General features: G+C 38.5%; 6 protein-coding genes and 1 non-coding gene across 10 annotated transcripts; 2 read left to right on the forward strand and 5 right to left on the reverse strand.

Annotated features, from left to right (window-relative positions):
* The first annotated feature begins 29,732 nt into the window (after window positions 1–29,732).
* On the forward strand, window positions 29,733–39,933 carry pstpip1b (proline-serine-threonine phosphatase interacting protein 1b). Of its 2 annotated transcripts, none has more exons than XM_031732790.2 (15): window positions 29,733–29,865; window positions 30,423–30,523; window positions 31,170–31,244; window positions 31,986–32,020; window positions 32,110–32,216; window positions 32,750–32,812; window positions 33,043–33,135; window positions 33,510–33,555; window positions 33,749–33,828; window positions 34,525–34,623; window positions 35,355–35,451; window positions 35,666–35,762; window positions 36,074–36,162; window positions 36,917–37,032; window positions 37,183–39,933. In XM_031732790.2, the coding sequence occupies exons 1-15, from the start codon at window positions 29,833–29,835 to the stop codon at window positions 37,312–37,314; spliced, it is 1,263 nt and encodes a 420-aa protein (XP_031588650.1). In that variant the 5' UTR covers window positions 29,733–29,832; the 3' UTR covers window positions 37,315–39,933. The 2 variants fall into 2 exon arrangements, with proteins under 2 accessions (XP_031588650.1, XP_039468115.1); XM_039612181.1 differs by having other exon boundaries at window positions 33,785–33,828.
* On the reverse strand, window positions 39,930–45,340 carry LOC116314692 (tetraspanin-3-like). The gene is made up of 7 exons (XM_031732791.2): window positions 45,167–45,340; window positions 43,647–43,838; window positions 42,570–42,644; window positions 42,088–42,189; window positions 41,767–41,919; window positions 41,568–41,651; window positions 39,930–41,057 (listed from the first exon to the last, which is right to left on the reverse strand). The coding sequence occupies exons 1-7, from the start codon at window positions 45,227–45,229 to the stop codon at window positions 40,965–40,967; spliced, it is 762 nt and encodes a 253-aa protein (XP_031588651.1). The 5' UTR covers window positions 45,230–45,340; the 3' UTR covers window positions 39,930–40,964.
* Window positions 45,341–51,676: 6,336 nt separating this feature from the next.
* On the reverse strand, window positions 51,677–52,816 carry nmbb (neuromedin Bb). Its single transcript, XM_031732814.2, has 3 exons — window positions 52,435–52,816; window positions 52,029–52,216; window positions 51,677–51,932 (listed from the first exon to the last, which is right to left on the reverse strand). Exons 1-3 carry the CDS (start codon window positions 52,589–52,591, stop codon window positions 51,879–51,881), a joined length of 399 nt encoding a protein of 132 aa, XP_031588674.1. The 5' UTR covers window positions 52,592–52,816; the 3' UTR covers window positions 51,677–51,878.
* A 1,773-nt stretch (window positions 52,817–54,589) lies between these two features.
* On the reverse strand, window positions 54,590–59,382 carry sec11a (SEC11 homolog A, signal peptidase complex subunit). The gene is made up of 6 exons (XM_031732792.2): window positions 59,191–59,382; window positions 58,667–58,776; window positions 57,539–57,688; window positions 57,088–57,207; window positions 55,120–55,177; window positions 54,590–55,031 (listed from the first exon to the last, which is right to left on the reverse strand). Exons 1-6 carry the CDS (start codon window positions 59,239–59,241, stop codon window positions 54,981–54,983), a joined length of 540 nt encoding a protein of 179 aa, XP_031588652.1. The 5' UTR covers window positions 59,242–59,382; the 3' UTR covers window positions 54,590–54,980.
* Window positions 59,383–65,034: 5,652 nt separating this feature from the next.
* Window positions 65,035–75,864, reverse strand: alpk3b (alpha-kinase 3b). Of its 3 annotated transcripts, none has more exons than XM_031732812.2 (14): window positions 75,839–75,864; window positions 75,500–75,669; window positions 74,159–74,280; window positions 73,570–73,687; window positions 72,179–73,433; window positions 68,612–70,643; window positions 68,093–68,240; window positions 67,853–67,980; window positions 67,709–67,744; window positions 67,342–67,616; window positions 67,048–67,136; window positions 66,723–66,940; window positions 66,160–66,208; window positions 65,035–66,031 (listed from the first exon to the last, which is right to left on the reverse strand). In XM_031732812.2, exons 1-14 carry the CDS (start codon window positions 75,839–75,841, stop codon window positions 65,716–65,718), a joined length of 4,959 nt encoding a protein of 1,652 aa, XP_031588672.2. In that variant the 5' UTR covers window positions 75,842–75,864; the 3' UTR covers window positions 65,035–65,715. The 3 variants fall into 3 exon arrangements, 2 of the variants coding, with proteins under 2 accessions (XP_031588672.2, XP_039468130.1); XM_039612196.1 differs by having other exon boundaries at window positions 65,854–66,059; XR_005613084.1 differs by lacking the exons at window positions 65,035–66,031; window positions 67,048–67,136 and having other exon boundaries at window positions 66,162–66,208; window positions 66,723–66,985.
* A 4,759-nt stretch (window positions 75,865–80,623) lies between these two features.
* Window positions 80,624–84,733, reverse strand: cry5 (cryptochrome circadian regulator 5). Its single transcript, XM_031732793.2, has 11 exons — window positions 84,605–84,733; window positions 83,908–84,124; window positions 83,619–83,813; window positions 83,386–83,504; window positions 83,092–83,246; window positions 82,857–82,997; window positions 82,473–82,640; window positions 82,173–82,313; window positions 81,823–81,974; window positions 81,524–81,744; window positions 80,624–81,416 (listed from the first exon to the last, which is right to left on the reverse strand). Exons 2-11 carry the CDS (start codon window positions 84,120–84,122, stop codon window positions 81,355–81,357), a joined length of 1,569 nt encoding a protein of 522 aa, XP_031588653.1. The 5' UTR covers window positions 84,123–84,124; window positions 84,605–84,733; the 3' UTR covers window positions 80,624–81,354.
* A 303-nt stretch (window positions 84,734–85,036) lies between these two features.
* On the forward strand, window positions 85,037–85,108 carry trnah-gug. Its single transcript has one exon. It is a non-coding gene; the product is annotated as a tRNA-His (tRNA).
* The last annotated feature ends 37,437 nt before the right edge of the window (window positions 85,109–122,545 follow it).

Below are 122,545 nucleotides of genomic sequence, written 5' to 3' on the forward strand. Positions count from 1 at the left end.
TAAAGACAGCTCAAACATCAAAATAAAGACAAATGTGTTCTCTTGCACAGAGTGTAACTTCCAAAGCATAGTGACACACAGAACACGGGCAAGTGTCCTCCATCTTTTTCAATTCTTTCCAATGTTAAACTTATTATACTTTGTTCTTTATGAGTTTTCTTTTCATTCTTTTGGTGGGAAAAAATTGATTTGACTGCCAAATGTCCATTTCAACCATCCATCAGTTCATTGGTTGAATAGGCCCATTATGGCTGTATCCTTGGGGCTGTGTAACATATTCCTTGTGTCCTGTTTTTGCACAACAGATCATAACATACTTTCAAAGCAAATCAATAAAGCTCTTACCAATTATATTAGCTATAAATAGCTTTTTAAGATTTAACTAACAGTTCAAAACTACTGTTGTTCACATGCACACATACTGGTGGATATCTCCATCTTGAAACTAAAAGCCTTTACTAGATAACAGAACCCTGATGAGAAGCTTTTCAAAGAAAATTCCTAAAATAACTTGATTTTCAAAATACTTATGCCAATAAAAGCCCACACATGTTAAAAGGAGAATAGCATGGGTTAGTGCACCAAAATAAATGGGTTAGTGATGCACTGTGCAGTAGTAGTGTTTTTTTTGTTTTTTTTCCAGAATAAAATCATTCATTAGAGGGAATGACTAGATACTCTGAAATGTACTAGACCAGGGGTGGGCATCTCAGTCCACGAGGGCCGGTGTCCCTGCAGGTTTTAGATGTGTCCTCGAACCAACACAGCTGATTTAAATGGCTAAATTAGCTCCCACCCCTGTGCTAGACTGTCAAAATAAAAGCTTCCAGATGGTAAATGCAAGGGGAAACCAGCAGAGCTGAAAAAAAGAAACCAAAAACAACAAAAACTGCATTTCCTCTGAATGCCAGGCTGGAGGCTGGCAGCAAATGAAAGTCAGTCCCCACAGATTCCCTTGTTAAATGTCCAACTTTGTTTTTGTGCACTTTATGTTCAGCTTTATTGTTGTGCCTGAAATGAACAAATTAAAAAAAACAAACAAAAAAAAAACTTAACAGCATAGAAAATTATGTTTAAAGATGTTTTTTGCTTCCTTGGATAGTTTTTTCCCTCAAAACAACTGTAAATTTGGTGAATTATTATTATTATTTTAATAACTCAGCCATCTGGAGAACTGATTCAAGAGACATGGTCACATTTAGACATCCTGATACAGGCAGCCAATCAGTATCTGTCAGGCCTTGCACTACATTCAATTATACCTCTTTTGGAGCTTTTTGGAGTATTTACAATGAATTATCTATCTAATATTGTGTCTTTAAATTTAGTACAGGCCATCCAAGAAGTCTGTACTTTAGTTTTGGTGAGTGAAATTCTAGTATTTTCTTATTCTGTTACATAGCACGATTTAGCACATTGGCGTGTCTCTGCATTGCACTGTTCATGAATGCAACTTGGTGACCAAGATTCATAGATTAGCTGCTAACGTAGTTCTCTTTCCGCCATATAAGGAAACTTCTGGCTCCAAAATAACATCAGAGGCCAAAATATTAACCCTGAAGCTAGAAAATGCAGAGTCCAAAACCAGCGGATCACATCTTTTATACTGACTGTGTAAAAAGAGCTCTTAACTTTGCTAGCTTTTAAAAATAAAACATACTTTATCATAAAAAACAACTTACCCTTGTTTACCATGTTATAATATAAAATCTCTGGCTGGTAACAGAATCATATAAGTGAGTGAGGTCAAGCTATTTAAAAATATTCATAAGAAGAACTGAGAGCCAGTGAAACTCTAAGAATAACAATATCTGTACATATCTAAAGCCGTTTCCTTTCTCACTTTGAACACAAGATTTGAAAAGATGAGGCGCACTCATAAAGCCTGTAAGATTTTTTCTAAGTAGAGCTGTCAGTGTTTCGGTAGATATTTGCTACAGTTACTGAGTCATCATCAGAAAATCAATTCATTTTTACCAGACATACAAAAAGCCATACATTCATCTCCGGTAAGTAATGCTTAGCTCATCACTCAGGCTCAGTAAAAATGATTACTCTGCTCAATAAAGACATTTTTATTAAAAGAAAAAAATCCCAATAAAACATGGTTTCAACAAACAAATGGCACAAGAAAAACCACTTAAACACAGGTACACACAACAACACAAACACATTCACTGTGGACTCAGTCATGTATGTGACTCGAAACCATATACATATGTTACACTGAAAACACACCGCTAAACACAGGTTCAGACACACAAGGACGAGCACACACAAATATATATATCAAAGCTCACAACCCACAGTCTTTTTTGGGGCCTGAAGCAACACAAGTATTATCTTTAACATCATCATTATCATCAGCAGCAGCATTAGAGGTCTTGCCAGGCTTTACAGGTCTGACTCAGATGATGTGATTATCTGCTCCACTGGTCACTGTCTCCTGGCTGGTTAGAACACATTAGCAAGTGGGATGTTTCTGCCTGGCAGAGCCACCACCCTGTGTTTTTTTAATATATATGGTTGCACTGGCCCGATGAAACATATTACCCAATCCCTAACCCTACCCACCAGTAAAATCCTGCCCAGGAGGGTCAATACACCATACTGCTTTGTTTCAGTTGTAAGAAGAGATATGTGCAACAAAGTAGAGGGGAGCAGAGCTTATGTGTGCATGTGTATTATTTTACACTTGTGAGGAACTGTTGTATTTCTGATATAGGGTTAGTGTGAGGGGTTAAAAAGTGGCGGGATTTTCTTTCTGGGTAAAGATGTCATGGGTGACGATTGGATGATTTCATGTCTTTGCTGCAAACACAGATGTTTACTGTACTGTCTGTGCATCATGCATGCATACATACAGCACCTACTATGAGGAGGCCCCCTACTATGGACAAAGCAACCACACCAATATTCTCTCAGTCAGAGAGGCAGTGAGATGAGACAAGGATCAGTCAGACATAACGGCTGAAACCTGTCGGAGCGCCGAGCTGGCCCACCAGAGGTTTACTCCCAGACACAGCAGCACTGTACAAGAGCCTTTAGCACACCTGCATGCTTCACTGAAGCCATGACAAGTGTGAATATCTCAGCCCAGGTTCAGTAAATGTGAATACCCCAGTGGAAACATGATAAAGGTTTCACAGTACTAAGAGTCTAAAATGGATAATCATGATGAAACCACCTGTATAGAACTATATTTACCCTTTTGGGAATTTCCAGGTGTTTATTTAATTAGACAGGAGGCAGATTTTCTACCAAATTTACTGGGAAGGCATGTTATTGGGCAATAAATAGGAAAGATTGTTATATTGTGTTTCCAGAATGTAAATTAAAATCCACTCTTAGCTTTGTTCAAACCTTTAAGTAAATACTATCAGTGATTTCAGGACTTCATAGGTATGCCACTGTCAGATTTGTCCTGTGTTTGTTTCAAGTGATTTCAGGCGGAATCAGACATCAGAAAAATTGATGTTTCCACCTATGAGCTACTGCGTGAAGTAGAAAGTAATAAATGCAGGCGTGAAATCTATCCAAACATTCCTTGTGAAGATTTAAGCATTATGTTATGAAACTAAAATGAGACTACATGAAAGAACTGATAGATCTACTGGGTGCTTTGTATCCTAACAGCCACCTTAGCCAACTTACTGTGAATGAGCTCTCTGTTAAGTCCTGCAGTAAATTTCTCACCAGTTAATAGCTTCTGGAGGGCTTTCACTTAACCGCTTTCACGCTTCTCACTGTGGCTGTTACTTGGCTGCTGCTGATGCCAGTGTAGCCGTCACCCATCTCTCAGCTGCTTTCCATCTATGGATGCCTACACTGTTAACTTTATGTCAGGTCTGTCTGCGAGGGCAGTACTGCCACAGCTCTGTCAACATATTGCCAAGAAACCTGTTGCCTGAGGTAAAAAGCAGACACACTTGTCTTTTTGTCTATTTAAGTTCTTTCACACAGCTCCGTGCCTTAAGTAAATTGCCTCCAGCCTTTGGTTTGTTTCTACTGCATACCCACATGTAAGACCGTCAGGCAGCAGACACAGGCCAACACATACAAGATAATAAAACCCACTATTCCTGTCCCTCTATCCCTCTACTGCAGACACCAAGCTACCCTGTACTACCTCAGGGATCGAGGAAGTGTTTCACATGAGATGGTATGAATTATTTGCTGGAGTCTCATTTGAGGCTTCTTGACATCTTGGTGTTTTTTGAGGTGAAATATTTATGGGGCCAGTATTAGCCAGTGCAGATGGGCACCTCAGTGTTCTCTTGTTGTGTATTTGTGAGGAAATGAAGGCAAACCACAAACAGGGCGTTGGTCCATGCGCTAGATGATTTCTGACTGCTATCTCATGTGTTATCAGCACTGACTTGTCAGCTATGGTTATGTTAGCTGTCAGATAAGTTTAGATCAGGCTATGAGGAGAAGCCTTTCATGAACACAAATGGTAAGAGATAGGCCATCTCACTGTGCTTCAATCTGCCAAGGCTAATATCATCTATGATATGAAAGAAACCTCATCTCTCCAGAATAGAGGCTCAAAATAGCATAATAATTTCGACATACAAGCTGAAATTACAGTTAATAATATTATTAAAATGCATTTGGCATTTTTTCCAAGGCAATATTAAAATATGTGTATTATGAGAATGGATAAGGTTTGATTTATTGGTTTATTGCAGATAATTTGGCTGGAAGATATCAGTCACTTTACCATACAACAAAATTAAGTGCATTATTATTTAGTTCTTTTTTTTCATGCATCCTTGTAAAAACAATAACAATTCTAAAACCAACATAAAATATTTCCATATTTGTTTCTTTGTTAAAACTTAAGCATAAAGAACTGTCCCACCGTGTTTCTATCTGGGTACATGTTTCTTTTTAGACAGTGAGTGCAGAGGGTTTTCACCCACCACAGATTTTCACCCACCCCAGAAGTGCTTCTATGCAGTTCTCCAAAAGTGCCCATCACTGAAAGTGGGTGACATATCTGCCAAATGCTGATTATTTGACAAGTGGGCTGGAATAGGAAAGGAAGTGAAAGTGGAGTTCACTAGGACAGACAGGCGCAAAAAATACAGCATGAAAAGCACAGACAGTGGCTGCAGGGGACACGTTACATTGTTTTTAACACTTATTTTCAGTTCAGCTCATTGCATGTTATAACTTTGCTCTTTCTGTGGATGGCTGACAGACCATCAACAGTACAAGCAAGAGTGGCCCACAGACTGGTTGCATCACATACTTTCTACATTGCCTCCATCAACAACAGAATTCTCTGCAGGTAGATGGGCCTTCCTGAAGTGAGCAGCAGACTGCAAACACAAAATCTTGTATAGTAGTATAATTCTTTATAATTCTTCGCTTTCCAGGTGATATTGCATGGTGCATAAAAATACTTTTCTGTGTTTGTAATTCAATCAATTTTACCAAGATCCACTGGCTGAAGTGCAGCCAGTGGTTCTTGACAGCTACACATCCACTGAGACCATTTCTGATGAAATGCCAGTGAATGGACCAGCTGAAGGACCTGATTTAAGGTCTTGACTTAAATCAGGCATCAGGACACCAGCTATGCTACATTTTTGACTAATAGCTCTTTATTTTATGCCAGTCAAAATGAGCTATCATTTAAATTTTTGCAGGTCAGTACTACGTGGTTCAAAAATTGATGAGATACAATAACTGGACTGACAATGAGTAACAAGGCAGCCAGTGCCCAAAACTTCGTAAGACTTTCAGAAAGCCTGAAGAACTATACAAGAAAGTCTGACTACTTGTAAGCAAAATATAAAGAAATAAGAGGATTCATTACTTTTGCACAGCACTGTATATTGTATGCTTTTGGTCTTTGGTGCCAAAAGCCACATCTCCTCCTCTTAATCACTTGGCTGTCTGGTACAGTGGGTCAATGCATTTTCCTGTATTGTATCAATTTACAAGGCCACTAATTTAACATGGTTGCAGTTCATTAGGTTAAAATATACAACTGACCTCAAATTAAAGATGCAGATAAGACCAATAAATAAAGCTAAGTGAGGAGAATTTGCAGCAAATATCTTACTAAAATTTCTAGTTCACTTTAAAGAGAGACCTCTGTAGAATATGAGTCTGGCATAAGGCTAGCTTGTTGTGCATGTCCATTAACAACAAGCCGTATTTTGTGCATTTATGTCTCAGCTTTCATATATATTAACTTTCAGACCTCTAAACAATGTTTTAGTGAACCATATATAAGTTGTTATGGAGGCAAGCTGTCTGAGCCTCATGCATTTAGTTTTGAAACACTTATCCTGCTGTTGACAGATAAGACTAAAGTTTTTCCATGACAACCCCAGATTCAGACCACCTAACAATAGCTCCACAACACTCATTGTGGCAAATGGACTACAACAGGCCTTAATGAGGACAAAGAGAAACCAGCTTCTTCAGTAATCTGATTATTGTCATTGTAGAAAAGTTTAGACTGAACCTTATACTTTCTTCAATAGTTTAACTATAAATGTAAACATACAAAGGGCCTAAAAACACCCTAATTTACTGTTTTTTGTAAGAATTTTGCTGCGACTTGATTTTTTTGAAAATTAAGAATATATAAAAGTGCTTAGGCTGATGCTGATGTCTGTAGAATTGAAAAGATACAATCGCTCGCAAAACATTTAAATGAAAACCCAGTTTTATCAAATGCAAGAGAAAAATGTGTATTTAAATTATTTGAATCAAGTGCAAAATTTTATTTTGTTGCAGATATGTAGCAGTGTGTGGTCTTTCATATCTACTGCAAATCTCTGTATAATTTTACAACACCACGGATGTAAGTTGGGCAGGAAATAGTCCTTGTTTAACTCCTTTCTTTGAGTAATGAGTGGATATTGTTTGGGTGGCATTCCTGAAATGTGCTGGAGAGTTTCAGAATTGCTGGACTGTCTGTCCTTGTTGCCACCTAATCTGGAGTTATAGCCCACACTGAGAGAAAGAGCTTGACCAGCTTCCTTAGATTAGTATCAATCCCAGAAGGCTATTAAAAAGCCATTTGTCTCAATACAAATGGCAGGCAGTCATATGTGACCCAAGTGTTGCTTGTTTTATTTTAACCCTATAGAGTATCTCTCTGCCACAACACTGCTTGTGTTACAGCAGAGTTGCTAATTTAAAAAGGCAAAGGGGGCCGTTTTACCTTACCTATATTTGATGTGCATGTGGCAATTCCATGTGAACTCCTCTTGTCTAATTATACGGACGAAGCATAGACTAAATAGGCTAAATTGGGAAACCAGACAGTGAGTAACTGAGATTGAAATAATGAAGCTGTTCTGTTATGACAAGTCAAACAATTCCCATTAGACGTTAACTGGGTAAAGCTAACCTATATAAAATATATGGACTGTGTGAAGGAACTTTTGATTATCCTAGCCAAACAATGCATGACACAAGAGTCAGCTATGCTACAGTTGGTAGTGTGTATGCTTTCAAAGTTAACTTTAAAAAAACTAACCAATTTCCTCCACTGGATGTTAGGCTACATTTTAAGCATGAAATTAAAGGCATTTTCCAAAATACTCTACAATCCTAAATGTTTATAAGGTCTTTGCGATCTGATTGCTACGATTTTTGTTGCGTGAGAATACTAACGCTAAAAGTCTGGTAAATTCACTGCTAGCAAGTGATTATTCTGTATCCTGCCTCCTGCATGCTTATACACAGGTAGCAATCTTGCCTAAACCAAAGTTGATGCAAAATTTCGGACAAAGTCCCACTATGATTCACCTGACATTTTCCAGAGTGAAGTAGTGTGCTGCAGTTACCTGGGTGAAAAATTTGTTATGTCTGGGGTGGCAAGGTTGCTAATGTAACAAACCAATACCCAGTGATCTTTAAAGCAGTAGAGCAGCAGCGCTGTAGAGAAAGACAGAGAGACAGATGACAAAAGCAAGGGAAAAGAAAAAAGAGATAAGGATAGAGACAAAAAGAGGGCACGAGTGAGAGTTGTAGAGAGCAGGCAGGTTGGAGTGTGCTGGCAAAGCCCCAGTGGAGCCATCGATCCAGGCTGGCCTTACATCAGAGACAGGAAACCTGAGCTGCATGCTTCATCACCTTCCCCACGGAGTCCTCCCTCACTTCTCTCTTCTGTTCTAAATCTCTCCCCACAACCATCTTCTGTCCTCAGCTCTCCTACACAGCTTACTAGTGAGTACGCTGCTCCATTTTTACAGCCTCTTCTCTCCTCTCCTCTCGTCTCCTCCCGCCTGATCTAGGGCCTGTCAGCTTCTACTACATGCTTCTGTCAATTCATCATCTACGGTTGAGACTAGCTGCACCAGGCACTAAGTGCACATAGCTATCCATCCACAACCACTCATTCATTATACTCCATGTGTATGCGTGCACTTGTGTCATTCATTGTGCGCACACGCATGCACATCAGTGTGTAAATAATGCACAGCTTGTCTCTCCTGTGTGCCGAAGCTATTCTTTTGAAAGCGGAGGGGTATTATGGGGGCCAGCGCCATGCAACTTGGGGGTAACAAGGTTAGGTTATCGAATTTGTTTAGGCGTCACAGTCTCCTGAGGGAGCAAACCCAATCCCCACACCACCTCAATCTCATCTCTCACCCTGCTCAGTCTAAAATATCTCACCAGCACAGTGCTAAGGGGTCCACTGAGTGGCAACTTGGGAGTTTGCTTATATATGTTTCATGACACTGTAAGACTCCATTTACCATACTGTTTAAAAGATGTTATCATTTAAACTCTGTAATTAGCCACACCAAATTAAAAGCGGAGTCTTACAGGGTGTCTTAAGTTTCTTTGGTGATTATGGTAATAGTGACTATTGTAGAGGCACTTTTGCAATGAAAGTGGTTCTACAATGTGTGAGTTTTAAAGCACTTGTTTTGATCTTGTTTTTTAATATCACCAGTATTCCAAAAACTTTGCTGTAACTAGTAGCCTGTATTGCAGTCACAGTGAAAGCAAAGCTGCTAGTTAAGCAGTACACCACTAAAAGTGTTTTATAGACCGTCAGAGTTGCTGAAAACAGGAAATATCAGGATAATTAAAATGATTTCATACAATGAATGTAAAGGAACAGCCACTGAAATATTTACACTAAATTAAGATTTAGATCAATTTGGATTAAAAAGAAAAACAACAACAGTTTTATAATGCTCAGAAATATTTATTTACCATTTTACCAAAGCTTCTTTATCAATGAAAGAAAAAATATTTGTTGCCAGTGTGTATCATGTGGTGAATGAAACAGTTGCGATTTGGCCACTAGAGGAGAAGTACACTCTTGCATTAGTCATGGGAGCTTTTTCAACTTAACAGAGCTGTAAGCATATAGCTTCAGTTATTATATATTAGCAATGATAGCTGTGCATTCTGCTAATGAACTCTAAATTTAAATATCCCACTAAACACCTATCCATTGTTATTCTTGAGTTAAACATCATCTTTCAGGCCCCACATTCTACACAGCACACTGTGAGGAACTCTCATCTTTCACAAGGAGACATGAGAATAATGAACAACCCAAACAGGACAAACACACTTTTTCTTATTTCTTATACTGTATTGATCTTTTCTATTGATATCATCCCCTTCCTCTCTCTGTGTATCTTGAAAGACATGCAGACACACATGCACACACATTTTCCGTCTTTCCTCACACACCACTCTCCATCAAGGCTATATTTCTTACAGTTTATAGTAGTATTATAGTATAGTATTCCCTCTCTGTAAATTCCCTGCCTTCTTCATCATATTCCCATCCTGTGTAGCCTGTTCATCTACCGTCCAAATCGATGCTGATGGAATTCCCTGGACGAGACTGTTGGAAATATACCATAAATATACTGTATATACAGTATCTGTCTCAACTAAATGTGATTATATGTATCTCTATAGGGTATCTGCCTAAAATATATATATATCTTTGTGAATGTTGCTGATTGAACTTCAAAGAAGGGCTGCCAGGACTGCAGGTGGTGGACTCAAGGAATGAAACACCTTCTGTGCAAAAATATAGATGTAACTGAGGAGAGCCTTCATGAAACATTACCTCCAGGAAACCAGTCTGGCTGTTATCATGGCTAGCTGGGCTACTCTAAAAGGGCATTAGCCTGTTCTTTTTACATGCATGACTAGTTGGTGCATTTGGCCCCTCCAATGAATTTTTCAACATCACAGGTATGTTCAGCATCCCGATAAAGAAAAAATGCAGACACTAACAGAAACTGAAAGGCACAGTTTTAGATTTTGGGGATCTGAATAATGTAAAAACCAGAAGAGAGAAGATTCATAAATAGCTCAGAGAAGAAGAGGATATGGCTACATCACCTGCTAATGGCATGTAACAGAAAAATTGCTTTTATGTTAGTTGTGCCATTAGTATAAAAAATGTTATTCATTTTAAAGTGGCACCTAATGTTTGCTGAATTTGTTTGGGTTTTTTCCCCCAAATTTATCTGTTCAGCCGGGTCTTAATTAGGGACGTGTGAAATAGTGATGAAATGTGTAAAATGGGATTTGTCCATCTGAACAGACATGGATTTAAATATGTGAAGTATCATGCATTATACTTGAACAAAATTGTCTAAGAAGAAGCAAGACAACCTAGAAACTGAAGCTTTCAGGCTTGTGGACACACCATCTGTTTCTTAACCTAGCAAAGAATTTTTGCTTAAACTAATTTTTAGTCTTTGTTTGTCCTCTGCTCTCGTTTCTCTTCTCTTCCCCTCACCCCCAACTGCTCATGGCAGATGGCTCCCTCTTAATGGTTCTGCTGGAGGTTTCTTCCTGTTAAAAGGGAGTTTTTCCTTTTCCCTGTCGTCTAATGCTTGATAATAGAGATTGTTTTGATTGTTTATGTTTTCTCTCTGATTCATTACCTTTACCATAAGCTGACTGTTGTGATTTCGTGCTGTTTAAATAAACTTGAATTGAACTTGAACTGAACTGAATAGTTTTATGGACTAAATGCCAAATTCTACATTTTTCAAAAGTGGTCTTGAGCAATAGTTCTTCAGGGTTTCTGAAGTACTCTTTGTACACTCTTTGTACTTGACCATTTACAAAGTAATGTTTTTATCTACAGACCTACAGATCAATCAAGCACAAAAGAAGGATAAACATAACAGACAACTTAGGAAATAACCGATTTTAAACTGAATCTTTAGGGATTTTTTACTATTCAGTTCAATTCATTTCAATTTTATTTATAACGACAAGTCACAACAAAAGTTGCCTCAAGACAATTTATAACATGAAGTAAACAGAGATTGTTAGACTTGGCAGACTGCAAGTAAAAAGTAAAACACATACTTTTCTTTACGTAGGCGTTGGACACACAGATTGGAATTGTAGGGAGATTTTTTTTTCATTGTTTGTTTGAGTCTTTTTATGTTTTTTCTTATCATTGGATTTAATTTTTAAAGATACACTTGTCTCTTAGAGGACTAAGAGTTAATGGTGCCATTTTTACTAACATCTTGGTAGGCCTTGCTTTGCCTCTCATGCAGCCACACAGTGAGTAAATGGTAATCATGATCAATATCTATTTCCTGTGGTGTCAAGTTTCAGAATAATGTCCATATTGAACCAATGTTTCAGCAGACTCCAACCACAGTTTTTCTCTCCCAGCCGTCCACCGTTTCCGTTGCTGAAGGAGAGAAAATCCCTACAAATCAGATTAAACAAATGATTTTCAGACAAGCCATTGATCATCCATCTTGTTTCACTGGCCTAACTAGGAGATCCTAACAGTGCAGACTGGGCATCTGAGAAGGGAATGTGCCTCTAATAAGGTTTGCGATTCCTGTTTATCCTGCACAGATCAGCAGTGTTAACTTAATCTGTGGAAACTCTTGATCTCACTCCTGCTCTGAGAAATTCCACCCTAAAACTGAACTCAGCTGTTATGCTCTGAGCACAAGTGTTTGATGTGAGAACACAGGTCTTTACAAGCCAGAAACTCTAACATGTGATCTCAGTAAAACCAGCTTATGTTCATGACATTTCTGAGGACACTAATTTTGGAAAATTTAGGGTAGGTCAGGTCACATTTTCTTGTGTTGCTGAACGCTGTAAATCAAGGGATTCATGATCTGGCATAATTTTGGTTTTTTAACGGTGGGAAAGAGTTAAATTCACAGACATCTCAAGATCAAAGATCCAAAGGCCATATATCCTGCCCAATATAGACCTTTGCTTTTAAGGGCAGTTAATATTAATAGAAATCTTTGCTGAAATGTATGAATGGTATCTATGATGGTGAGTAGAGCTCTCAGTTACTAACTCACCCCACTGGGAATCTTTGTAATACTGCAAAACAGCTCATGTAAAATGCATTTCTACATCAGTAAACTGAGTTATTACTCTTGGGGGAAACAAAAAGACTAGAACCCATGCTAAGGACTAGTAAGGTAATCAATGTACAGTCTGTGCTGAAAGCACAAATTGGGGGAGGGGATACCTACTTAAAAGCTTGCACTTTTATGTCTTAATCAATTTATGGGTGTACTGGTCATTCTGTTTAAGCCAATAAACTGGTGGATTACTTTGAAATACTGCTTAGTCCATTGACCACCTGAGTTTATGACAGAAGTTACAGAGGTCGTGTGTGTGTGTGTGTGTGTGTGTGTGTGTGTGTGTGTGTGTGTGTGTTGAGAGTATGTTTTTTTTTTCTTCTTTTTTTTCTAGTTAGTTGAAGTTCTAACATGGTGACTGGTACCAAGACTTCAGTGTCTTGTTGGATTGTTTATCACATCATTAAAGAATTGAGGTGAAGAAGTAAAAAGCTGATGTAGTAATTCTATACCTACCAGATAAGAAGGCTGACATACATTTTTAATCATGTGTGAAAATGCCATTTAGCTATTGGAGAAAATAGACACAATCAGATTCGGGGGACACGCTAATCCACCATTCCCTGCAAAACTTAGAAGTCCCGTCTTGTATAACACTCATATATACCTGCTCAAGACTAATTTCTAAAATAATTTCAATTTATTGTGACTAACTAACTGTTGTTAGCTGCCATTAACATTATTGGGTAATAAATGAGATAACAATAACTACTGGTATCCTAAATTTCGCCAGTCAGAGTTCAACCACACCCATCTGTTTTAAAAATGTTGCCAAAAAGTAACTGAGTTGCCATTTTCCTGCAGTTGGAACTGCCCCATAACCTTATTATTTATTTATTATCTATAAAATTAATGTAACATTTTTCTAAAATTTCAGCATTTAAGAAAATCTGCAGCAGAGCAGACTGTATATTTATATTCCAGTGGCTCCCTCATAATATGGACTCACTTGTTCCATTTTACAGACAGGTCCAGGGCTCCTTCCACTCTCCTCCTTTCAGTTTCATTTTTCATCCTTCACACTTTCCCTTTTGCATCCTGCACTCCCACTCCTTTTTCGTTTTCTCATGCTCAGGCACACAGGAAGTGTCAGGCCAGGCCAGGTTATTTCAGGCCTAATTGGCAGATTGATGTTCTTCCAGAAACCTGGCACCTTGACATGCCTTTCATCCTCCCTCGTGCGCTTCCTCCCAAACGGCAAGAGCCAGACATGTTGACGGCTGACTGAAACACAGACAACTGTCCTTTTTGGGGACTTTGCTCAGTCAATCAAAGGCAGGACTGACATTTGAGTGAGAAATGACGTCACCAGGAGAAAACCACAAGCACTGATGCACTATTTTAAGAAATTACAATTTGTCTTGAACAACTTTATCTTAGACGATTTCATAGCACCATTTATACCTATTACTAAGGCTATAGAAAGACAATAAAATAGGATATACTTTATTTATCCCAGAGTTGGGAAATTCTTGAATGGGCCAGAAGGACTGAGGCATCCATTCCAACTAATGGGGTTATTTGTGGGGAATGTCGAGATGGGATCAGTGGGAGCAGTAGCTCTATCATGTGCCCTATCATTAGGCCACGTCGGAGCGGGCTGTAACCTGAAGCTCGTGTCGACCACTTCTACAACACAAGCAACAAGAAGCTGGGGCAGGCAAGGGCCACTGGAGCATGTCCTGACTGGTGCTGTCTGCCTAAATAAGATGTGACTTTGAGAGGTCTGGACCAATTTGAAATGGTTAGTTCACCCAATTACAAAAAACACATTTTGTCACAAAGGGGCCAGTATGACTGACAGCGTGTTTCAATGCCAACACGTTGCCAACCCTTCCAAATTCAGGCTTTAACTTTATGGAAAATTAAATCTGACACCAATTTTATTCTAGAGTTGGCTGGACATGCAGAGGTAAGACAGCAAGTAAGTCTCTCCAAAGTTTGGAAAAAAGGTTTTTAATGTGTTTCAATAATATTTTTGTTAGAAACAGCGAGACCCTCTGATGCTTTCGAAAGAGAAATATCCAAAAGAAGGACTAGTAGTCGTCATTTGAACCATTTGTATGTCAGTATGTCCTTGTCAGTGTAGCTGTTGGCTCTTATTTTGATATATTGATTTGGGTTTTGTGAATCAAATTTAATTTATTATTATTATTGTAATTATTAGAAAATATGCATGTCTTTACCAAAAATATACAAAAAATGTTTCTGACAACCACACCCTTCACATAAAAAATGCTAACAAGCAGAAAAGTGAACCAGGAGTGAACCAAAGCTGTCATCAGTTATTTCTGTAACACTCTAACAACTGAGCTTTTGGCTTGGCCTAAAGCTAAAAGGTTTGCTTTGTGTGGGACAGACTAAAAAACTCCATCTGAAGGGTTTCCACCCAGAACACCAGCACCAGTGGCCACAGCTAGATGCCCATCCATGGCTAGATGGGCAGCTGAAATTACCAATTAGTTTACCAATTGGCTGCAGCAGATTCGATTGGTTTGTAATTAATTCTAGTTACTGGCCCGTAGAGCAGGACGGATGGCGCCATGCCTTTGTCCTACTGACACACTATCCCACAGAGCTGGGCCTCGGGGGGGAAGCAGCGGACATCAATACAGGGCCCTGCAGCTACTGAGCCCTCCACCTCCTCCTCAACACACACACACACAGACAGACACACACATACACACATACAGGGACACAATATACCTTACAGACTCTGCTACGCAAACACACATAGACGGACCCCCTTGCAGCGCACAACTGATTCCGGAGAAGGCGAAACCTCAACCGCCTGAGAAGGTGCTGACGACAAACAAAGACAACAGAAATCTTGTGTTTTGAGACCCTGACCCTATCCATGTGTCTTAGTGTGTGTATGTGCTTGCTTGTGTTTATAGATAGATAGATAGATAGATAGATAGATAGATAGATAGATAGATAGATAGATAGATAGATAGATAGATAGATAGATAGATAGATAGATAGATAGATAGATAGATAGATAGATAGATAGATAGATAGATAGATAGATAGATAGATAGATCTGGAATGTGCAGGAGGAGATGAAAAAGAATATCATATTTTCAACATTTTACTACATTTCAATCCACAACATTTAAGTAATTTTGCATGTGCAAGCAGGTGTGTGTGAGACTCTGTGTGTATTAGCAAATTGCGGCGTAGCACTGGCCCAGAGCGGAGGTCACATGGCTCACTGATACCTCCCACACTGAAGGTCAAGGCTTCTACACCCAGAAGGAGAGGGGGGAGGTTGAAACAGATCGATGATCCAGATAAAAATACACTGCACCTCAGCTAGTCTGCTTTATAAACACAAAGGCACACACACATCCACAAACATATTCACACACCCCAACAAATGACTTCAGTGCCACTACAAATGATCCTGGCCTCTTCTTAATGTAAGTGATATCAAAGTGAGACGCCACAGCAGTGACTGGTGGCTTTTAGCATAACGATACGGTAATAGAAGACCATTAAAAGATCATAACAGCTTAAATGATGAGAGGTCTCTGTTGTTGCTCTGGCCTAAACCTCCTGCAATCAAAGCACTGTTTGCACTCAATATAAAGGAGAACAAGTTGAGAGGTAAAGTTACACCTCATAATGATGGTGCATCAACCTCCTCAGAGCATGCAGGTGAACAAAGTCCGACACAGAGCGGACAGAGCGACTGTGGGGGTCTGGAGAGAGGCAGAGAAAACCAGACAAGACTGTAGCTCATGAAAGACGACAACGCGTGATTTATGTGAGCTGTGAGAGGAGTGGTAATTGGAAGTAAAGCTCCACAATGCTTTTAGTTAATGACAAGTGGACTAGTGAAAGATGTCTGCGCCACCACCGCCCATTATTAAGGATGCTGGTTAACAGAAGAAAAAGGGCCGAACCGGTGAGCACTCATCATGTAATAAATGAAGAGCAATGCTGACAAGGAATAGAGACCTTGGCAGCTACAGTCCCAAGCAAAATGCAACTAATCGGACTCTCCTTCTTAATGTCATGCCCAGCATAGTAGTACAATAATGGCCGGCTGGTATTTGTGCTTTGGCTTTTGAAATATGAAAATTTTAGTTTGCTCTCTTCTGGTGCTCTACATAATTGGTGTAAGTCCCAAACTTTTCAAATTTGAAAAATAACCCACAGAATTGGGTGACTAATAGCTCTCAAGACAGCTGTGTAAAGAAATGACCACTTCATCCTAGAAAATGAATGAGCAACACATCTGATCTCACCGCACTCCTCATCATTAGTATGAGCCGCAGAGACAGATGAGTAAAATCACCAAAGAGAGTTAAAATCAATATTGTTACTATCTTTCAGCATGAGACAACTGCTGGCATGACAGTATTTATTAGTACTATAACTAAAACCTATGTTGTTTATTAGCTCATCTGTACAATCAAAGGAAACAAAATTGTTCTGAATTTGAATTTTAATGAGTTTGCTGCATGAGGTGCTGATGATGAGATGATGGAGAGCTTTCAATTGCAAGACAGTGAGAAGTGCCTCTTGTCCTGTAATGTATGAAGTGACATAAATCAAGACAAGGCAGGAGAGAGCATTTGATAAAAACTAATTAGGCATTCAAGCTCTGGGTTAAAGGGGTCCTGGTGTTATTCAAACAAATTCATTAATCACGATGTGCATGTCAGTGGACAATATACAGACAGAGGCTTTAATTCATTCATTTGCTGATATTAATAAAATATAGATGATTTAAAACTGCAGGCTCATGATATATTAGTTTATATCTTGATAACAATACTAAGCACAGCTTTACATGCAGGCGTGAACAAGGTTTTGTCTACAGACATGTAGACTACTATTAGAGCTGGGCGATATAAGATTTTTTCATATCATGATATGTTTTTTTCATTTCTGGCGATAACGATATATATCACGATATAGGCCAAATAACTATATTTGTAAGATTTAAATGTGCCGTTGCTCAAGAGTAAAATGTGAAATAATCTGCAGCTTGTTTTGATTTAAATATTTATTTCCCATAATAAGTTCAACAGGGTAGATGTACTTAAGGAACATAAGACTTCAGTTTCAGATAAATAAAGGCAAATATTGCAAACTACACAAAAGGCAGCCGCTAAAGCGTTTAAGTTTCAAAATAGAACAAACAAAACAGACCACTAAATTCCACTTAGAAACAAAATTTTAATTCTAAAAATAAATCTTAGTTTGTTTTACAGAAGAACAGACAAAATTGACTAACTTTTGTCAATATCAAATAAACTGAGAACTAAAAGGAAATTCTCAATCTCTCCTTGTTGTATAGCTTAGCTTTTCAAACAGTTTTAACAGTTACTTTAGTCTGACAAAAGCCGAATGAATTAATTAGCGCTTTCAGTCCGAGATTGAGCATGCACCGCTTTATTGTATTTCCAGACTTGCTTTCGGCACAATTTACAGTGCGCGCTACTCTGTTTTTTGTCAGACTTGAAATAGCCGAAATACCTTCACACTACGGAACTTCTGTGGCCCTTCCGTTCGACAAGCTCTCCGGCATTGGAACCATCATCGGTTTTTTCTTCGTAACCTTCGCTCACGCTCTCGGTTGATTTTTCTCTAGTCGGCAAACTAATTTCCTTCATTACCCGGGCTGCACGGCTGCAAAAACAAATACACATGTGCGCCTTGGCACTTGTGCTGTACGTAACAAGTCACGTGAAGTGACGCTGCGGCTGTGATTGGTTCGGCTCTGCGCTACTTAATTTGGATTGGCTGTTCTTTTCTTTTTTTAAGAGGACAAGAGAGATGAGGCCTATCACAATAGTTTAATTTTTCTATCGAGAAAAAGTTATTTCGCAATACATATCGTTATCGTTTTATCGCCCAGCTCTAACTACTATACAATTACAATTTACAACCACAATTCCAAAAAAAGTTGGGATGCTGTGTAAAATGTCAAAAAAGACAGAAAGCAATGATTTCCAAATCTCATAAAACCGTATTATATTCACAATAGAAATTAAAAAGCATAGCCAGTGAAATTTGTTTTATAATTTTAAAGGAAAATATTGACTACCTTTGGGGAACAGGGCCATGTTTACCACTGTGTAGCATCTCTTCTTCTTTTACTAAAAGTCCATAAACATCTGGGAACTGAGGAGACCAGTTACTGAAATTTTGGGAGACCTGGAGTTTTGTGGTATTGTTGTCTGCTCAGCAGTCCTCGGTCTTCTTTGTCATTTTTTATTTTATGATATGTCAAATGTTTTCAGTTGGTCAAAGATCTGGATGCCAGGTAGGTCAGTTCAGCAGCCATGCTGCTATAATAGATGTAGTATGTTATTTAGCATTGCCTTGCTGAAATATGCAAAGGCTTCTCTGTAAAAAGTCGTCATGTGGATTGGATCTTATGTTGATCTAAAATATAACCATAAGCAGTGACAGTGCCAATCCAGATTTGCAAGCTGTCCATTCCATAGTCACTGTTGCAGCCTCCTACCATCAGAATTGCAATCTTTTGACCTGAGTGTTGAAAGCAAGCCGGAGGATGCTGCATTCAGGAATTTACATTTCAATTCGTCTGACCACAGAATAGTTTTCCACTTTCCCTAAGTTCTTTTTAAGTGTGCTTTGCATGATAGACCTTTAACCTGCATTTCTGGATGGCACAGCAAACAATGAATTCTGGAACGTTACAGAGCCCATGCAATGATTTCTATGACAGAATCATCCCTATTTTTATTACAGTGCCACCTGATGGCCTGAGGATCATAGATATAATCTTTAGGGATCTTCTGATATTATACACTGTATGATGAGAAATTTAAATGTTTTACAGTTTTATACCTAATCATTTTACTGCTATTTTGCAAATTATCCTAAATTGTTTCAAACTGTTCCTGTAGCTGTTTCTTTTCACGTCCTTTTCCACTGAATTCAAAATGGTCCAATATTTTCCCGGGAAAAGTGCATTTTCTCAGTCTAAACATTCAGATTGTTTACTGTTTTCTATTGTTAATAAAATATGGGTTTATGAGATTTGCAAATCATTGCATTCCGTCTTTATTCACATTTTACACAGCTTCACAACTTTTTTGGAATTGGGTTTGTAGAAACCAGGTCACCAGACTGTTCTTAGGTCATGCGTTCGGAAGCGTGTGATGAATAACTAATGTTTGACCAATAAAATGCTTGAACAGAAATGTTTTGTGTAAATTTATTCATACAGTCAATATCCATGGTTACCAAAAACAGATGAATCCACACACAACTGTAGCCTCCATTCATTCAGGCCAGAATAAAGCCTTCTAGTTTCAATTGTGTTGTGAAAATTTGTGCAAAAGTGCATTAACTACACTATAATCAATAGCACAATGTGTCATGACAAGAATCAGGGAAAGTAAACGTTAAATACATCACATCGGACAATCGACTTGATGTTGAATAAGATGTCCCCATTCCACCACGGATGTATCGAAGCCACTCAAGCTTGCGAAACATACTGAGGGAGGACAGAGAAAGGATGTTTAGGGTGCTCGGAGCATGCCCGTGGCAAACCTCCGTCAGATATTGTTTGTGTTTAGTGCTTGGCCCCATGAAGAATTTATGAAGCTCTCTGGAACAGTGGTATCATCGGGACAGGGGAGAATCAGAGCATAGCAAAAACTCCATCTCTGCCTATCCTGTGCAAAGCTCTTGGCATTTATGAGAGCCATCCATTAGCGTCAGCCAGAGGGCCCAAATCTTGCACATGTATGCGGCCAGTGCGGAACGTATATGTTGTGTATGTGCAGAGAGGAGGAACAAAAAAGAGAATGGGATTAACAAAGATTACTATAAGTAAGACAAACAAAGGAAGGAGGAGGAGGAAGAAGAAGAACATGCTCAATTGACATATTTTATAGTTTTTTTCTATGACAATTCAGTTAGTCAAGCTGTAAGATGATTGGATAGAATGTTTATTGCATATTAAATTATACACTCTGTTACGGGCATAGACTCTCGGGCAGCAAGGCCATTAGTACTGGTGGCTTGTTTGAAGCCTTAGGCAATTCCCAAATGCTCAACAGTGAAAGTGCATGTGTATTTTAAGTATCTGTGCAAATGATGTGGCAGGAAATTGAACAATAGCAGAAAGATTACAAAAAAAATTAAAAACAAAGAGACAGGAGTAAGTCAAGCAGTAGAAAAATTAGCTTGGAGTGGAAGGTACAACGCATGAAGACAATAGACGAAGAGTCTAGCGCAGTAGAAGAAAAACACACACTCATTCGCTCACACAGATGATCTTCTTACACGGCCTTGGCTGTCTGTAGGCTAACCACAATCCTGCTCCCTGCAGTGCTGACCGCAAAGCAGTCAACAGAGGCACACTGGGCCTTATCCTGCATGACACGCTGGTCGATAATCATGCACACCACCGCATAGCACAACACCACTGTAACTGCGATACCTGGGCCTGCCTGCCTGCTTGCATAAACAAACACGCCTGGATGGAGCCACACTCCATCACTATTTTGTTGTGAGAAAATAAAGATATATGTACTGAATATTTGATATTTTCCACCCACATGGTTATGTACAGTACATTTTTTGAAGGTAATTTTATTTGAAAAGGGACCATGTACAATATTAACATAAATGTTGCCATTCAAGGCATTGTACCAGAGCTAGCTTAAGCTAAATTGCATCTGTAGTCCTATGCAGAAGATCATAAAAGAGCATGTGAGAGAATGGTTTGCAGAAAAAAACACTGAGCCTCTTGAATTTGAGTGTATGAAAAAATTAAACAGAACCCAATTTAAACTCCTACTTATTACATTAAAAATAATAAAACATTTATATCTGTAGTACAAAATCTACAGTTTAGAGGTACTTTTAAGATAAAAGTAGTGGTTTCACTGGTACCTCTGCTGAGGCCTTCCACCACCAGTGGTTTCTGTGTGAGTTTGTTTCAGTTCTAGTTTGTATGAATGTTTACGTCTCAGCAAGATTACACAAAAACCACCTGAAGGAATATCATGAATGGAGTAGGCAAAAGATGAAAAAATATGTGGCTCCATACCAGATTAAAACCTGAAACGAGGACAAATCTCTCACCACCGCACCTAGAAAAAGTGAATGAAAAGCACAAGAAACTCTCCTCAGCTCAAGTCGGGGTATATTTTACTTAGAAAAGCAGTCCTCAGAAAATGTTGATAATGATGATGTGTACTGAATAACCCTCTGCTTTGTTTGTTCATTGTATATTTTCTCTTTTACGCCAGGAGAGGGTTTGATGAGAATGAAATAAAATATACTACAATAACTATAAAAAAAATGTTAGAATCCCAAACAGTAAATGTAAAACATCTCAATCTGAAAGAAAGTAAAGAGAGAAACAGCAATAATTTGCTGATACGCCACCATTTAGATAAAGAAGACAGAAGGATGAAGTTAGGGTTGAAGTTAGACAGTCTTCCATTTATGGTGGATGAGTAGAAGGGGAAAGCTTGCTTTCACTGCTAAAACTGAATAGAAAACAAAAGGAATATTGATGGGCAGATGGCAAGAAATCCTTTATACTATAAACCTAAAAAAACCTCAACAGCCCCACCTGCTGTTCCGTATGTGCACTGCCCATAATAATTGCTATTACATGTTGTCATTTTTATGTAACACTGGAGTACAAGCAACAATTCAGGACTAAAATAATTTAATTTAATTAAAAATCAGGCTACTATTCAAAAATAATTTTGGAATAGTTTTTGGATTCCTTAATCACTGAGAGCAGAAATCTAACAAATAACTTCAGGTAGTCGAAAATGTATATGCAGAAGAACCATAGCCATGAAACAAGTGTATGTAAAATATTAGTGTTTTATTCTTCACAAGATAAAACTGATAGAGCGGCACCCACAACTGAAATAAAAATGTCACAATTTTCATCCACTCTACACATCACAACTGTTTCTTATTCTTATCCATCACCTCGCAACATCAAGTCATTTTGCATTTATAAAGGTTTGTGCTGCTAGCATATAGTTCTCTCATTTAAGTCCTCTGAGATCAGTTTGTTATGTTTGTGTGTGTGTTTGTGTGTATGTGTGTTTTAAAATACTTTCTGAACTGTACATCTTCAGCTGTGTGTTAGAAATCACTTAGTGCCTTACAAATTTTTCAACAGGTTATTCTTTTTTTTTTGTAAATAAAATAAATACTGCTATAATTGGGTTAGGCTGCATTGGTTAAGATCATTTCATTTCATATATTGAAGCTACAACTTTGAAAACCATAACCACTAGAAGAGAATGAATGAATGAATGAATGAATGAATGAATGAATGAATGAATGAATGAACGTTGGGAGTGAAACCCTAACACAATGCTGGCTATAAATGTTGACTTACTGTTTTTAAAGGGTTATTTAAGGACCGTGTGTATTGTTAGATTAGAAAAATTAGTAAAGCTGTGTTAGTTATATGGGAATAAGCTGCTGCTGTACTGTAGATGAGACAAACAATAACATTATGCACAACTCTCTGAGTTACCCACATTCCACATAACACATTGTCAAAATGCTATAGCTCAACTTAAGCAGATATAATAGCCTAAAAATGTAACTTGGATATTAGACTTTGGTGACAAAACACTTGCTAATTTCCATTCTTTCTGCTGATGGTATCTCTAATTGTCTAATCCACTTTTAGTAACCTGATAGGCTCAGTTCAGATATTCATTAAAGCGTAGTTCTGGGTTTACCAGTCTTCTAGCAGTACATCCAACTACACTGCAGCTTTTCAGACATTTGTCATCATTTTACTAACAGACTGAATAAACAAAGACACACCTTCACATAATCGAAGTGTTTCTGCCATTAAAAGAAAAAGAAATACTTAGTGTGAGACAGTAAGATAAAAATTTAAGATGCCTTACTTAGCAACAACCTGAAATTTTAAGAGATAACACAATATTTCGAGTTAGACTTGGCTGAAATAAAGTCACGATAAAAACTAAACTATAAGAAATAAAGTTGGTGCAATGAATTCCCCCTTCCCCCAGTGCAGCAAATTTAGTTCATTTGAAATGTCCTGAATTATCTCATAGCATAATAGTTAAAGAAGTAGGACAGCAACTGACAGCATCAGGTTGAATGTACTCAGTCCATGTCAAAGAAAACAAACTTGATACCTTTAATCAGTTTGTCAAATAACAAGGTGCTTTTCACTTTATGGCCCTTTAAACCTTTCGAACAAACGCAAACAAAGGATAAGTGCAGGTATGCACACGCGCACACATGCAGCCCATTTTCTTCCACTAAAATGACACAGTCCTACATGCATGCAAACACACATAACTACACTCTAAAAAAGATTTTTTAGTCTCTTTGAGCAGCAACAACAAAGCAAAGGTGGGACCTGGTCAAAACAGAGTGGCCACCTGTCTTCACCTCCATCAGACTTTGACTTGCCTTAATTAGGGCAGTGAAGCCAAGCATAATCTCTCTCCTATGTTAGTAGATGAAACCACTTAGCAAATTAGCAGCCTTCTCTTTCTAGATTCACAACACACACATGGACAGATGTGGATGCATAGTATAAACACATACTGTAAAAGCAAAAGTACAGGAATGTGCGAGTACATACACCTGCATGCACAAACAAGCACCACGGGTTATTAAAAGGTCTGGAGAAACTATAGCACCAGGAACATGTAGAGGCTGGATGAAGAAAAAAGTAAGAGGAATGGAGTGAGAAAGAAGAGGAGAGCATGGGGGAGGTGAGAGAAGAAGGGAGGATGATGACATCGGGAGTGGAGGTGGAAGAACTGAGGCGAGAGGAATGGAGAGGAGCAGTAGGCAAACAAAAAGTAGTAAAAAAAAAGTGGAGGACTGGGAGGCAGGTGAGAGGGACATGGTGTGTTGTAGTGGAAAAAATGGCCACTGGTAACACCACAGTCCAGTCTGCTGAAGGGACCATGTGGGGGAAAGAAGAGAGGAATAAGGTGGAGGGGGAATTGCTTATGGCACGCAACCCTCATGCAAGGGTCAACACCAGTACACATCAGCTTAAATGAACAGCTACATCCACACAAGTCCTCATGCACCTTTTCTTTTTTACTAATATGGTATCCATGTATAGAAATTCACTCATTCCACTGAAAAACAGATACGTGATGATGATTTCCTTGTGTTATGTCAATGCTAATCAAATATTTATGCAAACAAACAAACAAAAAAAACCATATGTGCACTAGATATGTGCATTTATACATGTGTGCACTTGTTGCGTTCATCTCAGTGTCCAGGGAAGCACACCGGGGAATAAAGAACACATGAGGATCAAATTGATTAAAGCTGGAGTTCTTAGCAGTAATACTGAGGATTAAGACAGCTAATAAATGTTTCATTCAAAGCCAGACATAGATCAAACGTGAGAAAGGTCTCAGCTCACTCTCTGGGGTTGGTGTGACTCTGCTCCTTTCGCTCCTCTTCCTCCCACTTCTCATTCTCCTCCGCCTCCTTCAGCTGTTAGTTTTCAGCTGTATTATGACAGCCACTACAGATCATCTCACTAGCAACTACAGGCTCTGCCCTTGCGCCTACACATCATTAGCCCTCCATCTGTCAGCTTCCTAACAGGTTCCCACTAATGTGGCCAAGGACTCACTTCATTCCATTCCTAGCCGACGGGCAGAGGAAATTAACTTTAAACTTTACTTTGTCCTGTTCAATCCAAACCTGCTTTTTCTCTGACTTTTACTCCTCTCTCATTTACCTTCTGATTGTGCTTCCTCTTTCATCTTTACATCATCCCCTTCCTCACATTACCTTTGCTTATCCTTTTCCATCTTTCTCTGCACTCCTCATCCACTTTTAACCTTTCTACTGAACAACTCTCACACCCTCCCCTGTTTTCGTTCCCTATACTTGTTCTGTATCTGGTGAGATTTAGGGCTGGTGCCAATGGTCAGCCGGGGATTAACAAGATGGAGGATAGAGGATGTGTGAAAACCAGTTAAGTCACACACCACTCTGCCTGTGAGAGGCTAAAATGCACAGAGAAAAGTGCAGATAACTTACATATATGTCCAAATCGAAGCAACCAGGCAGAAGCAGTTTCTGACATCATATGTTAGTCTCTCAGCCCGTGCACACTGTTTGGACCACTATTAAGTGCAAAATAGACACACAAAATCAATATAAAATTATTGCAAGTCTTGTAGCAGAATTGATCTAGAAAATCAAAAAATAAAAATTTACTTAAATTTGATACAAAAAATTAATTTTATGTAGAATGCGCGGTAGGATGTAATGGTTCATGGTAGCGCTGGTGACACTGGTCTTGGCAAATGGGCTGTGTGGCTGTGTGTGTAACTCTATCTGTGGAGGGGGAATACAGCAGTGGTTGGGTAATGGAAAGGTCATTTAGCCAATCCCCCAGGTAGGGGGGCTGGTCTGACACGGCTCGTTTGTCACAGTTCAATAACTGCCACTCCGGAGAGTGTGAGGGAGAGAGAGAAAACATGTGAGAGAAGGGTAGGAAGTGTGTGTGTGTGTGTGTGTGTGTGTGTGTGTGTGTGTGTGTGTGTGTGTGTGTGTGTGTGTGTGTGTGTGTGTGTGTGTGTGTGTGTGTGTGTGTGTGTGTGTGTGTGTGTGTGTGTGTGGGCTTGTGTTCAGCCCCTGGAAGCACAGCTGATTCCCAGGGCTTGTCCCTCCATTTGAGGCCTCAAACGGGGTCACAACGAAGGCCAAGCATGATGGACTCAGACATCATGATGTGAAAACCTGTAAGCCTTGGCCTGGAAGAATTATTTTCGCTCTAACTGATAGATGTTTTGGCTTTCCAAGTGGGAAAACTGAATTATTATTCTCCTCTTGAACCCAGCAATGGCCACTCTACTGATAGCTAACTTTAATCTGAAGCCTTTGATAAATCATCAGAATGAAAACCAAAACAGCATTTCCTGAATACAAATTTTCTGTAGTTGGGAACTGATGAAAAAAAAGTTATTGTAAATACTGATGTAATTTCCTACTATTTTATGTCAATTTATTGGATGCTTTTTCGTTCGTTATCTATGTCAGTATTGGTATCTGATATTCCACCATTTCAAATCTGAAGGAGTACCAGAAATTACTTTGAGAAATAATTATTCTGAGTTAGACGTATTGATTTGTACGGTCCCTTTAGCATGTTGTTCAGTGTGTGACAAAATGATCTTCCAGCTTTGTGAGAGAGTCAAAGATTTTCACACATCTCACTGAGCGAGTGGTGAGAGACGCCACAGCCTGTCCTTCTTCTCACTTTGAAAATCAATATTAACCTTCTATGTGTTCATTCACGTGTCTCTGTGGCTTCCCTTAGAGATGCCCGAGGCACAGATTTGTATTCATCTCAAATGGGTTGAGAGATTTGGGATTTTATGTCAGACACCCCATAGAGATTTAGGAACTGTTGATTCAGGTGGGTTTGATTCCCATAAAGTGCACGTCTTATATTTAGTCAGTATAATATTGCAAGCCTTGATGTTTTACAAAGATTTTTGTCTCCCTCTTGTGGTAATCTCTGGAATGTACATGGCAACAACAGTTTCTGGAGCTCTAATGACAGAAGGTTAATATGCTGATGATGACATATTATTAAAAATAATATTATATAATTTTGCAGCACTTCATAATGTCATCTTGCAAAACAACAGGCTAAATGATGTAAGAAAGAAAAGAGAGAAGCAAACTCGTCTAACACCACCTTAAAGCACATTTAATTGTATAATATTAATTTCTTAAAATACTGATAAAATGTCACTGCAACATAATTAAAATAAGACAATTATCCCTCTACTGCATAGCGTTGCCCTGAGGCAACAAACCACATTTTCATGCCTCACACTGGCCCTTCAAAAAAAAACCTTTTTTTTTTTCAGATAATGCTACCAGGCACATCTCTTTCCAATAAAATGATGAGTTGAAGGTGGTGTAACTTTCATTTGTGGGGGGGTGGGACTCCTTTCTGCAAGCTGCACTACATGAGAGACATCTCCATTAGGAGGTAAGATAAAGATCACTATTTTACATGTTTATAGTGAAATAAATGTATATAAAAAATACTTGTATGTGCATGAATATGTTAAGAAGCATATTTGATTATTTGTTCTACTTTTTAAAATTTATTTATACAGTAAAACTGTTAATTTTCATTTGTTGCCTCAAGGCAACACTGTGCAGTTAGCCTAATTTTTTTCAGGCAATATATGCATAGCATATAGAATAGAATAGAATAGAATAGAATAGAATAGAATAATCCTTTAATTGTCCCACAAAGGGAAATTTGGTTGTAACAGCAGCCAGAAAGACACATATACAAACAAACAGTACACAAGACACAGAACAGAAACATACACAATTTTTCTTACATATTTATATCATGGACAATGGTTACTATAAACAGAGTACTGTACAGTTATCAAATTAATTAAAATTAACTACAGATAAGAGGCAAACCCAGGTTGTAGTGCGAATCGGTTGATTAAATTATTGCAGTTTCAGCGCAGATGTAAACATCTATGTTTGTTGGGAGCAGTTTTGATTGTACAGTCTGACAGCTGCAGGGAGGAAGGACCTGCGGAAACGCTCCTTCATGCATCTAGGATGTAGCAGTCTGTCACTGAAGGAGCTCTGCAGTTCAGCAACATCTGTCTCCCACCACCTGCACTGGGTCCAGGGTGCATCCCAGAACAGAGCTGGCCTTCCTGATGAGTTTATCCAACCTCTTCCTCTCAGCTGCCGATAAACTGCTGCTCCAACATACAACACTGTAAAAAATGACAGATGGGTGTGTAGAGATGTGTTTGTGTGCATTTATATGATCATAGTCAATGTTTTTTACTTTACAATCTACTCATAATTACAGGACATGGATGTAAAAATTAGCAGCACGGTGGCACAGTGGTTAGCACTGTTGCCGCACAGCAAGAAGGTCCTGAGTTCAATTCCACCATCAGGCCGGGGTCTTTCTCTGTGGAGTTTGCATGTTCTCCCCGTGTTTGCGTGGGTTCCCTCCGGGTACTCCGGCTTCCTCCCACCGTCCAAAGACATGCAGCTTGTGGGATAGGTATAATTGGGTAATCCAAATTGCCACTAGGTGTGAATGTGAGTGCAAATGGTTGTCTGTCCCTGTGTGTTGGCCCTGCGACAGACCGGCGACCTGTCCAGGGTGTACCCCGCCTCTCGCCCTATGACAGCTGGGCTAGGCTCCAGCGCCCCCCACCTTTTGGAAGGAAACCAAGGGAATGTGCACTTTCTGTCCTCAGAAAGTGAGGACAGGGAGTGACAGTGAAGTAGAGGAGTGGATCCCTGAATGAGGTTTGAGGGACACTTAGGGGGTCAGGGGTCAGTTGGTAAAGTAATTGTGTGTGTGTGGTCGTGTATTACTTATTGTTGTGGGGATACAAATTTGTTTACACACTCACATGGTGAGGTCTCGCCTACTTTATGGGGACAAGTTGCAAGGTAAATCATTCAATTTTAGGGTGAAGGCTTGAGTCAGGTTTAGGATAAGGTCAGGGTTACGGTTAGGTTCAGGCAGGGACTTGTGATGGGTAGGGTCAGGATAAGTCTCCAGGAAATGAATGTAAGTTAATGTAATGTCCCCAAAAGTGATGGAAACACAATGTGTGTGTGTGTGTGTGTGTGTGTGTGTGTGTGTGTGTGTGTGTGTGTGTGTGTGTGTGTGTGTGTGTGTGTGTGTGTGTGTGTGTGTGCGCGCGCGTACATGGGGTTAGGGTCAAATGTTGGATGCATTTTGGTGTTTTATGCTTTTTTATTTGTGCATCCTTGTTATACTAATAAAACTTATTATAGAATAACTTGGCGTTTTACTACCCTTGTCGCACAGTGTTGCCTTGAAGCAACAAACCAATATCTGTTTGGGGGGGGGGCAGGGTGTCAAATTTTATGATTGATATATTATTAGGGACCCTAAAGCTCCCCCAAAATAGGGAGAAATATTTTTTTTCTCCAAAAATTAAAAAGTCACGCAGTAGATGGTTATGATTTACCACAAATGCTACTTGCAGCAAGTAAACCATCAACTTTTGGTTACAGCGTGTGACACTTAAACATATTGCCTGTCTGTGTGTAAGTGTTGATTACATCAGCAATGCAACACATAACACATAACACATAACACGTATCAATGCATAACAAACACAAAGACATACTGACACCTTTACCTAGCAAGGCACATGTAAGTGCTGTGCTCTGACACAACCGTTAGACCAAACATAAAGTGAAAGAGTTGCTGTTTCACAAATGGGCTGAGCTGTCTGTGGTCAGTGACATCACGGGACAAAAGCTCTTCCTCATTCAAAATGACTCACTGACGTTTCAGCCATACAAGGTTGTTGGTAAGCTTTTAAATTTAGAGAAATGTCCTGTAAGTGAGGTCGGTACTAAGAGTTGTGCTTAGTTCAAGGAAGTAAAAAATACGATGGCTCCTTTGATGTTTAAAGATGCTTTCTGGGTAAGTATATTTTTGTGGCATTGTGCTCTACTTGCTTTGTTATAGTTTCTAAACAATAATATGCATTAATTATGTTGAACAGACCGTTTTAGGAACCCGAGAAACACCATGTTACAGTCAGCTATCGCTTGTTAATACATTATATATTTTAAACCCTAACTGTCATCTGTAAGTCAAAATTTGCCAAATCAGGTAAACCGCAAGTGATTATAGTTTATACTAGTATAGACACACAGCCGTATGGGGTGGGAGTGGGGGTGGGGGGTTAAGGTAAGCTTTACAACTTAAAAAATACTTAATAAGCACAATCATCAACATCATACATGTAAAGACACTGTAACGTGTCAAACTGTCACTGTGCGCACTTGAAGCGATCTAAAGGGTTAGTTTAACAAGTGTATTAAGTATACGCTGCCATGCCACATACAAATATCTTTGCAGTACACAAGTGCTAGTTCTGCATTTTACCACAAAATGAGTCTAGAACATGTTGCAATGCCTTTTTCAGAAATGCTGTTTATTGGAGCAGTTTTCTTTTCTGTGTTTCGTCAATGCAGGGGTCTGACTTCACTTGCCATGCTGGGTATGAAGCCGTGATCCAAAGGTTACGAGATGGAAGGCAAATGTGCAAAGATGTGGAAGAGATATTGAAGATGAGGTTGGATCAGCTCGTATTTGTACAATCAAAATAAACTTAAAATCATGGGTTCTGTGATTTTAATCATAGCTGCACTTCTCTTTCCGTGATCTTTACTTTACATGACTTCATACGGGAATCAGCTTCCAGCTTGATCATAGCTTTAAAAGAAATAGCTATCTCGTTGTCATTTCACTCATTAATCACTACATGTGGTTAGTCATGTATGCAAGATAGCAGGCCCATGACTCATTTAGGTCACAAGATGTCAGAATTTAGCAATTTCTTTTTTTAATTCTTGAAATATCAAAATATTCTGCATTAACACACATTTGTGATTGCTGAATTATATTAATTGATAATGACAAGTAATTCAAGATAAACCCTAAGATGTCACCAAAATCATCTTTGTGATGTTATGGCCTGAATAGAATGACGTAACATACAGTCAGTGATCTTTTAGGTAAAGGAACAAAACCTTGGAAGTTTAAGTAGCAACAAGATTTGAGGTGAAAATGTTGGTACATGCATGTCAAGGCAAATGTTGGACTGTTTTAACAGACTTTATATAAGCTAATTCAGTTTTACTAAAACTAAATACTAATACTAAATACTAAAACATACATTCTGGGTTCTAATGATTTGTCTGCCTATTTATACCCCACAGGGCACTGGCAGAGGAAAAGTATGGGAAGGAACTGGTGACTATTGCTCGCAAAGCTGGAGGACACATAGAGATAAGGTGAAAAATTTGTTTTGAGGTCAGCAATATGTATTGTATAGACTGCCCAACTAGTACATAAATATAGCAATTTGGACAAAAACTTTTATTTGGAAGGGTTTTAGTAAGGGATGGAGATGTTAAGGGTGACTGGCACTGACCAGGAAGACTACGTATAAGCTGCTGTCAAGCATATCATCGTCACATTCTTTTAGAGGAAACACATTTGTGTGTGATACAGAAAGCGAGACACAGAAAAAAGAGACCAAGGTGTAAGTATGTGTGTGTGCATATGCATGTGTGTGTGTGTGTGTGTGTGTGTGTGTGTGTGTGTGTGGTAAGCCCCTTGCTCAGTGTACAGTAGGTCATTACTTGTTAGTTTCCTGTTCCCTGCTATCTCAGACATCTGTACTGAACTCAATATATTCTAAGAGCCACAAAAAGGAAACAATGAGCCTCCAATAAAAGAATCATCTTTGTAAAACCAAACAGATTTTTTTCTTTTCCTTTCTTTTCTTCTTTTTGAAAGACAAAAACAAAACTAGGGCACAAAGTCTGCATGGTAAGGTTTGGGTGTCCTCACGGTCTTGGCAGCTGGTTAAACAATAAAACACAGTGCAGAGTTCTAGCAATGAAGTTGTACTCAGCTGCTATTTTGCTTAAAATTTTGCTTTAAAAATGTTAATCTGCCTCTTTGCAAAAGATACACAAAGTGCAGGCATGGTGAATAATTTTGATTATGAATGTGTGTTGTTTTTCCAGCACTTTGAGGGCATCATTCGAACAACTAAAAACTCGTAAGTCCATGTGCTGTGGAAAGTTACATCCAAATATGTGTTTGTATGTCAAATGGTTCACTGTGCCATTTCAATGTTTTTTGTTGCAGAAATTGAGAACATTGGAAACTTTCACATCCAACTATCCGATATATTGAAAGAGGAGGTGAAAAAGATTGAGAGTTTCCGAGAACGTCAGAAAGAGCAGAGGAAGAAGGTATTTGGGAAATATGTGTTGCTTAACAACTGACTTATTAAACATAAAAACCACAAATGGTTAAGGTTTGAATACTCTGAGGATAATATAAATCTTTATTACTTTTAGTATTGCACAAGTCATTAGACTAATATTGTAACTGTTTAACGGCTGTAAATAGCTGCCAGTCTTCATAGCAATCAGTGCAAGTGACTCTTCTACTGCAACCCAGTACAAGAGTCATACAAGAAATCCTGTTTGGGAAACACTGTGTTATGTAAGTGTTGACTTAATCCTGCAGCCATTTAAATCACTTTACAGACACTGAGTGCAATGATGTGATAGCAGCTGATATGGGGAAAGCTATATTTTCAAAAAACAAACGATTCAAGACTTGAGTAGAGACTAATTCAGTCTTTATCAAAGTGACATCAAGACTTTTATCACATTAACAGTAAAAATCCAGGTCTTTTATTCATCACTGAACAATAACTGCAAGTATCAGGTTTGCATTGAAGCAACATATGCAAGTAATTTCAACCTTTTGTCTTTAGTTTGAAAGCATCATGGAGAAGGTTCAAAAGAAAAAAGTTTCATTCTTCAAGAAGACCATGGAGGTAGGAGACACTTCCACTGCTACCATTTATCACTGACACATGGAATCAGCGTGATTTAGTAATAAACATGAAAACTTAACCACATAAAAGTTGTTCAATTTATGTTCTAACAAGCGCAAAAAATACAAGTCAGATTTTTTTTTTAAAAATGGTGCATCACTTACAAAAAGTGTTCTTCCTGCTGCTTTGTCGGAAATAGAACTTCTAATTTTTGTTTCTCTTTTTCTTAGTCTAAGAAGAACTATGAGCTGAAGTGCAAGGAGGCCGATGAGGCAGAGCAGGGGGCTGAGAAAACAAGTGCTACGTCCAAAAACCCTGAAAAGGTAAAATAAGTGCATGAGCTATCTCGCTAAAAGACAAATGTTTTTATGAGCAACAAAATACAAACTTTTAGATTCCCTGAGAAATGCACCCCAAAATGTACAAATGCCCACTGAGTCAGTTCTATTTACGAACTACAAGTTTCCAGCTGTCAGCGGTGCAATCTTTATGATGGGACTTTTCTGCAGTTGTGCAACAGTTTGCAAAGCGGAACTAAAGTGTGTTTGTGTGCTGGTGTGAGATGTTTCATCTCTTCTTTTATCTCTTTCAAGACCATTCCCTAAACAACCTATTTATATTTCAGTCTCTCTGACTGGTGTTAAAATGGTTACAAAACTCACTGAATGTGGCTTCCTGTGCACCATTCGATTCACAGGTACGTCACAAGATAAAGCAATGCAGACAGGCGGCCAATGATGCTGGTATGACTCCACATTTTATTTTTAACTTGCATGTATTTTTAGTATATTGCATTCATTGTCCACTTATTTGTTTTGAGAATATTTCATGGAAAAATAAATTAAGAGACTGAAAACAGTGCGGTGGTTATGTTTGTGTTCTTTACCAGTGTTTCGTTTGTTAACTGTAACTATTCACTATGCTCTGTTCTCACAGAGAAGGTGTATTTTAACAACATTGTTCAACTAGAAGCTGTTCGCCAGGACTGGGAGGAGACACACAAAAGTACTTGCGAGGTACTGCAGAATATTTTCTCGTTAACCGCTTTCTAATCATGTCTCTATTCAAAATAATGGCTTTTAACCACAGAAATAGCTCCACACCACAACCCCCATAACTGTGAAAACCTTCCTGGCGGTGACCATTTGCGGAAGTACATTTCATCTTGCACTGAGAGAGCCACAAATGGAAAAACATACAACCATGCAGAAACACACTCAATCACACAAAAGTTCTGCTTTTTTTTTCAAATGACAGCTTCTTTGTGTTGACTTTGCTGTCACTTGGGGCCACATACACACACACACACAAACACATGCACACACAAACACACACACAAGCACACACACATACATACACCCGACAGCTCTTGGTGGTGCCCCTGTAAGTAAGAAGAGGAAAAAAGAAACTATAATGAGCTTTGTATATGTTAAGGTAATTCAACCTTATGTCACAGCAAATATCACGTTTTGCTGTGATACTGGGTTGATCATTACCCAACAGGGTATCATTTCAAAACGCGTAACAAACACACAGGTTCACCGTGCCCATTTTGCCTCTCCAAAACATGAAATGGGCCCATTTCATGTTTTGGAGAGGCAAAATGGGCACGCATGCAGAAGCTGCATTACTGCAACCCAGTATCATGGCAAATCTTGTAATAGTGATATCACATTGTTGGTAATAACACAGAATTCATTTGAAAATTATAGGTATTCCAACAGTTGGAGGGAAATCGGATCAGCACGCTCAGGTGTGCTCTCTGGGACCACTGCAATCATTTCTCCATGCAATGTGTCAAAGATGATGAGGTGAGGTAGTTTTCCCTTTATTTAATATGTAAACAGAATAAAACAAATAGAATAAAAATGCCAAGAAAAATAAAAATGCAAATTTCTATTTCTAAATTAGGTATTAGTACATTGTCTTGCTGGATAAACCTAAAAAAAATGTTTTCTTAAAAAACAAAACAAAACAAAAAGTATCTCTTTTAGTGTTACAAAAAACTGATTTTAAAATTTTATTCCCAAATGTTCTTTTAATGAGAATTTATCAACCAGAATTGTAATAATAGTGCAGTTTTCACTCTTTGTCGTTCCTCTGATCACATTTTAGTTCAATGAGGCTTTAATTTTCAAACCTTAAGTGTGCTTAAGTTGAATGTCAGACCACCATTGTGGCCTGCTACTGGATAAACTAATGGATCGCGACTTGAAGCTTGTTAGCAGGCTCATGTAGCCTTGACTTCTTCTTGAAAGTTATTACAATCACTTGGCCGATAGTTTTATGGGCTCCGTACTTGCCACTTTCTAAAACATTCCAAATATGAATAACTGGCAGACAGAAAAATTGTGTCTTCCAGGATTTACGAATCTAAGATTTTGTAAGAGCTGGTGAGCAGCATTGGTTGATTGTATATAAAACCAAATCGGGATATTTTCATTAACCTAATTAACTATCAATTATGCATAAACGTAAAAGAAAAGTGAAAGTAATATAAAAGTAACATAAAATGTACTGAATTCCTCCTTTTTAAAACCAGTCTTACGAGGAGGTGAGGAAATTTCTGGAACAGTGTGACATTACCAAAGACAACAACTCTTTCATAGAAATGAAAGGCACCGGATTGAAGCCACCAGGTGAGCTCTCACAATTTGTATTTACTGGAAAGATGGCTATTTTGTTTCCTTTACTTATAAGTACAAAGTTGAAGTGAGAAAAGTTCCACTACAAAATAACAGGATATAAAGAGTGCTGCTCAGCTTCTTGACTTTCTCTTTCAATTGACACACAGGCAAAAAGTATCACTTGGCTTCATTTTTCAAGTGAGCAGCTTCTCTTTTCTTCTTGCAGAGCCCATAGTGTTTGAAAGCTATTACAAGGCAGGGACAGTCAGAGACAACAATGGCCAAGCTCATTTTGCAGGAGGAGAAGAAGATCCGTCAAAGAGGTGAGACAGAATTAATATGGGAAAAAGAAATCCAGAGGAGACCTGCTTCAACAGTGTTTATAACATACTATATACTGTACTATAGTGTATATAATATACTATATAATATACTTTAGTTTATATAATGTATATAATATACTTTGTACTCTGCAAACTAAACACAAACCATGTCCTGAAAATATTCTCTTTGTTAATCATCATCTTTATCATCATCGTTTGTTGTTATTTTTTAATGTTAGAAATTTGGACCTCTGCTCGCTGAATTCACAAAATTAAACATTTGTATCTTAAATATCTCTCTTGATCTAAAGGTGTTCTGACCCCCTGCTTGGAAGTTCTCTGAACATTGACATGGACAGTCCACTCAGCCCACGATCTGCTTTGTCATCCATTGGAGAATGTAAGTATTGCAACCGCTCACTCAGTTATATTGTTAAACAATAGGAAAGACCTAAGTCTTCAATATTTTGTTGGTTCTGCTATATTTTATAAATTACATATATAGAGAGTTGGTCTTTCTATTCATATATTGGAGGTTAGAGCAGTCAATTAATTTGAAACATTTCACTATATGAATCAGAGATAAAAATGATATTCTAATATTAAATCAAGAAAGTACACTTCAAAGTAAGAAAGAACTTTAAATATGCTGTAGTGCACCTGATGTGAGGCCAATCTTCTCACCAATGAGTCATGTATGTGCCAAATGTGTAAAACGGTATAGGCTGTTGGTTTTGAACAGTAGCACATCACAGGCCCTGTTGGTCTCTTCATTTATTTGCATGCTTACCACAGAAACGGTGGAACTGTGTCCTTTCACTCATTCATACACAATGGCTGTTGTCATTTACTAACATACTGCATGTGAAACACATTGCAATTATAAAACATGGAGCTAGAAAAAGTGTTATATTTAGTCATGGGTCAAACACATAGTTGCGTGAATTTATTGGTATGACTTTTTGTGCTATTTAAAGTTGAACTCTGTGGGTAGATATGGGTGGCTACCTTTGCCCTTCGTGAGAGAAGCCGCACTTTGAAACTCTTTGTTGTACTTTTGTTGGTCACAATTGTTTAAAATACATAGCAGATTCAATGTTGTTGTTTTTTTTACATTTTGTGTTTACAATTTCTGACATTCAATTCTGCTTTAGTTCAGCTTTCAGATGACGGATATGCACCCCTTCCATGCATTCACCAAGAAGTGCCACTGTCCACGGGTCCACCTGATGAAATCTTCTATGTTGTGCTTTATCAGTACACTGCAAAGGTGATTTGCATGATTATTTTAAAACCTACACCAAGAAAGTGAACATTGAGCAAGATGATCGAGAAAGAAAAAAAGAAAGTATTAGCGGTACTGTATTTAAGTGATATTTGCCTGTAATTAAGATGTGCTTTCTTTACATCGACTGATCAGGAAGAAGATGAGCTATCTGTGAGCCGAGGAGATATAGTTCGAGTGCTGGACCAAGAACAAAATGGGTGGTGGACGGTGGAGAGGAATGGGTTTAGTGGACTGGTGCCAGGAAACTATCTAGGCAAAATTTAAACATGTACGCACATACAGTTATTTTCTTTGTATCTCAGGAGAAATTCAATTTATTTATAGTAATTTCATGAAAAAGAACCTTAAATCTAATTCTTACTTGCCTGCCCCTTTACCTTAAAACCGTGGTTCACAAAATGTGGGCGGGCTATTTCACTGATAATATGCAACTTTATTTAAGTAAAATGCTATGTGCATCATTTTTATTCTTAATATAATTAATCAAATTAAATACTGTGGGGTGTGGGGGGTTTATAGCTTATGATATAGAGCACGCCAAAAAAAGCTTTGAGAACTACTGCCTTACAATGAGTTTTATCATAAAATGCAATAACTTATGTTATTGGTATCTGCTTTTTGCCCCCAAAATAACTGTTTTGGGGGGATAAACACACTGTGATTGTGTAAACACAACTGTGCCCCCACAGCATGCGTGGTATACACAGAACAACAGTTGCAATTGCAAGAAAGTAGACAGAAAGAATGTCAACACATCAAAACAGATGTCTCATATACTTAAAAACTTGCACGCTTGCAAAGACACACATCAAAGCGAACACATGCCACACAGAATACAGCCTACAAACAAACACATTTTTGCCAGGCTTTTTTTCCCCAAGTGCTCTTACAATACTGGCTAACATGAAAAACTAACCAAAAACCTGAACTAAAAAGGATAATTTAGTAAGCAGTAGACTACCTAAGCAATTAATGCAAGTTAAAGGAAATGCATTCACCAGCTTACATCAGCCTCATTGTTTACACTGGTTTGGACAATCAGTATAGTCAAAGGAGTTTGCAAAGAAAAGCGTCTGGACTTCTTTAAGTTGCTTGAAGACGTTTCACCTCTCATCCGAGAAGCTTCTTCAGTTCTGAACAATCAGTATAGCTACATTGTTTATCTCATCTTTAGTTCCTATACTTGTAATATATGACTAAAGAATGGTTAGCTATCTGCTTTAGAAAACCAATGAAGAATTTTAAAATTCCCTTCATTTAGTCAAGTTACCATGTTTTCAACATAAATCTGTATGTTTCTGTTCTAATAGTAGCAAACTAGTACTGCACCAGTACATTCTAAGCACTGTAACATCACATACTTTTTTCATTAAAATTTGAACTTAAATGACTTTTGATAAGATGAATCATCTTATTCATCTCAAATGACAAGAAAACAGAATGAGTACCATATGTAAACCACCAGTGACTGCTAAGTTTAGCAGCATTAAGCAGCCACATATATACAGCGCAGATGTATATGCTTCTGGCTGTCTTTTAAATGATCCATTTATGTGGTGCACATGTGAGCTGGTGAAGATAGAGGGCTGGATTTCTAGTTATGTGAAAAGGAAGGTTTTCATAGAACTATGCTGTCCTTAACAACTGAGTACAAATTATGATTCACTACCTTGTAGAATCACCTTTAGCAGCAATAACATGAAGTAATCGTTTTCATACTTCATCCGTTTCTCACACTGTTGTTGAAGACTTTTGCCCCACTCATCATTACAACATTGCTTCAGTTCATTTAGGTTTGCGGGCATTTGTTCACACACAGCTCTCTTAAGGTCTGGCCACAGCATTTCAGTCATGTCAAGGTCTGGACTTTGCAACGTATTTTCTATTTCAGCCATCTTGCTTATGTGTTTGGGATCATTATCCTGTTGCATTACCCAGTTTTGGCCAAGATTTCGCTGTCGGACATATGGCCTCACTCTTGACTCTGGAGTTGTTTGAAATACAATGGCTGCAAAATGAGCCCAAATTATCACCCCTCCATCACCATGTTTAACAGTGGTGTGGGGTGTTTGCGCTGATGTGCACTTGGCTACCAATAAATGTGCCACTTTGCATTATGACCAGGCATCTCTCTTTGGTCTTGTTCTGGAGGTCTTTTGGTTTGTTCAAATACAACTTTGCAAACCTAAACTATTATTCCATCTTCTCCCTACAATTCTTCCAAACAAGCCATACTCGTTCAGGAATTGTACTGTCAGGAACTTAGATATAACATGCTAAATGAGGAATGTAGCTCTTAGCCTTTTGCAATTTTCTCTAAGTATTGCATGGTCAGACTTTGGGTGAAATTGCTGGGGAATCTACTACTGGGAAGTAGATGTGGTCTTGTAGCGTTAACAAAACAAAACTAAATGCTCCAAATTAGTAATCTGCCAAAACTTCTTCTTTTACATAGGTGGTCACACTTGCTGATGATCAGTTGCTTTTGATTAGCAGCACCAGGCTGATAATTACCCACTTAATTCCCATAGAAGACATAACTGTGTAATGTGTTTTTCACAGGACTGCATAAAATCCTGCAAAAACATTCCTTTTCATATGACTGTAGTAATCATCATTTATATCTGCTGTACATATAAGTTTTTTCTGTAAACCCTCCACAGACCATTGGCTACAAAAGTAGCACATACAGATGAACAAACTACTAGAATAAACTATTTTTTATGCTTGTCAAGTGACGGCACATTTAAACATGTTTAATATATTTCAATGCGCCTGATGATATAGCCAACCATTGCTTGTTTAAGTACTTTGTGTCGGTTTGTTTTTTTTGGTAGCATATTTACTGTCACGTGAAAAAAAAAATTAAAACAATCCAGTTGAGGTGTATGAGTTTATTTGTCTCCTTTTATCTCTCATATTTTTCTGTGGAACTAGCTAAATATGGGATCAACTTAACAGCTTAAAAATATTAACAGGGTACACACTTTCACTACAAGGTACAAAAAATGTGTATTTTTTTAAAATCAGGTTTATACTTAAATCAAACTAAACAAGGAAATGTGTGACTGTAACAGACTGAATCTAAATATATAAATCTTTAGGTAACACTGATAATACTCCTACTGATGGCACTGGAGACCAAATAGTTAATTCACAATTTATATCTTAGCAATACCTTGTTAGTGAAGCCTGATTTGGAAATTTACAATCGGAATATTTGTGAACATAAACAACTCTTTCACCAAACATGGCTTTGAGAATGAGATGCTGCTCCAACACCTAAAAAAACCAAACATTCATTATTCTTATTCTGCAAATCTTAAAAACTAGACTGCATTCATGGAACAGCTAAGATTAAAACGTCAGATCTGTACTATGCTAAAAAGATTGGTCTGGTCAAACCAAGGCCTTGGTAATAGAGTACATGTTATTTTTAACATAGCTTATGCATTTGGACAACCACTAAATATCTCCAGAGTTCCAGCCATGGTGCAAAATAGCACGCCAAGAAAAAGCTTTCATACAACACGACCAGTCTTATTTTCACATTTAAGCTTCTCGTCATCCTTATTGGGCATATACACAAATTTTATGAAGCCACAATTTAAAGAAAAAAAATTGCACATCAATAATCAGAAGTCAATTAGCCATATACAACTTTGGCTTTTGTAAATATTTCAGTATTTGTAACAAAAGGATAAACATTTAAAAGTAACAGGAACTTGGAAAGCATGTCAATAAATAAATGGTTTTCCCTTGAAGCTCCCACCCAAAACGTCAGTGTTCGCTACTTTATCATGAATTGTGCAAGGTGTGCTTGAGCTTATATAACTATAGCTGATAACTAGTGTGGACATGTCCTGTGACGCTCCTGTTGATTTTCTTAGTGTTTTGTTGGCCGGCTGCATTCTTCATGCATAGCTGTTGGTTGTGACCAGCAGCTCATACGCTGGGTCATGGCTCCTCCTGCACAGCACCACGCAAGCACAGAGCATGCCCAGCATCTGCAGGCAGACAGCACAGGGATCAAAACTGTGAAGTCCATTTTTTCCCTTCAGCAACCTCCATGTAAATTTAATTAAACAGTACAACTAAACAGTTTAAAAATTTAACAGGTATATTGGGACAAACTATAGAACATATGCTGCACTGTATAAGAACTATAGTTGCATTTATTACTATATGCACTCTGGCTGGAAAGTTGGATGCTATGCTGACAACAACCACAGCATAGGTGCTTTGTTAAACATAGATGCTTTGACCACAATTACTTTGTCTCAATTAGGTCAGAGCTACTTTCAGTTCACTTGTTACCAAGACAACTGCAGTTTCAATAATACACCCTACTCACCTGAGTCTATTGCAAGACTCTTTAAATACAGTTCTAATAATATGCTTTAGCTGAGTTATGATGCGGCATATAAGTATGTAAAATCTGACTATAACTATCTACAAGACGAAATACAGATGTCAATTTTTTAAGACCTTTGTGTTTGCAGCTTTATATTCCTTACCTGTATAGATGCAAAAGTCAGCGCAGCCCATATGACATACATCATAATCTCCTTTAATTTCTTCACAACAAGAGCTTCACATCCCTAAAGACGAAAAATAAAAAAGTTTTCTAGCTATAAACACACTTGTAACGTGCTGGAAAATATTTATAGTCTCTGTTAATGATTTAATTATAGACACCACACTAGTGGTGTGTACCTCTTGGTAAAGATCTGCTGGTCGAGTGAGCGTGCCTGTACAGTTACTGATGCTGGGCTGACAGCAACTGACGGGGACGCTGTTGTTCTTGGATTCATTAAACCAGCGGGTGTTCTTCCAGTCAGAGTAGTTGTGAATGCCACAGCAGTGAAGCTAGGAAAAATGGTGAATGAAACATTTTTAATTACAATTTTAAAATTCATCATCTAATATGTGACTACCAGGAAAGCATAAAAAGTAACGTAATTAAAAACAGTATGCACTCACTTTTTCCAGTTTTAGATGACAAAATCATGTGTCACAATAGAAGTTTTTTCTCACCTGCCTCTGCACATAATCAATCGCCCGGCTAGGAGCATCAGCGTTGGTGCCGTTGTATTCATTGTAAACTTTCTGAATGGAGTGATTCACCTCATCTTCTACCTATAAAAACAAAGAAAACAAAACAAAAAATAACACAACTGTCACTATTCACCACTCATTGCTCACTCAAAGTAATTAGAAAATGCTGACTTAGTCTTATAACATTGTCAAAAAACTAATTATAGAAGCCTGTGAAGCACTTTAACCGAAATGGATTAAGGATAAATGAGAGCAGCTAAATTAATTACATTTATTCATCATAGCAGAAGGAGCTGTTTTACACACAGTAATAAAACATTTATTTGTAAAAACTCCCTTGTTCACAATGGGTTGCCACAGTGGGTAATTTACCCTGAAACAGGAGACAAATTTAGATTTAGCAGCAGCATTTCATTATCGCCTTTAACAGAAGAGAACACGACCAACAAAACAGTGTTTACCTTTGCTCTGTATATGTAGCCAAGCACCACCACCACACACTCCGTTACAAATACCAGCAGGAGTATGGCAGCAAACTGAAAAACAGAGACAGAAAGCTGATGGTAAAATTGATCTAAAATTTAAAAAAAATATTGAACATAGGACATTTTCTCTCTGTCTTAAAGCCTATATTAAAACTCTCTAAAATCAATAGGCAGTTGGCCACTGAATGCATTACTAATTAATAATTGTCCCCATTTATAAAAAGCGTCTTTTCTAATGTAATTTCAATGCAATGTGAGGTTTTATCAATCAAAATTGCCAAAACAAGTGAAAATGTCAAATCATTGGTATTTTATTTTTAAAATCCCTCCCTGCATTTTTACAGCATTTTAAGTATTTTCTTCCACTACCGCAATTTAATTAATTAAAGTCACATTAAAACCCATATTGCATTATTATTGCTTTAGCAAAGCCATGTATGTACATTCCCAGTAAGAGCTGGATGTCAGCATCATCCAGTAGTAACTTAAAAAGGCAGTTTCTTCATCAACTTTCAACAAAGCACAAAGTTGCAACAAACTGTTCTCACTAAAGACATAAACTTCTGTCAGCACTTGAGCCAAAAACACAACCAGACTATGAAGGCTATGAGATACTAGCAGCTGCTGATGTCTGACTGAAATGTAAACAAACGACTCCACCAAGCGCAGCATTTACAAGTTAGGCTCAACATGAAAGGAAAAGAAAATAGTGGATGTAAATTAGCGATGGTTGAAAGGAAGGGCTTTAAAATGCTAGTTAATGAGCTCAAATCAATATACAACATCCCAGGTAGAAATTAGTTTTTAGTGCCAATATTGTGAAAATGCCCTTCCTTTACTTACAATATGAATGGTGCTGCCTGCAAACTGCAAGCATGAAAAACACCATTCAGTATTTTTTACTTTATCGTCAGAAATATCGATATTGCAAATTTTCTTGAAATATCATGGTGACTTTGAGGCTATATCACCAACCTTCCTTGGCACTTTTGACGTGCTTCCTACAGTTTCCTACCATAGGCATGAAACCATTTTTTTTTTTGGCATACTCACCGTTGCCAAGCCACAGGAGCTTTCACGTATTGTTGCACAGCAGCCAATCAAACCGATGATGAAGAGAAGAGTTCCGACAGCTATGATTACAACAGCTGGAATCAACGTGTACACATCTTCAAAGAAGTGGTCATAGTCATCATATGTGATAAACACATAAGCTCCTATGTAGCATAAAATTCCAGCTGCAGCCTGCAGAGAGAAACAGGGAAAAAGGAATAAGATATAGAAGCATAAAGAGACATAACCTGCTTCAATTTATGTGAGTGCAAATCATTTAATAATACATTTTCGGCCTAGAACAATTTAACTGACATTTCTTGCAGTTGCACCACATGACTTAAGCCATCTTTGCAACTACTTTTGTAATTATTTTCAGTTCAGACAGGCTTTTACTTAATCGTCTGTGTTAACGTTTGTATTTGGTAGCAAAAGCATACACTTCTTCCCTATTATTAGTTTTTTGATTTCATAATTAAACTATAGTTTTTGTATGGTTAAACCACCTTGACATTTGAGAACATGCAAACTGCTGAGCAATTATTTTAATGATCTGAACAGCTTTAAAATGATTGTTATATCAAAATTTGAATGTATAATCATTTAAACCCCAACTTTAATAGTGTACTTAGTCTTGTCTTTTTTCATTACTTTTATTTAACCAGAAATTTACAAGCGAGTCCTGGACAAGACGGCAGCCTTACAAACGCAAAACATTTTTTAAAAATGGTGCAAATACAGCATTATATATAAGATCTACAACATGATATCCAATATAGAAATATTTCTTATGCTGCTTTTATACTCACACACAAATATAGGCATGTTTACCAAAACGGAAAAATAGTAAATAAAATTAATTTTTTGAATAAACTCAAAATATATTAATATATTATTTATTTAAACCTACAAGTAATTCATTTAATAAATTATTTAATAAATGATTTTAAATAGAAATCATGCACTTGGACACAAAAACATGACATTTCAATCACCCATATGTGCTATAACGATATCATAGCTTCACATGAATAATGGTAATTCAGGCTCACAGACAAAGCACGCATAAGCAGTGTGGACTGGGCCTCACGTCTCTATATTATTCAGTCATCCTGCTTGATCATTGTGGAGATTCAGAAATTCTTTTATTTGGAATTTTGCTCATCTATACATGCTTTAATTTAGCTCTGCTGTTCTTTTAATATACTAGCATGATGCAGCTCAAACAGCGCTGGAGGTTAACTCAGCTGCTGCTGCATAACGTCATAGCTATAAGTTGTGGGCGGCAGCTACAGAACACGCTACAGCTACTGCTAACCAGTCAAATGGATTTCCAGTTACCGTCCGTGCAGTTTACAGTGAATACTAACGTCAGAGTGCGTCTTTACACACAAATTACCGCCACATAATGCATCTGTTTTAACGCCAAACTGCAGTGCATCTCTGGCGCAGTTTGCTAACAGTCCATCCTCGGCCTCACTGGGATGCTGCACATTGTTCAAGCATCTGCCGTTGCTTACCCAAAATATGAGATTGAGGAAAACCAAGACGGTTTTAGATGACGTAATCCCACACTGGCCCATGGTATCGTAAGAACTTAAATGGAAACACTTAGTATATAAGTATATTTAAAAAATAAAATACTGATGCACCTGCACCTTTGCTGTTAAAATAATAAAATGGCTACGGCCTGCCCCACTGTGCAGATTCTTCTAGGTTTGACCAATAAAATAGCCGCAAGGAAGCGCTGCTCGGTCACGTGCTCTGGTGACGTCACCATTCAAAACAAACACACTGGGGGTAATGCTGGGGCGTTTGTCAACAACATTGTACTACATTTGAGCTAATGATCTGTGAGTCTGTAAATCTATCGTGCGATGTCGTTCGAAACAGCATCTATTTTATAAAGTTCTGACGCAGCACCAGAGTTAAAATGAGCTTTAACTGTCTTTTAGAAGTAACTCACCAAGTTTGTTATTTAGAATTTGCATGTGGGGTGTTTCTTTCTTCTCCCTACATGCTGCTCTCCACAGCTGCAAGCTTCCCTCATCCCAACCACCAGCTGTGCTACTCCTATTTTACGGCAGCATTCCAATATTGTAGGCAGGAGGTTTATGAGAAACATAAACTGGCATGAATAGACTAATGCATGTATGTATTTTTTTTTTAATGTCTTAATATCTTGATGACTGCACTCAAACAGTTTTTCCTTATCTATGTCCTTTGAGTTTGTTAACATAGCTAGCAAAGTAAAATAGCTTCATGGTGTCAAGCTCAACCCTGTCTTTAAACTATACTTTTTTTGGCTGGGCTCTTAATCTCATGTCTATGACACCAGAACTTACCTTATAATGGATTGCATTTATATAGCGCTTTTCTAGGCACCCAAAGCGCTTTACAATTCCACTATTCATTCACTCACTGGTGCAAGCAAACCATAGTTGAGGCCACAGCTGCCCTGGGGCAGACTGACAGAAGCGAGGCTGCCATATCGCGCCATAGGCCCCTCTGGCCAACACCAGGTAGGGTAAAGTGTCTTGCCCAAGGACACAATCACCAGCACGGAGAGAGCTGGGGATTGAACCGGCAACTTTCCAGTTACAGATGAACATCCCAACCCCCTGAACCACGGTCTCCCAATCACTTAACTCAATAATGACTGAAGACTTTGGGAGTCTTTTTTTAAAGCATGTTAACACCGATATACAATGAAACTAATACCTAGCATAAACTGAGACTGAATGCCATGTTTTTAATTTTGACCTATCAGATTATAGATAAAAACTCAAGTGTGAACAGATTAACATTTGGTATTTTGCTGTTTGAAATCTCTTAAATATACAGCTTAGACAATAGCAAACACACTGAAACTTCCTAAAATCAAAAACACTTAAGTGGGTGAAACTGAAATGGTCACAACTAGTATTTAGGCATCATTATAGACCAGAATTTGTCCTTTAAAACTCATGTTGAGAAGCTTGTGTCAAAACTGAACCTTTGCAAACGGAACTGAAATTAAAAATTAAATTTATTTTATACAAATAAATAAATACAAATAAATGTGGTTTCTCGGTCCATGTGAGGAATTTTTATTGGATTATGATGATCTCGTTATGAATGCACCTGGCCTAGCGCCTGTACCTAAAGAGGTTAGATAACGTCTACCATTGTGCTTTACATTTTATGACTGGTTGATGAAATTGTGTGTGCTGCTGCTGAGTCTGTCTGCAGACTTCCCTTTGGCTGTTTTTTGATATATAAATCTCTGCTTGGGCTCTTTCTTTCTTATTTGTCTGTTTTTATGTGTAAAACCTGCTGCCAGTATGCCCTATCCTCACATAATATTTTACAAGTGTTTATCTCTAGAGTCAGAATGGAATTAGAAAAAATGGCTTTTCGATACCCTGCACTGTTTCCTTGAATAATCTACACAAGGACCTGAAATTGTCAGAACTGGTTACGATGTGGGAGTAGTAGTAGTCGAGAATAGTTCTCTTGTGACTGCTTTTGATCTAAGTATTGTAACAATCTGCTGTTGCATATGATTCAGGTTCAACTGTGTTCGCTCGCCTGTATCAAATGTCAGTTTTATATGTTTATTTACTTACATATAGGGTCCCATAATAATATTGATTTACGTGTTTTTTGTTGTATTTTTTATACTTTCATCAGCACCTTCCTTTGAACCTCTTAAAAATCCAACAGGGAAATTCCACACTGAGATGTCAGTGATGTGTAGTGAGTGGTTTCATGCCAGAGGGTGGCAGTGTATCATTGCTAGTTTTACAAAGGCACACAAGTTGTGAGACAGAGATTTATCAAGAATGAGCAGTTGGTAAGAACAGCCTACAACCATATAATAATCTTTTTTTCAACTCCATGAATTTTTTAGGCGTTCAGTATCAGGCTTGAATAAATAATAACAAGCACAGCGTGCCCACACAGTCCCCTGGCAAAAATAAACGAATGTAAGAAACACATGTCACCTATGAGACTTGCATGTTTCTTAAGAGTGCAAGATGGATTACACAGCAGAAAATTAGATGCAACACTCTATCAGTAATGACCTAAACTGGTGCCCAAAGCCATGGCTTTATTGCAAGAACACTGGATAAATTTGTCTCTGTGAGCTTTTGGTGTTCAAACTAACAACAATGGAATTTACAAATTTCACTAGCTGAGATTGCCTGTTTTGACACAACATATATTCACTATGTGAATTATGCATCAGATTTGCCTGTGGCAATCACTTAATTCATGATTAAAACAGCACAATATAAAATATAAAACAAAAAAGAAAAGAAAAGAAAAGAAAAGAAAAGAAAAGAAAAGAAAAGAAAAGACAAAAAATTGAATACCAAATGTTCCAGTGGTAGAGGCATACATAACTGTAACTTTGGGCCATATTCTTAAAACTAATTACCCCTCAGTAAAATCATGAAATTCTATATTTTTTATCTACGTATGTGCAAATTTTATTTATGGGCAGCACAGTAGCACATTGGTTAGCACTCAGGACCTCACAGCACTTTCTGCTTGGAGTTTGCAGGTTCTCCCTGTGTTGGTGTGGGTTTTCTCTGGATACTCCAGCTTCCTCCCACAGTCCAGAGACATGCAGTTAGTGGGGTTACGTTAATTGGTAACTCTAAATTGCCCATAGGAGTAAATGTGAGGGCAAATGGTTGTCTGTCTCTATGTCTTAGCCCTGCGACAGACTGGCGACCTGTCCAGGGTGTACCCTGCCTCTCACCCTAAAACAGCTAGGCTTCAGCCACCCTGTGACCCTGAAAAGGATAAGTGGAAGACAATGGATGGATGGGAGGTACAAATTTAAAAAGAGGACCACACTGGGACTTGAAATTGACTTGAGATGCAGACTGAGTTGCTTAGTGGGGATGTCTTTTTAGAACAAAGCTTTAATAACAGAATGATTTCATAGTTTTGCATTATTAGGTTTGGTTTAAGTAATTTCCTGTTTTATTCAGTAATGACTGGTCCTTGTGCATTTCTATTGTTTGCACTTCCTCTAGATGTTAATTTTCCCTCCTTGGTATTTCGATGTGGTCAAGTAGTCAAATTTGCTCCAGTGTGAAATGTCCAAGAAGTATGTACGTGGCAGTCATAACACAATCTGGTCAAAATCTCTAACTACAAACAAAGGTGCTTCCTTTAGCATAAGATACACTGGACCATTCTATATGAAAGAAAAAGAGATAAGGTCAAAATTCATAAATATAAAATAATCAACACAAATAACAAGTGATGGACCACTCTTGTTCTGTTTCAGTTGGTCAACATATCCATATCCCTAGCATCCTCTTCTGTCACACCGAAGCTCTTGATGTCCTTCTTTGCTACATCCATACACCTTTTCTGTGTTCTTCCTCTTGTCTTCCTAGCTGGCAGCTGCATTTTTAACAATCTTTTCCAGTATATCCACCATACCTCCTCTGCACATGTCTCAAAAATGCTCAACTTGACCTGTTCCTCTGATATATCAGTTGACAGTGCATTTTCTATTTGATGCCATAAACTTGTGACACAGTCCCCATTATCTCCGAGAAAGTTCTGGCCTACTCCTACTGATAAATCTCTGTATCTTTCTGACACGTTGCCTCAGAGATCCTTCTCTGTCACTCTCTAGTTCTATCCCATCTATAATCAGATAAATGAGCATTCTTTCCTCAGCAGTGGAACAAGTGCAAAGTAAACAGAAAACAGGAACAGTGTTTCTCACTTCCCTAATAGTAAGTAAGCACATGCTCAGATTTTATTAAAACATCACCTTTCTCAAGAGCTAAACATGCAAGATGTTTGGACTTGCAACTCACCCTAAACCACAGGCACCCACCCACACAAATACATTACTAATTATTTTAGCACTACATCAAACTGCAACATTCACTTGCCTCACATTTAACATAAATAAATAAATAAATGAATAAAAAAAATACCGAAATTCTCATAACAATCAAATGCTTGTACATTTTGCATATCTATGTGATGACTACAGTTCCAGGATACATGTTCGCACTTTTAAACAAAATAAAAATGAAAAGAAACAGGAACGAGAATGTTTTTTATTGATTTTCCTTTTGTCATTTTTAAAAGTATGTTTTAGTGCTTTTCATTCTCCTTTAAGTTATTGTGCAGGCTTATTTTCCTGTAAAAATTGTGGCCAATTTTCTAGCCTACTAACCTAGTTGTACACAGCATCCTGCACCTGAAAATTCCAGGATCTAAAGGCTGTTGTTTACTGGACAAAGACTTAATTATAAATGTGTGTGCTCCAGATTCTAATGTGAAATACAAAAATCTGAAGTTACAAACTTAAGGGTCAATTTTGATAACCCAGTTTCTAACAAAAATAGACAAAATGTTAACAGCCTACAGCAGCCTGGACTTTACCACTCAATAGAATATGGCACAGTTACAATTGTAGCCAGGTAACAACACTTTGTTATTTGCAGTACTGTGGTTAAATCGTGCATGTCAGTGGGACTCCCACACTACTAAGAAGCAGACACATCTCCACATGTAACTTTAGCAAGGAAGGAGATCTATCCAGAAGTAAAGTAATTAATTTTCAACTCCTTTTTATATATAGTGACCATTCCCTAGAGTTGATTGTCAATGAAAATGTATTAGAATTAATTATTCATTCAGTAATTTATTGGAATAGTATTTCAGCAGTTTCTGAAATAATCAGACCACTCTATCCAGCATCAACAATCACGCTACATTCAAAATCACTTAGATTTCCTTATGTTTTGCTAAACACTCATTACTCTTTTTTTTTTAATGAAGAGAAAGAGAATTGATTAACTGGAAAATAATTCAGTGTTGATTTGGCGTCATCAAAAGAGGGTTTTGAGGGTGTGAGCAAAATTTTAAACACAAGTTTTGAGGATTATGATTTTCTGATCAGCACTAGACACGAAGCAGCCCTTGAGACAGGCAAAATATCAGAGAATCATTAGGTTGTAGGCATTTCATGAATTACATGTTTATCTGAGTTTGGCACTAGTTCTTTTTCCGTGTAACAAACTCAGTGAGCCAAATACCCAACAAAAGAAAATTATGGATTTTTCTTTTTCAAGAACGCTTCCTACTTTGCACAGGGCACAAAATAGTTAAAATATATGGCTCTTACCCATCTTCAAATGTACATATTCAGCAGAAACTGGCAATAACTATCATGGATACAGAATTATGTTTTTGATGTTGTGTTTTTGTGTGACTGTAGTTTTAAAAGTTTTGAACAAAAGGTGTATCATAGGTAGTAGTGTTCAGTTCTTGACTCTCTCAAAAACATTACCGGAAAGGTGTATTAGAGCTTATAAAGACTTCCTGTACTCACACCTCTCACCACGTTGGATTTGATGCACAATCCACACCTTGAAATGACACAAAGCAGACAAGGCATTGTGGGAGAGATATTGAAATAGCCTACCCATTTCAAATACAACAGAATAGCTCAAGGCAAGGAAGTTGCATGGGCCATCTCACTGCGCTCCACCAATATTGATCGAGAGAACAGATCATCCCTTTATGCAAAGGACAGAAAAAGTACAAAGATTATATTGATTTCATGTCAAAATATTCAGGAAACTAAGAAATGTGATTTATGTAAGCTGCCTACATTTATATTTATATAAGTGTTATTTTAGTAATATTTTTGTAAGAAAAAAAAGTTTGACGCAAATGTTAATGATAGGCGTATAAATAAGACCTTTGTCCATATCTGTAATACTGTCTTTTAGGCCACAAGTGTTACCAAAGTATGAGTTAAACTCATCTCACTGAAGGGTGCCCAGACATTATAGCATTATCAATCTCCATCTTTTCTGTGTTGTTCATTCTTGTGCAAGTAGAAACCAGCGGTGTATATATAACAAAAACAGTGTTTAAGTTCACTAATGCATTGTTTAGGAGGGGCTTTTGCAATCAAAAGGAACAAATCGATCTGTAATTTATCAGTCACACATCAAAGTCAAAGCAGTGCAAATCATTATTTTATTTAATACAAATAACTAAACAAATGACAAGAACATGTAAAATAGATCCATCAAAATAACTGGAAAAAAAGATGTATTGCAAATGAGCAAGCCAGTTACATTAAATTACAATCATGATGAGCATGAGACTGTACACGATTCTTATTTATTTTAACTCATAAGCCCAGGTGACCTTCGATCCATGTTAATGCGTGCCAGGTTTGTATCCTTTACATCACTTTCTGCTTCGGATGTAGTTTTCTAAAATCTTCATCAACAAGTCCTCCTCCTGAAAGAGAGAGCATGACATTACGAGTTAGTATATTATAACGCAGAAATAGCCTTTTGACATCAAATATCAAAAACGTAGGGAAAGTTTCCTCGCCTGATTTTTCGAACGACTTTCTTGTGTATCCATCTGCGCTTGCAGCGCCACCCGCAGAAACTCTTGGAAAAGCTCCCCGAGCGCACTCTGCTCTGCAGGAAGGGTGACTTCCAGCGCATCGGCACCTTGGTCCTCATTTGAAGGCAGCATAGGAGTATCCACGACACTCTTCTTGCCCATGAAATGTCCTTCCAAATCAAAGAAACGCCCATTAATTAGTGCTTAAACCAAGCGAAAATTGGAAGACATAAAACTTTTTAAAACATAACACAATAAAAATGTTTTTAAAAACAGAAAAGAAAAAGAAGAAGGAAACATGTTATCTGTTAAAATACATACAAAGATGAGGTGGAACCCAAAATAAATACGACCCATGTGTCTACAGTGTAACTTCAGATATTCTTACCTGTAGCCCAAAGATTGCCTCTTGGATTCACTTTGATTTTTGCAACTTTATTCCTAAGCTCAGTCAGGTCGAAACTCACTGCAGCGGTGAAAGAAAACAAAACAAGATATGTAAACAAGCCACACTGGCAGACATTATTCAGTGTAAACCCTCTCATTTCAGCGTGGACTAGTGAAGTGTCCTCCAGCGCGCAAATTTCCAAGTGTCTCCTGTTGGTTGTAGATTGCTCCGATGTATCCAGCTTTTATAGGCTCTCCTGACCGGGGTGGGCTCTTTGTATGATGCGTATATTTTTTCATTCAGCTTGCTGCATAAATTGAAATGAAGACAGTTGAGTCATTGTCAAGGTTTTGTTGGTCTGCGTGTCGGGCTGTGCGTATTTCACGCGCCACGCGGTTATTCTTACTCAGAGCAGACAGGAACCTTTGCTGAAAAACACTCCTCTGACCTACCAAGCTATGAACAGCAACATACCGGTACACATATGTGTGTTGATTAACTGAAATGAAATTCTGTATTTGGAATTGTTTTCAGAAGTTCCGGAAAATGGAAAAGGTATATGGGTGGATGCATATGGCATTTCTTCTAAGAGAATTCAATCAAATGCGTCATCATGACCTTTCAGTTTATTTTTAATCTATGTCATTCTATATAGCATAGCAGTAGACTATATTTTAACTATTAGTATAAAAGTGTCATAGGTGAGCAAAAACTAATGATTTTTTAATGTTGTGCACTGTTGGTGCAAATCGCGTGGTTAGAGCCACAAAATTACACAGGGGGGAGCTAATGCTTTCCTCTCCAGCACATATAATCATACATATAATCATTTCCTGCTAAGGTCCCTACACCCCTTCTCTCTCCCATGGCCATGCCTAGCCCCTTACAATGAGTAACATGACATTTGGCCAGTTGCAACATGCCACTGTGATCACCGTCAGTCCTCCGTGGACAAGAGAACCTGCTGATTCTCACTGCTAATTTAGAGCTGAAAAGACAGATGGCCTCTCTGTCACTTCAGGGTGCTAAAGTTGCAAGTATAGTGAAAGAGCTGCAGTTTTAAATCTTGCTCTTTTATAACCTTTCACATTAGCACACACTCTTGTGATTTCATAAATTGTGCACAGCTGAATGTCAGTTTAATTAGGAAACCACCTCACCATCAAGACAAACCTATGTTCACAGATTAAATGGTAAGAGACAGCCACTGCTGCCTTACAATATGTGGACATCAGCATCTCAGGGTCAAAATAATAGATTTAGACACCAAAGTCTACAATTAAGAGGTTTAAGAAAAGACTTCTTTAACACTTCATAACTCGTATGAAAGTTCAATGTCTGAACTCAAGACTGCATCATATTTATGCAATATTGGTTCATAAATATGCATGGCTTCAAATGGAAGTGGCAATCCACACCTAACAAGGTCAAGGTCTCTCAGGTCAAAGGAAAACTGCAAATGCAATCAACTTCAATCTGAGTTCAGGTGCCTTAACAGAATTTCAAGTGGATCCATAGTAAAATTATAGTTTACACCTTCCACTATATGATTACATATTAAAGCTCGATATCCAAGATTTGATTGCAAGTGTGATGACGGCTGATGTCATCAACAACCATTTCTGCAGTCATTAAAGCTCAGCCCGCATAGACATAAAACACACTGTGCCCCACTTCACCGACCTTTAAATACAAATTTACCAAACAAGCCATTACACCATTTAATTTGCCACAAAATGTGCGAGCAGCAAATTATCTCTGGCACAGCTCACCTGAATTAAACTGTGGTCAGCTCCAGTATTTCTCTCTCTCTCTCACACACACACACGAGAATCAGAATCAGATGTTGAAGTTAAAGGGGGTGGGGACAAACAAACCCCAAAACCAGAAAGAATTGAATTATTTACCATCAAAACTTTAACTTTCTTTACCAATTCCACATGAAGAAATACATGAATTCTATAGCATTACTAACAATGCTTGAAAAGTTTAATGACAACCAGCAACAGAAATACAAAAACTCATTTTTCAAATATTTGAGGAACTCCAAACAAATAGCAAATAAATTGTATAATTTGTTTTTACGAGAAGGTATTAGATGTTTGACATTCATTTTAACAGGCAGGGGAAAAAAGAAATCAGACACAAAGTAAAATAATTCATAGTGGATGGTAACCAGATTTTATATTTAATTTTCATTCATATTCAGTTGTCATAAAATACTTCACATATTGGTCACATAAGACAATGAATTTAACAGGAAAGAAACGACTGAATTCATCATTAAGAACGCCGTTTCACATTCCAAAAATTACAAATAAAGAGCAACTTCACGCTAGTTTTAGCCTAATTCCCTCACAAAAATATTTTTAAAGCTTGGATATTTCAAATGTAAACACCCTATCCACATTTCTACAAAATGTTCAAACAAATGGTACAAAAAGCCAGTTGGGTTTGACAAAGTCTAACTTAATTCTGTTCTGAAAGGCATGACTGAGGTTTCCTGGACGTAGTTTATCCTTCTCAAGTGCCGAAGCTTGGGCACCTCACTCCCGATGGACCAACACAAATAGACCCAGCATGAAGAGCACAGCGTACTGCAGAATGATAACAGAGGGAGAAGAAATCAGAACACATTCTACATTTTTAAGCCTAAAAACCAGAGATTGTTTGCAGCCAACGTACTTTAAACTTGGGGTAATCATTCATGAGGATGGTGACAATTCCGATGTATGGCACAAACCTGGAAATGATAAAAAAAAAATGCTTGCTGTTAAATGTTATTGACGCATGCTGTAACACAATGTAATCCACATAAACAAAACTTCTTAAACTTCCTTCAATGAATTTTAGAATGAGCAATGTAAGTATAAATGTTACACTGGATTTACAATGCTGTTTTAAGCACTTACAGTTACTTGTTGTAGCTATTAAGTGCATACGCTTCAAAGTCAACAGAATAAACTTCTATATTCAAGCGAGTGGCCTGCTATTCAGTATCGAGACCAACCTAACATTAAAGCTTCCTTAGATGCATTTGTTTTTTAAACCTACATGGACTGTAGTATGTGTGTGTAAACTATGCATACTCTTGTTCCTCTGGCCAGATTTAGATAAGGAAATGTGTTAATTAGCTGTCACACAACAGTTTCCTTTTGGATCTTGGCTTTAACCTGGTTCACAAACAGAGAAAAAAACTTTTCATTCTTTTCCATGTACAGCAAGAAGCTTTTCAATATTCTAGGATGAGCAGAAAAAATTTAGCTTCACAATGGGACTTCACCAACCAATAGTGGATGTTATGTTACCTACATATATTTTTAAATATACTGTCTATGTGTGGAACACCCAATCATCGCAATATAACACAAAGTTGGTGAAAAGTAAACGATACTGATCTCTTATGAAGCATAAACCATTGTGAATTCATTTATCCTGCTTTGATGCAAATGAATGTGACAACAGGTGCACTCAAGAGCCAGCAACAAAGCAGCCCACAAAAACATTTAAAGGTTATGGCCACAGTACATTGCTTTCTCCTTATGAAGTTTTTATGGTCGCTGTGCACCTCCCATCGTGGGTAGTCACATGCCGATTTTGATTTCACATCACAATGCCTGTGGCACTTCTGCTAAACATGCACCTTGATTTTGTAACCTGGCACATTGCGCCACAACAGCTACAGCAGGATTTAGACAAGTCTACCACTGTGTTGCTTTCCACTGATATTTTAATTGATATTCCACTACAGAAGCTCAGAGATGCACAGATATACAGAGCGAGATGTTGATTTTGTTGATAAAATGCTTTGCAAGTGTTTCCTTCCAGTTTTGACTTCCTCTCTTCCTATATCAGCGCTTATGTGGCGCTATTGTCTGAGGGGCAACACCTATCATTCAGGGAAATACTGCAAAAGCTTCCTGTGCCTTAATGGCAGGTATAAATAAAAGCAACTGTGTGAGAATATCGCAGCAGCAAGCAGAGCAACCACTGCGAAGGGTATACTGACGCCTTATGCATCCAGGCTGATTTCTTTCTAGTTTTGATTTTTTGCTGGTGTCCTTCTCACTACTGGTAGCAAGAGATGGTACATACAGCTCCTTTAGGCTGCACAGGTAAACCATCTCTTAGCACATCCATATACATACCATGCAGGAGCCAAAACCTTACAAGAAGGTTTACTGTGTCTTCAACTACAGTCGCAAGCATTATGTAACTTCAATGGGATTCTCTAAGAATATGGCTTGCCAGGCTATCACTGAGCCTCTCCAGAATTAGTCATGCTGGATGATGTTGCAAAGAGTATAACATCACCACAACATTTCTGGACTCTTTCACATCTACACATGTTTATTCTGAACCTGCTCTCACCTGTGACAAGACTGGAGCATCAGTCGACGTAGCGTTTTCAGTGGGAGAAATGTGAAATGAAAAGTCATTGTTCAATGTACTGTTTCTAAGGTTGGGGAAACCTGCAGTCAACTGAGGCTGAAGAAGTGAATTGAATGAATGACGAAAAGTTTCTCCCACTGAAAACGGTACGTCCATATGAACAGAATCAACCTTTTGGGATACATTTTATTGGAGTTATCTATATAAAATATGTTTTAGGACATCTGTCCTCCTATGCATTTTTCCAACCAAAATACTTACCCCCTAGCTCGTCCCACCACATCTTTTTTCTCCAGCCAGTGTTGACCCTGCTTATACAGCCCTCTGTCATCGACTGCGTTGTTGTCCCCTTTGGTCAAGAACTTAATGTCTCCATTTTCCCTGTGAACAAAGTATCAGCATGATTTTCAGACCGCAGTGTCAATAAATACCCATTTCAATACTGTGTAAGGATGAGGATTCATGTGTGTAATATAACAGAGGCTTCCTAGAACATTAAATACAAAACTGGGGACAAATCAAAGGAAATCCAACAAAGTGCAGCAAGGTGTTAGATCACCACATGCTACATTAATAGCTTAAACTTTCTGCTGCTCTTGAGTGCCCCGTCCTTTTCACCATATCAGTCAAAATATAATAAAACTCGGGTTTAACAGATGGGAATGAAAAATCCAACCTAACAAAACAACACTCATAAAATACACATTCATACTTTTCATGAATCTTTAGTACTCTGTGTACTATTGGGATCTCTCTGCCTTCTATCCTGAAGACAACAATCTCTCCAACTCTGATTGGATCCTCTACCCGGTTGGTCAGAAACAAGAGGTCTCCTCTGTGGAAAGCTGGCTCCATACTTCCACTGAAATACAAAAGATGCTCATATTAGTAAAGCTGGCAACATTTAATTTCCATTTTTTTTAAAGTTTGGAATAAGCATTAATGCCTACTTTAAAAATGACAGTTTTATGCTGCATAGCTTATATAAGGTTAAAAATAAATCAAGACACTAGCTAAGAATTTTTTAATTGGGTTATAAAACAAGTTTACCTATGTCAATATGAATCTTACTTACACAGGGTCATAAAGTAATCTGAATCACAGTCATTACCAGCTTTGACAAATAATGGCGTCTATAAAATGGTAAACATGCCCCTCGCTCAATCTTTTGAAACCTGTTGCTGCTATCAGATTTAACTAAACAGTTAAAATTCTAACTTTCAGTGTCTTGATTTTCACTTAAATATACGCTTTACATGATTTGCAAATCATCACATCCTGTTTGGAATTAACATTTTACACAGCTTCACAACAATGAAACTGTTCATTTAATTCATAAAGAGTATGTTGTTAACCCCAAAAACTATACAAAACTTCATATAAGAAAGAGCTAATAAAAGTATAGAAGAAAACTGAGCTTTGCATCCTAATAGGATAAGGCAGTGTTGAGTGTACAGTAAAGCATGGAGAGAGTGAAGGGGGGAATGACACATGCAAAATAACACAAGGTGCATCTGAACGCAGTCTGCTGCACATACTTGGACAACCATGTGAGCTCAAACGCATTAAAATGTAAAGAGGAAATGTGCCTTTTGAAGGATGTGTACAACCCTCCTAATATGTACTCCATATCATAACGTTACCCACTTCTAAGGTATAAAGCTTTAATATCCTTGGAGAATATCGTTGTTTCTTATCTGCAAGAAAGTCCAATCACGACCATATGGAACATGGTTCTTTACTACACAGAGGAATTTCCTCAAGTTTACACAAACATAAATTATCAGCAGATATTACAAAGGCACAAGATTTAAAGTAACAACAAAAACACCGAACTCACCTGAGAACAACAACAATAGGACTCTCACTGCCAGTGACAACCATGAGTCCCTTCCAGATCATCAGCGCAGAGGAAACAATCATACCAAAGTTCAGCACCTGATAGTAGAGCTGCAAACAAAATGAGGGAAAAAAATGAGTTATTTCAAAATACAAATCTGCATGCTTAACAAGTATAAACTAGCCCAACATTACCGTGCGTTTGTGAATTCAGTGGTGATTCATTTTTAGCACATTCGGCGTTTGACTTTTGCTAGCGGTGCTATGACAGTAATGTTAAACCAGGAAACCAGCTAGCTACACTAAAGTCATCTATTTTTATTTATTTATTTATTTTTACACGTAGGCCCTTCGTAATGCATTAGAGAGGACGAGCTTTAAAATATAAATGCGCATGAAACAAAACACTTTTGATGGCGCAGAGAGGTTGCAACGGTAAAAACGGGGTCGGCGGCTAGTCATCATTAGCTATGAGCTCACTTGCCATACAAAGCGGTGGCCGTGAACTAACGGTCTGGTACCTACCTGCCGCTTATTCATGCGACGAACATCGTCGAGAAAGTCTAACGATAACATCTTTGCAAAACTAGGGTGTAGAAAAAGTCCTAAATCACATTAAAACGTTTACAATGACGACCATATGGATGCACGGTCGGGCAGTAAAACTTGCATCCGAATCTTCCGGGTGCGCTCCACCGGAAGTCCCGCCCGCGCAACAGCGCTGTGTTGAGGTGTCAGTTCAGGATACGAGACGCGAGCAGAGGGGGTTTCCAAAAAAAGACACCACACTGCAAGCGTGCAGCTGGCTGCTGTGTTTTCTGTTGGAGTTTACTGTAGAATTTAAGATATGTCCTGAAAATGAAAACAATAAACATGGACACTATATTGAAAAAAGGACAAAAAAGGACACATCCATTTTTCATTCTCTTTTTAAATTCAAAATTAAATATATACATAACAAATATATATATAGATAGATATTATTTTAAATTAGTTAAAAAATAAGAGTCTGGGAAATATATAAATATATTTGCACACTTTGTCCAAATAGCAAATTCTAAATCAAGCCCCACTTTTTGGGGAAATGGGTGTTGGTTAACTGTGTGGCAGAGCTTTGGTGCTTTTTGACAAACAGCCCACATTTTAAACATCTTCTGTGGGAAAAGAAAAACAAGAATCAGAACACATCACATTTTATAAACCATGTCTGTGAAGGTTCTCAGACATCCGGGTCATTGCAGTCTAAGGAGCTTGGAAAGAAAAGCGCCTGGACTTCTTTAAGTTGCTTGAAGACGTTTCACCTCTCATCTGAGAAGCTTCTTCAGTTCATTTTTTAAACCACTTTCTTCTGTTGCACACCCATGTGGGTCATTTTTTGGCATTGGTAGCAAATGTTTCATTTTAAAATTGGTTGAATCAAAATCTGGAAACTGCAGACAAAGTGTGAGATGTAATATATATGGGCAAAGGTATTGGGCCACATTTCTTAATTATTGAATTCAATATTGCTGTGGGGTTGTATTTCTACTCTTTGGCATGGGCCCCTTAGGTCCAGCATCGGGTTGGATGAGTTTGGTGTGGGAGAACATGACTGGCCCGCTCTGAGCCCCAACCTCAAACCCTGAACACTTTTGCGATAAATTAGAAGGGAAATTGCAAGTCAGGTGTTCTTGTCCAACATCAGTGTGTGACCTCACAAAAGCTCTTCTTAGATAGGAAGACATTCCCACAAACACACTTCAAAATCTTGCAGAAAGGCTTCCCAAGAGACTGGAAGCTGTTGGAGGTGCAAAAAAGGATAACATTTTAGAAAGGGCTCTCAGAAAAGCTCCTTTAGTAGGTGCAATATGCAGGTGGCTCAATACTTTGGCTGATATAGTGTATGACAGTACTGAATGTTAATAATCATTTTCAGTGTCCTGCCTTAGAAGATTTGTGCAGGTTTATTATTTCTTTGGAATAAGATTAATTTTCAATATTCACTGGCATGTGTTCTCTGTTTCCTCTTTCACCAACTCCTGGCTTATTTCTAGACCCCAATTGCTCTGCTTACATTATCAGTTATGTACTAACTTTGGCTGATATTTGGTTTGTGGACAGGTAGTCCTCATTGAGTTTATAGGATCATTTTTTAGTAGCAATTTCCTGTTACTCATCTAAATGATGTTATACCAGTGAGAATTGTGTTGATTTGAAAACCAGCACAATGGGCTCATCAGTGCAAAATCACTACAGAGTAGTGATGTCTTGACTTTCCAGATTGCATCACAGTCCCTGAGTCATAATTTTCACATTACTGAGTGTAGCTTTAAATGTTCACAGTGCAAACAGCAGCCATCCTGTTTCCACTTGTGATCCAGATGAAGTAAAGCTTATAAACTGTGATGTACTTATTGTGACTGGGATAGTCTCATTATCCAAACAGCCAACCATAAAATAATCACTTAAACTAATAATTTATGACATTAATTGCTGCCTTAAAGGTGGCTAAAGTTTATTCTGCAAATTAAACAGCAAATGTAATTGCATTGACTTTCCACTGCAACTTTAAATAATGCGTCTCCTAATTAAAAGTGCAATAATGTAACAAAAATGACCAGTAATTATTAACCATTTTCTCCTATCATAGACTACATCTAATTTCCTAGAGGAAGTGCGTTTGACTGAGCAAGTGATAACATAATTAGAGGACACACACGTGAAACCCACAAACCTTGCTTGGTTGTTGACTTAGTCTGTGGACATGATCAGTAGAATATATGTCACGTGTGTTTGTGCCACAATTAAAAAGCCATTTAATTGTGTTTTTGGTTCCCAATTTGTTCCGAAGTCCATTTTAAATTCTGCTTTTTTCCAAATAAGGTTATGTATATTTGGATATGTGTTTGAGTAACACTATTGGATTTATGTGACACATTGTCATCTGATATGTATGCACATTAGTGACAGGGCTGATGTCATGCAACTGTGGGGGCCTAAATCTACAATAAAAGGTAAACTTAAAAAAAAAGAAGCAAATATAGTATGGTTAGTGCCTATAATGCACAACCTCCAAATGCAGGAAATGCAGCTGTCCAGTTCGCACACACCACAGAATTTAGTTATTTATTAATGTCTGCTTGGCTTCGCAAATGGTAACCTCTACAGTAGCTGCTTTTGTTTATTCCTTAAAGACAAATGCGACTTAAATTCTGTTTGAATTTATATTTTTGTAAAAGCACAAATTATCAAAACAGACTACTGGACTGAATTTGTTTGTCATGTCTTTACACTCTGTTACAATAGTTAAATTGTAGTCTTATAACAACTAAAGGTTGACATTATGATGCAGAGGATGCTGTTGTTCTTGTGTGTTGTTTAATAGTGTTAAAGCAGTCTTCCTCCTTTGAATAAAGGACAGCTTTAATAAGGTGATGGGTTGTTCTCTCCAAGTCATACTAAATATAGCAGGGGTGCTGATTGGCATTGTGAAAATTACATTTAGCTGATTTACTGAAGCCGTTCAGCTGCATTCTACGATGAACACGAATATCCCTACAAAACTTTTACATGATATCCCAGGGATGTTGTAGACATACCCTTTGACTCCCTGTTGTCAAAACAGGTTGCTGTCTGCTTTATGTATCATCACTGCTTTCTTGTCTCCAACATACAGTATGTAGACAACATTGATTTTATTCAGATTTAGCCTTTAAGCTCTCCTGTGAGAGAAAATAACCCAAGATATGTATCAGAAATGTTTTGTTTCATAGTCAGAAAAAGCTGCCTGTGATATGGTAGAATAACTCAGCACTGGCAGTCAACTTAGCGATGCCACTGAGACCACTGGCAGGCTGCGACTTTTGGAGGACTGGAGATAAAACTTTTTTCAAATGCCAGCTAGTCTGTGGCATTTAGGAATGTGTGATCCTTTTCATATAATCTACCTAAATGGTCACACCCATGATGAACCAGCAATGGTAATTGAGGTCAGTCAGCCACAACAATGTGAGGTCAGAGTCAAATAGTCAGCTCTGTAAGAGAGAGCGGTCTCTCTGTTTCTGCTTATATCCTGTTTTTCTATTTTAAACCTGTTTTGAACCTTGCACAGCCTGTAAAGAGCATTTTTATTCTTTCACATATTTCTGCCAGTGTTCTCTGCTGAAAGTATTGAATGCAAATAAGCTCCTTTGCGATCATCATATTTTATATATTGTCACATAATAAGCCAGTGTGAAAATCAACGCTGCAAATGTGTTTAATGTGCTAAGGATCTGGGTGCTGAGTGTGAGATCTTGACATTAACTCAACATTACATCCTATTAAGTGAAATGGAACTTCCTTTGGCTTAAGTGTGCCAGTAAAATTTCTACAGTTTGTGACTAATAATTCCCTCATTTACTGTGTCATGTCATGAGTATTAATGCTTAGTTCACGGCTAGTGATCTAGCTCCTTATTGCATTTTATCAGAGCTACTCAGTGTACCATGAAGAGCAGTGTCAGTGCATCTTTTCTCTGTAATTTTCTCACCTCACCCATACTTTTTTTTATTAATGTCTTGTAAGAAACAGTTGGATTATATCATTAGTGCATATCATTTTCTGACGCTGAACAAAGGTACAGAGGTATAGAACTTTGTCAGAATGAAGATGATGTTAATTAAATTCTTAAGCAATATTAATTTTAAATACAATTTTTTTCATTCGGTGTCAGTTTTGTGGTAGAAATATGATTATTTAGAATATTTTTAAAAAATGCTTCTCATTTTGGCCCACTACAGCCAAATATTTACCTAAAAATTAGTCAAGTTTAAAAGAGACATACTTTAGATGTCCAGTTAAAACACACAGAGTTTAATGTCAGTGTGAAAGTGTTTTTTCTCTCTCTTAGTTTTTGTCAAAGAGCACAGTGATCGAACTAACAGTAGGTGGCAGGAGTGTTGTGTCTTCCTCATCTTGTTACCACGCCTCAGTCACACTTCATCCATGGTAAATTAATAAAGTAATGAATGAAGCAGACCGTCTTCAGTGTCATGTGGATACATGCTAGCTATTTATTAATCTGTATAGCGCATGGGCCAGTCGGTTAGTTTTTTTTTCTATTTGACATTAAATAAAGATTTGTTCTTATATTGTTAAGATTGTTTGCTTTTCCCAAGCTTGCTGGAAAGTCTCTTATTGCCATTATCCATGCTTATGTATAGTTACCTGCTTTTATGAGGCTATCAAAGACCTTTTTGTTCATTTCCATGGTATAAAGATATATCTGCTAGCCACCTGTAAATTACCTATGTATTAGTTAGATACTATAGCTGAATAGGCTTCAAGGAAGTATATTTTACTTGTGTCAAGTGAAAATATAATTCAAAGCTGCACTTAATTGCAAGCTATTATATTGTTTAATAAAATTGTAATGAAAAGGTTTCTTTTACAGGCAAATTTGTAACGCAGTACATTCATGGTAGCGTGTAGGAAGTATGAAATGTATAACAAAAAGCATCAGCTACTTCACACCAATGTCTGTCATCTCTCCCCTCTGGTGACAACCTCTAACCCTCTTGTGCTACTAGACAACATAAGAGGTGACACTAAGTGACACTTTTTTGCATAAATTTAGCTTTCCAGCACTGTTCACACTTATGAGCGAAGCCACCACTTACATCAGCAATGACTCACAAAATCAAGTATGATTAGTGTGATGAAGTTAGCCTTTCACATAGTAAACACACACTGCTTGTGTGAACATATCAAAGATATTAAAGAATGTAATTGCATTTGCCCCTCGGTGGTAGTGTTATTAAACATGCAATGGCCAAATCTGAACACTATCCTGTTTCACAGGAGCCACAGCAATTTGATTATAACACAAAATCATAGACATTACAACACATTTAATGTCAGCACACACTCTTTTCACATTTATGCACATTTTTGCCACCAAGTGTCGTTTATCTTGGATTTTGTACCATCAGTTAGATGATTTACTCATTCCAAGATGTGCTGTACACTGATGCTCCACTAATGTGACTTGAAAGACAAGACAAATATATTATTTTATACATTTTCTGCTGTAGGTAGGAAAAATAAAGCTAAAGTGTTTTGAATGTTTAAAATTGTCTTAAGCTGTTCTCATGCTGTAATTAGAAACTGCATGTTTTGATGAGATTTCACAGAATCTGCGTTAATAACAAGAGTCACTGAGATAACATCTTACTAATCTTTCTAGATAAAATACATATATGATAATGAGTGAAAGCTGATGTCTGAGACAGAGTGGGATGGCTTTTATTAGTCAGCCCACTCCATAATAGGCAAATTTGTAAGAGAGACACTCCAAATTTAAAAGGTACATTTTGGACTAAGACAGAGTCTCAGAACATACAAGATCATATCTTTTATTGTACAGCCAGTTGAATTCAAATGTGCAATTTCTAAAAATGCAGTGCAAATTACAGTAGCAAGTAAACATGTCAGGTTATAATATAAAAGCACAGCACCATTAGCCACTGTACAACAGTGTCATGTGAACAGCTGCATTTGGCTTGATACATTCCTATAAGAGAAAACTGGCTGGTTACTCTCAGCCTTTAAAACCTGCATTGCGTGATTGGCTTAATGCATATCCTGCTTCCATTTTTCTTCATGACTTCATATATGTGACCACAAAAGAGTAAAGCTGAGAATTACACATAGACAACATATAACACAATTCCACTTCAGTCCAAAGTGTCTGACATTCATATAGGATGAATACACTGACCTGTGAGAGGCATCCACAATCAGTAACCTATGGTATTTGATGAATAGAACAAAGGTTCAATGCATTTCTTTACACAACAGCTTTAGCCCTAGGATTTGCTACACTAGATGAATGCATAAGTCCACATTAAATAGCAAGGAATGATAGCTGTTAAAAGTAAAAAGTTATATCATTAATAAACATCTTTTCCTGTCTCTGTAAGATTTATACTTTCTAATAAGGTACCAGCAGGCTTCTATCATTGCACAAGCTCTTCCTGGGCTTCCTGTGAATATATCCGACATGTCAAGTCTCATTAAGAGATATTTATTCTATGCCATTTTGATTGTTTTGGGAGCATCAGCAGCTTTCTGTTTTGTTGGCATCTTGCTTCCTTCTTGCTCAGTCTTCCTCGACAGTCTAGGGCTACCAGCAGCTTTCCTCCCAGTCTGTGGGCTGGAGGAGCCTGCAGCCATCTTGCGCTGAAGTAAGGGACTCCTGGAGCTCTTCGGCTTTGCTGGTGTCAGCAAAGAGTCCATAACTTTCAGTGACCGCAGGCCAAGCAGACCACAAAAGTAGTTACACTTGTGCTGAGAGACAAACTGTTCAAAAACTTTGGGATTCGCTTCGATAGATAAACCTTGATGCCTGTAGCGATGCAAAACAGAGAGCAAAGCTAAATGTAACAGACATGATTCCTATAAATGTAAATTACCTGTAAAATGAGGTGTTTGCAGTATAATTTGCAGAAACGACGCAATTCAAATAGTACTGACCCTGTTGATTTGACTGAAATTCCAACACCGGTGATCTTAGTGTCAACACCTGCAAAATGACACCCCAAAATTACTTGTTCATGTAACATAGTCACATTGAAAGATGTACAATACCTTGTGCAGTTTTAGAAATGTGAAAGACAACATGCACATTTTCCAAACCTCACAACCTAAAATATATCAAAATAAAATAAATGTCCATATTGGGCCTGAAAGTATCTGGAATACTGTTGCTACTCTTTCAATTTAAATGTTAAAACTGAAATATCCTTTCATTATTGCAAGCACAATTTTAGCATATGAGGTCATGTATGTAAGCAATATTTTCTTCAACCAGTTTGAGCTTCATTTGCTCACTGGACCTTTATTATACTGCAGAATTTAACACAAAGTTGTTAAATGTGAATCTTGTGATGTGGGGTAAGGTGGGACATAAGTAGAGAAGCTGGCCTCTGGTAATTTTCTGTGCCAAACCACAGGCATATTCCAAACTATAGCAAGTACAGGTAACACACAAACTTATTAATTATTAAATATTACTCTGGCTTCATGTGTGACCATACCTTCAAGTCGAGTGAATAGCAGATTTCCATTGGTCCACTGAAAGATCCAGTGCTGCAGGGTACAGCACTTCTGCTCCACCTCAGAGCCAGTCCTCATGTCTATTCTGCCAGTATAGTCCAGGTCAGAGAATTTCTGATACACTCCTGTGAGATCTGTCTCCACTGTGGCGTACGGTACAGCGTTTGCTGGTCGGTACATCAAATAGACTGGAATCACCCTGTTTAACAAAGATTGTCAGGGTGTAGGAGATGCTTAATGGTCCCTGTTGTATAGATAGATATACAAAATTGTTATCTTTTTCAAGAATAAACAGAGTGTACTCACTCAAGAGAGGGACCAAAGTTTTCTATAACTCTTGTCTCTGCAGCAAAGATTTTACAGTATTCCCGAGCCAAGTTCTGAATTTTACATTCCTGTATGTAGAACATTGGAGAATAGCCAATAAACATCAGCTCCGCCTACACCATTTATTCAGTCTTAACTGGATTAGTGCCATAGTAATCCTATTAAGGTGGCAGAATTAACACCTGATTCACTTTAATACGGGAATTGCTGTTTATTGAATGACATATTTATGAATGCATGAATAAATTATGACATTAGCCCGTTCTTATATACCTGCTTCATGATGTCCAGGTTTGTATCTATAAGACAGCTGTCCTCTTTGCCTCCATAAGCGATGGGGTTGCATACTTTAATGATACATGTGTTACCAGACTCAAACACAGGCTCCAGACCGTAGATGACTTTTGCCCTCCAGACTTTATGAGAACAGCCATCTCCAATATGAGATTCCTTCATCATTATGCGACCAAAGAATTTGTTGCCCCAGACACCAGAATCAGCCACTCCCTTGTTGAATATTAGGGGTGTCATTTCGATTTCCTCCCCAACTGCATTCACAAGTTTTTAACGGTGATAGTCAGAAAAGAAAAGCACAGGGAAAAAGAACCCTGTAATCTTAAGATGTGAAACGTCATCTTACCACCAAGGTCCTCACGTATGGACAGTCCAGTCAAGACTGCAAAATAATGAGAGAGAATACAGAAAAGTAAGCATGTTGCAGTCAGGGAATGAAAGGAAAAATTAAGTATCTAGTATTCCAAAGTTATTTTAAAACAGTACATACTATCTGCACTGAGCAGAATGTCTGTGGAGTCTGTCCCGTAGTCATTTGTGATTGAGCATCCGTAAACACCGGCATCTTTGGACGATGCCTGAACAATGGCAAGATTGACCTGGGCTTCATCTCCTGCTCTTGAAGATGTACAAATAAGAAATAATATAAAAATGTTTAAGAAGACGTAAACTTACAGTACATATTGAAAGAATGTAACATATTTCCAAAAAGATCACTCTGAGAACTTACTTTCTTTTAACCTGAGTAATTTCCACCTCATTTTTGTACCATTTAATAGTCGAGTCACTGAGAACGTTGAAAAACTGGCACCACAGTTTCAAGTGTCCAGAGGCATCTGCAAAAGTTTCAGCCCTAATCTTACGGATAACTTGAGGAGCTGGAGAAAAAAAAAAATTAAAAAACAGACACATTTTTCCATAAGTGCCCAATTTTATAAGTTTTCCTGTACAAATTAAATAGCAAAGGTCTGTTATAGGTGCTATAAGAACCAGCCTGTATACAGAAAATGAGTTCAGAAAAAGGAGAAACTTCTGGTTTTGTTAGATTCTAATGAGGAGGTTGTGAATCACGTCTCTTTGATGACCAGCAGCATGGATTGCTGCCTTCCACGGTGTCTTGTCTGATATGCCCAGAAAAGATGCAACAGTGGCTTTTCAAAAGCAGTAAAATACAAAAGTACTAAAACATTTCCTTTGTCTCACATAAGTGAATTCTGATAAAGCATGAGGCCTTCAGGCCTTTCTTTACCTTTGAATGGGTTACGCTTGTCCTTCTCTTCAGGTTTCCTTTCAGTTTGAATCTCCTCAGCAGGCAGCTGGCTGGGTGTTTCAGATGCCATCTTCTTTTTGCTCAAGATGGGTGAACGCCTTTCTAGTAGAGAGGTTTGTTCACCTGTGGGCTGAAGTACAGATGACCGTCGCAACAGGCTTGGAGATACAGAGAGTGCCACGGCAGTTGTGGAAAGCTTGCTGCTCTGCGTAGATGCTTCCCTTTTCAGAGTCTGGTTATCAGCTGGTGATGTGACCTCTGTGGTCTCCTCAGGTTTGGCCTTGGGTGTTAGGATTTTGCGGCGAGCCCCAGAGGCCAGCTCTTGTGGAGTAGCAGAAGGGATGGGAGAAACACAGTTTCTTTTCTTTAATGATGGGCTAGGTTCTGCAGTTTGATTGGCTGTGGAGTCTGACGGTAAACCTTCCTTAACCTCCTTCAGAATAAGTGGAAGATTATTCCCTTGAGTGTTAGACCCAGTTTCAGGGGGAAGCCTTTCAATACTTTGCAAAGAACTTGTATTTGTGTACTGCTCTTCCATTTTGCACTGATCAGAAACTGTTGTCAAATCCCTTTCATTTGTGCTGCTGAGCTTAATTTCTGGAGTTAACTTTTGTATGAATTGCACGTCTTTGCCTTGAACAAGTTCATCTTTGGTACGCTCCGAATTTATTATATTTGCCTCTTGAATACTTTGCTTCTTATTTGTCTCTCTAAGTGGAGACTCAGGTTCCTGACTGGCAGTTCCAGATAGACTTGAAATTGTACTGATCAGTTTGACTTCAGAAGTTAAAGAGGGAAAATTTAGTTTGGGTGTTGTTTGTTGAGAAACAACAACAGAACAATTTTCTGGCTGAACTACAATTGAAGGTTGGATTTCCTTGCCAATGTCCATGGCACCTCCATTATATTTTTCAACACTTCCGTCAAGTCCTGCCATGCCTTTATTTGTTCCACTGTCTATAACAGAGATGGGTGGCATCAAAAGAGCCTGAAGAGGCTGTGATGTTGCACTTTGAGTTTTAGATTGCTCGTAGTCTGTTTTATGAAGTTGATGATAAACCTCCATAAGTGTTGCCTTTATGGTTGTGGGGGGTGATTCGTCAACGCCTTTCTTATTTTCTCTTTCAGGCATGAACTTTTTCACCTCCAGCTTTCTGTCATCTTGTACTAATTCCTGGCGTGGCCTTGCTGTTATAATCTGATTGTGTAGTAAGTTAGAATGGGATGGTATGTCAGATACCGGATTAGCCGATGTTGATTCAAGAGCTTTTATTTGTGATCTTAAAAGTTCAGCAATAGAAATTATTTTTGTTTCAGGTTTTGAAATTTCTTGAAAACCTTTGATGTGTTCCACTGAGGTTTTGTTCTCTGCAATTTTTGGAGATGTGTCATTTATATCTTCCTTCAAATGTTTTAAGTCTAAACTAGATTTCTTCACCACTTTTGATATGTGCTCTTTCTGCCCAGTTTGTTTGCAAGGTGCATCCACAATGATTCCTCCAGTGTCTTCGTTCCTTGCATCTTTGCTCTTTTCTGTTTTAGTTTGTTCAGTCACATTTACAGCAGCAGTTTCAGTTTCCATCTCAACTATCTTCTCATTTGGAGCGTCACTCTCAACCAACAACTTAGTGAGCTCTGCCTTCTCATCATGTTGTATTTCTGTCCCTTCAACAGCTTTTATAGTTGTATTAAATTGACTCTCCAGGATACTGAGCGAAATATTACACCTTAAAGCGTTCTCACCACTGACAGGGCTTTTCAGGGGTGACATCTGTACGTTTGTGGAAAGAACTTCATTTGATGCCTTGGAATGATCCCATGCGTCCTGTGTCATTGTGTCAATGTCTGTTTTAAAACCACTATGGAAAAGCGGGGTCTGGATGTCATCTGCCACGGTCGGCCTTTCTATTGGAGTCTTTTGTTGTCGCGAGCTGACCATACACCGTTCTGGTGGTAGCTCAAGGCTGACAGGTGCATCATTCCTGTTCATCTTTGTGGGATCTTGTGTAACCTTGGGACATAATACAAGCACAGATTTTCCAAGCTGTAAATACATATTCCTTTATCCCTGGCTATGCTGGTCGTGGATAAACACATGCAATTTTTATCAACAGCAACTGTGTAACCAGCAACAAACATGGAAAGGAATGAGAAGACCTTAGGACAAAGAGAAATTTATGAACTGGAGAAATGTTTAAGTGTGTTAATCTGCTCCATTGCCAAAGCCAAACAAGAGATGAGTTTTTGTTGGATTCTTGAATTGATACATAGGTTAAGAAATATTGTTCATCATTCAGTAGACAACTTTTTGCCAATATTCTGGAAAACCTCAAAGAAGTGTGATTTCAATTGAGCATAATAAATAAAGTAAAACATAAATATGGTATAAAAGCATGTTTGTTGAGTGTCAGTTATTACAGTCTGCTAGTGAACTGAACCATAAGCCATAATATGACCCAATATAGTCTAGTATATTGAGCAATACTGTGCCTCAAAAGCAGCCTTCAGTCTGAAGACTAGACTGAAATATTAAACTTTTACAATCATATGCTACACAATCAAAAGAATCACTCCACATTTCTGCTTCTTTCTCTTATCCTCTTTGCAAGTCTGGTATGGGATGGCCTGTTTAAAATGAAGGTTGCTCTCCTGCATGCAAGACTGGCCCGAAAGGAATGCAAATTATTTTAAGTGCCGCTCCAGCCATTCAGTGTTTTGTCTCAGTCATAAGTGCCGTCAGTATTCAGCTATGCAGTAGAGGTTGGTGTGATTGTGTAAGCAGTATAAAGACTGACAATCAGTGATAACTTTGTTTCCCAGCCAGGAATTTATTTTTTAATGCAGCAAATTAAAATTACAAATTTTGTTCCTATCACAACCGCATTCATTCAATTGCAGGAACTATAAAAATTTTAGAGGATGCCACTTTTTTGTTTTCTAGAAAAGGATCTAAAGAGTGGGTTGTGATAGCTGATCCAACTCTGCATCATTTTAAGCTACAGCTGGCAGTGAAATACTGACAGGAAACAGCTAACCAAAATCCATTTGCCAGGCTAGTCGTCTTACCGAATAACACATTATATCTCAGCTATTTGATCTGTGCAAAAACATTTTACAAATCTTGCTTTACCCGTTCCCAGTCTTTCTGCTAAGTTAGACTAACTGAGAGAAGCTTCATATTAATTTACAGACATGAGAGTGGTGTCGATCCCTCAATAAACCAAATTGTAGGCTTCTTCAAAGTCATTACTTTAACTTTCTGGTAGTCTGCTTATTTCTCATAATAATGTTTCAAAGAATGATAAAATTGTTTATATTTAAAAATTTATAAAAATCTCACTTTCAGACCTTTAAACTTAAAAACAAAATCACCCCACTACATCGGTATATCTACTGCAACTGTCAACATGTGCGTCATTTAATTCTTGTGACCCAGTGGGGGATACTTGTAAAAGCTATAAATAGATTTTGGATGCCTGTGTTACTGATGGGACTGATTTTGGCAGCACAAAGCACTCATGAGCTCATGTGAAAAGGTTCCCTCACCTCACTTGGCATGGGTAGTTGAGACGCAGGCACCTTTTTTTGGATGTGGCTTGTTTCCTTCTCAGACAGCTGGTGTCCAGCGGGTTCACATGGATGCTGAAATAAAGCAGTCCTGCTGTCACAAGTTGAATCCACTGACTCACTGTGTTTGTGGGATAGAGATCCATCAGCTGAAGGCTTTGTCTTTACATCACCACCCATGATTGTTGCATCAATGTCCTCTTTTAATTTGGTTAGGAGTGTTGATCTAACACTTGACAGTGGCTGTGTTGCGGAAATGTAAGGTATTTGCTGTTGTCTTTTCAAACTTTCTTCTGTACCATTACATCCAGTTTCCTGCTCATGTTTTGCAGCATTTTCACCTTCAGTTTTTGAACCAGGATGGCGTGAAGATGCAAAAGCAACAGGGGACAGTGGCACAGTGAGTTGCTCTTTCTTTGAAGCCACTGTTACCTCTGTACATATCTTTTCATCCTGTGATGACCTTTGAGGAAACACTGCCACCTCTGATGCAGATTTCTGATCTTCTTTTATCATGTTTGTCACTTCTGAATGTGTAATTGATGAACTAGAAATATTCTCTACTTCCATAATCTCATCTGAATTCCTCTGGATCTGGACTGACTCTTTACAGGTCAGAACTGCAGAGACCGAGGGCTCATCTTTCAGCCTTCTCTCCTCAGACACTCTCTCTGCTAGACCATCTGCTTTTCCAGCTTTTGCACTGTTGGAAATTTTAATCTTTTTCTTGATAAAGGGAGCTTTCGTTTGGTGTGTTGTAAAATTCTTCTGGGTAGCGTCATATAAGCATCTCTCAGCTTTACTGCCATTATCATTAAGAGGCTCTCCTTTAGATAAACTAGACATTGTGCCATTAGTGATTGGGACTGGTTTTTCTTTAACCTCCTCCCCAGGGGCCCCTTGTAACCTGGGCGTTGTCTCTAGAACAACAGCTTGATGGTTCTCCTCATTACCATCATCCTCCATTGAGCTTGGTGTGCTAAGAAAGGCCTCCATTGTCGAGCGGCGTTTCCTCTGTGTACGATCGGGACTCATGGTTCGTGGTGGCTCCTGGTTTTCTTTGCCTTCTGCTTCCCTGCGTCTGCTCTCAGCCTTCTGTTTGACCTTGGCAAAGTAACGCTGGTGGATTTTGAACTCGTTCATCTCACCCACCTCCAGAACACCAGAGCAGGAAACAATACCTTTACTGTTGATGGCTGAGGCCTGGTATATAGCTGCATCCTCCACAGTGCACCTGGAAATTAATCAATATCACATCAAGCAGCAGTTATCGGAAAGGAAAAACATTTTAGATGGCAAAGCTATCATTTGAATTTCCCTTATTATCTCCTTTATGGACATCATCAAACAGCATTTTCAAATATACATACTTGTAAATATGCAGGGAATGATTTTGTCCATTGTGGAATATTTCATATTTAGGAAGTCCACAGTATCTATCCAACTGCATGTCGTCTTTATACCACGTAACCTGAGGGGCCGGGTATCCTAAAAAACAAAAAAACAAAACAAACAACCAAAACTGCAATGATTTGTAAATAGATACTGGAATACCATAGATCAACAATAGAATTTAAACTGAGACATTTTAATATTTCATAAAATTTATTAACGCAGGGATAGCACAAAAACTAATACACATTAAGATTTTTCATTAAACTGTAAAATGTCTCAGTTTAAACGATTAATGTGTTTTCTATTTTTTAATGTGAATAAAACATGGGTTTATGCAATCTGGAAATCATTGCATTCTCTTTTTAATTTAAATTTGACACAGTTTTCCTACTTTGTCTATGTTCAAGGTTTATCTTTGTATTATTCTTGTCTTTGACCTTCTTTAAAAAAATGCAGCATAAGCACGACGACTTACAGTACATTGTTTTTTTAAATTATTATTTTTGTTTGTTTGTGATATATTTCAGTTCAATTGCTCAGATGTATGGAGTAGGCAATGCTTACCTCTAACCACACAGGAAAACTTCACGTTTGAATTTTCAGACACAGCTTTTGACTTCAGGGTAGCTTCAAAGGATGGCTGTGTTTCTTCAGTTAAATGAGCAATCACACTGCAGAGTGTGCTCCTGTACAAGAAAATAGAGTTGGTCAGTCATGGTATTTATTTGGATTTATATGTCTTTTATCATTAAAAAAAAAAAACTTCTTTATTGCACTTTTTTATCTGTATTATTGGCTTGATTGCTTTTTTGGTACCATTTAAAAGAATGTCCCAAGTCAAAACTATGTAAAATGAAGAAAGTAAGAACTGAAATCATAAAGTGAGATAATTTTCTAAAGGCCTTTACTTTACATAAAGTCTAAAAAACACTTGTGAGTTTTGGAGGCAACTACAATTAACTTGTTTTTTGTTGTTGTTGTTTTTAATAAGTGTTTCTTTGATCTTTCACTACAGTATTCAGTATAAAAAGCTTTACATTCAGCCCATATTTACATTTCATTGCATGAAAAATGTGATCGTCCAAAGATATTACTGAAATATGAATATATGAATAAAATGATCATGGCTTGAGTATTAGATCAGTGTACAGTTGAGTGAGATCATTACACTTCACTGAATATTACTTATGATTAATAAACAAGGCACTACACATTATGTACAGTTGTTACTATTATTGTCTTCAAGCAAACACTAAACAAGATATTGTTAATATATCTACATTTAGCAAAAAAAAAATACAGATGGAGAACAGAAAATTAGATTCAGTAATGATTCAATAACTAGAATCAGCAACACAAACCACTGGTAATTCTTGATTTTAGCTTTGGTAATACACTAGATGTGCTAAGTAAAGGACATGATCAGTGGTTTCTGCAAAGTTCAGCTGAGGCTGACAGAGTGAAAGTTCCCCTAAAGCAACAATGCAAGATAACTGGCAGATAATGTTACTCGGTTTGTCCTGTGTCAGTAGCTTAAAGATGAACAGCAGTTTAATCAAATATTACACAAGATTAATTAAAAAGGAGACCGAAAGAGCAACACCTACTTGTGCTATAAACAAATCTTCTCATGCAGACGCTGTCGTGTATGCTTGATGTGAAAAGGGGCCAATGGTGCATAGCTGAAATTGTGCTCTTAATAAGCAGTTTATTTAAACTCTGCTGTCCGTGGCAACAACAAACAAAAAAACACCATGCAACACATGCTCATCCCAGGTTAGGTAAAACCCTGAATTATAGATATATTACAGAATAAATACACGCTGGGATCATACATACTGCATGTTCCCAGCAGAGGTGCTTCAAGTGGAAGGACACCACCCTGAGTTAGTCTGGATTCTGTACCTGTTTTCTGGCCTCACATTAGAGAGGTAGCTGCAGCCACCAAGGCGGCCGCTTCCATTGACATCTTCTCCATTGGAAGACCGCCCATTCCCGTTAGACGAACGTCTTGATGTCCTCCATGAAGTCATTTTCCACCAGATATTGTTTTGTTGCCAAGAGAAGAGTTCAAACTTTAAAAGAATAAAGTTGTAAAACATCAAAAACAAATGTTGTATATTAAAAACTCAATTATTTAGCACAAGAGATGCTAGTTTAAGATATACTTTACATCTTCTACATGTGCTTATCCAGTAGCTACATAAACAACATTCAGCAGTCCATTTTACACAGTTAACTCACCATACACAAGTTTCATTCCTTCCTTTGACAGACACCCCACAGCACTGGCTTAAGGCACTGCAATTTCCAATCAAACATGAGCATGCGTAGGTCCGTGGACTATTTATAGTTGGCCTGCAAATAGGCACAAGAGCACATCACACTTTCCAAAACTCATCTTTGTGGCTGTTTTATAAAGAGGGGAAAAAAAACTCTAATGGATCCACCAAATATAAATCTTAAGTAGAGAAATATCTGTAAGAAATCAAAAGCAAAAGAAAAATAAAACAAAAACATTTTCCATGTCCAGATCTGTTAGTTCACCAGATCCCAGGAAAAGATTTTAAAAAACATGGTTAAGTCTTTTTTTCCCCTCATTCTGTTATTAGTGAATTACGGTTTCCCCAAAGAGAAAAAAGATTTTCTCTTTGGGTATCCTCTGTCCAACTTTTTAGCTGTGTTTACAGGCTGTAGTAAAGTATCATTTGAGCCTGTCAGTCAAAAGAATGACGCCTTTAGTTTTGAGTGCATTAATACGAGCAGCACATTCTTACGGTCACGTAGTTTCCTATCTAAAAAGTGTGGCGTTAGAAAACTCTCGAGTATAAGTAGAACATAGCAAAAACAGCTGTTATTTAGCCCAGTGTTCCCCAGAATCACCTCTTGTAAAACCATATAAATATATAGATGTTTATATAAGACAGTGAAGTCTGCTAAGTTCTCTGACATGTATTGTTCAGTGGCTGACAATTGCATTGTGTCCCCAGAGGAAAAGCAGTAGGAATAGAACAGCCTTATATAGGCAGATCCCACTGACTCCCAAAGAGATATGGGCTCTAATCTTCATACAAGCATGCACAGACAGATCTACACACACTTTGTTGCACACACACACACACACACACACACACACACACACACACACACACACACACACACACACACACACAAACAGAGAGAGAGAGAGCATTTATCAACAAGTTAATTTTTTTATTTTTTTATTTGGTCAGACCAATGTGATTTTAGTCTCCAGGGATTCAAGACTGATTCAAATACTTGGCTCAGTCTGAAAACAAAATGCTGGAACAATCTCAATATTAAGCAGAAATGAAATTAACTTGCAAGGCTGATACCTGGATGCCAAAGTGACCTTAATAAGCGTTTTATTTTGTCACCTATATAGACTTCTTCCATGGTAAACACACTCCAAACCCCCAAACTTGTCTTTGAACTGACTGGCACTGATACTACTACAATGAGTTACAGCTTCCCGAGTGTGTTCGTCCAAGTTCAAAGGTATCAAACAGCATTATCTCTTGGGTTACTACGTATGCTCATCATATTACACATGCCTGCATGACTTCCTTTCATCTATTTACATTTTTCTGTTCCATCCATTCGTCACATTCTTTTGTAGCTCCCTGCCAGGGCCATGACGCAGTGATTTGATTTAACAACTTAGATTAAATTAAGAATTACATTTTAAAAGAACATTTTTAAATGGAATATGTTAAGACTCTTGGAACCAATGGAAAATGGAAGCAATGGAAATTGAACACACAGTTGGGCAATTCATTATGGATTCCATTAGTTATAGCATACCACACACACACACACACATACACACACTGGTGACTGACATGTATAGGCTGCAGGATCTTGTATTTGACTGTACGTCAGTCGGCTGTAGAGACGCTGGAAAACACAGTTGCGTGGTGTGGATATTCTCCACTGGGCTGTGTACAGAGTGATCAAAGCACATCAGGGTGGTGAAACAGTACAGAAACCAGAAGACTCTGTCATGTGACTGTGTTTGAACATGTATCCCCCTTAAGCATGTTGAAAACCTGCTGATGGAAGGGGGATTTCCAATATATAATAACTGAAAATAAAAAAGAAACATATTTATGCTTCTGGTCAGCTGGAGAAAAATTTAAAGTACACTAGCTTATCTGATTGGAAAAATACAATCCAATAAAAAATAAAGACCTGGTTAGATACCAGCTAAAACATCGATAACTATTCCGAGCTTTTCTCAGAAGGTTGTTTTCCTCAGTATTTTGAAAATCCAAGGAATGTTATGTCCTGTCCCATGTTAAGGTCTTAATCTCTCTCCAAATCTCAGTGCACACGAGGTCTGCAGTGGGAGTGCATAATTTTAGCATTGCATGTCTATTGCCTCATGTTTTGCCATTTATAGCACTTCACAAAATCCTGTAGTGGCTTAGTGGTGCAGATTTATGGTAAATGGTAAATGGCCTGTATTTATATAGCGCTTTCTAGTCCCTAAGGACCCCAAAGCGCTTTACATATCCAGACATCCACCCATTCACACACACATTCACACACTGGTGATGGCAAGCTACATAGTAGCCACAGCCACCCTGGGGCGCACTGACAGGGGCTACTAATGATGCTCTCTGAGATCACTACCTCTGGCTTTGTTTATACCATTATCTCTTTTGCAAACATAATTGTGCTTCTATCAGAAATAAAAAGGGGGTCCTGTGGGGCAAATGTAAATTGTTATAATCAGTCATTAGAACCTGTGTGGTAATGGACATCCCACGACAACAGGACCATTGTCATTCGGGATGTGTGTGTGTCCCTGATGGTGACAAACATAGACCAAAAAGGCTGAAGCAGATTGGACAACCATCAGCTCTTCAGTTTCACTGTGGCATTTATTTACCACCTCTATGGACTTCTAATAAATAGTGACCTTTCAGCACGTGTTCATGAACCTTTTACTCACAGCTTCCTCTTGTCCTTCAGTGTTTCTCCAATTATAATGTCATTAGTACAACAAAAGAGATAATTAGATTTCTCTTTTTAAAAAATTAGCTTCACTATTCTTCCTCAGCTTAGTCTTAGTTAGCCACTAAAGAACACTACCCTTTGGTCTTTAACAAATAATTATGACTGTTTATGTACTTTTTTTGCAATTTAAGAGTTATAACATTTGTTTATGAATAGATGGTCTGCAGTTTGTCATGTAAAACCATATTGGTACCTTTGTATTGATCAACAGAAATGTATGTCTGTTATTTGTCTGCTTTGAAGCCTATAAACAGACGGGCATGTTCACTGGTGTTGTGGTAATCCTCATAAAATGGTGATGTAAACTTACACTGACCCACTTGACCTACCGTGCAGTAGCTGATATTGAGAGCTTTGCTAATCAAGCGTTAGATTGAACTCATATTATTTTGTAATGTCACCTAAAGAAGAACAGTTTTTGAACCTTGGACAGCCCCTGTCCTATTATTATGGCCATAGAAATTTGTTGCATAAAGTGGGAATTAACTCTTTCATGTTGCTGCCTGTGGAGCAGCCTCCTGAGATAAATCACTACTATTTCAGCTACATGAAACACCAGCTGCATGGGAACACACTGTTCTAATTCCGCTGGGATGTTACAGTTCTCAGATCCAAGATGGTTTGAGTGGTGAGGTGACGACATGGACCCATGGGGAGAGGGGTACACCCACGGACAAACAGGAGGAGCCAGCTATTATTGGAATTTTGTTTGTAGATTAACTATTCTTTTTGGGATTAAGGTTAAACATTGTCATAATATCAGAAAATGTTGAAATGTATGCATGCTGGTACATTGTTGAATAGGTGATTTCGGTTCACCCAGACTTGCTGAGCTCTGCTATGAGAGTTTACCGGAAGAGTGACCCAATGCCAAGTGTACCCCAAAACACCCTTGTACATACATGCACAGTCAGAGAGCAGTTTGTTTTGATGTTTGACAGGTCTCTGTGGAAACTGAGCTTGGCTTTGTATGGCCGTCTGGACTGCTACTGAGCCTGTGACATCATCCTCTGGTTATTCACACCAGTGTCAGCTCCAAGGAAGCAGAAACAGGAGAAGACTTGAGCTCCAAGAACAGCTGTGTGCCCCACACACAGACTCACACACATCTTTGCCTTTATGTAGCACAGCCCTGTTCATACTGACTTTGACCAGTTGTGCACTGACACAATTAGTAATTGATTAACAGGCTAATACTGCATCTCAAGCATAATCCTGATAAGAAAAAAAACGATGCCTATTGCTACAGCTAGAAAAAAAAGAAAGGAAAGCATCAAAGTTTTAGGAATGAGGAAGCTGGAAAAATGAATTCCTTATAGAAAGCAGACAAATGACATTGTAGCTAGAATCAAATTAAATAAAATAGACTTTGTTTTTATTTTCAATATTCATTGAGATTAATTGAGATTAAATATTATTCACCAAAAATATTAACAGATCACTTTTACTTTCTGTTCCTTTTCTGCAGAGAGTTAACATATAAAATGTCAGATGCTCTGTGCTGACCACAGATACTCTAAAAATGTATTTTATTTTTTCTCATTTTTATGACAGTTAAATTAACTCAATTACAAATGTTCCAAAATACACAGCAGATTAAATCTTTAAATAACTTTTAAGAATATACTTGGGGGAATATCCTCTGTATACTTGATCTAGGTACTAAAAAAAATTAAAAAAAAATAAAAAAAAATACTTGAGTTGACTTTTTCTTCAGGTGTTGCAGCGCCATCTAGTGGAAATAACAGTACATAGACCTAGCAGTTTTAGGACCCACACATTTTAGTGCTTAAGACACAATATTAATTTTCATTTTGACATTTTATTAAAGAGCAACAATTTTTAACGATATGGAAATGACATAAAACTTTGCAAGCTGATAACATGAGCTGAAAAGATCATTTCACCTGTAAACAGTTGTCTTAGTTTTTCGATTGAATATATGAGACAGCTGTACGACTGGACACAATCCGCTGTGTAGTCACGTCCAAGTTCTAAGTGTAAGGTTTTTTTTATTTTAATGGCAGCAGACAGAAGACAGAAGTGTATGCTTACTATTAGTATAACGATAATCTTATTTGACAGTGATACAATCTGACTCATAAACAAATCATATGTAAATTGTGTCAGTTTGTTTGCAAAAGTTGATACAAATAAATTCGTACATTTGATGTCTGATGTCAATCAAACTGAGATGTTAGATTATCTTACCAAGATTCAAAACTTTAAATTTTCCACTTTTCTTGATTTTTTATTTTTTTTAGAACCATTCTTTCATTGTCCATAATTAATGCACTTTTTTCTGATGTGCTCCTTGAATTGTATGGTGGGCGAACAGACCGAACCATTACAGTTAATGCATATCTCTCATATTTACTGTCTGCATTGATTTTTTTAACTTAAGTATATTTTTACACCCTTCTAACATGGAGACATTCAGACCTGCTTATTTTTTTTCCCTATGTAACATAATAACAATTTGACCCTTTAGCCTTTAGAAAACATGACCTAATCTCTATGCAGTCTCTCACCTGACCTTTTTTAAATCCAAGAGTCACTTTTAAACACTGACATAAATTCAACATAAAAAGTAACAGCAATAATGATATAAAAAAATAACCAATGAAAATCCCAATAAAAAACACAATATAGCAGACTGTGTACTGAGATAAAACTAAAGTACTGGAAAGATACCAAAACGTGAATATGATTTCTAATTATTTTACTTTTGCTTTCTTCTTGATCATTTCAATGATGGATGGAGCTTTCCGCTTTACACCTTGGAGGAAAACAAAAAAAAAATAAAAACAAAAGAAGAAACAGAACTTAATTCAAGCATGACTAATATAAAAAGGACATAAAGCTCTTGTATGTTTCTTGCAGTACCTTTGCTTTTGCTAGGTGACTCTGTGGTATCAGGGGATCTCTTGGCATAAGCAAGTTTCATCCTCTGAATATTTTTCTTGCTGATCACTTCGTGCTGTACAATGGGATGTGGGTAGTCTTTACCCACAATACATCCTGCTGCCTGCTGGATACTGCGTGGAGCTTTCCAAGGTTCATAGATATATTCTGCTGGGAACTTCTTTAGAAGAGGGAGGTACTTCCTGTAAACATAGGAGAAATGCTAAATCATGTAAAGAATGTGAATTTGTTAGGTAATACGTTTGGCTGATAGATCTTACCTGATGTAGTCTCCATTTTTGTCTGTCTTCTTCCCGAAGGCCACTGGAGAGTAAACCCTAAAATACTGGTGGAAGAAGGTGCTCGCTGATAGCCACTGCCAATTTCCAGCATTCAAAGCCCAGTCGCCATCTAATAAAAGCTGCTCAAACACCTTCATGAGCAGTGAGAACATGTTAAAGGTACTATACTGATTTAGTACATGTACTGCTGGACTCATGATGAAAAATTAAAAAAAAAAAAACACAAGTATTGTGTATAATGCATCACTGATAGCTAATAATAATTACTATTAGTAGCAGTAGTATTATAATATTTGTGCTATTAGCAGTTGCAGCCTTTGCGAGCTGACCTTCTGCCCTTCTTCCCAGCTGATCCAGAGGTCTCCCCTAGTAAGGAAACAAGCAACAGCATGTCTGGCCAGGTGGTGGATCCAGCCCTCTTGCCTGAGCTGAGTCATGATAGCATCAATGAAGGGGTAACCAGTCCGAGCCTTTAAGGAGAGTGCGAAATAACAATGAATCATCTATGACACAGAAAATTAGATTACTCCACATTTAACACTGACATAAGTACATCAACATGAAAACTCCTCTTCTCGCATCATCAACTTTCTCTAGAGACACTTCATTCAAGGACTCAATCTCAATACCTCTCTCCAAGCAGCTAGATAATCAGGGTTTGTGTCCCAGTCCACCTGAGTACACACGCTGTTACCCTCCATCTTGTTAAAGTTAGGAATGCCCAAACTGGCTGTGTAGAAGAACTCTCTCCAGAGTAACTGGCCATGCAGAGAAACTGGAGGATCTGAGTGTTTATTCTGCAAAAAAATCACACAAGTCAAAGAGAAACATTAATGCAAATACAAGCACACTGCAAGTACAGTCTCTCACCACAGGAATCACACAAGGAAAGTATTTGGAGTAGCAATGATTATTTTGGTTTCTTTACTGTTGAAATGTATTAAACAATACTACAGCATAGTTTTCCTTATCATTATTAATTACAATATCTGTATGTAAAGTGCATCACTCACCCCTCTATACACCTCTGTGAGTCTCCACCAGAAGGTTCTGACTGATAAGCATCCAAAGGTGACATAGGGACTGAGAACAGTTGTACTGGGGCTCAAAGAGTTTGGAGAAGTCTGCGGCTTCTCAAAGCTGCACACCCATTTCTGAAAGGCATACATGGAAATGTTTCAGAGAATGTAGGTATGTCTTTTGTTACAATCCTGCAAATAACAGGATGTAGATGTGAATCTAGTTTACCGTTCTTTTCATATGTTCATCTAGTCTCCTGAGAGCCTCCTGTTCTCCTCCTGGAAACAGATCCTCTCCAAGAGGAGCAGTGTCCAGGCCGAGCTCCTCCAGTGTAGGAATCCCATATTCCTTCTCGTGGTTTTCTGAGGATGGTGTCTTTACATCTTTGACAGGGGGGATAGATTTAATCTAATCACTTCTAAATGTTGACATTTGCTTTTTAGATAAATGTGCATAGATCATTGCAAATAACTAGGTCTGACAATTCAGTAACACTATTCTGTCTTTCTGGTATTGTGATACCTTTCATATCGTCCATGGTTGGAGCAGGGATCGGTCTCTTAGGGGGACCAATAGTCTTCACTATTGCTTGCAACTTGGTATAGGTAAGTGGGGGTTTTCCATTATTTTCCTCAATTATTCTATTAAGACAAAAAAAAAAAAAAAAAAAAAAAAAAACACAGCCAAGAAATGAAAACACAAGTAACACAGAAAAAAAAATCCACCTCTCTGAAAATGCTCAGCATGATTTTTACCTATCAATATTATAAAGAGTGTGTGAGACTTTGTAGATGACTTCAACTCCATGTTCTTTGGCCAGTGACGTCACTTTGCTGTCGCGCTGCAGGCTGTAGGGCTCTGTGTCATACTCATAGGCCAGTCTGGTTACTTTCCACTTGGTGAATAACTTGGGGAGCACATCTTCTGGCTTCCCTCTCACAACAAACAGCCTAAACATATCATAAAATGACAATATAGGCTGATGGCAGCTGTCTGACTTTTTAAAACGTGTTTAATGTTGCTGAGTGTCGACCGTGTCTCTACCTAGAGTTGAGTTTCCTAAGGCTTCCGTCAAGGTCCTTCAGCGCTCCAATGAGGAACCTCCAGCGGTTGATGCCCACACACGCCTTGTTCTGGAGGTAAGGGTCCAGTATGAACACAGGGTACAGCTGCTTACAGTCCTTCAGAGCAGCCATTAAAGCTGGGTTGTCATGCAACCTGAGTCCCTTGCGGAACCAGTGAATACACGTGTGAGCCATACCTGCCAACACGTGAATCACAAACATAAGGCACCAAAACATCAAGTTAGTGATCTTCAATGAGCTTGTGTTAAAGCGTCACATAAACTAAAAAATTTGAAGGAACTCATGCTGTTGGTTAACATCCATTCTTCCTCTCCACCTCATAAATTTCAGTTAATGGAGAGGACATCTTTACACAGACACAGACGCCTCAGAAATGTAAACGACTAAGAGTTAAGATCTTTAAAACTACGGTAAATACAATACAAATCTTAAAACAAACAAAAAAACAACAACATTACGTTTCACAAAACTGCTTGAAAGGAATGCATGATGATTTCTTGTAAGTTCTACACATCCGTTAAAATTTACACTTCAGGGGCAGAACCTGCAGAAACCCCTAAACTGCAACTAACATGCAATGAAATAAATCAACGGTACGATAACTACAGCATATGATAACATTCAAACATTTCAAGCCAAAAAAAGCAAAAATTTACCTTGTTGGGGCTTTTCAACTCTGCGCGATTCAGATGAACTGCTGTTCAAAAATTCAGTGTTTGGTAACAATCACATTCAGAGTGTTACAAAACAGGAAGACGTGTTACGTCTGCAGCAAGGGCAGCCAACCAGAGGAGGCTTAGCAAAACCACACGTGGTGCGGCTGCAGCAGTTTGACGGTTTATCCACCAGGTGGTGACGTCGGGCAGACAATAACCGAAGTTAGGTTCTTATAATGTCGCAATTACTTCATTTGCTGCCGATAATTATTAAAAGTTATGCAATATATGTGTGTATATTGCTTATTTAAATCATATATCTGAAGCTTATCTCAATCACGAACAAAAGAACGAATTTGACAAAGTTCCGCGGAGGGTTTACTAAAGACACCTCGTTTCTGCCTCTTCAAACCCGTCAGCTCATCGTAGCTCGCCGTGATCGTATAGTGGTTAGTACTCTGCGTTGTGGCCGCAGCAACCCCGGTTCGAATCCGGGTCACGGCATTGTGAAACAATGTCACGGCAGATGAGTCTCTTTTTGACTATGTAAGAAAAATATGTGGCTTCGTGATTATTTTTTAAAAATCCGGCCGTAAATACGTAAAACATCAGAAAGGTCTAAAAATACGTGGACGTTCACTCGTTTCCTACCACTGGGAGTATTTTGGAAACTGTATCTAGCCACATTCAAAGGACTAGGGCCATGTTTGCCCCATTACTCCATTGTAATTACCATTAAGCACCCCCAGAGAGAGACGTGGTTGAAGAAATTGGAGTTTTCCGTGTTCTGGTTGGACCAAACTCATCCAGCCGAGATCTTTCTCTGTACAATAAGCTGATCAGTTGGAGGATAATAAATACCGCCTGTCCTCCGCTGCGCGTCAGCAAGGCATGCCAGTCAAAGAATTATGTTGGGTCGCACTCGGGCATAAAAGTAGGGAAATAACGTGAGCAGAAAATAACTTGTCATTTAAAAATAGCCTGGCAGAAGCACAGATACATAAATATTTTACTTTCTGATAAACAAAGTGCATTTGAGTTTAACAGCTTCGTCATATATAAACAATGCGTCTCACTGACTACATAATTAAAGACTGGAAACCAACCTGTGGAGGTGAAGCGGATTGAATGCTAAAATATGCTGTTGCCTTCACGTTCTGTCGGAAATATCCATATTAATACAAATAATAATAAATTAACTGGAAAATTTGGCACGTGAGGTGTGACGTTGAGCGTAAGTATGTTTCGGGAATGTTCAGCTGACGCATTTCTTTTTTTTATTGCGTTAGTTATTCGTTTATCAACTTGAATTAACTGAGCAACTTCTAAAACAGGACAAAGCACCTGCCTGTTGTTTTACTTGTGAAGCTATTATTCCATGTGGATTTAGTCACGACTTGCGGCAGCCTATCGGAATTTCGACTTCTGTTTTTAACTCTACGAAGGCAGCATCAGTTACCGCTCTGTTGGCTGACAGATTCGCCATTCATCAACCAGCCCTCCCAGCACCATTGAGAGCGGCATGGCAACGGCGCGGAGACGGGGGGAGAAGGTGTGGTGAGGGGGTGACAGTTTAACCGGACCAGAGAGGAGCAGCAGCAGCAGCTACAGCAGCAGTGTTCCCACTCCTCACTGACTGGAGAAACGCAGCACCTCGCTCAGTCCGCGCTCACACACACTAATAAAACGATGCACCACCGCCGCCTGTCTGCACACGCGCTGCCGCTGACCAGGTGTTGGAGCAAAGACCAGGGACGCCGTTAACGCCTCAGAACATAAACTTGTATGTATGTGCTGTGTGCACCTCTCTGTGGTCCCGTTCGCAGACGATCGAGAAGATGCTGAGCCGACTAATGAGCAGCAGCATCAGGAGTCTGGACAGGGAATGCAATTGCACCGTGAGGCTGCTGGACGACTCGGAGTACACCTGCACGATCCAGGTCAGTGGAGACCAACATTTCCTGTTTCTCAAATCACCTTGTTGCGGAGGACGTGCTTTTGACACGTAACAGGGTGGCGATCAGGTAAAGTGACGTTTCCTCCGCTCGCCCGTCACATTCAATGTGATGCTTGCAGGAAGCATTCAGATTAATAGAGGTGTCATCTACCGCAGGTCCAATCATCTTCACATTACACCTGATTGTATGTTTTATGGTGCAGCCTGTCATTGTGGAGCTGCGGATGTTAGGCTTTCGTCAGAGAGATACCTGTGTGGACATGCCATGATGAGCGCATGTGGTTCGTGCATTGCGTAGCAAATACCAAGGATGGCCAGATGACTCTATATGCCAACAGAAGGAATACCCTAATGTTAAATAAATACAAAATAAAATATCAGCATCAGCTGTTGTTCTTGACAGCTTTTTGCATGCATTGATTAGAATGCATTATAAAACTAATCTGGATAATCTGATCTTGAACGATTTCAGTGGAGGAGTCAGTCAGGATTTCTAGATTCTTTAGCTACATCAGCCAGTCTGGTTTTATCAAAGAATGACAGAATGTTAGATGTTTATATACTAATTATGTTTCTAGTTAGTGTAAACAACTCAGGTGTCATAGTCCCAAAGGTGGTTGACCTTCAGACTGACCTCATGTTTGGCTGATAAACTGCACTTGTAGTGATGAGAGGAATGTACATATATTTTTGCATTTGTGGTTGTTTTTTTTGAGCCATTTAGAAAGTCTTTTATACCTGAGACAGCTTTAACACAGAAATATTCTTTTTCGAATCTATAACAGTATCATCTTTTCATTTTCAAAGAGTTTTGCAGCACAAACCTTAACGAACTAGAAATTGTTTGAGTTTTTAAAAATGTGAACATAAATGACAAATACATGGCTCCAAAAATTATTTATCTCTAAATCTTATCTTATAGAAAAGGTAAAAGACAGAAGCCAGTTTTTTTCTGTTGTGTACTTTTGCATCATTAACTGACATTGTAAGTAATAATAAATTTTCCTTTAGTCTGAGTTACTTTAAATAAAATAAATTGGCACGAATAAAGGCAAAACATGATTGCAGTCAATAAGTGCACAGTTTGTTATAATGAGTGAATGCAGGAATAAGAGTAAGTGATTAATGTGCACTACCTCCTCTGTAAATCAAGTGTGTGTGTGTTTTTGTCTTTTGTGTTGCTGCATCATTATAAAGTATGATTTGTGTGTTGTCTAACCTGGTCTTTGATTTGCTGGAGGTGCGTTTGATGCCTCTTACTGGAAGAGATTCCAGCGGTGCTGAATTAGAGATGACAGCAGAGAAAGGCCATCAACACCTGCTCATTTCTACGATCTGACAGCAAAGGCAAAGCAAGGCTTTCAGCATGTAACAACTTAAAGTGGCGGTGCTCAGGGGACAGATAAAATGGGGATTTTGTCAGTGTCAGGTCTTTTCCTATCTGTAAAAAAATCAGCATTATCAACAAGTTGGGAGAAACATGAATGTTTTTCATTCAAATTATTCTGTTTTTTTAGTGTAGCATGTTGGTGAGTACTCCTTTAGATGACTGTGAGGCTGTCCTCATAGCTCAATACACATTACTGTTGAGAGAAAATGATGCGCTTTGTAGATCAATTGACTTTTGACCAGCTTGCCAATTTACCTGAGTGAGTTTTAACATTACTGTTTAACAAGCAAAACACCATGTAGATTTTTGCCTTTGGCCACGTGTGGAGACGACATGGTGTGCCTTGTGCTTTCTCTTAGTTTCCGCCTGTACTTTTTCCCCTTTGACTTCTAAGCAGCTCCTTCCCCTGAGCGTGATTCAAAGTGTTTGGCTGTCAAGATATGCTGATCCCATCCTTTTAGCAACTGAAACCACACAGCAGGGACAGAATGCCTAATTTCTAGTGGAGCTTGTATTGAGAAGGATTAGCGCTCTTTTGGCGTATGTCATTATTTCCAGCATGGGAAATAATGACATACGCCATTATTTCACACTATGGGGCCCTTGATGAAGCACAACTGGTCTAAATGGAGACATAAATAGGATCATCGGCTTAATCAATTGTCTATTATTCACAACAACAATGCCATTTATTTGCTGACATCCGAATGGGTGAATGCAGTATTTAGGAAACTCTATTAATTATGTTTTACACAAAGCATCTCTAAAGCTAAATAGACACTGGTGTTCACTTCATTTTGCATCGGAGTAAAGGACATTACAGTGTCCTTAGTGCAGGATGACATAATTGTGGGCTCAGGGAAATTGAGAGTGGATGGTAGCTGTCCTTTCCTGGCCCACCTTACAGAGGTGGCCCAGAATAAAGGGTCCTCGTGGGGCCCAGTGGTCACATTCTCCATTTAGCTCAATTAGCCTACACCTTTAACAGCTGCTGTTAGAGTGAAATCACATCTTTTGGGAACAACGGGAGATACAACCTCCATAATTGGGAGAATTTCTCAATATGAAGACAAGCTAAAGTGGAGTAGGAGAAGGTGAAGGTGTCCTGTTGTTTTAACATGGACTTCTAACTTTGCCTGTCAGTTGGCCAGGCCTGCCTACAGTATAATCAGACTGAAGAATGGGGAGAACCATGTTCACTCATCTGTCCTGTTCTGACAAGACTGTCCTTCACAATATTCACAGACGTCTCACATCCACAGATGTTTAAGCCTCAGCTCATGACTGAGCAGTTTATGCAGGAAAAAATTAAGAAGGTAAAGGTTGCTGTAATGAAAAGGTGGAAGGTGGTGCTGAAAGATCCAAATTTTAAAGAATATCAAGTTCAGTAACCACAGGATCAGGACTGGGGCGACCTGTTGCTTATGAACCCCATCAGGAAAACTTTGAGATAGTTTTGAAAAAGCAAAGTTTCAGCATTTAAAGGTAGCAATGGCCGTGCAGAGGGGAGTAACCTAATGGACATGTAGAGCTGTGCAGTTAATTGGATTTTATGTTCAGTTACATTGTGTAATAAATCCAGTGCTCCCCTTTTCATTACAGCTGAGACTTACTTTAAAGGCTAAAAGATCAAATTCACTTCTCCACAGGATGCTTGAGATTTACTTTAGATTTAGCCAAGATAGAAAGACATTGGTTCAGCTGAATTCAGCTGTTTAGAAACACTGTGCTCAGAGTGACTATAGCTACACTACCAGTCAAAAGTTTGGGCACACCTTCTGATTTAATGGTTATTCTGTTTCTGCACACTCTTGGCATTTTCTCGATGACCTTCATGAGGTCATCACCTGAAATGGTTTTGTGTTTGGGGTCAATGTCCTAAAACTAAATGCAAACCCAATGGGATGGCATGTTGCTGCAGGATGCTGTGATAGCCATGCTGGTTCAGTGTGCCTTCAATTTTGGAGAAATCCCCAACAATGTCACCAGCAAAGCATCCCCACACCATCGCATCATTCCTTGTGTTTCTTGACCCAAACAAATCTCTTCTGCTTATTGCTTCTCCTTAGTAGTGTTTTTTTTTTTATCAGCTATTTGACCATAAAGGCCTGATTCATGCAGTCTCCTCTGAACAGTTGATCTAGAGACGTGTCTGCTACTGGAACTCTATGTGCCATTTATCTGGGCTCTAATCTCTAACACTTGATGGCTTTGCGACTGCACTTGGGGACACATTCAAAGTTTTTGCAAGTTCTTAAAGTAATGATGGACTGTTGTTTCTCTTTACCTAGCTGATTGGTTCCTGCCATAATATGAATTCTAACTGCTGATGAATAGGGCTGTCAGCTGTGTACCAACCAGACTTCTGCACAACACAACTGCTGGTCTCAAAACTGGCAAGGCACACCTGTGAAGAGAAAACCATTTCAGGTGACTACATCATGAAGCTCATTGCGAGATGGCCAAAGGTTTGCAGCGCTGCCAACAAAGCAAAGAGTGGCTACTTTGAAGAGTCTAAAATATAAAACATGTTTTGAGTTATTTCACACTTTTACTACATAATTCCATATGAGTTCATTCATAGTTTTGATGCCCTCAGTATGTATCGTCACAACCTGGCTCAAAGAATGTGACAAGGAACAGGGAGACCACACCACTGGCTGTCACAGTATCTACAATGTAAATAGTCATGAAAATAAAGAAAAAACATTAAATAACAAGGTGTGTCCAAACTTTTGACTGGCAGTATATATGGAGGGGTATAGCTTGTATAACCTGAGAAACTTAGCTTTAGTATTACTGGAACCAGTCCTTTTATTTTTAGTGATCTTTGGCCAAATATAAATCGACTGGATTTATGATTTTATCCATTTTACCATGTTCTTCTTCATCTTTTTCTTTTGGCTGTTCCCTTTAGGGGTTGCCGCAATGAACCATCTGCCTTCATTTCATCCTATCCCTGGCATCCCCCTCTGTCACACCAATCCTCTGGATGTCCTCCTTCATTGCATCCATTAATCTTCTCTGAGGTCTTCCTTTTTTCCTCTTGCCTGGAAGCTCCATATTCAACATCCTTTGTCCACTATCTCTCCTCTGCACATGTCCAAACCATCTCAGCCTTGTCTTTCTCATTTTTGCTCCAAACTGCTCAACCTGAATTATCCCACTAATGTTCTCATTTTTAATCTTGTCCATCCTGGTCACTCCCAATGAAACCCTTTAACATCTTAGACTGTTCCACCACCAGCTGTGCCTTCCATTTTTTATTAGTGACATTATCTCACAACCTTACTCTCACTACCATCTTCTGAACCTTCTGGCACTCTTGCTTCTATCCTTCTGTCACAAATCACCCCTTCACCTCTTTTGTGCAGCCTGTTGCTTTGGATGGTTGACCCCAAATGCTTAAACCTGTACAACTTCACTGACTCTACTCCTTCGGTCTTTACTGTTAAACCTGTATTCCTCTCATTTACACACACTCTTTTCTCCAGAGCATACCTCCACCTCTTTGGCCTCACTGCTACCAGCACCTTACTGCAGATCACAATGTTGCAAACATCATAGTTCACGGAGGCTCCTGACTAATCTCATCTGTCCACTTCTCAGTGTCATGGTCCTTGGGTCTCGGACGCAGGTTTTTGAGTTCTTTTAAGGTTTAGTTTTCATTGTGTTTAAGCATGTTATATTTGAGTTGGTTTCTTGTTTAGAGTTTTTCCTTTAATTTAGTTCTTCATATTACAAGACTTTCAAGTCTTGTTTTCTTATGTTTTGTATAGATTCTTTATCGTTTATTATTTATTTTATTTATTATAGATTCTTCATCATTATTATTGTTTTTAGAGTTGTCTGTTCTTGCTCACTAATGAATTTCTGTTTATCGTTAATTGATTATTCATATGTTCCTTGTTTTCAAGTTTATTCTTGCTCCCTCTGTGTTCCTCAGGTCCTGTGGTTGTCTCAGTCGCTGTGTTTGTGCTCATATTTTGGTAGCTTCCTATTTTATTTTGGTAGTCCTTTGTGTCCTCTTGTGCTCTGTATTTAGTTTTATTTCCCCCTTTTCTTGTTATCTTGATTTTTGTTCGCTTGTTTTCTCCAGCAATATTCGCTTTTTCTGATTACCTCATTTTTCTATTTACAAATGTAAGTCTACATATTTGTGTTATTGTGTAGTATTGTTTCCCTGCCTTTCTCTTTCCCTGTGTTCTTGTTCTTTGTATTTGTGTTACTCGGACTCTGTTTTAGATTTATATTAAGACTTTTTTTCAACCTAATAAATGGCTCATCATTTATTTTTTTGAATCACACCTTTGTGTCCTGCATTCTGGACCCTCGCTCCTTCTGGAAATCACATTCTTGATGATCCACATGTTTGATTTGGTAGTGATTTTACGCCAGATGTCATTCCTAACACAACCCTTCCCATTTATCTAGGGTCGAGCACTAGAAGTACACTCGCTTGTGGCCCCCTGTGGTTGAGTTTACCCACAAACACATTGATGGTGGCATGCTACCATGCAAGGCATCGCCTTAACCAAAGGGAGCAATTTGGGGTACTTAACGTAAGACAGCTCGTGAAGCGGAGGAGAATAGATCGAATCACCAATCCACAATAAGCAGATGCCCTCTACCTGCAGAGTCACCCTATCCCAATCAATAAGAGGATGAATAGTTTCTTCATTCAGTATTGCAAAAAATTCCTTTTGTCAAAATTCCAGTCAATTGGTTGACTGGTTTCCTTGATGTGCGTCTTTTGCCTTTTATTATTTTTGTCCTGGAATATATTGACAGTGTTGCTCTGGTTTGGATTTAGCCCTAACACATGAGTAGCTGTGTCGGCTTCTTTACTCTTCTGAAATAATCACTGTAACTAAAGAGGCATACAAATACAGGGATTTTTTGGATCTATGTGTTGTTTGGCAGTTATACCCTGAATGCCTTTGAATTATGTAGTCAAGGAGTGTGGTTAAACAGCCACGGTCTAGCACTAGTAATAAGCAGTGTCTCAACACAGAACGGCAGAATAAATTCTCCAATGGCTCACAAACCAGTGAGTTACATTTCATGAGATTATTCTATGAAAATACAAGCTATGTAATTCACTCAAAGCTCAATATAACATACAGTTGAGCAAATACCATCCAGCAGTCAGGCAGTTAATTTTTGGAGTTATATACTGCGGGCCATTTGCTCTAAATTAATATTCCTGTCGTGAACCAAAATATGTATATATTAGTGATTGAAAGCCAGGTGAATGATAGAAATGCAGTGATGCAAGGAAAGGTACCTTATCACTGTGATTAAGTGACTCAGTCACCTGGCACCAACTCAAGCCTTGCATAAGTCACTAATGAAATTAGGATTGTTGTAATGCAGCCAAATGCGCAACTTGGAAGAAGCTTGTCTTGTTTGCGTTGTGAATGCATTATTGAAATAGGTTTCCGTCATCTCCAAAGTGGTCTCTGTGCACTTGTATTGTTTTCCTCTTGGTGTACGCTGCTAGAATTTGAGTAGACGTTGTAATATTCTGTTTGAATACATGCAAGGGCCTCTACTGATTATGGTGTCTTCATCGAGGTTCCACACTAAAATAATGAACATAAGAAAAATAGCAAATTATGAATTTGTGAGTATCTCACAAGAGACCAGAAGGCACTGGAGCATTCAAAATATCAATTTGGTGTTAAAAGATTGTTCTATAGTAAAACTGGCAAGTTTATAAATGGTCTTCATACACTGAACTACAGCAGGTATTGATTCACTCTTGATAAATATTATACTTTGGCTCCCTTTGGGTTTCAGGTTGTTTTCAGTTTGTACCTTGAGGACAAACAATTGTCAAAGCACTTATGCTGTGCTAAAATTTCATTTGTATTCTTCGGTTAATCCAATTCATGGTCATGGTGGGGCTGGAATCTATCCCAGCTGTCATAGATTGAGAGGTGGGGAACACCCTGGACAGGTCACCAATCTATCACAGGGATAACACAAGGAGACAAGACAACCACTCATCCTCACATTCACACCTACGGGCAATTTAGAATTACCAGTTAAACTAACAAGCATGCTTTTGGGTTTGGGAGCCTGAGTACCTGGAAATAATCCACACAGTCGCAGGGAGCACGAGCAAACTACACACAGAAAGGTCCCAGCTGACCAGTGGATTCAAATCCAGGAATTTCTTGCTGTGAGACAACAGTGCTAATGCCATTGTGCATATTACTACTTCTGGTAGTAAAAATATTAATATTTCATGGCACTCCATCAAGATATTTCACCAAAAAGCACAGACATAAACCTCCTGGTGGCCCTTGTGGAAGAGCTAGGGGATCACGTAATGATTCATTATCTGAATGTCTGTGCAAAATGTCATAGCAGTCAAACCAGTAGGTACTAAAATACGTTGTTCAGAAAAAATGTGGTGCAAGTTTTTTCTTGTTTCTTTTAAAAAAAATGCCATTCTTATTGTTTCATATTCTTGTTCATTTCAGGAGTTGTAATCTCGTAATTGATATTGCAGATACTGAGTAATATTGGTAATCATGGGTTTTGCCCTAATTGAACAGCCCTGGACAAATCTGACCAAATTTCTGGGACTTCATTGATTCAATAGACAACTAACCAGCCTTGAATTTGGACTGTGCATCCTGTAAATGTTTGTGCATCAGATCAGCTGGTGCAAACACAGATGCTGTCACTCCTGTCAAAATGTCTTTGATCAGAGCTTTCAGTCTCAGCTCTGTTGGATCTGCCAGCTGGAGATAACAGAACTGTGCTTGAATTCAGAAGCTCCCAGATGTTAAAAAAGAGCTAAATGAGGTGTTCAGCCTTTATTTTTGGACAACTTAACAATGAAAAACTGTTGATAGCTTTGTTCTCACATCTCAGTTCGTGGCGCTTCACGTAGCACCTTCAGAGGTGCTAAAAGAAAAACCCAGCATGTAGGTCTCCTTTGATGAGTGTTTGGGATATACTATTGAACATATAGTTACAGAATATACAGATATACATTTCAACTGATGGTCAAAAAAGCACAAGCATAACATTCAGGGAAAGCATTTGGCCTCCTAAGTAGATTTATTTCTAACCTGTAAAGGCTTAATATAGAATAAAAGTAGGATGTGCTTTAAACAGAGCTCTTGCTTATCTGCCTTGCTGCCAGCTATGTGCCACCCTGCTGACATGTCTTTCTGATGAGAAGGCAAACTGCTAAATAACATGTTAATCCATAATGTGCAGAATTGATGGGATGAGCCTTCAAGGCTTTGGTGTGCTTTTATCCTGGGACTGGGTGTTGGCAATTACACTAATGTGTAGGACTCCAGTGAAGTCAGGGCAACTCTGATTAAGAGGCTGATTCATTGCCTTTGTCATATATAAACCATAATCCATAGTAGATTGCTTTAGGATTCAAACCATCTGATTTATGTATTGTATGCCACAACTGTTCAGCAGCTCACATAAACTTTTAACCACTGATGTACTGTTTAACAGTTAATTGAAAAGTGGATATTCTTTGTGTACACCAGTAACAGCAGGTAACTGAAGCTTAATGTCATTAACTTTTATTAAGAGTTAGAGAAGATAATTTAGTATGCGAAAATTAATCATAAAGTGAATTGCACAGGGACAGATCTTTTACATCCAAAACTGAGATTCTTCTAAAAAACATTTTGTAGCTCTTGTTTGCTTTCAGGTTGCTTTTCATGGAGCTCATCCCCCACTGGCTAACCAGTATTTGTATAACGTGTGATCAAAAAGTGACTGTGACTATAAAAAATGAAACATTATACCTGTTTTAAATTTGCTTCAGTTTAGTGTCCTTTAGCAGCTATACACTGCTCTCAATCGGCCATATTCGAGTTGTTCCCTGGAAGTTCTGTTCTGACCTTGAATGTGATAACAGCCATACTGAGATCCAGTGAAGTTTCTAGTTTTTCTAGGCATAGTTTTGGGTCTTTTTGATTGCATCTCATATTTTAACACTGACACTGGAGGCATTTGATGAAATCAGCTGACTCAATGTGATGCATAAGTTGCACAAGTCATAAAAGGAGAATTTTCCAGTACACACAAAGAATTTGTCTTTGTTATGCCATTGGACTTGTTGTATAAAAGCATCTGAAAAGAGCCTTATAGTAAAACAAATCTTACTCTCGATGCTCTAACACTCTTTTTTCTTTGTCCTCTGTCTCTTTATCAGTCTTGTTCTGTTGGCCCCGTTTGAAGTATCTTTCATCCCGCCTCTTTTTTTGTGCTTTGTCTCTTGCCTGCCCCCTAAATTCTGTAAAATCCCCTCTTTGTTCTGTCTCACTTTCATTCCCCACTTCTTCTCTATGCCTGTCCTCTCTCAGCCAGTAGCACTGCAGCTGAGCAGATTAATGAGCTTGGCCTGAGTGAACCTGACACCAGTAAACATCGCAGCAAAGACATTCTATACATGACACAGCAGATAGGATGGTAGAGGCACTTTACTCAAGACTAGAAATTACAGCCATTGTTTCATACATGGAGCACCCTGGTTTTTATCTACACTAGCAGCATGGTTCTAGAAATGGCCACTTCTTTGGTTCTTTAACTCACATTGAACTCTTAGGGTAGACTGATGTTTTGTGCAACATTCAATGTTTACAAGTTACCTTTTTGACCACAATGTGAACATCTGGATGTCCATACCTTGGTTCTTAACCAAATTCCAGCAAAACTGTTGACATCCCTGTGAGGGTTGGGTAATTGAGCCAGTACAGTGTCCACTGGCAGAGTTTTTTTTTTACTTTTTTGTGATGAGGAGGTCAGTATGTAGCCTACTGTTAAAGCACTATGTTGGAGCTCTATTCTAGATAAACTATCTGCCTGTTGCTAGAAGTGTGCCTGGGTGTGAAAAAGTTGTGTTGCACACATGTCAGCAAATATATTGACAATTAGTGGTGGTTATACTGATGGTAAGCTGAAGGTTTTAAGAGTTAAAACAGTTTCTCTTTCAGTCTCTTTCAGACAATACTAGCATGCTACAGTATGACAGCAAACTGAAGCATGGTAGTATTGCGCTCAAGCCTAATAGTGCATTCCAAAAGTTGGAATTTCAAAGTTCCCAGTGATAAGTTTTAACTGGAACACCTGCTAAAGTCAAATTTCCAAATGGTAAAGTTGAAGTAGAGCTACCAAACCCAGCTTAATCCAAAATGGCGGCTGTGAACAGTAGTAAAACTGTAAAAGTTTTAATCTGTACTGCTGCTGTTGTGTATTTGTGACTGGTTGAATAAGTCATACATGGATCACTGCTCTGTCCACAAATGTGCTGTAGTGGTGTTTTTAATTGCCAAAAACAAGCATTGTGTTGTATTGCTCGAGATACATTAATGGGTCTACCCTGCTAGGAGGGACAATAAACTGTATTTTTCATTGCATTACTGACTTTACTGCTGGAACTGCACCTCGAGGTCCAACTTGCAGGATAAATGGAATGCACCATCTGTACAGTGTCATGGAGTCCGTAACTTGGCCTGGCATATCGGCGTTATTTTAATGTCTAGCATTCGTACATAATAGATAGCAGTTGTTTTTTTATCCACATACCTATCACACTCAGAATGTCAGAAAATGAAATACACTATATTTATTCTCTGCTTCTTTTTCACGGTGGTGATTTATGTCTCTCAGGGAGCTGGCGCGTCTTTTGCTGATGCCTTTGAAGCATGCAGGAATAAAAATATGAGAAAAGGTGTAGAGAGCCGTTCACTGTTGGGAGGCAGTAAATATGAGTGTTTCTGAAGCCTGCTGACACAGCCGAGGTGTACTTAATTCTCAATAAAACATAAGAGAATGGCAATGTGATTGTAAGTCAATACAATATTGACTCAAGGTGAGATTCATCAGTTTAATTATAATAGTTACACTTGGCGTTAGAAATGATCTGCATAGTATAGTGTGAATAGAAGACACCTATGTTGCTAATTTTAATTATGCAGCTGAAACATAATCAAGTAATTTTCCTGTCGTATTTGGGAGGCATCAAAAAGATTATGGTATAATGTGGGGAACTGAGTAACAGACAGACTGTAACCACCCAAACTAAATCACCCCTCTGCATGTAAAGAAGCAGTTGTAGCTCAGGGATTATGTACTACGATTCCCATGAGACTGCAAACACCCTCAAGGTGATGGTCTGGAAATGGATGTTTCTCACTTTTGCAATTTCCTCTGTCTGTCTCTTGTAACACCAATTTGCGCATTACTCAATTAGTGGATTCTCCATCTGCAGCGTTTGGCTGCAGCTACAATGAGGTGTTAGCGGTACTGTATCCCACATCTTCACAAAGAAGAAAAAGGGGAGCTCTGAAGATTAGCAGAATGGATGTGTATTAGCCTTTCAACACTAGTTGATATCAGAACCACAAAGAAATCTTCTCACCCTGGCACAGGCTTTACAGCAGGGAAATCTTTAAGACTTTACAGAAATGAGAGAGCAGTCTCTTGTTCTCGCCGCAGTCTTCTCTGGTGCTCCTATTCCCCTTTTGTCTTTCCTTTTATGTCAAACTTGAAAGGGGAGACAAAGCTTGTTTTGGAAATGCAGGGACTTGCTGTGGAGTTGAGAATGATGCTTGAAAGGGCGAGCTGAGGCACAGTGGCAATTCTGCACACGCTGATGTTGGCCTCACTGATGTCGGAAATCGTTCTGTTGCGATTTTTGCTCAGACATGGGTCAAATGTTTTATTCATGACTCAGTTCCCTATTTAATCATCATACTGATGATGTTCTCATTGAGGTGCTCTTAATTGCCAGTGTGAGTATTAGTGTGTGTGTGTCTTTTCTTTGCCTGTGTTTCTGATGTGTAAGTGTGTTTGTGTCATTGCTGAACAGTTTATTTGCGTATCTGATTTTCTTCTTTTCAATGTTTGTGTGAATTTCTGCATTAATGAGAGATGGCACAAAAGATTTTGCTGGTGTCCACTGGTGAAGGGTGCCTCATAAACAAAAGGCATAGAGCTTTAATTACACGTGGATGCTGACATCCTGTTGGGGGGCTGCTGGCTTTGCAGATTGCAGACAACAGTATCCTCTGTTTGTGTGTCTGTGTTTGTGTTTGCATGTGTGCATCCAAGTGCTTCCGAATGGAGCGTTTATACTGGACAAAGGAGAATGGAGACATGGCACCATAAGGATCATTATAATGACTTTGGGATTCTCACTTGGGTAACACTCTCTGCGTGCTAATTACTTTGTTGCAGAGACAAAATGAAAATGCTAAATGATTAGCGATGCTTCAAGAAACAGCCGAGATCACTCAAAGCGGTAACGGATTGATTTTAGGTCTGTCAGTTAAATCATTTTTCCTTTAAGTGAACACTATGTATATGTTGCATTTTGCATCTCTTTGGGCTGAGATGCCTGTTGCAGGTGCACCAATGAGTATTAAGGCTGTACATATCCATGCAAGTTAGTTAACTAAGAGGGCCTCGGTCTGTGAGGTAATTATTGAGTGTTTGCTGTGGTTTGTGGTCCATGTGTTTGTATTGTAGCTGACTTGTTTGTCGTCTCTTGGGAATATGCGCTTGTCTGTGCCATACTGTGAGATGATGGTGTGCTCTTCTTCTCTTCTTTGGCAATTCACAGGACCAGTTTAAGGGTAGAGGTGGAAGCCACACAGTATTCAGCGCAGTCTGATCATGTATGAAAAGAAAATCTCAAATATGCATGTTGCATCATTGAGAATACAGGAAGATAATGGTGTGAGCAAATAAAATACAAAGTGTTAATATTGTATTACTTAAGCAATAAGAGTCAGTATGCAAACAAGTATTCATACACTTATTTACAACATTTGCTTTTCTTTTTAAATGGTAAATGGCCTGTATTTATATAGCGCTTTACTAGTCCCTAAGGACCCCAAAGCGCTTTACATATCCAGTCATCCACCCATTCACACACTGGTGATGGCAAGCTACATTGTAGCCACAGCCACCCTGGGGCGCACTGACAGAGGCGAGGCTGCCGGACACTGGCGCCACCGGGCCCTCTGACCACCACCAGTAGGCAACGGGTGAAGTGTCTTGCCCAAGGACACAATGACCGAGACTGTCCGAGCCGGGGCTCAAACCAGCAACCTTCACGATTGCAAGGCGAACTCCCAACTCTTGAGCCACGATCGCCCCAAACACTTCTGAGGTTTGAAAGGATCAGCTGACACTGTGGAAATGGACAAAATTTGGTGGTTGATATATACTGTATAGTTTTTATGTAATTTTTATTCATTTAATTTTAAATTTGTGGCCTAATAAAAATTGAGACAGATACATTTTTAATGCAGTTTTTGATGTATAACAATATTGTGCATAACATTTCAACTAAAACAACCTTCATGGATGAACACAGAACTGTAAGACTGTGGTATGCCATTTATTATATTTATTTATAATACCTACAATGTGAAAATTAAGAAAACATGACCATATATGTTTTCCACAGTATGTAAGGTACTGTGGACAGTATATGTTCTGAGACTGCAGTTCTTCCAACTGACGTTTCAGCAAACGTCTAGCAGGGATCTAGCTTCTAGTTTGTGTTGTTATCTTGAAATACACATTACCGTTTTGTTTTTTTTTCTTTTTGGCAGCCAGCAGTGATGTTGTGAAATCATCTGTGTTCCATCAGCTAAATTGGTTGCAGTGGCTGCAATATAACAAAGCTGAATACACTATTGTAGTGTACTCGTGGTTGTAGTTGTATTTGGAGTCTACTAACATTTCAGTCTACAATCCTTAAAACAGAATATAATGCTAACATCTATACCAGTCACCCAATCACCATGCTAGTGGTTTTTTAAATGGCTTCTTCTTGTTTTTTAACAAAATACTCAAGGGCTTTTATTTTGAAGCAGCTAAAGAATGTGCAGATTTAATTATAGATAGTAGCATGCTTTTTTTTTCATCCATCCATCCATCCATTCGCTTCCGCTTATCCTTACTTTTTTTTTTTTTTTTTTTTTCATTAAACCAAATATTAAACAAAACCAAGTTCACGCTGTGAACCATTGGGCTGAACAGAGAGGCACACAATGCTAAAAGAAAGCGTCTTTCTCGGGTGGGGAAAATATTGTTTTATGTTTTTTTCATTGTTTTAAAAAGATAATTCGGCATACTTCCTTTTTTTCAGAATCACAAAAGTCACATTCGACTTTTAGTCACAGTAATGTGAATGTCAGTGGACATGTCTTCTAGGAAAATAGAAGTAAAGAGCAGAAGTTAAACAAATCACTTCAGTCCTTCAGATGGCTGGATTGAGGTTTTCATTCAAGAGATCAGCTGGGAAAAGAGCAAAACTCTGGCTGCGGTTTGCACTGATATAAACTGTATCTAGGCTTATGAATCTTTTACAAGGCTTTGGAAGAGAAATGCTGCTCCCATGGTCCCATGGCATTTATTAACTCTGAATTTAGATATTTCTGCAATATAAAATTCTTTTATTGTTTTCAGTTCTGTTGTCGTTTGCATACAGATAAAGGTTTTTTTGCCCATTAATGAAATCAGCCCTCTGATCAGATCATTTTCCCTTAACATCATGTAATTTAGTGAGCTCAGTAACTTCAAAATGCATTATGTCACTGTAAATCTTTAATAGCCTACTAAAACACTTTAATAAATCTTTAAAATTGTGATTAATGTAATTCAGTAAATAAATAAATCTACACCAGTGCACTTTCAAGTATAAATCTTGCTCTAGTGTAAATCCTAGACTTCACACTCTGACTGCCTACTTGTGGTTCCCAGGCTATTTAAAAGAACAATGTGAGGCAGACCCTTCAGCTTCCAGGACCCTGTTCTATGGAACCAGCTCCTAGTTTGGATTAGAGAGACAGACACTCTCTCTAAACTTGGGCTTCAAACTTTTTCCCTTTTGATCAGGATCAGGTGACCCAGAACCCTCCCTTAGTTATGCTGTAATAGGCCTAGGCCACTGGGGGCTTCCTCTGATGCACTGAGCATTTCTTCTTCACTCACCTCTTTTCTCTCGCTCTATGTTTATACAACAGTCTGCATTTAATCATTAATCATTATTAAAGTCTCTCTCTCTTTCACAGTGTGTCTTTTATTCTGTCTTCCTCTCCTTACTCCAACCAGTCACAACACATGGCTGCCCCTTCCTGAACCTGGCAAATCCAGAGGTTTCTTCCTGTTAAAAAGGAGTTTTTCCGTCCCACTGTTATCAAGTGCTTGCTAATTGGAGGTCGTCTGATGGTTGGGGTTTTCTCTGTATTATTGCGGGGCCTTTGAATTCAGCTGACTTGAATTACTCTGAGGTATAGTCCTAAAGTAGTTATTCAAGATTATTAAAAGAAAATCTCAATGTCATTTTTCTTACAGTTACAATAGATGATTTACATGACTCTCAAGTACTGTCTAAACACACAGCCTCAATATAGTTTGCTTAGCTTAGGATAACAGCCAGAGGCCGGGGAGAGAGCGCTAGATTGATTGTGCTCACGGACCCCAATAAAATCCAGAATTATTTAATTTTTCTTTTCTTTTTTTTGTTTGATTATTTAAGGTATTGATCAGTTCTCAAATTTGTTGAGACAGGCTTTGCTCCCTTTCTTTCATGTTTCCTGTCTTTAAAGTAAGATAAATTACTGCATGAAGTAGCCATCGCCACTGTCTTCATTTTATGTGGGTCTGTTTAATCTTAGCACCTTTTCTTTTAAATGTTTTATATCAATCAGTATATTATAGAATACTAAATTAATACAATACATTTCTAAGGAAGCAGCATATTCTGATCTCACATTGATACCAGAGTCATGTGTTAGGTCAAAACTCTACAATTCATTAATTATCATTACGAAGGACAAAGCCATTTACTTCCCTCCCCTTCACATCATCCAGAGCAGTCTGGATCCCCCTCTTCATACGCTACGGCGCCTCTCTTTTTAGCTCATCTGTGGTCTATTTTTAAACTCTTGCTATAGTGGAGAGAGTCTGTGTGCATGGAATATTAAGCGCTCCCCCTGTTCTTACCCGCTCTTGCTCTTCCCCTCTCTAACTGTGGGTAACTGTAGTCATCATCGGCTCACTTCTATGCAAAGAACAGTCCACACTTCAGTCAAGTGTCAGTCAAAGAACTCTCGCTTTTTCCTCCTGGCTCTGTTGCTTCCTTTCATCATCTTTCTAATATTCCTTTTTATCTCTTTGCTGAACTTAGTTTTTTCAACACCTTCTGGCACGGTAAGCAGTATAAACAGTGAGCAGAATGGCTAACTGACTATTTTGTAATCCTATGACGTCTTGGCGAGCGGTTGTTATGATGCACAGGGCAGCTCAGCGTTGCCTTCCACTTAGAGTGTGCGTGTGTTTCTTAAAACTACAAGAGGGAAGATTCAGCAAAGGTGTGTCTGCACTGTGAGAGCTTTCTTCTCCTTTCTTCACCTCTCTCTGAGTGAGGTAGACAGCATGAGAGTGACTCACTGAGAGGGTTTGATCTCCTCTACATATAGCTTCTGGCATTTTGTATGCTGCTATGGTAAAACTGAATTGGTGTTTTGTATGTTTATGGACCCAACACTTCCATTGCTAGTGCAATGGTTTGTGAATTCCAGTAGGGATGCACCAGTCTATTGGGATATCAGCTGATATCGGTCTTATTGATTGATATCATTCTTCCTGCAAATAAGATAATAAGATTTGCTGATAGTTATTTGTGGTGTCACAACAATTTTGCACCAGCTAAATGTTTAAAGATAGTGTGATGTAGAGCTTGAACAGTTCAACAAATTTTCACAATAAATATGTCTTTCTTTTCAATGGGAAAAGAAAAAAAGGGGGAACCAAATACAAAAAGTAAAACATTTACTACAAATTTTTATATTAAGCATTGTTATCCATATTGGCTCTGTATTTCAGAATTAGAATTTCTCTAGCATCAAGGAATTGAGGCTTTTTTGTGTGTGTAATTTCCTAAATAGTTGATTTACACTGAAATACAGATGCAAAGTAGGCAAAGTTAAGCATATTATGTTACATAACATTTTTGGTTTTAGTATCATTTGAGAAGCAACTCCTCATACTCATGTCACACAGAGTCAAACGTGATCGATGGCAACAGTTTCCTTCATTCATCAGTGCCAAACACACAGCACTCATTTTCTTTTTGGATGTGACTGTAGTATAAAATAAAGATCATTTGTCAGTGTGCACATATTTGCATAAAGAATAAGTGACAGACACACATACACAGCAAAAATAAACACACACACACACACACACACACCTTCTGTCATTAGCACCGCTGCTGGCAGTGAATCTATTTCAGACACATTTTTCATCAGTACTGCTGCTTCAATGGTCACAGTATGAAATATGGATTTGAATGTCCACTGAAAATGTAATTGCTTAGATTGGCTTCCAGCCCTGATGAGAAGAGTTTCAAGTTGCCCATCAAAAAAGATAAGAGATAGGGAATGTGGACTTAGGTTTGTGGATATATTTCCCCCTTGAAAGGCACTTGGAGAATCGAAGACATTCAGGATTTTGATTTTTAGGGTCAGACTTTTGTGTAAAGACCATCAAAAAATATGAAATCATGGCTCCATTCGGCCTTCTATCAATTGCTTAAGCTGCTGGTGGTGATATATTAGTGTGCAGGATATTTTCTTGGCACATTTTGGCCCCCTTAGTACTGACAGAGCATCATTTAAATGCCATGGACTACCGGAGCATTGTTGCTAATCTTTTTGACCACAGTGTATCCATCTTCTGATAGCTGCTTACAACAGGATAACGTGACATGTAACAAAGCTCAGATCATCTCAAACATGACAGCGAGTGCACTATACTCAAATGGCTTTCACAGTCACCAGACCTCTACCTAATAGAGTGGAATCTGGAATGTAATAGAATGGGAGATTCACATCATGGATGTGCAGCCAACAAATCTGCAGCAACTGTGTGATGCTATCATGTCAAAATGGACCAAAATCATTGAAGGTACATAATGTCACTATATACCTAGTTACTTCCAAATGTTGTTCTTGGGCGACAGAAATGCTCCTAATCCAGATTTTAAATTACTCATTATGTCCCTCAGTCAAGGCAAGAAATGATTTAACTTTCAAAATTTACAGCTGGAGAAGTTAGCTCTTCAGATGAAATGATGTCCAAAAGCTCCTGAAGACATTATGATATGCTGCTTTACAATGTTTTCCATTTCCACTTTTCAGTTACACTTCTGAATGAAGCCATTAATCACAAAGTGATGATCATCTAAAATGTTTATTAATTAATTAATTAATGTTTATCATGTTTATTACTTATATAAACAGACATCTACTTAAATTCCTGGGCCCTGTTTCAGGCCTCAGACATCGTTCTCCCTTTGCATGTTTAGCAACAACTAAAGTCTTTAATCAAAGATGTGATATAGAGCTAAAGTCCTCCCTGTTTTCTTTGTTTTCTATCATTTTTATTTTCTGCTTTGTCCGACTATCCATATTTTTAAACTCTTTATTTTTAAGTCATTACAGGGACTCATCTGTACCTCATCTAATTCAGTAGAACGACAAGCTTCTCAGTCTCAATTAGTGGTGGTTTGTACTCTGAGTTCAAGTTAAAAATTTTGCTTCATATGGTTTATGTGATGAAAAGCAGAAGAGACTTTCTTTACCACTCTCCCTTAACACAATTGCACGCAGTTGTTTGATTGAAAGACTTAGTTCCTCTCTGTTTTGGCTGTGGATTTGGGCTATCCTGATTCAGCTGTTTTGACACCAAAGTATATTGTAACAAGGTTTCGGTGACTTGGCATAAAAGCCCAACCGTTTCCCAGTAAAGTCTTTTTCCTATTCATGTTTCTTTTGAAGCAAGTGGAAAAGCCTTTAAATCTAAAAATCTTTAAACTCTTATCCTGATTCAACTAATAACTGAGCTGCTATGCCTCTGAATGTGCGGCCGTGCATCGTTTCATCACAGCAGCACTGTGTCCCAGCCAGCCAGCCAGCCTAGTGACTTTCCACCGCCCTTGAATTTTTGGAGATGCTGGGGAACCACTGGTCTCCATGGCAACAAGATTATTACATCACTACTCTCCAGCTGCTGTCGTCAGGCTGGTGTTTGGCCAAGCTCTGCGGCAGCCCGGTAGTGACTCCACACACTCATCACAGACACTCACTGCTGTGCATGTCAAAACCCTCACTGTGAACTCTTCCAACTGTAAGAGGAGGTCCATATGTCCAAAAATATCAAGATTTTGGTGTGAGATTTTTAGCTGTGATTAGCATAACTTAAAACTGATTTGTTTTATCTAATGAGTAAGGTATCCAAAACCTTTAGGCATTCATATGTTAATCTTATATTTCCAAGAGTTTTAATCAAAACAATACTCGACTTATGGTTGTTCTTCTTTCTCAGATGTGAGGCTCTCTGAGCATGTCGCTTTGGGTCCGAGGTTTACAAAAGTTCGTTAATCCATTTTTTATATTTTTGGGACATTTTACAGACAAAAAAGTGTTGGTTAGTCTAGAAAATTATTTGATAGAGACAAAAATAGGTAATTTAATCTCTTCTTGAGGTTATATATAATTAAAATACCTAGGAGAAAAAAATAGTAGTATGAATTCATAAAATAAATACAATAAATATATGTGTGCATCTAAAAGGATGTGTAGTTTTATATTTTACCTAAATTACAAAGGATCCAACCAACATCAAATGACTATAAATTGGAGATGTTATTCCTCAGTCCTTCTGAGACTTCTTAGCTGTCTTTACCCCAGTTTGGCTTTCGCCTTGGGGAAGGTTAGTTCCTAAAACATTTGGCACTATTTAAATGGGGTTAACAGTTTGTGTTAGCCCAGTTTTCAGTCAGCTTGGTCCCTGTGGGTGCCTGTGATAGATGGCCACATGAAAGTAACTTAGTACCTACAGTTGACTGTAATGTGCAAATGTAGAGGATGGGGTTATGATTGGTACAAAGTATTCACAGCTTCAGGCTTGTCATCTGTGTAGCTTCAACAAACCTGTCTCCCTTTTCTTAACCCCTGTACCTGCCAGCCAGGTTTTCTCTGGTGGAAGTGCATGAAGGCAGAATAATCTACTATGTCCCTCAGCTACATCATTCATCAAGTTGTCATTACTGGTGCAGACTGGACAGCGTATCCCAGAAGAGCATGTGTACTTTCAGCTTTAGCAGAGGTCACAGTGACCTTGCTGCCTGACTGAACTCTTCAGTCTGACTTTGGTCCCTTGGCCATTGAACATTTATGTGCATGCAGCTTGCTGCATGCTCTAGGGTCTCACTAAGAGGAGGGAGTGATGGATGGATGAGACAAGTATCAGGTGAGGTGTAACTGGAATGAGAGTAGAGATGACAGAGGGAAACAGGGTCGAGGAGTGTGTGAAAAATCATAGTCAGATGGGTCTCTGTGGCTATGGATTATAATAAGTTTAAAAACACTGTCCACTTGGCATTTCAAGGGAAAAGTCTTCTTATGTAGTTTTGGTAAAATTTGGAACAAATCTAAAATGAGAACACATCTTTGCAGAACGGTAATGAAAGGTACAAATTAAAAATATATACATTTTCAGGAGAGGTGAGCAATCTCCTGAATCAAAGGTGGGGTCCAAGCTGATGTGCCTAGAGAAGGAGACAAAAAAGAAAAAGCCAAGATGAATTTAAAAAGACCCATTGATTGATGTATTTGTTCGTAAGCCTTTTCCCTGTTGAGCTGCTTCTCTATCCTTCAGCGTTTTTCCATCCAAGAAGGTTTATGGATAGCTTTTTACTTCAAACCACAGATCACAATAAAGCTTTTAAATGTTTTCATCCTTTCCTATGATTTCATGCAGTGTGGACTAATAAGTCTGAGAAGTTAAGATTATAGTATAGATTATAGACTTCTTGCCAAGCAGAAATGGAAACTTGTTAAAGAAATGTTACTGCCAACAAATTATGTGTTGACAGCGCTTTAATTTTGAAATCTTACTACAGTATCTTGCAAATATATCCATTCTTCCATTTAAACGTACCGGGAGAGGGTATGCAGAAATCACGCAGACACAGAGCAAACCATTCACCTCTTTGTTTTTTTTCCCCAGTAGTTAAATAAATATAAATGGTTTGATAGTAATACTTTTTAAATATTTTAACTCATTTCAAGTGAAGGGATTTAAATTTGGCTACTAACTCTTACATTTAACAAATGAACTCTTTTAATTTTCAGTTTTGTTCTATCTTGCTTGCATTATATTCTCCACCAGAGGCATCAGGATATTACAGTAGAACACTGAATTTAAATCAGGCAAGGTTTGCGATTTGTATATACAGACGAGTAAATAAGCAACAGTTTGTTGTTAACTATGTCCAACTACCTAAAAGCTGATGATAAACTACAGTATTTACAAAATCAAACATGAAAACATCTTTCGGACAGCTGTGGTTCAGGAGGCAGAGTGGGTCATCTACCGAATGGAAGGTTAGTGGCTCGATCCCCAGTACCTGCACTCCACTGAAGCGTTGCCAAACCACTGTGGGGTGAGATACTGATACTAATTACCTCCGATGTGTGTGTATGTGTGATAACTAGAAAGCACTTAAGGGAGAATAAAGTGCTTTGTGAATGGGTCTGTGAATGAGGCTCGTAGTAAAAAGTACTTTGAGTGCTCATTTAGTCTAGAAAAATGATATGTAAGTACCAGTTCATTTATCTTGCTGTTTTTGCCTTTCTTTCCTCATTACTTCTGGATTTAAAATGCAATTTTATTTATGCAATTTTATTGTTCTTTACTCTTCAACATTCACGCTCAGATGCATTGAATCAAAAACTCTATATTATATTCAACTGACCCATTACTTAGTTCTTCTATATCTATGGAAAGTGAAAGCACTATTTTGTTTGTGTGTGAAGGTTCTCAGTCATCCAGGTCATTGTAGTCTAAGGAGCTTGGAAAGAAAAGCGTCTGGACTTCTTTAAGTTGCTGGAAGACGTTTCACCTCTCATCCGAGAAGCCTCTTCAGTTCTAGGGTCAAATGGTGGAGAGTCCCAGATTTAAACCTGTGGGAGTTTCCCCCCAAGAGAGACAAAAGGACCCCCTAATGATCCTCTACCTAATCACATGAGCCAAGGTTTGAAAATGGGTGAAGGTCACAATCAGCCAGGGTTTCGGGTGAACTCATTGTGAAACCTAGCCCCACCCTATCATGTGATTTCCTGAGGTCAGATGGCCCAGGATGTGAGTGGGCATTAAGGCATCTGGGAAGGGATCTCAAAACTGTATTATAGATGGCACACAGTTGGTGTCGTAAGCCACCGCCTCTGTTCGAAGATGGTCGCTCACAGTGGACATAAATGGCCTCTTTTACTCCTCTTTCAAACCATCTATCTTCTCTGTCCAAAATGTGAACATTGGCATCCTCGAAAGAGTGACCTTTGTCCTTTAGATGCAGATGGACGGCTGAGTCTTGTCCCGAGGAGGTGGCTCTTCTATGTTGTGCCATCCGTTTGTGAAGTGGCTGTTTGGTCTCTCCAATTTAGAGGTCTGGGCAGAGGTCTAACCATTTGACCCTAGAACTGAAGAAGCTTCTCGGATGAGAGGTGAAACATCTTCAAGCAACTTAAAGAAGTCCAGACGCTTTTCTTTCCAAGCTCCTTAGACTACTATTTTGTTTGTTTTTTTAACTATATCATTATCATTAGTGCCCTAGTGATGTGGTTGCCACTCAATATTCAGATGTGAAAAATCAATGAAAACAGGATTCAGCTGCTGTGTTACTCATACGTGTTAAATAAATAGTTTCAACAGCCAACACTAAACTGGGAGACATTATATTTAATCTGTTCTTTAAAACATATCACATTCAAGTATTGAGTATTGAGATACAGGGTTAAGAAAATCTACTAGTTTGATATTAAGAAATGAGCATTCAGTTTTTATATCAGTGGTTCTCACTTCTGCAGAGTTACATGGTGTTAATTAAGGAAGTTGTTAATTCAATTAATGAAATGTCACCAATTTGACATCAATTTAGAAAGACGTTTATCTTAAAAATGATAAATGGGCAGTTATGTCAGAATCTAGAATGAGTGCATAAATTAACACATCCTCGGATTTACTAATTGAGTGTATTAATGAATATTTACACTAGGGTGGTTCATTTAGGAGGAGAGGGGAAGATTGGATAATGGAAAAAAGAGTAAACATGTGAACAATCTTTGTATTTTTGCATTAATCTGACAAAAATCAAGAGACTTTGCACAAAGAAAGTAACTTAGATGGATGAATTTAATATTCTGTTTTTACACTAAAATGGATAAATCATAAAACCTATTCCTGGTTCCCCGAATAACTGGACAACCCTCGAAACTATAGTTGTTCATTAAGACTATGTAGGTTTTTGAGCAATTTCTGTTAAGCATTTTTGTTAAGATCCCTGATGAAACATCTTCTGATATCTGCATGTGTTCACATCGTTGTTAGTTGGTATGAAAAAGTGTCATCTGCATGTGATGACTTAACAAAACTTATTTAAGCTTTTGCCTTGCACATCTTTTTTATCTTCGCTGAGCTCTCCTCTGTTCTGTATAAGGGTGGCTCAGCTGTTGGTAATTAGTCACTTCTGACGTTGCAGAAACACCTGACCTCAGTCTTACCTGGATACTTGGATGGATCGCTAATTTACTCTGGTGGGGATAAACCACTATGAAAGTGCCTGTCATGAATTCCTGCTCTCGCTGTAGATGACTGTACTTGTTTAGCTGTTGATTAATCAGCAACATTATTCTCATCCAAGGGCAAAACTTTCACTGGGGATTGGATGCCAGGAATGTCCCACCCATTGCTAATTATATTCCTTCACTTTTAAACCTTAACTTCACTCTATTGACATAAATTTGTTTTTAAAAATACACATATTTGTTCTTCATGAGTCATCCAAATAAATAAATAAATAAATAAATAAACAATTATATAAGCAATCTATACAGGTTTGGTTTGGTTACTTCAGTTGGCTTTTCATTAGGCATGGTAATTGATAAGAATTCTGGGACTGCAATTCCATTATCGATATTGCTTATCGATTCAATTCCTTAATGATTCTTTTTCTGATTCTCATTGGGTTTTCACTGGCTCCGCTTGGATGGTCATCACCATCTCTAAGCAACATATCAAAGACATTACATTTGTGCAAATTAATTGCATACTGTGAGGTCAAATGTTTTTGCATGTTGGAGGTATTCATTGTTGGGGTCACTGCTCAAAAAAGTAATAACTTAAACATATAACACTAAACAGTTTTCTTAAAAATAATGCAAAGTGTTACTTAATTGCTATCAGGAGAAAGTAATTTGTTAGACTACTTGTCACATTACTTTCAAGTTTCTCCATAAAATGACCTGAAATGCATGGTCTCATAATTACCATTATCAATATAAACCTGAGGCTACCGTCCCGCACACCAACACAAATCCCTATCCTAACAAGGACACACACGTACGAGCACAAAGCCAACAGCACAAAGCAAAGATGAAAACCAGCAGAAACAGACTTCAAAGTGATCGTCACAGTGATCCTACTTTAGAAACATAAACAGGTAGAAACAGAGGCTGCAGCCTGACTGCTCATCTCCTTGTTACCCGTTGAAGTTCAGGGTCTGGCTGCTGGGCGTGGGTCGGCATTCGCTCAGCTTTATCATCACTCTCAGTCTGTGCAGGGGTTTGCATGCAGTTTGCACTTCACCATCTTGCTCTTGTCCTTTTGTGCAGGAAAAATAAAAGTAATGTCCATATCCTCACTGTAGACTGCAACACTATTTTCCTCCTCCAGCACACAAACTGAAATCAGCTGAGTGTAGTGCAAGTGGAGCTGATAAGCGGAATCGATAGGCAAGCAGACTAACAATTTCAAGGAACCAAACTTTTTTGATACAGCTGGTCTCAAGTCCCATCCCTACTTAAGATGCTTTAAACATTTCATTTCATTTAATTATGGAGATTTTAGATCCACATCCTTAATGCAGTGCTGGGTCATTAATAAGTTAGGCAGCATAGCAAACAGTTGAGTCAAAGGGAAGGTAAAGGTCTCGCATATAGAAACACCAAAGAACAAACATCCACACGGAAAATTTAGACAGAGATGAGTAATTCCAAGTAAGAAATGAAGCACAATGAAATGCTGGGAAAGCTAGCCTACTTACAGGGGACAAGGAGGAAATGGGGGAATACATATGTATATACTGCGAATAGTGATTAACTTATTGGATGGAGAGGAAGACTCAACTTCAGTAAATTTGGAGTGAAAACTAACAAAAGAAAAAAAAACTGAAAACAGAATCAAAATTCAAAATATTATGTAAAATGTAATACTGTATGTAATGCAATATGTAAAAAAAATTGTAAAACAAAGCATCTTACTAAGCTAATACCACTATGTTTTCATCCAGCGTGTAAGTTGAACTAGTACAAAGTTAGATACCAGAAAGACTAGTAATGGTTTGATATTTTTCATGTCAGCAACCAAGGCCATACTTGTTTGCTGTGTATTAGGACAATCTGTATGCCATTCATGCTGTCTCTCCCTTCCATGGCCAGCCTTCTAACATCATTTAGAATGCATCTAAAAGTCAATTACAAACTCAGAGGATCAATAATTGCTCTGTTCTTTACAGCGAACGGGGTCTAATAACCAAGGCCTCAAAGCCCAATTTTCTCTAAATTAGTCTATGTTTGGTTGAACAGCCTGACTTCTAAATCTAGTGGGCTATTTTACTCCAAACATCACATCATTTGTTAACTTGACATTCCTTCAATATCCAAAATTGGGACAATGATGGATGATTAGTAACCACAGCTATTACTAAGAAACACAGTAGCCTTGCTTGAAAGATCTGACAATATTTTTGTGCACCCAGTTATCAAGATGCATGTGCTTGGCAGTTCATTTCTGCATACATTAACTGTTCTCCATCAGATGAAAGAGCAGTGTGCATGCAGACATTGACGCTATGGACGTATGGCTTAAACAGGGCTTCTTTAAGTGTCAGTCATCCTTCCTAATGCAGTGCATCAGAGAAATGAGGCCCGCTATATTGGCAAGAGTTGGCAGCACGTGATCGCAGAGAGCTTAGCAGTCAGCCTCCCTTTCCTCCTCAGTGCACAGCTAGAGTGACACAATTGTCTGAGGTACTGGAGCTTTTAATTGAAAAACTTGTACTGGAAGTATCTTTCCTAAATGAAGTGTCATCTCAGTGGGATTTTCACTCTTACTCCTCAGCTTGCAACACTGGAATGAAGAGAGAGAAATCATTTTAAGCTATTTTTAAATATCCAGCAGGGTAGAAAGATGTTTATTTTTTACATGGCCTATAAGAGAGGAGTGTGTGTGTATATACTGTGGGACCAATTACTTTTCATTGCAGTGCCCTTGCTCTGTACTAAAAAGAAGACTAGAAATGAATCAGCCCATTGAGGCGTGTGAAATAATGAAAAATTAAATGAGATACTTTAGGAAGCAACCGTGATATACTACTATGTACACAGCTATCGTTAGCTGTCTGCCCATAATTTTAAGCCCAACTAAGAGTCAGCTATAACAGAATATTCATCTTTCACCTAATATTGTTGATAATGGACTTTATTAGCATTCATTTAGAGTCTCATTTCTGTCCATTTGATGAATATAATTTCAAAATTTACTGTGTTTTTGCTTTGTTTTAAGTTATTAGCTTCTTAGGGAGGATATAGGTTTTTAGCAGTCAGTTGCTCTCGCACTGCCTTTGTCTGTTTAGTGCTAAGCAGGGAGTATCGTACAACAGGTACTATACATGCTGAATTTCCCAGAGAAGAAGGTAGTTAATATTTCTGAAGATGGGTTCTCATTACTACTGTGTACTGTTTACAGTTTGGTGATAGCAGTGTTCAAATTGTACTTGTATATTTTTAAGCACTGGTTCTCATCCAAATCAGACCCTAAGTGGTCTCAAGAAGGGATCAAAAAACGAAAGTGGCATAAAAGAAAAAAATAATGATGATTTTAAGGAATCTTATTGACAGGCCATTACAAGTAGACATGAGCTCAGTTTAAATGTTTGTAAGCTAAAATGTCATCCAGCTCATTTTCCATCTACCTTAAAGAAGACAAACACTGAAGAGAATGGACTGTTTACTCTCTCGTTGCGTTGGATGCTTGGTTGGCAGAGGTTGCCTGTCCTGTGTAGCTTGCCCATTTACAGTAGCCTACAAGAGGAAGCTGGCATTGAATGCTGGGTTTAGCTGGGCATGTGCCTTCACAAGAGGCTTATCTCACACTAGGATAACAGACAGTGTGAAATGTGAAATGAGCCACCTTAGCCCTGTATGTACTTTTTCACTTTAAATAAAATATTAAGTGAAGTCTGACCTGAAGAAACAAAATGACCTCCTGTCTTAAGTTGCATTTGAGCCCCGCAGGCTTATAAAATGTCAATTTAAGTTAAAAGACAAAAAAACCCCAAAGCACATCAGTAATAATTTCACAAGGTCAGGGGCTAAGCTGTAGCAACATGAGAGGAAGAAACAACATAAACTGTCAAACAGGTGAAAAGCATCACAGTAATTTTCTGGTTATGTGAAGGTATCCCCTTCTTGACCTGTCCGTCTTGTTGGACAATAACGTCGGGCCCAGACTTAAACAATCTCAATCACGGCACAATCTGTTTCCCTTTTCCGACTGTCTGATTTTTGTGTGAGGAGCGTGTTGCGGAGCTCGGGGCAGTGTGACAGGAATAAGAACGACTCCTGCTTGTCCTCTCAGGCGCTCAGTGAATATCTGCAGCTATGCAGCTAATTGTCTCTGCCGCTGTGCGTCGGCATTCTGAATAATGCTGCAGCAGTGTTGTTCCTATCACAGGCTGCTGTTTGCCTCTGGCAGTGATGAAGGCAGGGCCAGCTTTACCTGTGAGGATTTAATGAGCATGTAATATAATAACAATAATTACTTTTAAGAATTGAAACATTACCTTCCTCCTTAAGTGTTTTTTTTTTAAATTTCTGTGAAAAAAAAACATTATAGTCTCATAGACCCTCAAAAAGAACACCTGCAGGAGTCAGAGACTTTCTTGTTGCCGTCCTTTAACCCTTGGAATTTTTCACAAGTGTCATTGTGTGCTCATGAGGATCACTGGGTCTGTGTGTGTATGTGTGGGCATCCCAGTTCCAGAGGGATCTCATGCGCCACTGTCATTAATGAGACGAGATTCATTCTAATTATCACTACACCCTTGTTCAGCCCCAGAGTCTAGCATGGTGACTGGAGTAAAATAAATGTGTCCACCTCAATCCATCTCAGACCTCTTTGCAGCACACTTTGGTTCTTTTTTAACCACAAGGGCAAATATTTATGTTAAATTAAAATCAAATTCTGTGGAATTTTTGACTGGGCTGGCACGCTGTCAGTTCACTTCAGCAGACAAGCAATCAACCTGACTTTTCAGCCAAAATAATTGTTATGCACATATTTTCAAAAAATGTTAGGAAAAACCTTGTACCTTTTAATCAGACTCTCCGACTGTCTTGTAGCATTTTAATTTGAAAGGGAAAAAGCATGCACTAGCATGAATTCTGTATCAGGACACTTTTTCCTGTCATATTTGAAACTGTTATCATGTGAAACTAATCTGGAGCTGACTTTTGCTGCTATACAGCAGCAGACTATTGGTTAGTTTCAACTCCCAGCACTATATGGACCTCATACCACATGCATGCGTTCACAATTGGTATAGATGACAGGTGTAATACTGTAGGCTAGCCTTTTTAAATTTGTCTGTTCATTTCCTGGACTTGGCTGAACATTAGTGAATGTGTTTCCTTTCCAAATATGTTTATTTATGGCTTGCACATTTGCTGTATTGCAGCTGAGCTGCATTTTAATGATTCAGCAAAATTCTCTTTCTGGCTCTTTTTTTTGCAGCCCTCTTGATATTTGCAGGCCTCTGTGATGGAGTTCCAACTGTATCTTTGAAGTTGTTGTTTACGTGGACCCCAGGAGACCCCAGGCAGAACAAAAAGATTGAGAGGGACTAATCAATTGTTTTGGTAAAGGAAGGGGGAAGGAGGGTGATGTCTGCTCCCCCAAAACCTCCTACTCCTACTTTTCCCTCAGGCAGTGATGATCCTGGTTTAATGAACAGAATTAGCTTTAAAAAAAAAACTTAATGTAACAGAAATATTGCCTTAAAGGAATAATAATTTTGGGAAATAGACATATTGGCTTTGTTGACAAGTCCAGTACTTCTTTAATGTCTGTACATAAAAAATAAGCTGGAGCCAGGATTTGTAAGCTTTGATTAAAACAGAGACTGAAAATACTGAGAATAAAACTGGCATGGCTAGTTGGTATTAAACTGGCATTAAACAAAGTAGCATCTAGAATTAGTAGCAGCATGAAGCATTACTATAGCTTTTCATGCATATGGTACATTTCTATGTCTGAATAGATAAAAGATTATTCTATTTTTCACCAAGCAGTATAATTACACTTCAGGATCAGATTTAAGTCACTGATGTTTCTCTGTAAGAAACTTAGTAAGTTTTAAAACTTATGCAAATTTTCTATTTCACTACGCCTGATATGATGAGTGCTCCTCAAAGGTCTTTCACTAATGGAATCCAGCAGTCTGAATATATTGACATGATGTGACTAGACTTTCATGTAGTTGTATGAGTTGGTGTGCAGTAACTCTTGTCATCAAAGATATTTAAATCTGACACTGCAGATTTAATGTGACAGGGAGCCGGAGGATGAATAGATCAGCAAAGAAAGGAAATAAAAGACTGCAGAATTCGTGTCTAGGCAATATGGCAATTATGGGATATAAATGTGCTTGTATACTCCGTTCATGTCAATAACTGTTGATGCTACCCTTCAAAAAATAGCGGTGTCTTTATCTGCACCTGCTAACACTTAGACTATATGGCCATTAGTGTGATAGGTTTCACATATTGATGCTAAAGGATGTAATTCTACCATGAGGTTTTGGATAAAAGACAGCTGGTTGTGTCACTGTTGGGTTGATTTGCTTTACTAGGAAAAGCTCCAAAATTGTACCTCAAGCTCTCTCAAGTAAATAGAGTGCTATTTTCTCCCCAGTCTTCTTTACAGCATGCCAGAAAAAAGCAATATGCTTCTTCATCCTACAGTGGTCTTCATGCACTCACCCTACTTTCTGATTTTTTTTTTTTAAATTTAAGTCCCTTTTTTTAATAAGGACATGGGTATAACATTGCTCCTTTATTTGCTGTTTAATTAAAGAATGAAAAAAGTAAAACTTATACACATTTTATCTTAAAATAAATCTCTAAAAGCAGAGTTTTAAAGGTTAGACTTTCAGAGTGCTGCCCTTCAGCAGACAACCAGAGTTTACAAAAGAACGGTTAGAGATGGGGATAACATCTCAACATGATAGAAGAAAGTTTTTGGGGGTTTTTTGTCCTGCAGGTTGGACATGAGAGGTTTCTTGAGGGACCTTGTCCCCCTTTGTTTTTGGTGGTTTTCAGCTTTAAATCTGAGTTTCTCAAAATCTCTTCCCCTTTCCATATAACTTAAGATACTAAAAGCAAATGTTGGAATAACCAGATTTCCAGTAGGAAGATGAATTTCTTAAACACAATCACTCTGAAGATGCCACCTGTTGTTTAACATTTTTGCTGTTTACACTGAAGCAGCAGCTCCCTCTACACATTAATCATGCTGTTTTCGATTCAGTGGCGTTTGATCAAGTTGTCCAGCTCACCGTGGTTCACAGAAGAGCCTGTGTGTTTGTGTAGGAGATTTAATATCACAATGCAATAGGGGTGATTGCCCCTTTACGAATGTGGTGAAATCATGGGAGAGAAACTATGAGGTAAAAAAGACAGCAGATGTATATAAAATGCAGTGTAGGCTCTCACACTGGAATAATATGGAATAAGTGTATGTAATGATATGTTAATGAAATGTTTAGATTTTATTATTCTTATTTAGGGATGAGACACACCACAAACCTAAGTGATGGTAGGATGTTTTGGATGTTCTTCCTTAAAGTGATTTGTGCACAGAGAAAAGAAAATAGGTGTCACACAACCTTTAGGGACCACCATATGGTTATATTAAGTCTCTGAAAGAGTCCCAGTGCCCTTATATGTGTGTGTATGTGTGTGCGTGTGCGTGCGTGCCCGTGTGTGTGTGTGTGTGTGTGTGTAGACAGAGAGAGAGAACACAAAATCTATCTGAAAGCAAAACAAACTACCTGTGAAAAACATTATAACTAGGTTTTTAATATTGTAATAAACATAAATTTGTCTTCCAAAAGCAGTCTGCACTTGTTTCTCCATGATTTATTGCCACATCTGTGGATTTATCTTCTTTTGTGGATTTAGGCACACACTTATTTTTCCCCATTCACTTTGCACCGGGCTTTAAAATTGTGCCAGTAAATAGAACTTATTTATGTAACGCCACCAAGGCATAACATTTCATTTGAACATGGTGATGGTCTGGTTGCTTCTCTAATTTGTCTATTTGTTCTACTTTTAGGCTTCAGCAGATGGGTGGAGATCAATTTGAGTCACCTGGGCCCAGTGTTTCTTCTATTTTGGGAGGGACTCTTGCTTTCATACTTTATGGTCCACATAGGTCACTAACACAACCTCATAATTCATGCAAATGTGTTTATACAAAAATAAATAAATGCAGATATAAAAAACTATAATTTCACTCTGTTTCACAATAGACTTGCAGGTTATTGATCTGAGTCACTCAGATACTGACTCTTTACATGCTTGGCACAGAAATCGTTGGGTCACTTTTTTGATTAACTGAGTCCGCAAGTAAAAGTAGTATGGTGATGTGATCACTACTGTGTATTTGTTCACTATACACTACTAAAGCCCAGACTTTCTTGAATGATTCTGTTATGAATCTGTTATTTTCTACTCTGATCCACTAACTCTCAGCACAACCCTCTATTCAGATAAATAAAGTATTTTCAAACTGTGCACATTTATGCATATGCTTTCATGAATCACAGGTGGTGGACCTGAATCCAGCCTCGTCTTAAAAGCACATGTTTATTGTGTTAGCTCAAAATCCAGATAAAATAAGCGCATCCATGCAAACCTCAAAACTGAGAGATGTTAACAGAATCCAGCAAACTCACAAACAGACCATCAGAACACAATGAAGGACAAAGGGAAGACTGAAGCTGTATACGCACTAATATAGACACAGAGGGCAATCAGGGAAACTGGAAACAGCTGGGGAACAGAATCTGATGATCAGACAAGGGAGGGAAGTAGAACCAGACACAAGATATAGAAGACACTAAACTAAAATAAAACAGGAAGTAACTAACAGAGGTTAGACACACACACACATAAACAGCAACTTTAAACCAATAGAAACAATGAAGAAGACCAGGAAACTACATTAAAACTATATGCAGAGAACCCCTACAGAGTACTTATAGGAGCAAAAAGAAAACAAAGGTGAAGAAAGTAAACTAGTCACTAAAACAATGAAAACAGGAAGCTGTAAAATCCAAGAACTCCAAATAAATAAAAGCACAAAGACCGTGGGACTCTGACATATACATTGGTAAAGATTCTTTGTGGGCGGTTAATCACTGCTCATGTGCTGAGGATGAGATGAAAACAGCAGGCAGCTATAAATGCCCACAGATTAAAACACTGAAAAATATAATATTGTACAATTGTGTACGAAATAAAAACATTTTTATTAGAGTATTCAGAATTGTAAAGACAAAAAAGTAATATGAGTGAGATTTTAGGAATATTCTGTAAGGTACTGGGTAAACAGGAATTACTGCTCACGAATACAAAATATGTCCCCATGATTTATGTTGTATTCAAATAAAGATAAAGCTGGTGAGATAAAGATGGTTTTGTCAGCAAGGTGGCTGTTTTCTCTGTGGGCAAATACCATGTGGGCAGTAAGATTGTTTTCGAAAACCAGCTTCTAAACAGTAGAAATATAAAACCTATATATACATATATGTATACATATATACACACACACATATATATATATATATATATATATATATATATATATATATATATATATATATATATATATATATATATATATATATATATATATATATATAAACCAGCTGTTCTCCACAGAACCAGCAAAGGTGTACTCTCAGTGGCAAGGGAACAATAAGAAAACAGCACCACCAAGGCTGGGGACGGAGCAATACTGGAAGAGCATATGGGAGAAGGACGCAACCAATAACGGCAATGCTCAGTGGCTAGTGGATCTGAGGGCAGACCATAGCGACCTCCCTGAACAGGGTCCAGTAACCATCACAGTGGCAGATATCCAAGAAAGTGTCTCCAGTATGAAGAATTGGACAACACCAGGGCCCGACATGGTTCACACCTACTGGCTGAAGAAGCTGACTGCACTCCACGAGCGTCTGGCAGCACAAATGAACCAGCTGCTAGTTAACGAGAGACACCCGGAATGGCTAACCGAAGGTCGGACGGTTCTGATCCCCAAGGACCCCAAGAAGGGACCGGTCCCATCCAACTACCGACCAATTACCTGCCTCAGTACTACATGGAAGCTCCTGTCAGGCATCATATCGGCTAAGATGAACAGGCACATGGGTCAATACATGAGCGGGGCACAGAAAGGGATTGGCAAGAATACCAGAGGCGCAAAACACCAGCTACTGGTAGACAGAACAGTCAGCCGAGACTGCAAGACCAGAGTGACCAACCCGTGCACAGCCTGGATTGATTACAAGAAGGCCTATGACTCAATGCCCCACAGCTGGATACTGGAATGCCTAGAATTGTACAAGATCAACAGGACCCTAAGAGCCTTCATCAGGAACTCAATGGGGATGTCGCATACAACACTAGAGGCCAACTCCAAGCCCATAGCACAAGTCACCATCAAGTGCGGGATCTACCAAGGAGATGCTCTGTCCCCACTGCTGTTCTGCATAGGCCTGAACCCCCTCAGTGAGATCATTAACAAGACTGGCTACGGATACCGACTACGGAACGGAGCAGGTGTCAGCCACCTCCTGTACATGGATGACATCAAGCTGTATGCCAAGAGTGAACGAGACATCGATTCACTGATCCACACTACCAGGCTATACAGCAATGACATTGGAATGTCGTTCGGACTGGAGAAGTGTAGTCGGATGGTAACAAAGAGAGGGAAGGTAGTCAGAACTGAGGGGATTGAACTACCAGAAGGCAACATTGCAGACATAGAGGACAGTTACAAGTACCTGGGGATCCCGCAGGCGAATGGGAACCATGAAGAGGCCGCTAGAAAGGCTGCAACCACCAAATACCTGCAGAGGGTCAGGCAAGTCCTGAGGAGTCAGCTGAACGGTAAGAACAAGATCCGGGCCATCAACACCTACGCCCTGCCCGTGATCAGGTACCCTGCTGGGGTAATAGGCTGGCCAAAGGAGGAGCTAGAAGCCACTGACATCAAGACAAGAAAGCTCCTTACCAGGCATGGACGGTTTCACCCCAAGTCCAGCACCCTGAGGCTGTACGCTAAGCGGAAGGAAGGGGGCCGGGGACTGGTGAGTGTCAGCACCACAGTCCAGGATGAGACAACGAACATCCAAGAATACATTGGGAAGATGGCCCCAACTGACCGAGTGCTCAGTGAATACCTCAGGCAGCAGAAACCCAAGAAAGAGGAGGGAGACGAGGAACCATCATGGAAGGACAGGCCCCTGCATGGTATGTACCACCGGCAGATAGAGGAGGTGGCTGATATCCAGAAATCCTACCAGTGGCTGGACAAAGCTGGACTGAAAGACAGCACAGAGGCACTAATCATGGCAGCACAGGAACAAGCTCTGAGTACAAGATCCATAGAGGCTGGGGTCTATCACACCAGGCAAGACCCCAGGTGCAGGCTGTGTAAAGATGCCCCAGAGACAATCCAGCACATAACAGCAGGGTGCAAGATGCTAGCAGGCAAGGCATACATGGAACGCCATAACCAAGTGGCCGGCATAGTGTACAGGAACATCTGTGCCGAGTATAACCTGGAAGTCCCAAGGTCAAAATGGGAGATGCCCCCAAGGGTGGTGGAGAATGACCGAGCTAAGATCCTGTGGGACTTCCAGATACAGACAGACAAAATGGTGGTGGCTAACCAACCGGACATAGTGGTGGTAGACAAACAGAAGAAGACGACCGTAGTGATCGATGTAGCGGTTCGAATGACAGCAATATCAGGAAGAAGGAACACGAGAAGCTGGAGAAATACCAAGGGCTCAGAGAAGAGCTCGAGAGGATGTGGAGGGTGAAGGTAACGGTGGTCCCCGTGGTAATTGGAGCACTAGGTGCGGTGACTCCCAAGCTAGGCGAGTGGCTCCAGCAGATCCCGGGAACAACATCGGAGATCTCTGTCCAGAAGAGCGCAGTCCTGGGAACAGCTAAGATACTGCGTGAGGACCCTCAAGCTCCCAGGCCTCTGGTAGAGGACCCGAGCTTGAAGGATAAACCACCGCAGGGGCGTGCTGGGTGTTTAGTTATATATATATATATATATATATATATATATATATATATATATATATATATATATATCT

The sequence above is a fragment of the Oreochromis aureus genome, linkage group 1 (genome assembly GCF_013358895.1).
Source record: "Oreochromis aureus strain Israel breed Guangdong linkage group 1, ZZ_aureus, whole genome shotgun sequence".
Taxonomy (NCBI): domain Eukaryota; kingdom Metazoa; phylum Chordata; class Actinopteri; order Cichliformes; family Cichlidae; genus Oreochromis; species Oreochromis aureus.

Excerpts from the sequence above, each read along its gene's own strand:
- pstpip1b (XM_031732790.2), top strand. The coding sequence starts at position 29,833 with ATGGCTCCTTTGATGTTTAAAGATGCTTTCTGG. Across the intron at positions 33,829-34,524 it reads CACACAAAAGTACTTGCGAG|GTATTCCAACAGTTGGAGGG; the intron begins GTACTGCAGAAT and ends TGAAAATTATAG. Across the intron at positions 34,624-35,354 it reads AATGTGTCAAAGATGATGAG|TCTTACGAGGAGGTGAGGAA; the intron begins GTGAGGTAGTTT and ends TTTTAAAACCAG.
- LOC116314692 (XM_031732791.2), bottom strand. The coding sequence starts at position 45,229 with ATGGGCCAGTGTGGGATTACGTCATCTAAAACCGTCTTGGTTTTCCTC. Across the intron at positions 42,645-43,646 it reads GCTCCTGTGGCTTGGCAACG|TTTGCTGCCATACTCCTGCT; the intron begins GTGAGTATGCCA and ends TCTGTTTTTCAG. Across the intron at positions 41,058-41,567 it reads TGACTTTTGCATCTATACAG|ATGCTGGGCATGCTCTGTGC; the intron begins GTAAGGAATATA and ends GTCTGCCTGCAG.
- nmbb (XM_031732814.2), bottom strand. The coding sequence starts at position 52,591 with ATGAGAGGGTTTACACTGAATAATGTCTGCCAGTGTGGCTTGTTTACA. Across the intron at positions 52,217-52,434 it reads AGGCAATCTTTGGGCTACAG|GACATTTCATGGGCAAGAAG; the intron begins GTAAGAATATCT and ends TTGATTTGGAAG. Across the intron at positions 51,933-52,028 it reads AAAGTCGTTCGAAAAATCAG|GAGGAGGACTTGTTGATGAA; the intron begins GCGAGGAAACTT and ends TCTCTCTTTCAG.
- sec11a (XM_031732792.2), bottom strand. The coding sequence starts at position 59,241 with ATGTTATCGTTAGACTTTCTCGACGATGTTCGTCGCATGAATAAGCGG. Across the intron at positions 58,777-59,190 it reads GTCGCATGAATAAGCGGCAG|CTCTACTATCAGGTGCTGAA; the intron begins GTAGGTACCAGA and ends TTTTGTTTGCAG. Across the intron at positions 55,178-57,087 it reads GTGGTGGGACGAGCTAGGGG|GTTTGTGCCATACATCGGAA; the intron begins GTAAGTATTTTG and ends TATCATTTCCAG.
- alpk3b (XM_031732812.2), bottom strand. Across the intron at positions 67,745-67,852 it reads CATTCTGCTCAGTGCAGATA|TCTTGACTGGACTGTCCATA; the intron begins GTATGTACTGTT and ends ATTATTTTGCAG. Across the intron at positions 66,941-67,047 it reads AACTTTGGTCCCTCTCTTGA|GGTGATTCCAGTCTATTTGA; the intron begins GTGAGTACACTC and ends TTTGTTAAACAG.
- cry5 (XM_031732793.2), bottom strand. The coding sequence starts at position 84,122 with ATGGCTCACACGTGTATTCACTGGTTCCGCAAGGGACTCAGGTTGCAT. Across the intron at positions 81,975-82,172 it reads GCTGGGAAGAAGGGCAGAAG|GTGTTTGAGCAGCTTTTATT; the intron begins GTCAGCTCGCAA and ends CTGCTCATGAAG. Across the intron at positions 81,417-81,523 it reads GTCACCTAGCAAAAGCAAAG|GTGTAAAGCGGAAAGCTCCA; the intron begins GTACTGCAAGAA and ends TTTTCCTCCAAG.